Genomic DNA, 142,174 nt, shown 5'->3' with positions numbered 1-142,174 from the left:
TTACACATTAACAACACAAAATATTATTTTATCAAACTGGCTTTTGACAGTGGCAACAGAAAGTCAATCAATGCATATATACACATATATGTCTCCATGAGCATGGCTGTTGAAATTGTACATAAAAACTGAATAGTCTATTCAGATAATGCATACTGGCCACAAGAAACCTGAGCAAAATCCTAAATGAGGCAGATATCAGCTGAGGTAAGTTCATGTAAAAATGTTACATTCAAAATGTTGACAAAAGCACCTTATTTAAAGTATGTATTAGTTACATTATAATGTGCCTTTTACAGACGTATTTTTAGTCAGTTTACACTAAGACAGACAACTTCATGCCATTTGGCAGTTTCAAGTTCCTGGTATGGTGCATGCTGTAACACTGTCTGGAGCATTTAAATATAACACACCATAATGCCATCAGTAACATCAGTGCTTTTCTTTTCAGAAATCAAAATGTCTTACACAGAATATAGCAGGGAAGAACTGGTATAGTGTTTTTCTCAGATTCATAAAGAAAAATTACTCAAGTTAGTAGGAGTGCTTTAAGCTTTCGGTCATAATGTGAAGAGACAAGTAACATTTGTAAACTATAAACCAAATTTAATTAAATGCGATATCCAGAACCCATTGTTTGTTCATTGGTTTGGAAATATTAACATATATCCAGTCAGCCAGTTTCCCAAACACAGTCTGGTGCTCACAAAATGAATAAAATTTTAAAAAGAAAGAAAAGAACATCAGTGAAGGTCTTCACTGAGTAAAGAGTTTAATCACCAGGCTTAATCCAAGGTTGGGAAATTGAGCAAGTGTGTGTTGAGACCCACAAAACAAAGAACGAATTAAAATTTTTATCTTTTGGCCTATTATTAGAACATGTTTATTAGCAGCCTGTCACAAAAACACAATGATGTCCCCACTTCTGTAGTAAAAAACACCAAAGATGACACAGTTTGACAGGCATGAATTTGCATTATAGTACCAGTGAGCTGATTTCCAAAGTGTTTTTAGAAGAAATCCACATCAGTCAGTGTGTAAAACAGGAGGCTCTTTCGTGGTTTGGGGAAAATAAAAAATAAAATAAATTAATACCTTAAAAATTTTGAAAAGTAAAGGTCGTATCAAATATTAATAAAATGCCTTTAACATGAACCTTTCTAGAAACCCTAGTCCAGAAACATTTCAATGGAGACATCTTTTAATTTTTCTTGTAGTCTGGGACTAAAATTAATCCATGTCTCAAATCTGCTCAGAAATTTCCCTGACTTCTACTTTATCAGATCAAGTTAACTTGCTGGTTCATCTCTGCTTCTTGGATCAGCCCCAACAACAGATCTTGAATACTATACTAAATATAATCTTAACTGAATTCTTACGTAGTATTTAACATACACTGCACATGTAAAAGCTGCCGTTGTGACACACTGCCTATGTATTGTTAGTGGTTTCAGGCGCCTCTATTTTCGATCACCACGGAAAATTAGAAAAATTGTAAAGATCATGAAGATAAAAGATAAAGGTAAATTTCCCTGCAGACAAATTACCCTTTTTAAAAGACTGGTTTACATGTGCAAATGCTGTCGTTTTAAATAAGTTAAAAATTTCATAAACTATTCTAAAATTTTGAATTATAATATGAAAAAAAAAAGAATACAGGCGGCACAATGGATCCTGCAGTGCAGGCTCAATATTTGTAATATTTCATGTGCCACGGCTACGACTGCATGCTTGCTTTCAGCTCCCGGAGAATGTCAGTGCCACTGCTCCAGGCAATGTTTTTAGCTCTTACAGAAAAGTTGCCCTCCTGACCTTCCAGTTTGGCTAGCAGCTTCTCCAGAGTGTATCCCTTTCTTGGCATCACAACATCACGGCCTCTCAGACAGGAAGTAGGGCAGAGATCATTCCCCCCATCCCCCGCATAAAAGATTTGCTCATACTCCACGCCGGCATCAGATTGCAGAGAAAGGTAAAGCTCCAGGACTTTTTTCTTGCAGAGGTTGACAGGGCATTGATCACAGGCGTGAGAATGATAGCACTGCACCTCAATGTGGCCCAACTCATTGAGCTTAGCTGGGTTGGTAAAAACCTTGTCAACAGCCGCCTGGAGTCCTGCAGCATGGAGAATCCATTCTATAAACAAGGTGTTGGAATCAGAGATGACTATGCAGTCAATGGCACTTTTATTCTCTGCTATAAATGTCAGCAACTCAGTCATTCCAGCTGTGAAGGGGATGGTCTCCATCACACTGCGAACCCTGTCTGGGCTCACCTTCTGCTCACCTGCGGGCATAGATTAGAAAATGTTGAAGGCAGATTTCAGGAAGTAGTAAAACAAAAACAAACAGCATGACAGACTCACCTATGTAGTTCAGCACCCTGCCCATGTACTCAGTCCAGTAGCCTTTTCTGTACGAATTCTCCACAGAGCCAGGAAGTGTCTTATCAGGAAGGCACCTGACACAAGGAATATATAAATAAGAGAAATCAGGATAACTCAGCTATAGTGTTTCTCTAATGGTGTATTAAGGTCCTAGTATAAAACAGTAATTGCAGAGTAGTAGCAGGAGCAGTGCAACAGAAAATCTTTGTCAAGATAATACATACAGATGACAAGAAACATGGAAAGAGCTGAAGTAAGACTTTCTTGACCTACCTGACCACCCAAGTGTCACTGTTGGCATCGACCACGGTGTGGTCAAAATCAAACACCATCAGAATCTTCATTTGGCACCTTAAAAGCAAAATAGCACACAAAACTAACTAATAAATTAAGCAAGATAATAGTTATTTTTAAGCTCCACCCTTCTATTATTTCGTTTGGTAACGGATACTGCTCTCAACCGGTCTATTTACGTCTTATCAGCTCAAAACACAAGTAACTGAGCCCACACTTCCGCTTCTAAAAAATTACCCTTCCCATTAAAGCCGATCCTTACTTGACATGTCAAATAAGATTTTTTAACAATATTTATTATTCCTTTCTCCATCAAAACTACGTTAAAACTAACGAACTTTTAAATGCCTTATTTTTTAAAGGAAGTGTGGTGTAAACTCGTCCCCTTACAAGTAAACAGCCCACGGGTAGAGCTAGTCAGTCAGTCAGTCACAGCGGTTCCTAACGTGCTGAAGACACGTGACTGGGATTACATAGCTTTCTGTAATAAACTGTAGTAAACTATACCCAAGATAAATACACATAAAACACATAATAATAATGTAAAATTTTGAGCAACTGCAAAATTACCGGTACGAGTCCTCCGTCAGGAATTCACCGATCTTCCTTATCTTCCTTCTCCTTATCTTGCTTTGCCGCAAAAAGTGGAACAAATCTCAGCTCATTACCGCCACCTGCAGCTTCTTTTGGATGTTGCGTTAAAACGTAGTAGTTCCTCTACTGCCAACAATGAGCACGTACTTTATAAGACATACCATTTTTCTACTTTAGGAAAGGTGTAGATCTTTCAACGTGCAACACTTTTGTGATAGTTTTTACTGATAAATACCGTTTTTTTTATTCATATATTCCACCATAGCACTAACAACAACCCATCAAACCAGACTTCCCATATTTGGCCTCCGGGTGGCAGTATCGCACAAGTGCACACACGAGAACGCAGAAGAAGAAAACGTCAGTTTATTTCCTGGTTGTATAGTCAGGAGAGTCCGTGCAGATTGTTTTTCCGTATTTCCACCAACATGTTAAAAGGTTTAGGGACGTGGTTGGGTCTGGAGGGCCCGACCGTTACGGAGACGTCGGTTGACAAGGAAAAGCTGAATGTGGGGCAGGAAGAGAAGGTGGTAGAAGCACAAACCGAGGTAAACAAACAGCAGCCAGCTGACCAGGATGGAACACCAGAGGCGGAGCAGGAAAACTCGGAACAGTCCACAGGACTCGGCGGTGAGGAACAGCTCATATCTGGATGATTAACTCTTAATTAACTCTAAGCTACGTGCTCAAAGTTACTCAGCGTGACGTTAGTCTTTCTCTCTGTGTTGAACCCTGAAGGCTTTCCTGTTCATCTTTTTTGTATGTTCTTCACTCCCAGCAAGAGCAAATATGGCTGCAGGAGAATCTGTTCTCTCATATATGTATCTTTTATTGCAGTGGCAATGGTTTTATTAACAGACTCTTTCTCCATTTGAAGGTTACATCTTCAGTTTTGCTTCCAGTGCCACCAAGAAAATCTCTGATTCAATGGTGGAGACTGCCCAGACCATCAAGAAGACAGTGGAAGAAGGAAAAATTGATGGCATCATAGACAAGGCATGTTGCTCTCAGATTCTTTTTGACTGGTTTTTCAGATTTTAAAAACGGCGTGGGGTTCATCTGTGCATTTGTGGGTTTGTAGGTCAGTTTTCTGTATTTGCTTTCCCCGAACTGGCACACAAAGCTGGTTATCAGTTCGCTAATTTAACCCAGGGTTTCTCCTAGAACTCTGAAACCTAAGATTACTGTCTGGCAGTCTAATAAGAAGATGAGCATAACCTTCTCCCAGCAGTTTTATTTTTGATATTCTCAGCTGCAAACTTTAAAGGTTTGAGAGTAAAGGTTTGTTTGTTTTTTTTTATTCAAATATTGGCTTAGTCTACATAAGTTTCATATGAGTTCAGCAAGTACACTGTCGGTGTCCTATTTTAGGATCAGATATTAATACTTATAGTTTGTTTATTAAAACCAAAAGAATAAAGTTGTGTCTAGAAATCTATAGTATTTATTTCTGATTCTTATTAGGAAAACAAAGACAGTAGATGCTATAGAAGAAAACTTTAGACTCCTGTTTATGCACAGAAGTTTGAGGGATCTTCCAGGAATAGTGATGCTATTTTCTGGAGAATTGATTAATTAGTAGGCAGTGAGTTCATATCTGCTGATCTCTATTCTGGATCTTAACTTGCTCCAGATAGCGATTAAGAAGTGAACCACCTTCAAAGTACAGAAAACCCAGGGGTTAAGCCTGAGCTTACCTGGATAAGCAGTATTGTATTATTATTAAGTAGCATTGGCCTCTGGACTTAAAGGTTTGATTATACACATAAGCGCACTGTGCTGTATATAGTCTACACACCCTCTTCTTATTTTTGGCAGTTTGATCAATAAAAAATATCAGGGGCAAATAAAGCTTCCATAGATTAAACATTACTTAAAAAAATTTTCAAAGTATTTTTAAGTCTAAAAGTGTTAAAGTTTAAAATTTGTATCAAAGTTTCCAGATTTTTTCATATGCAAGTAAAATCCTGGATTTTATCATAACTTTTTCAGGACTTCCTGCTTTGTTAACACTTTCCATTTATGCATCAGCTTTTCCAATCTATTTATTTGTGTGTGTGTGTGTGTGTGTGTGTGTGTGTGTGTGTGTGTGTGTGTGTAGACATTTTTAGGGGACTTCCAAAAAGAGCAAGAGAAATTTGTCCAGGAGAAGAAGGCCAAGAAATCAGGTAAACCAGACTTTAAAGCATGAATGTTATTTACTGATGACCTCAAATGATTCGTACAGTCACCACATACGCTGATTACACACCTTTGGGATTACAGTGACAAATCTGCAGCAGCTGTGTGGTGCTATCATGTCAATATGGATCAAAATCGCTGCATGATATTTCCAGAATTTTATTGAATCTGAGCAATGAAGAATTAAACTGGTGCTACAAGGTGAATGAAGTGTAGTCATAATGTTTTCCAAAGTCAATTATTGAACCACTATGAAAATAAATATATCAATCAAAAGTTCAAATATTAATTTCTGAAAGCAAGACTTACACTTTGAAATTGACACACTTTGTTTAAAATTGGAGTCTTGTGAGACCTGACTGGGATAAACTGTGTAATCTTTATTTTTACATTGCGCCTGTGAGGGGCAGCAGAAATGATATTATCACGATTTTATCAGCATACGTCACTTACTGGCCAAGCAGCTTCTATTTACAGAGAGCCAGGTTTGTACATGTGTGCATCTCAGAGATAAGGATTGGAACTGATGGTACATGACTGAATGTGTGTGTGCACACATGCTCTGATGTTTGTGTAGAAGCAGCAGTGCCACCCTGGGTCGGCTACAATGAAGAGGAGACAATCCAGCAACAGATTCTCGCTCTGTCCGCTGTAAGCAAAGACATCATGCACAGTATATAGTACAAATGTATGAATGGGTAGCTATTTTTGTGGCTACTGTTTTACTTATTTAAATTTATAAATTATGCTTTGAGTAGAAACTGAGCTGTTTGGTTGCTGATTCTAGGACAAGAGGAACTTCCTCCGCGACCCTCCCGCTGGTGTTCAGTTCCACTTTGACATGGAGCAGATGTATCCTTTAGCTGCAGTCATGCTGGAAGAAGATGAGCTCCTCAATCGCATGCGCTTTGACCTGGTTCCTAAACAGTCAGTGCTCCTCAAACGTGTGTGTGTGTGTGTGTGTGTGTGTGTGTGTGTGTGTGTGTGTGTGTGTGTGTGTGTGTGTGTGTGTGTGTGTGTGTGTGTGTGTGTGTGTGTGTGTGTGTGTGTGTGTGTGTGTGTGTGTGTGTGCAAATGTACCTGTTTTTGCCTCCATTTATAGCAGAGTCAACCTAAAACTGATATTTAAAAATGGATGGTGACATGTTTGTGTTTGACAGTGTGAAGGAGGAGATGTTTTGGCGGAACTATTTCTACCGGGTGTCTCTGATCAAGCAGTCGGCTCAGCTCACAGCCCTGGCAGCCCAGCAGCAGCGGAACGATAGTGTGGACAAAGGGGCCAGTGTTTCACCTGAAGACATCGTCCTAACAGGTCTGAATTTTTAGCTCTGCTAGAGAGGTAGAGATCACCAAGAAAACTTTGTGGTATCACAGCTGCAGGAAGGCAGGCGGATTTACAACCCCAATTCCACAGTGGAAAAATTAAAATGTAGTGATTTGAAAATCTCTTTTCAAAATCTTTGGTCATGGCTTTATAAAGGTGGTTTATACAGTCAAAGACCTTCACAGTCCTGCAACTTAGGCTGTGTTATTTTACAGTTTGCAGGCACCTAAACACCATGTAAGAAAGAAAGGGGCACAGCTCTCTCTTAAAGTTGGAAAGATATCAGTTTAAAATGTAAAAGCAGATACTGTGAAAGGAGCTAAAAGCTATATTTATTTTGTTCTCTAGGAAAAGTTGGCAGATGGTCTGAGAATTCAAGAGTACTTGTACAATAAAGATTACTCAGTCAGATCTTTTGTGGTCTAGAGCCACAGAGAGCTTTATATCCAAACAGCAGTACTTTAAATTGTTCTCTGACACACTGGAATCGATGGCAGAAATTGCTGCCATGTGTTCTTTTCTTGGGCTTTATTGATACTCATTCAGAATAAAAGGAAGGTGTCTATTTGATGTGAAATAATAATGAAGGAAATGGAAAAACCCAATCATCTTAATGCATCGCTGAAATCTCTTTTCCTCCCTTATTTAAATGGGCACATACAGTGTTTGTTAAGACTGATGTGGAATTTATTGTCCTTGTCTGTTTGAGTAGCTCATTGGCTACAGAGAGAGAGAAATTGTAATCCAGCAAACACAAAGTCTTTCAGTAGCGCTGAGAGCAGTTGTCCAAAAAGCCAAGAACAAGTTACCCAACAGTGATGGTTTATGTAGATAGAATGCTGATTGGTTGATAAGCTAAAGGAACCAGGAAAAGGATGATCACCAGGAAGAGGCATGTTATGTAATGAAGGCTTCCTCTCTAAGCTAAAGGATCAAAACCGGTGGAAACATAAAGAGCAGCCCACATTACCAGTTGTTCCATATATTTTTAACACTACCCCCAAGTCACAGTACTTTGCTACAATGTATAAAATGGAGCTAAATACTGTTTTAGTACGGTTTGGGAAGCTCTGTGGACTGTTTGGGAAGCACCTGTGGACTGTTTGGGAAGCACTTGTGGACTTCCAACACAATATCTGAATGTCTGATTCAATTGTTTAATTAGGGAAAGAAATCTGTCTTTTTTAATTATTCAATATAAACATGTAAAACGTCATTTCTTTTTTATTTTCTGCTTGGTTGAACTGGTAAACAAATTAGATATTTTATTTAAGGACTGAAAGGTAAAGAAGTCATATCATATAGTATTATAGAGTTACCTAAATGGATCAGGCGGCATCCATGGTAAAAGCTAATAAGGTTTGTGCTCATATTTTGATAAATGACCTCAGACACCATCCAAAGGTCAGAGGTTAAAGAGTAAGTCCATTGTAATATCAATGTGTTATTTCTTTGTAGACAATGTCAGACCAAAAACGCCGCCAGTTTCCATCAGTGACATACAGAAGGTAAAAGCACTGCACACGTTGAACTTTTCCAACCACCTTTTGAGAAGTTAAGAAAAAAAAAAACCAAGAGTCGCTCTCCTCTTTCTCTGCTGCCTGTTTTCCTCATAGCCAACACATGAAGAAGATGAGGAGATTTCAACAAGTCCCGGAGTGTCCGAGTTTGTTAGTGATGCTTTTGACTCAACGGCCATAAACCAGGAGGACCTAAGGAAAGAGATGGAGCAGCTGGTGCTGGACAAGAAGGACAGTCCTTCTCCTGATGGTTGGCTTTGGAAGAGTTCCTATCCTTTTTTTTAAGCTCAAAGTATTTCTTGTTCTGTAAGAGAATGGCTTTGCTCATAATATTTCCTCCCTTTCATATCCAGACGAATCAGCAGATTGGGAAAAGGAGCTGCAGCAAGAACTTCAGGAGTATGAGGTGGTGACTGAATCGGGCAACAAAGACGACCAGTGGGATCAAGAGATCGAGAAGATGCTCCAGTCTGATGACAGCTAGTGTGTTTGATGCGTTTATAGTCACTTGTCTGGGCTGAAATTAATGAATCGTGACCATTGATGCACAAGGGGAGGAACTTTACACGACTCTCATTTCTATCTCGTATCTGATGAAGTGTCGTAGATCCAATTATAGCAAGAATGTGTCACCTCTGCTGGAGGCAGCAGTCATTTTCTGGCATATTAGTGAGTTCATTGTTCCCTCCTAAATGAGTTTCCTCTATTTGGTTCTCCTAATCAGCTGTGTGTTTGATGAGAAATATCACTAGATGATACTCCAGTACAAGTACTATGAATTTTATAATGGAGAAAAACGGTCTTTATTATGTTTTGTTTGTTTGTTTTTTAATCTTAGTTTTTCACTGCTGGTTCCTGGTGGCTTGGACAGTCGTATATACGTCTTGCTATAATCTTAGTACAGAGTACTAGTCAAAGTCAAATGTAAAGTAACATGTATGTAAATAAAGAAGACTGTAACACTAAACTGCCAGGTGCATTTCTCTCTAATTATATCTGTCTGTGTGTTTTGCTGCTACTGCTGTGTCATTCTGTTTTATATGTCAGCCTTTAATAAAAATGCATCTGTTATGGAAAATTATGCCTCATGTTCAAGGTGGACACAAAGTCAAGGAAAACTGATAACCGCAGCTGATAACCTGAAAACCTTCCTTTGGAAACTTCTAAACTATGTTACAAATCTTTTAAATCAGCTCTGACCTACTACATATAACGTTATTCTACCTTAAAATATTTATGTGTAATGACTTGACTATGTTTTTTTACTTTTATGTTTTGTGACTGTCTGCACAGTCGCAGGTATGTTTGGTGACTTTCAGTGAGGATTTAGTGCCCCCTCACCCAGATCGAACACTGGTGACACTTTTCAGTGACAGGTAATGGATTCATTTGTATATACATTCCTACTGCTTTTCACACAAGTGGTCACGCTTTATAATCCAGTTCCAAAATCACTGGTACAGTCTTTAGAATATAAATGAAAGAAAACAGCAATTTGCAAATCACTATAAATATTTAATCCTGTGTTGAAAAAACAAAGCAGTCCTGCATATTAAACAGTTTTGAAATACCATATACTCAGCACTTTCTGTCTACACCCAGCTGAAGAGTATCCAGAGCAGATAACACAGTTCAGCCTCAGGGTGGAGCCAGAGCTACAACAATGGTGTTAGCAACCACATATCAGTTTATCTCATGCTCATTAACTGAAAGTAAAGTCTAGATATTCTATTGAGACTAATCTCAGGTTGCTGGATTACGAAAAAGGAAAGAAAATAATCAATACATCAAAGTCTAAGGCTTTATCAGTTAACTGCATGATTATTAGAGTCATTCCTGCCTCAACAGTAATTTATATTCAGTGCTTAAAAAAATACAGTTTTCTTTAAATGTTTGTTTAAAGAAAGTTATGAAACATTAAAAATAATTTTGTTAAACTGGGGGGAGGAACACGAGTATTTCAGCAGAAAAAAACAGGCATTCATAATAGCCATCAGTCTAAAACAGCAAGAGATGTATAAAAAACAAACACACAGACAAATGAAGACAAAGACCGCAGACAGGAAAGATGTGCAACCGACACAGTCATGTAACCTTTGTTGTAAACATCAAACTCACATGATCGGTGTGCTTTACACGTCCTATTATCATTTTCAGCTTTCAGCCTAACTTTTGAAATGTTTCGAAATATTTCATACAGTCATGCCACTTAGAAGTCTATAACATAGAGGTTTTGGGGGAGTTTTTAAATGATGAGGAATAAAATCCACTAAATCCATTCTGACAAAAATGTGAAAAGTTTTACTGTCAGTGACAGTAGAAGTCGGTGATCTTTTTGTTTTGTTTTGTTTTGTTGTAAACTAAATGAACATTCAAGTACATCATTAGTATTGGAGGCCAGCCTCTGCTTTCATACAGTGTCTGACTTTTTAATCCTATAGTACACTTGATGCTGTATTTGTTGTCACTGATGCCTGTTCTTTTCTATGCTATATTTGTGTAGAATGCAGAGAGTTTCCAAAAAAGAAACATGCCACCAAATATTAATTATTGCAGATGAATAGATTTTTTTTCAGTCTCTTGTGAGATCCTAACGAATAATAATTTCATTTGTGTACTAAATGTCGTGTGAGAAACATGGCAATCCAATTCAAATTTCTCATCTAACTTTTCAGTACCAGGTCAAGTGCTTTTCAAATGTTCTTTTCTTCCACTTCAATATAATTTCAGAGGTCCACAGTGTTGACCTTGCAATTATGCCACATTCTTACATTCTTCCCACGAGAATAAAATGGAAGTTCTGAAGCCCTTTGAATTCCCAGAAATGCCCATACCTGTACCCCCTCAAAACTGAGTTAAAGTACTTGCAATATAATGTGTTGTTTCTATGTACAAACAATGCTTGTCCTAGCCAAATGTGAAGTGGAATTCGGAGTAAGGTGAGAAAAGAAAGTCCTTCAAAAGAGTGATTCAGTCAGCGTGGAATGATGTCCTGGATGTTTGGTAGTAGAAAGTCTGTAATCATGAAATGAAACAAACACATATCTCTGCTTGTGCCAACCAGACAGCAAACCTGCCCCAGCACGCTCCTTACAGTCTATATGAGACTGGAAGGAACAGATGCCACACTGTCTGTAGTGTTAATGCTACTCCTACCACTTTAAGGATGCTGAAATGAATTGCAAAATGAATGCTCATTGGGACTAGCAATCAATACAAGAATCAATAAACCCTGTATGTGAGCTGTGCCTTGTGTTTGAGGTGCTTCCAGGCAGTTTTATGGGTAGGCTCATTCTCAGTGCTGCTGTGTGATGTCTTCTCTCTTTGTTCTGTCTCTCATTCTAATTCACATACATGTCACTCACATCACATCATCACAGCTAGACTCCACCAGCTGGCCTCAAGTCAGCTGCACAACCATCACCATGGTGATAAAGCCCAGCAGATGAGGACCCATGTGTGTGGTTTACTGCTTGTGTGCGACGCTGCTTTAATAGTGTTTTAATAATGCATAGGGGCAGACTTGTCTGTGTGTATGTGTGTTGTTGTGTGTCTAGCCCCCATAGCCTGCAGATCTTCTGTCTGACTTCAAGATAAAGAGGATGAAGAAGAAACAGAAATGAAGAAAAACCCCATTGAACTCTCTGAACTGCACTTCACACTTCATGTGCAGCACACAATATGCTGTTATTACATTTTACTGCTGGTGTTCAGACATCCTAGGTGAGGACTGCAGAAGAAAGAAACATACAGAGGAGGTACTGTACTCCCAATCGTCTGCTAAAGGGTGGAGGCTGCTATCAAACAAAGACAACAAAGAAAGCTTGTTTGTTTTTTGTTTGTTTGTTTGTTTTGAAAGTATACCACCACTGAATTCATGTTAGCATAGAAATATTTCCTAAGCATATTTTTCTTTAAAAAACCTCACAAATGAATTCCTCAGTTTGAATGTTCCAAGTGAATAAGTTAATTTTTATTTTTCATTTATTTAAGTGGTAAGGTGATTGTTTTGCTATACATAATACACACTCTACTACACAATACTAATTATCGTGGTGCATGTTGTCTATTGTGTCTCTTCTCACACTTCCTTAATCCGTCAACCTCCCCCACCTTGTCTCTAAGCATAATGCATTTCAGCATTGACTTCACCTTCACAGAATAAAATAAGATGCTTTCATTTATTGATTTGTTTGGTGGTGTTACAAAGACAGTGACCATATTTATTTTGTAATAGGCTGGGGGAGATTAAATCAGTAATCAAACATGACTGTTTTAGTTGATAAGGTTGAACTCCTGTTGTTATATGTGGGTCCACATGCAGTTCTGTCTTATCTAGAAGAATCATTAAGAGGGAGATGGATAACTTTATAAGAAGCATCTTTATTGTTCACATTTCATCTCTACCACCATGTAAATTTCCTCCCTCTGAGCCCTTGTCCATGAACTAACCAATCAGGAGCTAGAGGCTTTTAGAATGAGGTAAAGGTGAGAAAACCAGGGACAGACACTTAACACAAATGTCAACCTTTATACATATATGGTCTGAATATCCTTTACCATTATCTGCTTTCATAATTGGACTTGAAGCATCTTGTGCAGCTTCTAATCTAAAATCCCTAACACCCAATTTTCATGTGCTAAATGTGCACATATGTCAAAGATAAGTCTTCACTCAGAGACACCCAGGGGCCCCAGCAAGGAACGTGGTAAACTGTAAGTTATCTTTCTAGACACAAGGTTTCCTTTCAGTCATCAGACACACTTGTCTGGTGGTTGGACTGCAGCTGTGGCTGGTTTCACATATGGTGCTACTTATTACAGTTTTTATTTTGCGCAATTCTGAAATTAGAGTTGAAGTTGTTAGAACGATGAGCAAACATTTTCACATTTTGTTGATTGTGCAAACAATTTGTGACTTGTCACTTTGTGACAAGTTATTATGCGCTAAGTAGCTTTATTCTCCAAGAGTTATCATCACAGTATTCAATCGGATATGCAGAGAACATTTTTAAGATATGATTTTTGTTAAACATACTTCCATACCTTGCAAGACAAACATCTAGATCGAGCATGGAAAAGCGTGCAAACAACAGATGTGACAAACAGCATATTTTCACTTCTTGCATTGTAAGAGGAAGGATTGATGAGAATCTGTTGATCTGGCGCTATGTGTGGTGATTGTCAGCAATATTTTGCTATTGTCAAGAAAAATGTGTAAAATAAGACTTTTAGGAGCTAAAAAATGGTGAACACATGCTTACTGACAAATCTAAAGATTTTGACTTTTCTGATTTCCGTAATGTCACCTGAAGTAGATGTTTTATTACATGTGACTTGTTCCGATTGCCCCCTGAGTGAGTTAGTGTGTCTTGCAGGTTAACAATAGAGTTTTGTATGAGCTCCTTTGAGTTTCCAGAAATGTGCCCAATGGAGTGAAGTTATACTGTAATATTTCTATTTTATTTTTTTTCTCTATATGCTGTGCACACTGGCTTCCTAAGGAAGTTATGCTTACATTATTGTGCACTAGTTGAGAACCATTGGTCCAGCATACAGTTGAGGATAATACTTTTAGTATTGTTGAAACTGCTATCAATGCAAATGATTGCTTGGAAAAACCTTAGGTTGCTATTATATGATTTCACCTGATGTTGCATCAATTGGGGAAGGACCTGCTGCTGCTTCATTCTCTCTGGTTGTTTCTAAAAGGAAGTAAGTGGTTTAAAGTTGTGCTCAGTCATTTTGATAGATATAGTTTCATATCTGACAAGTTTGTTATTGTTTGTTTTATTCCAGGCTAGCATTCCAGCCAGCGGTACCCTGTGTAGTCTGTTCCACTTTTCCTACAACCAGAAAGCCTGTATGCAGTGCTGATTTCCATTTCCCCCAGAAGTTGGATGTCTGATCTGGGAGTCATTTGCAAGTTGTCCACTTTCCACTCAGTGACTCGATTCTAGCAGTGAAGTGAGAAAAGCAAGAAAAAATAGAATTTGTTTTGTGCTTTAGCAAGGTAGCGCATCATTAGAAAGACAGCACAGTGCTTGATTTTGTGGTTAAAACCCCCCTGTAGCACATTCATGGATCATGTCTATAACTTATTTAGCAAGTCACAATAACACGAAATACACAAAGGTTGCAGTAGAGATTACAAGTTTTAAAGTTCTACTGCTGTTTATGGATCTGCTGCATTTGATCTCTGAATTTCTGAGTCCCAGTTTCCCTCAAGTTGGACTTTCAGCTCCACAAACCCCAACTTCACAGTCCAAAATGGTAGTCGTGCACATGAACATTACCAAAACTGTAAAAACTTGTACAATGCACTACCACTGTTGCACAGTTGTGACCAGGCGTCTTTTCTGAACTTGCGAGTGACATCACTCCCACCGCCAACATCTGCCTTCAGAGTCAATTGGGACAAAGCAGAGAATTCAAGTGCCTTAGCCCCATCCAATTAGCTAATTATGTGTCAGGAACTAACAACTTTAAGTTAAACTATCTTTGTTGTATACCCATTTGAATAATTGTTTTAAAATGGTGTGAAATGTACCGAGGTCAGATGAACTTGTGGCAAGTAGAGCTGATTCAGGACCCTGTTGTTTCTGCTGCAAAAGCTAGCTTCTCTTTTATGACAGAGCTATAAAGTAATTATTGAGAACCCCAGAAAGCTTTGACCATTGTTTCTTAATTTAACAAGAAAGGGGCCCCCGTGAGAAACACCTACCAAGAGATCACAAGCTAACATAGTCTGAGCAAGACTGAAAGTGAGAATTACATTTCAGAACACTTCAGATTTAGGTCAAGATGGTCGAACCAGTGAAACGTCACACAAGATGTGAAACAAGAAAAAACTTGTCAAGGCCTCACATGTAGCTAAATGTGTTACAGTTGTTAGAGCCTTACATTTCTGTGTGCACAGTGCAACAGAATGCCTTAGCAAGTGTCTCATTCCAAAGTGGTGTGTGTGTTTCCCCTACCACTACTGAGTATTTGCACAGTTACTTTTTATTGTGTTGGCAACATGTTTGTTCCAAAATAATACTTGAGCTTGAAGAGGATTTTCTTTTGGATCTCATTCTTTGGTAGCTGCTGGTGGGAAACCATAATTGCAGTACGATTGACTGAAACACAGTTTTTTGCTTGTCTGTTTTTCCTGTGAAGCTGACATTTGCACAACGTGACATCACCGCGTGCATTGTAAAAGTAATTGTCTTGCAGTTCAGCCTAGATTCTGACTGCATTTGGAGCGTTCCACAGGGGATACTATTCAGTGTATATCCAATACACTCAGGAGGCAGAATACGCAGGACATTATTTGATGTTGGCAAACATGATCAAATATTTTCTCTTCTGCTGCACCTTAGCCGTTTAGCACAAAGCCTTTAATAGGTCATGTATTAAGGAAGGACTTCAGCCACTCGAGTAGTCTGTTATGGTTTTGCATGGTGATGGAAGATAAGATAGCTAAGTTGCGCAGATGCGTAATGGTCTTACACTGCTGCCTTTCATCAGCATTTTCTTCCTCTTCTCAATTGTCTGTCTGGCACCCATTCACCAGCCGGACTTGCACTTTTACCTCTACTTTCAAAACTGCACTGCACTTCTTCTAGATGACAAAGGTCTCTCACTTTTAGTTCTGTTCCTGTTTGTCCTTTGTGTTTGTCTTTGGGTGTGTGCATGATTCCAAGCACACCTGCCACTGCACACACAGTGAGCCCTTTATTACCTTAACCCACGCAATGCAGCTGACAAACTCAGCTCCAGACAAGAACACACACATGCACGTATTACCAACCAATCATGTAGACAGTTAAACTGAAAATAGGAGCCAGGTGCTCGACCAAGCCATTTCCTTCTCTCTTTCTCCCTTCTTATTCTTCTATATTTGTCTTTTCAGAGGAATACAAAAGCTTAAATTTGATATTTTAAGAGGTTTGCAGTGGAAAATAGGTTTTAAATTGTTGTGTGAGTACAAGAAATGGTATCAGATATCAGTGCTGGGGGTTTAAACATTAACCTGCAGCTCAAGATATTTCCTGGATTTCTCAGTTTTGTGCAATGCAAATCAGAGTCAAGTTCATTCAAACCTAATTTTATTAACAAGGAAACAGCATTGAGAAGGAAATGCTGCTTTAACCACAACTTTTTTTGTTTTGGATATTACAGTAACTTGCAAAAATATTCGCCCCCCTTGAACTTTTCCACATTTTGTCACATTACAGCCACAAACATGAATCAATTTTATTGGAATTCCACGTGAAAGACCAACACAAAAGTGGTGTACACGTGAGAAGTGGAACGAAAATCATACATGATTCCAAACATTTTTTACAAATAAATAACTGAAAAGTGGGGTGTGAGTAATTATTCAGCCCCCTGAGTCAATACTTTATAGTGATGGGATTTCCGGCTCTTTCGGCTCCAAACCGGCTCTTCAGGTTGTTTTGTTGCTTTAATTAATTTATTATTAACAATAATATAAAATTATGCACAAAAGGAATTACTAATGTAAAAAAAAAAGTGGTTTTATTTATATATGTTTATATATAAATATATGCAGTGGCCCCTAGAGACAAAACACGTACAAACTCCAAAACACATTTCTAGCATGAACTGAACTTCCAAAACAGAGCTACCTAGATCACTTAAATTACACAATTGAAAGCATGAAAGCATATGTGTATTGTTTGTGTATTTATACACAAGCATTCATATATAGTCAAATAATAAAAAAACAGTTTTTACCAGAAACCAAATCCGGTCGTTGGTACTGGCTGGCTTGTGTAGCCACTAGGTAACAAAAGTTCAACACTGCCCCTAGCATCCTGGAGCACTTCTGCTGCCTTTTGTACGTGTTTTGAGTTTTTATGTGCTTCGGAGTTTATACGTATTTTGGAGTTTATACGTGTTTTGGAGTTTGTACGTGTTTTTTTATGTGTTTTGGAGTTTGTACGTGCTTCAGGGTTTGTACGTGATTTGAAGTTTGTATGTGCTTTGTCTGTAGGGGCCACCGTAAATATACTTTTATTTATTCACTCCACATAAAATGTAATAAATAAATCATATAATACAAAAGTCAACTATTCACATTTCAATTTTTAACTATTTAAATTTTCAGCTTTTTCCTTTTACAAATTTAAAGTGAAACAACACAAAACAATGCAAACCACAACACAATTAAATATAAATTATAATATGAAAACAAAAAGAACATGCATATTGTCTGTCATATGGACCTGCAGGAATAAACTTTCTCAATCCTTTATCATCTGCAACTGAAAATAGTTGTGGATGATTACTATACCTTTCTAATGTGACGTTGTTATCCCTGGCTCTTTCTCTGTCTCTCCCTCCTGCTCTGTTCCTGTGCTACTGAGTGTAACTACCGCCCCTCCCCCCTCTGCCCAGCGTAAAGCACAAGGCTCGTGTGCTGAATGAAGCGGAAAAAAAGCGCGAGAGAGAGGCTGAGAGAAAGAAAGAAAAAAACAAACAAACAAAAAAACCGGCTCGTGATAAGGAGCCGGCTCGCGTCGTTCACGTCGAAGAGCCGGCTCTAGAGCCATTTCGTTCGCGACCGACCCATCACTAATACTTTGTAGAACCACCTTTTGCTGCAATTCCAGCTGCCAGTCTTTTAGGGTCTGTCTCTACCAGCTTTGCACATCTAGAGACTGAAATCTTTGCCCATTCTTCTTTGCAAAACAGCTCCAGCTCAGTCAGATTAGATGGACAGTGTCTGTGAACAGCAGTTTTCAGATCTTGCCACAGACTCTCGATTGGATTTAGATCTGGACTTTGATCGGGCCATTCTAACACATGGATATGTTTTGTTTTGAACCATCCCATTGTTGCCCTGGCTTTATGTTTAGGGTCGTTGTCCTGCTGGAAGGTGAACCTCCGCCCCAGTCTCAAGTCTTTTGCAGACTCCAAGAGGTTTTCTTCCAAGATTGCCCTGTATTTGGCTCCATCCATCTTCCCATCAACTCTAACCAGCTTCCTGTCCCTGCTGAAGAGAAGCACCCCCAGAGCATGATGCTGCCACCACCATATTTGACAGTGTGGATGGTGCGTTCAGAGTGATGTGCAGTGTTAGTTTTCCGCCACACAGTGTTTTGCATTTTGGCCAAAAAGTTCCATTTTGGTCTCATCTGACCAGAGCACCTTCTTCCACATGTTTGCTGTGTCCCCCACATGGCTTGTGGGGGACACAACACCTTGTATGTGAGGAGCAGGATTTTGAATTCAATTCTGGATTTAACAGGAAGCCAATGAAGGGAAGCCAATACAGGAGAAATATGCTCTCTCTTTCTAGTCCCTGTCAGGACTCTTGCTGCAGCATTTTGGATTAGCTGAAGGCTTTTCAGCAAGTTTTTTGCACATCCTGATAATAACGAATTGCAGTAGTCCAGCCTGGAAGTAATAAAAGCATGAACTAGTTTTTCAGCGTCACTCTTAGACAGGATATTTGTAACTTCAGAGATGTTGCGCAAATGGAAGAAAGCAGTCTTACATATTTGTTTAATGTGTGTTGAAGGACATGTCCTGGTCAAAAATGACTCCAAGGTTCCTCACAGCATTACTGGAGGCCAAGGTAATGCCATCCAGAGTAAAAATCTGCTTAGATACCATATTTCTAAGCTTTTCAGGGCCGAGTACAATAACCTCAGTTTTATCTGAATTAAGCAGAAAGTTGGCGGCCATCCAGGTCTTTATGTCTTTAAGACATTCCTGCAGTTTAACTAATTGGTGTGTTATCTGGCTTCATGGACAGATAGAGCTGGGTGTCATCTGCATAGCAGTGAAAATGTATGCTATGTCTTCTAATAATATTGCCTAGGGCAAGCATGTATAATGTAAACAGAATTGGTCCTAGCACTGAACCCTGTGGAACACCATAATTGACCTTAGTATGTGAAGAGGACTCTCCATTTACATGTACAAATTGGAGTCTATTAGATAGATATGATACAAACCACTGCAGTGCAGTACCTGTAATACCTACAGCATGTTCTAATCGCTCTAATAGGATATTATGGTCAACAGTATCGAACGATGCACTGAGGTCTAGTATAGTTGTCCTATGGACAGATTCCCCCACCTGAGCTGTAGATCTCTGCAGCTCGTCCAGAGTCACCATGGGCCTCTTGGCTGCATTTCTGATCAGCTCTCCTTGTTCGGCCTGTGAGTTTAGGTGGACGGCCTTGTCTTGGTAGGTTTACAGTTGTGCCATACTCCTTCCATTTCTGAATGATGGCTTGAACAGTGCTCCGTGGGATGTTCAAGGCTTGGGAAATCTTTTTGTAGCCTAAGCCTGCTTTAAATTTCTCAATAACTTTATCCCTGACCTGTCTGCTGTGTTCTTTGGACTTCATGGTGTTGTTGCTCCCAATATTCTCTTAGACAACCTCTGAGGCCGTCACAGAGCAGCTGTATTTGTACTGACATTAGATTACACACAGGAGCGCTGTATGTAGTCATTAGCACTCATCAGGCAATGTCTATGGGCAACTGACTGCACTCAGACCAAAGGGGGCTGAATAATTACTCACACCCAACTTTGCAGTTATTTATTTGTAAAAAATGTTTGGAATCATGTATGATTTTCATTCCACTTCTCACGTGTACACCACTTTGTGTTGGTCTTTCGCGTGGAATTCCAATAAAATTGATTCATGTTTGTGGCTGTAATGTGACAAAATGTGGGAAAGTTCAAAGGGGCCGAATACTTTTGCAAGCCACTGCATATAATACTTCCACACAAGACAGTGCACGAAAAAAGATTTTGAACATATACAAGCATACACTTTGTGCATGTGTGCACCTTGAAAAAAGGTTATGTCTATATTTTGTGCAGCTTTGGGGTTTCTTGAAAGTTGCCAGTAGTAAGACACTCAAGCCTTTGTTGCTTGATATCTTGCAACATAAAATTTGTCGCGATTAGGAAGAATTGCCTGCTGAGTCATAAACTCAGCTCAAATATGTAGAGTAATACTTCTCCTAGTCTCATGCAGCTGAAGATTATTTTATAAACTAGTTGATAGAATGTAATCTATCTTGGACACCACAAGGAAGGAACAGTGTTACAGCTGTTCGTAATGTTACACTTTTGTTTTTTGTAATTAAGGACACCGAGGGCCTTGGTTGTCTGTTGTTCATGCTAAATATCACATTATAACAAAATTTTAGTCTTTTGCACTTCACCTGTGGGGTTTTCTCATTGATTTCTTTGCATCTCTGTTCAAAGCATCTCCAAGGTGAAGCTGTGGTTTGTGGTGATATTTGAAGTCTAAAAGCATGCCAGCTGCTTGTGGCATTGACGTTGTACAGTCATAACTGCCTTCCTGATATCAGTATCACAAAAAATAAGTCACTTTTATGGCATGTTGATCTATTGATAAGGTGGAGACAGGCCTGCCTTTTCAAGTGTTCAGGCACTTAAGAAGTAGCCTACTTAAGTGGCATTTAAGCACGCATAGAATAACTGATTTGCGCTTTTAAGCAATGCCCAACTCAGAACAAACCTTCCCACAGTGAACAAAATAAATCGATATGAATAAAATTATAAATTTTAGGAGGTTTATAAGATGTGATAACAAAGCATAATGTAATAAATGTCTATATGCCAATAACAATCGCATTAAGTGGGTAGTTATTCAATAAAGCTATGCAGTGCTGAGGTTTGTCCCCTTGAGAATGTTCTTAGAAGTAGAATGAGTAATTGGATTCTCGCCCGTCCTCTTCAGTTCAGCCCTCTCTTTCTCTCTCGCTCTCTTCTGCTCCCCCCCTCCCCCCAAGATCCAGGGATAGTCACTCTGTCTGGCTTTTCGTTGAACACCTTGCTGCTGTGACAGCAGTCAAGTGAAACTCGGAATTTTAAAGAGAGGGAGAGAGAGATACGGACAAAATTGCGTGGCTTCAAAATAAAAGCACCAATGACCAAAGTGTGAAATTGAAACTTAGTCAAGTTCAGTTTCCTAAAAAATATAGGTAACTAAATTACTCTATGGCTAAATTTAGTTCTTGTTTTTTTTAAAGATGCATATGCTTTTAACAAACACATAGAATCTGTCTGAGATTACAAGATGATTTTTTTGCATTATTTAATTATTATTTATTTATTTATTTTGCTTAGGTTTTATTTTGAAAGTCTAAAGGAAAAGTTCCCTTATTATAGTAAACTCGACAGCTGCCGGCGCGGACACCTAGTTATCTGTGGACAGGCTTCGCGGTGGTCGGCTTCAATTATCGTTTTACTGGGACACTTTTTTTTAATCGCTCACTTTCCTTTAAAAAACAAAACAAAAAACGTTTTCACGGTTTCGAACTGCTGCTGCCGCAATTACCGGGAAAAAAAATAGCAGCAACGGTCCAGGATGAACTTTTCCTTATCCCGGTTAACATTTTCGCTTCTTTGATTGGAGAATCCCGGGCGTGTGGAACTACACTTTTCCATTTTTAGTGGGTTCACTGCGAGTGGAACAGTGGGCGAAAGTGTTAGGTGAAGACTTTGAACATCATAAAGCGTGGTGGTGATTTTCACGAGGAGACCTGAAACCTCGAATACTGACGGGGGAAATATTCAAGGTAAGCCTACGCGCTCATGGAAGAATAATGCTGCATATGTTGGTTGGCTTTAGAAACCTAGGCTAAAGTTAAACACACACACATATGTATATATCACATTATCTCTCGCTCTCTCTATATATATATGTGTATGTGTGCGTGTGTATAGAGAGACAGAGAGATATGTATATATCACATTATAGATAGCTAGATAGACGTGTGTGTATCTATTTATGTATGCGTTTGAGTATCTCTGATATACATTTGCACCTCAATTAATTTATGAAAACATTTTGTGAATAAAATATAAACTAAAATAATCTTACTAAATAATCTTTGTGCTATAAAGTGATAATTAATTTACAAAAACATTAAAAAGGAGAGAGATACTAAGGCTCATTTGTTACATGCCCTGTAAGATAATAATGGTGGTTCAGTGTTAGTACTTATTATAAATGGCTTGGTTAACAGTGGTCGACCCATTTTTAATGTGTTATTTTGCCTTGTTTATTTCACATTAATTTCTTTTTTCATTGCTTATGTGCGTGCTTGAGCTAGGAATACATCAGTGCGCTGTTTACAGTAAAAAGGTTGTGACATTGGTTACCATTTTCTTCACCTCTCTCAGCCTGTATCTGTACAAAGAGGTGATGTCTGGGTTCATGCTGCTGCCTGAAGGCAGCCATCAAAGGTAGTGATAACAGCTCGAACTTGCTCTCCTTACAGCTGTAGCGTGCGGTTTCCTGTCAGTGATGAGATGCACAATCAAAAGACTTCACTCATGTAGAAAAAAAAAACTCCTGAACAACAGAAGATGGGCAATGGCCCAAATTAAATTAGATAAAGCAGCACATGCAGATATGAGAACTACTGGAAACTGAAAGTGATAAAGTAACAAATGAGAAGGGTATTTTTTTTAACCATTCATCTTGAGAAATGCAAATGCTGCTGTGGTTGTGTGACTCATTGCAGAAAGCGCTTCTCCTTTGTGCTGACTTCTTTTTTTTTAATAATGAGGAAAAGAAAGCCGTTGATGGCGAACCAAAGCCCTTGGCGATCACCTAAGGCCACACTGGGGGTGATTTAGACTTAATAATATGCAGTCTTTTGTCCGTGCCAGAGTTCGTATGTGTGTTGTTTTATTGATTTATTCATATCCCCGAAGGAAATGTGTGCAGCATTCCACCTGCTCCTCCAATTTCCTCGCAGAGTATGTCGAGATACAGATAAAGGAGCCATGTAATCACATGCACAGACATGCACCCTGCATCACTGTGGTGCTATGGGAAGGTATGCAAGGTCCAATGCAAATGTACCCTCAGGAACATTCCCCACGACCCATATTCCACCTAACCTTGAAAAATATCTCCGCATTCCTGCTTTGACTCAGCTTTCCTGGGGTTTAGTTGAGTGTCTGCTGCATGTGGTGAGATGAGAAAAAACAAACAACTTATTACAAATAGAATCTCACTTTGAGACTCATTCAGTAGCCGCTCAGCGTTAGTGCTGTAAATCAACATGACAGCAGCAGCACTGCTGGGCCCGTTGCTTCATGTAATGTGCTTCAGAAAAACAAAAACGTCTTATCTTTTAGGAAACGGTTGCACAAAAGTGTAGCCCAGTGAAGTCTCCTCCTAGCAGCACCATTTAAGCCAGTGTTAGAAAAGGCTTGAAATGCTTATTAAGGACCCCTTTTTTGTCCCTTAATTGATTCTGTCATTTTTCTTGATGAAAAATCATATAGAGCCATAAAATAAGTAAATCCAAACACATACGTACGTTTCAATGCAATCAGCGAATATTCTAATTTAAAAGTAAGTGACAGCTTTGTAAGTGTAAGCTGTCAGTATGGGTGTGCACAGTTCTTTTAACCACTGGCTGAACCAGCCTCTGAATCAGCCAGTGGTCTTTGACCCTTATTCATGCTCGCTGTCACTTCAGCTCTAAAGCCTGACAACAAAGAGCAGCTTTTGTTCCCTGGCTTACTCTTCTTCCATGCACATTCTTTGCTGCTTCACTCTGCTGCTTGTAGACGAGTGGGGTGAATTTAGATTGAAAACTGCCACAGGAAACAAACTCAGGCTACTTTAAAGGCACATTCATAATAAATATGTTAATATGTCTATAATTTAAAATGCTCCAGCTTGTTCCAAGACTGAGGGTAAAAGAAATGGTGAAACTGGATGGGTCGTTTTTTTTTTCACATATTTAACTCAGGTGACTAGTCAGCAGAATAGAAGGACAGACATGAAAAGCAGTGACAGAAAATGTTACCCTGAGGTACTTTAAATCTTTGAGAATGACAGGAAATGGTATTTTCAAGGTACTTTTACTGAAACCAGGTCACGTATATCAAAGGGTTTAATAGGAGGTGCTTATCATTTGTAGAAAACATTCTCATTAACTCATGAAAGATTAAACTAAGAATAGACTAAAAATGTAAATGTTGCCCCTTTTCACAAGTGAATTGTATAATGTGATACCTAAGTCTTGTGAGATGTGTATATGAAATAAACATTTACTTTTGAAGAGAAATGCTAATGTGAGCATCCTAGCATGCCCTCAGTGGCAACGCTGAAATGCTGATCCTAGCAGTTTCGTCTACTGTCGTCAGAGCTTCATCTTTTCGTGTTTGGTTGAAAATCAACCCAACTGACAAGTAAATTATAATTCACTAGAAGATAAGTCTGTCACACGCATTTACATTAAGAGACTTTTGGTATACTTCGTTGCTCAGTTATGGCTATATCTAGCAAATGTGTGTGCTGCATAGATGCTAGAAGTCGTGGCGTGGGCTGTGTCCCAAAATAACACAACACACTTAACATCTAGCCCACATTGCACAGGTCTTTGTCTGAGGCGATGCAACGCGTTTCAGTTCATCTGCTAGAGGTGTGAATTACCAAAGACCCAAAGGGGCAATATTATCATAATACCCAACTCAATGATACAATTTATTGTGATTCTGATACTTTTGCTAAATATTGCAATAAGTTATTGTGATATATTGTGTTTTATCATATATTTTCTGTTGCAAATGATGTCTTCAGTCATTTTTTTCTACAGCAAAGTGTGATTGTTAACCAGCCAGACTGACCAACACAGTTTATTCAAACTTGTAATTAAAGTTGCATGCACCTGACAAACTGAACTTTTTCTATTGCAATCTAGTCCAGTTTACTGACTAACTAAAATACTTTCTATTTACTTACCAATTCAATGCAAACATGTAGACTATTGTACCATTAAATAAGTCTTGAACCTAGAGAGTGATCACCATTTCTGAGATGTGAGGTGTTGTATGAATCCAGTGCCTGTGATGTCCACATGTGTCAGGTTAATGCAACCCTTTCTGCTGTACCTTTCCTCAACTTTGCACTTCCCTTCTCTGTAGAACCTAGGTGTGGCTGTATACATGAAAAAGCATTGAGATGGTGTCAAATATCTGGATCCCATTGTCTTCATCAAGACCAGGTGATCGATATGTTATCTTCTTAGCTCACTCTGAATTGGGAGGTAGCTCTAGTGTTTACTTTGGCATCCATGGCTGATTATTTTCAGACTTTTTACTATCATACAGTACTCTTTACAAATCCATCTACTTTGTCTTGCCCTTGTAAGAAAAAAATAAGTCCATGTGTCTGATTTAGATGTAGATGGCACTTTTTTGGTTTTCGTTCTTTTGCTTTATATCACCCACACCAAAAAGTACCAGTAGTCAGTACTTCGTTTTCACATATGCCAGAACCAAAACAAGATTATGCCTGCCTAGAAAGGTAACTACACATTGCTGTCAACGCAGCCCATACAGTTGGAAGCGCTGGCCACAATGTTGATCACTACCTTAGACTACCTTATATTGTAGTACAAGCGTAAACCAGGTTGGTTATGTAGGTCAAAGTACAACCGCAGCAGATTTATTGGTACTCTAGCACAGTGTATTTGTGGTAGTAAACTGCTACCAAACATACACCGCAACTGTAAGTATAACAACTATAACCCTGCTTGATAACCAAGCGGTAGTCTCTATTGTAAAGGCATACATAAAACAAATTTAAACTACTGGATTTTTGAAACAGATTTGTCTCTTTATTATTATTACAATTACCTATCCTCAAGCTAGGGCTGCTCAATTAATCGAATTTTAATCACGATTACGATCTGGGCTTTCAACGATCATTAAAAATGACTGAGCCGATTATTAGCCCCTCCCTCGTGCTTTACTCTCACGCTGCTCCGTGTGGCAAATCAAGCGCACCTCTCTGCATTTCCAACATGTGTCACAACAATTAAGAAGACCCAAGGGAAGCTCGGAAAGCTATGCAGAAGTTATTTGGGGAGGAGAGTGACTGCCGTTGGTTGAAAAGAGAGGTAAAAGAAAAAAAACTTCAGTGGTGTGGAAACATTATGGGTTCTACTTGACGTGGATCAAGTAGACATAGTGTGTACACTTTGCTACAGTGTCGTAACTGAGAGCAACACTGCAAAGTTCACTAAACATAGATGTTTACATTTTTCATTTATTTTTTATATTGCAAACATTTGCACTGTTATCAGTATTTGCACACTATTTTATATTATTTTTTAAAGTCATTATTCAATACATTGTTATTGTTAACCCTTTAAATCCCTGTAGAACCTGAACCGCGTAAGCTAGCGCAATAATTTGTTTTGCATATGAAACCAGAGGAGTTGTACTTACATCTTATGCCATCAGCTTGTCCTCGGTCACGGTTCCCTTCCACATAAAGCTTTGCAAAAATTGCATAAAAAGCGCTTGCAGGAACAAAAAAATAATATTCCAGAAACACGCTTTGCCGATCCGATCAGCTGTTCGTAACACTTCCCACATTGAACAAGACGTTAACGCGAACTATCGCATGTCCGCCATTTCCTGTCCGAAACCGACTTCATTTTCACGGAAAATGTAGTTTTTTACTTGTAGGCCTTAAAAGCCTATACTGGTGTTTTTATAAGTCATGTTTGACTTTTCTGAATAGTTTCTGTGATGCTTAGAACTCGAATTGCACTGCTGGAAATAGTTTATTTTGATGCACATGCTGCTTTCTTTGCAAATTTGCATCATAGGATTGTTTTTTGTTTTTCCTGCAGTATATAAAAATTGATGTATCTCCAAAATAAAACTATGAAGACACTCAAAATAAATTTACTGTGGTGGGAAACTATGTTTTGCAACTTTTTTGTATTTAAAGTTTTGAGGGATAAGCCTCTTAAATTTCCCCAAGTAGAAATATATGTAAAAAAAAAAAAAAAAAAAAGGTTTTCAATTGTTTTGTAGTTTATTGCACTTTTTTGTAATTAATGTAATTACTATGGACTTAATGCATACATATTATTAAAATATGGGCTATAACAGTTGTATAGCAACTTGAAATGCTCCCAAAAATGGCACTACAGCATGTAAAAAAAAATAATATAAGCTCTGGTGGACTTGGTTCTATGGTAGGTCTTAAAGGGTTAAATAAATATCGTCAAATAATCGAGATCTCAATTTCAGTGAAAATAATCGTGATTATCATTTTTGCCATAATCGAGCAGCCCTACCTCAAGCTTCACAGCCACTTCATTACTAACACCTTGGTAGTTCAAGGTTGGGCCCTCGGGCCTTCAGATTGCCTAAAATTTGCGTGTTAAAGATTCAAAAACATTAGAGAAACAATCTTCAGAGATTTTTGTCCATATTGACACAATAGCATAACGCATTTGTTGCAGACTTCTCATGTCCACTTCTCAGTGTAGTTTATGTTTGATGAATGAGAATGAAGAACGGCAAAGACAGTCGGCCTTGATGAGCAGAAACGTTTCAAACTTTTGTGGCAAAATATATTAGGTTTGGATAATTCACTAGCAAATATAAAAGTGTTACATATCCATGTACCTTGGAACACAGATTGCGTACTCCGTCTGGTATCATTTTCTGCCATCTGTGTCACACATTGTTTTGACTTTTGTGCCATAGTGTGAGAACTTGTAAAGATGATTCATATAGGCAGGTGAGTCAGACCCACATATGTCATTACTGGAAAACAGAATCAAGCAGACGGGGGAATCACAAGTGTTGTCTCGTTAACACAGTTGTGGGTAGTTTGAATGGATGCATGTGTTCACATAAATGCTGAGGCAAAGGCTCTTATCATATCATCTTATAAATGTGTAGGAGTGACAAATGGAGTGAATTTAGTTTCTGGATGTGTGGAGTCTTTGTGCTGAAAGGTGAGAAATTCTAAGACTGCTACGGTATGCGAGCACTGCGTCTCACTAACACACTTCCACGTATGCCAGGCTTTGGTCATTGCATCTCTTTCACACCCACATTCACACAAGCATAGGAAGTGAAAGAAAAGGGGAAATTCTTGTGCTGAATTGATCCCTGGCCAGTGTACATGAACAATAGAGAGTGAGTGCAGAATTAGAGATAGTTTACACGACAAGCTGAAATATTGTGTAAGAGAGAGTGGATATATTTGTTTAAATTATTTGTGTCACTGCAAACTTTGCAAAGACTCGAACCCAATTATATAATTGCACATAAAAGATTTGATAATAGGCATCATTGTCACCTTAACTAAGCTTACAGTGTGTGTTCACTCTTGTAGCTCTGGGTGTGGTGACAGTGGCCATTTATTTTTAACCTCTGATCTCTTCGTAGATATAATGAGAAAACTGTAATGAGCAGTTCGTGGGTGATGCTGCTACAAATCATACACTAATGCTGTGTGTGAATTCATCACCACTGCGATGCACCTGATATTTCACCCCAACTCTAAATTTAAAGTTTGGGGATTGTGTTAAGTACGTATTGGGACCATGGACTCTATTATGAAGATGCAAACAATAAGACATAATAAATTAAGACAAACATTTTAAAGCCTCAAGATTGGCCTTCTTACCTATTTATTTATTTATTTATATAAATAGGAACTCTCTTTGATGATATGGGTAGTTTCTAAAATGTACTTTCATGAGAAACGGAACAGCTGACAAAGTAACCACACCCATGTTTATTCACAACTTCATTATTTCAGCTTATATGTATATATGTAGGAGGAGATCAGCTGACATTTTGAGCCAAACTAAATTAGGGTTTTGTGGAAGGATCATTTTGGGAATTTTAGCTCGAAAAAGTCCAAATTGGTGTGTAGGTGTAAAGGTCATATGTAGGACTTTGATGACACTATTGTCGTGTTTTTATAACCTTAGAATGATCCTTTTGTATCTACAGAGGGAGGGACTCCTGTTCCTCCAAGTCCACCAGGAGAGACAGAGGTGTGTGTTTAGGTTAAGGTACCACAACAGCTCATTTCTGTCCTAGCATGGTACCATGGTACAAGGGCCACCAAACAAGCTCATCACTTACTGCTTTTGAAGATTCATCCAAGCTTTGGTCTCTTGAGCTTTCGTTTCCGTTGTAATAACATACATGAAACAGACCGATGGAATTGATGTTTTTCCTTAACAGATGTCTCTCTCATGAGACACACTGATAACAGCAATTATCCCCTGCTCAAGCTTACTCCTTCTTAAGCCACTTCATTAAGCACACCTTGGTGTTACAAGGTTGGATCCTTTTTGCCTTCAGAACTGTTGTAACATATTCAACAAAAAACATTCCTCAGATGTGTTGGAGCATATTGACATGATGATATTACACAGTTGTTGCAGACTTATCAGTTGCAAATGCGTGATGTGAATCTCCCATTTTGCATGTGCTCAGTTGGATTAAGATCTAGTGAATGAAGAGGCCATTTGAATTTGTGAAACGGTGCATCATCATCCTGAAATCAGTCATTAGATGATGGCTGTTCTGTGATTGTAAAGGGATGGACAACCATAGCAACAATACTCAGGGAGTCAGTGGCATTTTGGAAGTTATGTACAAAGACTCCACTCTGACCTGCTGACCTGTTGATACAGGACAGAATGCTTTTATTAACACCAAATTCTCACCCATCAAACTATTGCAACAGTTTATCGTCTACCTTTGGTGAACATATGTGGATTGTTATTTGAGTAATTGTTGCCTTCTTATCAGTTCAAAGCAAGCTCCTCCTCTGAACAACAAGATATTTTTACACAGAGAACTGCCGCTCAGTGGATATTTTCTCTTTTTCTGACCATTCAAGGTTAACCGTAGAGATAGTTGGGTGGAAAAAATACAGTAAATTGACACCACCAATCACATCGTTTTCAATATCTCATAAATCACTTTTTTCCTGACATAGAGGCTGAAATTATGATACAGAGCTCCACAATGAATCATGTTATTATATCATATTGTATCATGCTATTCTAGTAAAAGTTGTAATTCAGATAAATAAGTTTTCTAAAGATCCTAAAGCCTTGATAAATGAAAAGACAGTAACATATTTTAAACTACAATATCTGTTTAACTGAGGCAGAGAAATATTACTGCACTCCTTCCTGGCAGGTCACTATATTACACATTAGTTTCTCAAGCATGCACCGCTTGAAGTTACACCTTAGCAACTTTTTTGCTTTTGTCACTTTTAAATTATCAGAGAACGAAATGCCAAAACCACACTTTGACACGGAAAATACAAAGGTTTCATTTTCACACGTCTTTGTGTTAGATAACTGAACTGAAAAGTAAACTGTGGGATATTTTGATATTGTCTTCTTGGCTTCATTTCAAGAAGATATCTTATGTCAAACCACAGTTCTGCATCACAAGAAGTGTCGCAGCTGAGAGAACTGGCTGGTGTGACGTGGCATCTTCACAGGAAAGCTAATGTTCAGCTGTCGCTCTCAAACTAAATGCTTGAGTAACAAGTGGTGAGGCTTGTGTGTTGACTGGGATGACCATAGTGAAGACATGTGACACAGATAACGATAGAACAGACTAACGCTCTAAAATTTAGAGCATTCTCATGTCGGTATATATAAGAAAATGCAGTTAATTCAATATGACTTTATTTACATGACAGATTATTATCTCAAGGCAATTTGTACTGTAAGCTAAAAACCCTACTGTTTTTATAGAGAGAATCCTAACAACAGACATCCTCTATGAGTAAGTATATGGCAATGGTGGGGGTGAAGAACTCTCTTTTGACACGAGGAGACCTCAAGCAGAACCAGGCCTTGGGAGGGGCAGCCAATTGCATTGACCAATTTGGGTGTCAAGAGAAGGAAAAGGGAGGAAAGAGGAAGATATAGAGGCAAAAAAACAACAAAGAACTGAGCATGTTAACATCACCGACTTATCAAACTCTAAAACTGAAGCCAGGCCAATAGAGCATCAGTGAAAGTGCCGCATAATGCAAAAAAGTAAGGTAGCATTTTGTGTGTTCATCAAATAAACCTCCTGTTTGTGTGTGTTTGTTTGCTTATTTGTATGTCTCTGTGCATTAATGGGTGGGTTGTGCAAGGCTTATATCTTTCTCAAGTATCGAGTGTGGGTGTTATAAATAGCAAGCTGTCCTCTCAGGATATGCAGTGTGATATTTCCCTGTCTTTCTATTGTTCTTTTTTCTGTCTGTCTGCCTGCTTTGTCTGTGGTTCAACAGGTTCCTGTCTGCTTTTTTGATTATTTTCCAGACATTCTCACTGTCACGCATACCATGCAGTAAACCCACGCGACGTGGTCACAGATCTAGTATTTGTTAGGTTTTAACTTCCACGCTATGAGCTTGTCTGGATGTGGTGATGTAAAGCAATGACACCAGACTAGGATGAGTTTCCGTCTTTGGTTGAAATTGAAAATGACAAAAATGCATTTGTGGTTATTTGAGACATGTCCGTCTGTTGACAGTCATGTGATTCTCTAATATGATGCAAAGTGGATTTTTTTCAAAGAAAATTCCCAGTTGTATATTTTTCTGCTTTAGACACTAACTGGTGGTGGACATGGAAACTGTCAGTATAAGCTTGCTTGACTATTCAGCACTTGACCTTGGAGGAAAAGCAGCTCACTGTAGGGTTATGGAAAGACTGAATTGCTGATGCATGTGTATGTGTTCTCATTCCCGTTACAAGGGGAAGACTGTTTCCATTGATAAGAGCTTAGAAAGGTCGCTGTGTTTATTTTGAGGCTGAACTCATTTGTGTTCACTGATATATAAGGACAGATAACAAACCAGGCGTCCAAATGAGAATGGTATCACTAAGAAAATGTCATTACATTAAACTGGGAACTTTTTGTTTCGTTTTTTTATGACTTCATGTAAAAAGAATGTAATTGATATGCTTTTTTTATTTGTTCTAACATTTTCTATATGTGGTTAAAATTGGCTGCAAATTAACACTGTGCTCTTTCATTTAACCATGCACACACACACACACACACACACACACACACACACACACACACACACACACACAGTTTTAGCCACTGATTTTAATGGTGCTAAATTGCTGTTCTCCTTGCATAAGCATTTACGCAGTTATAAATTTGTTCCCCTTTTAAAACCGTTTCACTTTTTGTATTTCTGCAGAACAGGTGTTAGCAACCGAGCTGCAGCCGATGGATAATCTGAAGTTTGCGCTCTTCTTAATCATCCTCACCACTGGTAAGATCTTAGAGATACTTTATCTTGTTCATCATAAAGCAAACTGCATTCATGTTGTGCCACTTCCTACATTATACGTTATGTTGCCCTTTTTATAGATATTCTAGAAGAGACATTAAATGAACATGACAGAATTCTCAAAAATATATTAGATTATCAGTTTTTCATAGCATTTCCTTTATAGTATTTTTCTCTGTGTGACCTCTGTTTGTGAGCATTAGACAACTAGAGTGCCTCAGATAGTAAGGAAATACTTTGCTGACACAGGAGAGTTAAAGCTTCCACTACCATAAGAACTCTTCGGTCAGTATCATAAAGCAAGGCAGGACACATGGGCTCCAATAGGAATCAATGCAACGCCGAGCTCATGAACTGATCATAAGTTTAAAATTTGTAAATTGTAACTGTGACCTATTACCCAAGTGCTGGCAGACACACATTCATTTACATGTCAGTTTTCTGCCCTGAACCTAAAGTCTAGCCAAAGTAGTGACATTTTAGCAAACAATGCAGGTAGATGGCAGGATTGTGTTACTGAATGCGGAGGTGTAGTATTCATTGCTTTCAGTCATGTAACCAAAGCAAAGCCCTGGAGGAGGAAAATAATATAGCGACAACATGCTAGGAAACACTCAGTACTATAGAACTGCAATACAACCCACTAAGTTTCCCAGTAGCTTCAAACCACAAATATTTAAATCACCTCAGTGAAGAGAAGTGAAAAATATTATTTGAGCACTTGTAGTCCACATTGCAAAGTCCCTGCAAGAGGTCTACTTTAGAAATGCTTAACTTCTCTCTCTTGAATAATCCCTGCCCTTAAACTACCACCAGGATGAAAGCACATACAGTAGAGTGCAGCAAGAGGGTTGTTTTTATCATCTGGACTGGTCACTAATACCATTGTGAAGTAGACGAAATTTTTCATTTTCAAAACAAGTGGGAGAACCAATTAGCTAAATGTGTTAATTATGTTTTAATACTGTGTGCTGTATTTTAACAGTTTCCAGTAACAATGACAATGACCTGGACTGGAACTTTTGCGGCACATGGCACCATGGCAACAACCCCCTGAGCCTGAACCTCAACATCTCTACTGGCTGTAAAGGAATCTCCATTTCAGCCAGTGAGAGCTTTCTGTCCATCAACGGGCAGATCACAGCCCAGTGTAGGAGATCTGAAGTGATTACCTTCAAGCACCTTGGACTTGAGTCAGGGGAGGACATCAAGTTCTGTCTGGACTGGGAGCCACTGCTGGACCAGTTAATGCTGACAGTAAGTGATAACAATTTTTAAATTTAAGTGTGGGTTCTAAATGCTATTTTTTTTTTGTTTCATCATTTGACACCCATTATTTTACTCAATAACATTAAAGTTCAGGAGAACTCAACTAAAAATGAGCGTGAGGTAGTTAAATGAAAGATGTGGAAAAAGCACATGTGTATAATAATATACCACCACCACATTCTAAAAGCCATATAACAAAATGTAAAATTTATATGATGTTCTGTACACTGCATACACTACACTAGCTAAATTCAAGATTATTATGATAATTTCTGTTTTTTGTTTTTGTTTTTCCTGTTGTGATGTTCAGGTAGGAGAGAAGAAGCTTATTCTGTGCTCACCTGCAAGCCTGCAGGATTCCTGCTGCACTGACCTGAGTGATGGCCCAAACACACAAGAAGCAGACTACGGCATCCTCAATACCGAGATTAATCATGATTTCATCACCGACAAAACACGGATGGCGTACAACTTTCAAGCACATTCCACCAACTACAGTAAGGAAGATTACACATATTGTGTCAGCATATTCTTGATAGAAAATCTGTGAATGAAATATATTTAGCAAAAAATAAAATTGATGTTCTGTACTGTTTTATTTGTTCCAATAACTCAGTTTGTCTGTAATGTTGTTCATATTTAGCTTTGCTGAACCAGCATTTCAGATTTCTGTTATCAAGTGCAGCATGTCAGAATCAGAACTTTCTCTTCTTTTCTGTTTTTGCAGCAGAATTATGTGAACAGGCGAAACGGGAATCCGGCCCCAACAAGTAATTTCCTCTCTTTTCCTCAAATGCACCAGTTTATTGCAGGGATATCATGGCAGGATGTTGTAGACTTGATCCTTCCTGAAGTACACAAACTTTGATTACAAACGAGGAGTGAAGACATTAGCTGTCTGATGTAATATTGCTCCATTCAAATGAAACATGACAAACTTATAATCATGGCTGTGCCTGATGTTTGTGTCCAGGTGTGCTGAGCCTCCATACGCTCACAAATCTGATGTGGAGATGAAGGAAGATTTCAAAGGCCACAGCGTCACATCACCTGTAAGACAAACACACAAAAGTTAAAGAGACTTGTCTTCAGATTAACCTTTTCTTTTTCAAACCAACCAGTGTGAGAAGGCTTTGATGATTTATTTTTAGAGAGTGGATGCTCTGTGATAGTGTGTCAGCTGTTGTATTGCAGTGTTACTGTTCTGAACTACCTCATCTTACAATCTCATTTAATTATAGCTACATTATAAAAAAGATAAAATGATCAAAATGTTATTTGTAATAAACTATACTGAAACAAAATGAAATTGAAAAATAATTGAAATTTAATAAAAACTAATGATAGCTCAAGAAGATGATCATTGTGTCAGGGATGAACTAAAAACAACATTTGCAGTTCATTGTAATTAATTTATGTCGCCCACTGTGGCACACGGATATGTTTTTATAGGTAAAAAACAACACTTGAACAACACACAAAAATGTCCCGCTCTGCAGAGTAATATCACCTCTTAAATCCAATTATTAGGTTTCTGTAGGTTTCACCTGAATCACACATCTGCAGAAGTGAGGTTTCACTTTCAGTCATACGACTGGGATGAAGATTCATATTTTTAGAGTTTGCACTGCTGACATTAGCAAAAAACCTTCTTTGCATCTGAGACTGTGTGCTTCCATTTTTAATCCAGACTTACTTTACAGCACATTTTTGAATAACCTAGAGTATTCATGCAAGTAGAGGGGAGAAGTGATGTAGTACAGAAAATAGGGTGGGAGGTTAGTCACATAAAAGTGACTGATGGCAGCATTCTACTGACGATTACAAGATGGTGTTGAAAGCTGACTTTTTTCCCCCTCTAAACGACCCTAAAATAGAGTCATTTAGTAACCCAACAATCTCAAAGCAGAGCCACAAGCAAAGCTGCAGAGTGAAGCAGGTTTTGCTTACATTGTAAAAACTCACAGTTCTTATATGTGCTGTCTTTTCCAGGCCATTGCTGGTAGACCTGTCAAGTCCAATATCACTGTCCACCTCCCTGCTGCCTTAAAACAAGCTGTGAAAAATGTTAACAATGTAGCCTGCACTTTCTTCAAGAACATCTCCCTGTTACAGGTAAGGCTGTTTGCCTTCAGTCGATACAGGCACATATGACAGGATTTCAGGTGACCTTATTTAGCTGTCAGCCTGCAATTTTTTCCAGTGTTCACATTTGCGATTCTATCTGGAATACTTTTGTTGCTTTGTGTGCAAATATTTATGCTGCATTGTGTAAGATGAAGGTCAAGTTGTGTGTGTTTGTTTCAGGAGGCTCACAAAATTGCCAAGCCTATCAATGATGTGGTGGAAATCACGGTGGAGAACGAGATCATCAGAAATCTGCCTGAACCCATTAGGATAGATTTTTACCATGAAGCCGTATCTGTAAGTTTGTGTGTTTCTGTGGCGTTTAGCCTGTATCAGTACGCTCCCCACCCACTTTATATTACTTAAAGCTACTTCCTTAAACTGACACTTACTGTACCAAATAGTAACTGCTGAAATTGACTGCAATGTGCAGCAGTACAGATGTCAATACACACACAGGCTGTCAAATGTGGCTCAGGTGTGGATGCTGTTAAAAGACAAACAAGATGGTTTTTACTTCCGTGACGTCTGCATATCTACCTCCACGGTGCAGCAAACACACAGAAACCACTTATAGGTCTCTTTTCTAACCTTATGTCTGGCAGAAACAGACTGTTGTTTATGCAATTTATGAGGCTGTCTATTGCATCTGTGCAATGCACACAACAACACATAAAAGCACCTGTGACGTGGATATTCTTTGACATTGTGGTGACATTGCAGCTCATGTCTCTCCCCTCCTTCTTTATTTCAGAAAAGAAAAACAAGGGCATGTGTTTCATGGGACACCAGAAAAGGTTGGAACCATTTAGAGATGAATATTATGTGCTACTTTACATATTTATCTGTATTTTCGTTTATCATAATTTTCAGCAATGCGGATTGATTTGATATTTCCCTGTTGCAGATTCTCTGCAGGTGAACTGGTCGAAGGATGGATGTAAGACAGAACAGAGTGGGGAAAACCACACTGTGTGTCAGTGTAACCATCTGACGTACTTCACTGTGCTGGTGGTGAGACATGCGGATACACTGCTTTTCATACAACAAATAAACAACAGACAGAAACCAATAGTGATGAGATTAGTAATGATTTTTAAAAGATACACAGAAATCAACAGTCTTCATTGTACCAGTGTGTCTTGTGAAGGCCATGTTGCTCACTGCACTGTTTCCTATGGCAGGACCTGAATCGTCAACCAGTGCCCCACCTGCTGGAGCTTACTGTCATTACATATCTGGGATGTGCCGTATCTCTGATCAGCTGTGTTGCTCTTATAATATATCTCTGCAGGAAAAGGTACAGATGTTATTAATGTAATATACAATATAGATATTTTTTTTATTATTTTATTATTTTAACTTTCCACTGACTTTCAAGGAGGCGATCAAAGGAGCAGTCCTTGCCCATCCATGTGGGCTTAGCTGTGTCCCTCGCCTTCCTCAGCCTGATTTTTTTCTTCAATGGAGTCCTGGCTAACGTGGGAGGGGAAAGTGTGTGCACTTGGGTAGGAGCAGTACTTCACTACGCCCTCCTCTGCTCCTTCGCCTGGATGGGCATCGAAGTGTTGCACACTTTCTGGTTGGTCTACATGGTCTTCACCCCCCGTCTGAAGCCCTACATTTGGAACCTAGTTGGTTTTGGTGAGTTTCATTTCTGAAATGTATCTCATGACACATAAAGGTAAAGCACATGTAAGACTCTTGATTATTCTTTTCCAGCTCTTCCTGCTGTTCCCGTTGTCATCCTGGCTCCAATAGGTGATATTTATGGGCTCATAGAGGTGCCACCAAGCGAAGACCCTGAGAATCCATATAAGATGTAAGCCTTTCCTTATCTGATCTAAAATTATTTGGAAAGTGAATAAATACAAGCACATGCTTGTATTTAAAATCATGCTTTCAAGGCAACAGCAAAACATTTCAAGGGGATTATGGGAATCTTTAATAAAATGCTGAGCATATTTTGAACATCATTTGGCCTTTATATTTGCATTTTTATTCTGGATTTTTTTTTTTTCTTTGTCTTCTGACTGTTTGATTTTTCCAGGTGTTGGATGGATATAAATGAGAATAAAGGCTGGCTAGCTTTCTGTTTGACCAACATGATGACTCTGGCCCTCCTGGTGTCATCTGGCCTTGTGATGCTGTTCCTGGTCTACAGGCAGATCCGCACCAGGGATGAATGGAAACAGAACCGAGTGGCGTTTCTCAGCATCTGGGGCCTCAGCTGCTTATATGGGACCACTTGGGGTCTGGCCTTCCTTAAGTTTGAGCCCATTTCTACCTTTATTCTCTTCATCACCTGTATCCTCAACTCATTTCAAGGTCAGTGCTTTTGCTGTACAGTGATTCCAGATTACACTTCAGGTTTAAAATGAGATGTTATACTTAAGGACAAGTACCATAAGGATATTTTGCAGACCATCACGTGATAGATGAGCAGTTCGACAGTCATGATGACTGAGAGATGCTCTCACTCTCATACATTCTCCTACAGCTGTGCGAACACTGAACTGCTCCTGATAATACAGCTCACATGGACTCTTTGCTTTTCAGACAAAAACCAACATGGCCACTCACTTGTAAATATCCAGCAAAAGAAAAAAGGAAAAAAAAATTAAACTGAGGCATGAAATGCCATGCATCTTCATCTTTCAAAATCCTTCGGGAGTTTCCAGAGGCATTATATTATGCTGGATACCCCTAATTTGCATATAGAACCCTACACCTCAACTTTATGCAAATAAGGAATGTGTACCTCAACACCACATAGCCTGTAACACAATGCAACTTTACCTCAGTGTGTTATGTAGATGTTTTTGTAGCACAGTAGATGGAAACAATGGAAATGACAGACTCCTTGGACACATGCCATTGGCTTTGCAAACATGATGAGCTCATGTTTATGAACTACTTTGCATTTGTTCTTATTTATGAATACATTCCAGAAAGCTGTCAAAAGAGGATGATGATGCTTCTCAACATTAAATTACATCATTGTCATCTAATAAATACACAGATCCAAAGAAAAAGTGACTTGGAATAATCTCCACGTGCTTTTATAGCTTTTAACTATTTATAGTCGGTTGTTAGATGGGAGTATATTCATTGTTGGCTCATACACTGTGACTGTACATGTGGAGCCAGTGGCCTATTGTATCAGTGTGGGAATGAGACAATGGCCATGATTAATCAAGGCCTTCAGTTGCTGTTGCCTATCAGAGACAAAGCTGTTTCCTCTCACATGCAGCATGCTTGTTTTTGATTCAGCACCAAATATGTGATTTATTAACCCCATTATTGCTGCATAGTGGTATCAGAATGTGTTCTATGCCAGCCATATAACATGCAGTGGCTAAATGCTACGTCTGTAAATGACCCTACCTACAGGTGTATTATTTTCTTAAACATAGAAACAATTTAGAGCCCAATCTAGCTGTTTGCTGACATGACATTATCTGCATTTATAATGGCTGTACGTTTGTATAGAATAGGATTCTCTGCAACTTCCTTGTTGCTAGCACACAAGCTTGGAATGGTACGAACACAAAGACCATCTGATCCAAGCAAAGGCAGGCAGCATAGAAATGACTAAACTATGTCTCGTAACAGTAAAACAAGATTAAAGATTATTTTTAAACTGAATCGTTATGATATCATTGTAAGAACTACCACATAAATGATACCACAGATTATTTATTGTATTATATTTTTGTCAGCAGAAGTTGTTGTAAATAATATGGTTTATTTTTTACAAAACAGAATATAATTTTTCATTTTCTGTTCATCATTTTTAGAGTCATTGTTCAGCTACATCCAGGCAGCTGATAAAAACACGAGTGTATTGGTTCACCTCTGTACACTGTAAAATAATTTATTTTCAAAAATTCTTTAAATAAAAAAATATTAAAATTATGCAATATCTTTGAGTTAAAAAAATATTTTAAGGCTTTTGAATGATTTTAGAAACACGTGAAGTGAGCTGTTCTGCTGAGGAATGATAAGATAAGATAAGATAACCTTTATTAGTCCCACACGTGGGAAATTTGTTTTGTCACAGCAGGAAGTGGACAGTGCAAAAGTTATGACGCAAAAATTAGAATACAATAAGAATAAATACAGTACACAACTGTACAGAATAGAATAAAATAAAATACTATATACAGTAGAATAAAATAGAATAAAAATATACAATAAGATAAAAATAGAATACGAATGCTATATACAACTGAGTAAAAATACAACGGTGCCAGAAAAGATTATTGCACTTAGTGTTATTGCACATGTGTGGATGTGTGTGTTTGTTCAGTTAAAGTCTTTGTTGTGGAGTCTGACAGCAGTGGGGAGGAAAGACCTGCGAAATCTCTCCGTCCCACACCGTGGGTGCCGCAGTCTCCCACTGAAGGAGCTGCTCAGTGCTGTCACAGTCTGCTGCATGGGGTGGGAGACGTTGTCCAACAGGGATGACAGCTTAGCCGCCATTCTCCTGTCACTCACCACCTCCACTGGGTCCAGAGGGCATCCTAGAACAGAGCTGGCCCTTCGGATCACCCTGTTCAGTCTCTTCCTGTCCCCAGCAGAGATGCTGCCGCCCCAGCAGACCACACCATAAAAGATAGCAGAAGCCACCACAGAGTCATAGAAGGTCTTCAGGAGTGGGCCCTCCACCCCAAACGACCTGAGTCTCCGCAGCAGGTACAGCCTGCTCTGCCCTTTCCTGTAGAGGGCGTCTGAGTTATGAGTCCAGTCCAGTCTGTTGTTCAGATGAACACCAAGGTACCTGTAGCTGTCCACAGCCTCAATGTCCATACCCTGGATGTTCAGTGGTTGCAGTGGAGAATGCTTGTGCCTGCTGAAGTCTACCACCAGCTCCTTGGTTTTACTGGTAGTTCAGCTGGCACCAGTCCACAAAGTCTTGAGTCAGTCCTCTGTACTCCTTGTCGTCCCCATCAGTGATGAGGCCGACTATTGCAGAGTCATCAGAGAACTTCTGCAGGAAGCACTGGGTGGAATTGTGGGAGAAGTCTGCAGTGTAGATGGTGAAGAGGAACGGAGCCAGAACCGTTCCCTGTGGGGCCCCCGTACTGCAGACGACCCTGTCCGACACACAGCCCTGAGTCCTCACATACTGTGGTCGGTCGGTGAGGTAGTCCAGGATCCAGGTAGTGAGGTGATGGTCCACTCCAGAGTTCTCCAGCTTGTCCTTCAGAACCGAGGGAAGAATGGTGTTGAAGGCACTGGAGAAATCAAAGAACATGATTCTCACAGTGCTTCCAGCGGTCTCCAGGTGAGCGAGGGAACGATGTAGGAGGTGAATGACGGCATCATCCGCTCCAATGCCAGGCTGGTAGGCAAACTGAAGTGGGTCCAGTGATGAGCTTGTTAGGCGCCGAAGCTGAGCCAGGACCAACCGCTCCAGGGTCTTCATCAGGTGGGATGTCAGAGCCACCGGCCTGTAGCTGTTGAGGTCCTTGGGGCGTGAAGTCTTTGGCACTGGTACAACACAGGAGGTTTTCCAGAGCTGTGGTGGCATTTACTGCAAATAACAGATATTAAAGGCTCATTTTTTATGTAGTATATCTGAGAACGTTTTGCCACTGACTTATTCTTACTGCAAATCATGCTCGTTTCCTGCTAGCATATTTACTGCAAATTTTCTGTCCCTATCACACTCACGTCAAAGATTTTTTAAAACAATCAGATACTGTGGCAACTGAGTAAAAACAATCCATTTTGAATCTTGGTTTCTCGTCTGTCGCTCACAGGTTTCTTCCTGATGCTGCGATTCTGCATGCTGGACTGGATGCAGAAGCAGGCTGGTGGCTCTGGTCTTGGCAGCAGCAGCACCGGATCTACCAGGCAGCACATGCTCCAGGCCCAGGAGAAGAGTTAAATGAACAAAGATGCAGAAGCCGGACTTTGAATGTAAAAATAATGCCAGTATACCACCAGTGATGGAGGAGCTGGAGGTTGACCAGGACGTTTCTCCTGGAGGAGTGTTCTGATGAAATGTGTCTGTCAGGGGTGGTAACTGCAGGAGAATATGAGCTACAGCTAAAAAAAAAAGGTACAGCAGGCTCCATATATCCTACGTTTCTTAACTCTGTAACTCGGTAGTAACGAGCACAAGTTAGCTGTACGGGCAAACACAAATATGACCTGCTGTGTAACTGTAAAAGTGAAGATGGGTCAGTATTCCTTCCCAAACATAATCCAGCTGCTGTAACTTCTCAAACTTTGAGTGTACAAACCTTTTTTATTCACTCTAAATTATTTATTCTTGAGCTTGTGTTCTATTTAGTAATCATTACAACAGGAGAAAAAAGAAACATTTTACAAAATATATTTGCTGTTTATTTATAGCTCTATATGTCACACATTCTGAGTTATAATTAAGTTTGGTGGCGATTAGCTAAATATTATATATCAATAATTCACTCAAGTTGCATTACAAAAAGGCATTTAATCACTTGATTCTTTTAATTTAGGCCCGTGGCAAAGAAATGACAGTATCACTCAGGAACTCCTTAATCAGGCCTAAAGCCTGCGTTTGCAGAAAAGCTAGACTGGCTCTAGTTGTACAGGAGGGGGATGTCAAAGTTCAAACTAACGTATGTGAAATTAGAAATTGTAAGTTGGAAATAATTATGAATTATTCCCAACACGGAAATTGCGAGCAGGAATAGATGCAGGTTACTGTTCTATTGTATATAAAAAAAAGAAAGCTATATAATACTATTGACGATGTTTTGAACTATAGATAAGCTTTTTATTTTATATTTTGTATCATGTATGCTTTTTTATAGCTGCTTCCTAAGTTGTTTAAAGTAGCACTTTAGATTTTCGGTCATTTAAACATGTACTTGTTGAGCCTCAGTGAGTTTTCTTTTGAACTGTTTTAATGTGCAGATGGTAAATTCCATATTGCATTTGTCCACACTGTAAATTAATAAGTGAATATTTTATAAATGAATCCAGAGTGACTGTTTTTCTTTTTTTCAAACCTGATTATCAGACCTTTGTCTTTAAAATGGGCCAAAATGCATTTATTTGGTTGGATGCGTTCCAGTATTAAATAGAAATGTAAAATTGTCATGTATTTCATTGGCGTTATGTTTCAGTCATGTCCAGCAGAACTCACATATGTAAGCTTTTAGATACTGTGATGTTTGCACTTTTTTCAAAATTTTAAAACTAAAATATATGTCACTCAATTTAATGTGTATATTTTGGTTTTCTGGATATATATTGACTTTTAATTAAAAAAAATCTTTTGGTTAAAAATGTCGAACTGCTGTGTGTTTGTGTAGATGCATGCCACACTGCACAACAAGAACATTTGCAGCTTGCTGTTTTCCTGTTCCCTCCCTCTTATCTGCTTCCTCCCCTGGGTTTTGTTTTTTCTTAATTGTTGCTTTCTTGCTGCTTGTTTTCCATCTCTATTGTGATACAGTGCGTACGTATTTGGTGGAAGAAGCCAGCCTGATACTTCGAAGAAAAAATTCATGGCTTTTCTTAATGCCTCAAAAGACTTTCATTAATAAATTTCATGATAGTGTTTTACATTTTTTTGCACCATAGCAATAAAATACATCCTTGCTCCTAGCATATGGATGTCACATTATTCTGTCTTTTCAGACATGGTGTCTTTCAGAGGACAGGTCTTTGTTCCAAAGATTCAATGGAAACATTATTTCATCATCCTTAACATGTAATATATTCATAATAAACTAAATAAAACAGAACACTTCACACTGACTTTCCCTATTGAAAGGAATAATAATACATTATATTAAATATGCAGGCCCTAGCCTGGCGACCCCTATTGGATACAGACACCCTGGTCAGGAGGGAAGTAGTGTTACCACTATGCCATCCAGCTGCTATATATACACATTGTGCCAAAATCAAGTCTTAAAATCATTGTTCAAATTCATAATTGGTCAATTTTAGTGTTTAAAGGATAAAACGATTATTGAAATTGCATGTATAATTCCTTGAAGCTTAAAAGATCACATTTTGAGTTTAATCAAAGAATTTGAAACTAGCACATGGTGAAAATATGCAAACTCCCCAGGACCCTCGTGATGTGAGGCATCAGAGCTCAAAAGGTTACCGGTACTGTTGCATTAATAAATAACTTATGACTGGTTGTTTTTGGCTGCCAGCAGTTACTTGCTCTGTGGTGAGCCTTTCATGGTTTTTGCTGTTTAGGAAACAAGACCCATCACTTAAAGTTATTTTGTAATACACTACTTTGTTTTTTATGCATTGCACAAAAGGTCTACAGCTATGAATGTGTCCTGGATTTTTGCGGGTGTGCTGACATGGATACATTTGTTTCATCACCTGACATCTCACTAACAGAATATTGGCACATTCTGTTCAAGTACCCCTCTGCCCCATGCTTCTAACAGGAATGCTCTAATTACACATGTGCTTTTTACACACTCACATCAAGTGCCAAGGGGCCAATATAACTGAGAGAAGTGATTAGGAACATGACAGCAACAACTTGATGATACTATTATTTGTAGCATCCTGTGATGACTTTTTGTCATCTTTTTTGCCTCAGTGTAAACACAATTAGTCCCTCTTTGGTATCGGAACAATGATATGTCGATCATGGGTATGCGCAGTTGTATACGAAGAGCCAAAAATACTGCAAGATCACGTGACGACGTCTCCTCCTGAGCAGCAGCCGGTTGTTTACTGGGTGATGAGGACGCACTGCTGGCCAGCTGTCAAAATCATTAGACAGGAGGAAAACCAGCACAGGTACCACTGGGAAGCACGGCTCTGAACCCGTCGTCACTTAGCGGGCATAGTTTATGTTAAATGTGTTCGTGTTCGTGTTCGGAAGTTTTAGCACTATCTGAATTTAGACAGAGAAACGGGAGAAAGGGGGAGTCCGTTTGCTACAAGCTAGCCGCAAAGAGGCGAGACTGTACAGGAGGTAAGAAGCTCCGCATTCAAAATGAAAGCCAAAATTACAATTAGCCAATTAAATTCGTGAGAAATTAAAGCTGTGTCGCTTGATAAAAGATGGGGAATTTCTGCTGTTAGGGAAAAACAAAACAAAGAAAAAAGCAACTTCATGGTTTTTCTCAAAGAAATCAAAGCTATGATATGCAGTGAGTCGGCTCAAACAATAAGCTAACAGGCTAATATAATTTGGATAGTCTCATGTTCTAACTGTTTTTAACATTAAGGTAAACTAGACCAATTTTTTCCATTTTATTAATTGTTACACTTTTTTGTTCGTTTACTATATATCATTATTCACCGCGCACGCATTTTCGTTTTTGAATTGAGGTAAATGCTTAGTAACGAAAAACCTGATGAACGTGGATTTGACTGATAAAATTGACAACAAAATGTAGCAAGGTTGCCTTGAAAAATAAAGAGAGAATGTGCGAGAAAATAGAGAAAGCCCTTTTCTACCAGAGATGCACTAGATGGTTGTAACTTTATTTTGAAAGTCTTAAGCGGAAGTAAGGTTATTGTTTTAGGAAGAAAACACCGGCTGCTGCTGTTTTGCGTTGGCAGATGTTTTATTTTGACTTTGAGGTAGGCAGGGGACTGGCAAGAGAGCTATTAGATCATATCCGTATATAGGTTAATTCTCTAGCCTTAAAAACAACATTTTACAGATTTAATTTAAGAAGAAAAAAAATTCACATCATTATTTATTAGATTTCCAACAAATGTATTTCACAAAGGAGGGAATAACGTGTCATTGAACGTGCTGCTTTTGCTCAGCACAACAGTACCGCGTTTTAGAAACCAAAAAACCAAAATTAAAGATTGTTACGGTGGTCCACTCTAATAATTATATAAAACAATAGACATATTGTGACTACAGCAAACAAAAAAACAAACAAACCCTAAAAGCCCTGCTTGCTTTTGTTACTAGGGACTGTCTGTTATCGTGTTTACCTGCCTGTAGCTCCTCCTGCACTGCTGAACACACATCTTGAATGGAATGCAAGGACAGATAAAACCTTTTTTTGTTGTAATTGCAGAACATGCTGGCATGCTTACATACTTGTTGAGACCAGTAGAATACATGATGTGTACAGATAGATTTCAGTATGATTCATTTCACCTACTAATTCCTGGTCATTTTTCTTCTATAAAAACTACCCTCCTTGCCATCACGTCTTTGTTGCGCAATGTACAACTGTAAGGCAAAATATAAGAAAGCTTGGAAGCAATTTTGAAATAGTTCTCATGGGAATATTTCTTGATTCTTTTACAAAACAGATCTTCAAAAGCAGGATTCGGCTAACTATTGGTTATGGTTTTTTGGGTCTGTTAATCAAAAGAATATGAAGTGAATGAGGATGCAACTACTTGGTTCATGAACACAATTTTCCTCTGAAATGCAGCGATTTTCCTGAACAATAAACATTTTTGTTACCAACCTTATTTTTTAGCCACCGTTTCCAATGTGGAAAACAAAACAATATGTTTATTTTGTTTTTATGTTATACATTGTCTTTGCCTTACATAATTCATCTGTATTTGTTTTTTTTTTTTATTGTTTTCTCATGTTTTTAACTAATTGTGAAGCACTTTGGTCAACTCTGTTGCTTTTAAATGTGCTATAGAAATAAATTAGATGTGATTTGATTTGAATGCTACCGATTTTAAACCAGCTTTGGGGTTGCAGTTACTGAAGCTTGATGTACAGTACTGATTATCTAATGGATAAAAATAACATGGATATGGATTCAGTTCAGTCAAACAATCTAACAGTTGGATATATTGTGCTTGGAAAAATCTTCTGTATATACAGTAGTCAAGTGTTTCTTAACATTGGACAGTTGACCTACTACGCAGTGTACTTTGTTGTTATTTTTATATTTTAGCCTTCTTTTGAAACCACAGGGAGAAAGTCAGTTGAAATCCAGAATATCACCATTGCATGAAAAGATCTCCAAGGGATGCCTGTTTAGTTTTAACTCTCTTTGAATGCTGAATCCTTCTTGTGTTGTGTAATCTTCAGGATCGTTAGCAGAGTTGCATGATACCTGTTGCATTTCGCACATATGGAGATTCACACCACCGTCACCCTTTGCTTTAATGAGGCACAGGCAGCTTAACGCAGCCATGAAGGCAGCTCTATCTCCTCTGTTGTTGAGTGATGAGTCAACAGCTGTGACCTTGTTTGACTCATTGATTGTTAAATTATCATGAGGTAAACAGGTGGTGTGCTGGCCAGGTTGTGCGTGAGGAACAGATGCCTAATGATTGAAGTGAAGCATGTACCTCGCATGCACACAGGCACAAGCAGCTGCCCATTAATGATGATTAATGCAGAATATAATAAGAGTTAATAAGCAGCTCATCATATCAAGTTGTGGTCATGTAATTGAGCTGTAAATTGCACATTCCACACTGACAATACAGAAAGCCACTGATATTCTAAACTGCTTCTCCCATATTCAGACTACTTTTGCAGCCTTATAATTTCTAATTTGGTTTTTATTTTTAAAATAATTATTTCCCTTTTAACAGAAGTTAAAGGCTGAACAACCTTCAGCATCCTCCATGCACAATGAAAAAGGTCCATGTCATAGCCTTATAAATTATGTTTCTCCACTTGACTATCTCTGGCAATAAGTGATACCCTGAAAATCAATCACTGGACATTTCTCTGACTGCTGAGAATTTATTTTGGGTATGGACATTGAGGCTGTGGACAGCTACAGGTACCTTGGTGTTCATCTGAACAACAGACTGGACTGGACTCATAACTCAGATGCCCTCTACAGGAAAGGGCAGAGCAGGCTGTACCTGCTGCGGAGACTCAGGTCGTTTGGGGTGGAGGGCCCACTCCTGAAGACCTTCTATGACTCTGTGGTGGCCTCTGCTATCTTTTATGGTGTGGTCTGCTGGGGCGGCAGCATCTCTGCTGGGGACAGGAAGAGACTGAACAGGGTGATCCGAAGGGCCAGCTCTGTTCTAGGATGCCCTCTGGAACCAGTGGAGGTGGTGAGTGACAGGAGAACGGCGGCTAAGCTGTCATCCCTGATGGACAACATCTCCCACCCCATGCAGCAGACTGTGACAGCACTGAGCAGCTCCTTCAGTGGGAGACTGCGGCACCCACGGTGTGGGACGGAGAGATTTCGCAGGTCTTTCCTCCCCACTGCTGTCAGACTCCATAATAAAGACTTTAACTGATCAAGCACACACATCCATACATATGCAATAATACTAAGTGCAATAATCCTTTCTGTCATCGTTGTATTTTTACTCAGTTGTATATAGCATTCGTATTCTATTTTTATCTTATTGTATATTTTTATTCTATTTTATTCTACTGTATATAGTATATTATTTTATTCTATTCTGTACAGCTGTGTACTGTATTTATTCTTATTGTATTCTAATTTTTGCGTCATAACTTTTGCACTGTCCACTTCCTGCTGTGACAAAACAAATTTCCCACGTGTGGGACTAATAAAGGTTATCTTATCTTATCTTATTTACTCTCTACTTTACCAATAAGAATTTTCTTCTTCTGGTTCTGTTGGACAGGTTGTTTCAGAGGTTCTCAGAAATTGACAAGGGACTGTAGCACACACAGCCGGTCTTCAGTTCTTGCTGGTTTTGCCCTGTTGCAGCGGCACCATGGCCAACCGTGAAGAGTCCAAGAAGATGAATGGCAATTCTGGTGACTCTTCTACCTTTTTGGAAACACCCAAAGTGAGCATGCAGCTTAAAAAAGAGATCTCATTGCTTAATGGAGTCAGTCTGATCGTAGGAAACATGATAGGCTCTGGGATCTTCGTGTCCCCGAAGGGTGTCCTCATTTACAGTGCCTCTTACGGACTCTCACTAGTCATCTGGGCGATTGGAGGTCTGTTCTCAGTAATTGGGGCCCTTTGTTATGCTGAGCTGGGCACCACAATCACCAAATCAGGAGCCTCTTATGCATACATACTGGAGTCATTTGGTGGTTTTATTGCATTTATTCGTTTGTGGACATCTCTGCTGATTATTGAGCCCACGAGCCAGGCAGTCATAGCCATCACATTTGCAAACTACCTGGTGCAGCCGCTCTTTCCAACATGTGAGCCACCGTATGCGGCATCCAGGCTCATTGCTGCAGCATGTGTTTGTAAGTACTTTAGTTCTGTTTATATCCAACTTCTGTCTGCTCATATCTATCTAGCCTTTTCTGCAGTAGTAAGTGTTCCTCTCTTTCCAGGCCTGCTGACATTCATCAACTCTGCGTATGTAAAGTGGGGCACCCGTGTTCAGGACATTTTCACCTACGCTAAGGTGGCAGCCCTGATCGTCATTATAGTCACTGGCATCGTCAAGCTATGCCAAGGTGAGTGGTGACGACAGTACTCACCTTTTCATGTAGTTTGGAAATTATGATTAAATAACATCCACAGACAGATGATCCCTTGGCTTTAGTGCTTGTTGGAGGTTTTCTAGGTGTCAGGAAAATTAATTTTGTTTTGGACGCATAATTCATGGAATGTCTATTTGTCAGTTAGGAACTTTTAAATCAGGACTTCAGTCCTGAATTATCAGTGCAGCTGAAGAAAGTTAACAGTGTAGCTGTAAACCCATTCTTGAAATAGTACAGAACTTTCATAAAAATGAATGTATCCTCCAGGTTTTAAAGCAAACCCAATGCAAAAGCAGTCTTGGAACTCATTGGATAGTTCTCTAGTTTACCTGGTCAGGCCAACAACTATTTATGGAGTCTTCAAGTAAAGTCAAGATGTCTTCCTCTTCTCTGTGGTGGTCATCGCCTGCAAATGCACACTATTAAAAAAACAAGTTAAAAAAAAAATCTAAATCATCAGATGGCAGCCACCAGTCTCAAGTCCTTCTTTTGATCAGTACAAAGACTGATTAACTTCATCCACACAAAGTCTACTGTAATGTGTTTGGTGAACAAACCCAAACTATAAACAGAAACGAGAATCCTTCCAGTTCCAAAGAAAAAGTCAATTAATGATAAGGTCTGTATAATCATATTGATATGCATTAATCCTGATTAATGGATTGCTTTAGATTGTTATTATTTCTGAAGGTCAGCAGTGCCTTCAGAAATAATAACACTTCTGCTTAGGAGTAAAGCAGAGATCTTTGCATGAAAGTTTATGACAAATTGACTCTGGATATTGCTTCAGTAAACATTTTCCTAAGGACTTTATGGTCTTAATCGCAAGTTCAATGTCGTAATGAATATGGTATAAAATTTTGAAAATTACAGGTTCATTTAGAATAAAGTGAGTGATAAAGCAGGGGCTACCTCAAGTCAGCTACTAATTACCATACGAATGTGTCCTCAGAATCCTTTTATAACTGCTTGGTGCTACAAACCAAACTGAAATCTCGGGAACCATCAACATACTTCTCGCCAGAACACCTAATGCTGTGTATCTGTGGCATCTTATCACTGTTAATTTGAATGCAATGAGATTTCACAGACTGTTGCTTTGATTGTCATGTTTCCATTTTAGGCTACACAGGCAACTTCGAATCATCCTTTCAGGGATCATCTACCGACCCCGGTGACATTGCATTGGCGCTGTACTCTGCCCTGTTCTCTTACTCTGGCTGGGACACTCTCAACTTTGTAACTGAGGAGATCAAAAGTCCTGAAAAGTACATTTTCTTTTCAGTGTTTTTTTTTTTTTAATAATATTATTATTATTTTCCTCAGTAGAAAAGATGTGACAAAAATACTCAGCCTGATCAAATAACCCGTTTTTCCAGGAACCTGCCCATGGCGATTGCCATCTCTATGCCGATTGTCACCATTATTTACATCCTCACTAATGTTGCCTATTATGCTGTTCTGGATGTCAGTGCTATACTGGCCAGTGATGCAGTTGCAGTGGTGAGTAAACAAACTGAAAAGTAGCTAATGAAATGGAAAACTATGCTTGTGTTTGAGTTTAAGTTGTTGAACCAGTTTCTGTTTACTGCTTAGACGTTTGCTGATCACACGCTTGGTGTAATGAGCTGGACCATTCCCATTGCTGTGGCTTTGTCCTGCTATGGAGGCCTCAATGCATCTATTATAGCTGCATCCAGGTAGAACAAACAAATATGCAATGATTTAAGAAGTGCAATAAATATACTGTGGTGATTTCTTTTTTTTAACCATTTATTTTTACGGGTTGATTTATCTTTAAATGGCAGAAATGGTATCCTTTGTGTCCAGGTTGTTCTTTGTGGGATCTCGTGAGGGTCACCTTCCAGATGCTCTGTCCATGATCCATATACAGAGATTCACTCCGATTCCTGCTCTGATCTTCAATGTATGTAAATAGAAATGCAGATTATAGTGGTGGAAGAAACTCCTACTTAATAACAGCTCACTGGGAATCCTGTGATTACTACTCCTTGATTGCATTATTGAAACTCAAGGGTGTCAGTTTCATTTCTTGTGTTGGGAAATAAAAGGATATAATACAAACTGCTATCATAGGCCGTAAACCATAAGGGGCCCTTGGCACACTTGTTCTATTGTACTTGCTCAAACTATGACACAAACTCAGATTCTGGTGTCATTTTCCCCGTCTGCTGTCCAGTGTGTCATGTCACTGATCTACCTGACAGTGGAAGACGTCTTCCAGCTTATCAATTACTACAGCTTTAGCTACTGGTTCTTCATGGGGCTGTCCATCGCTGGCCAGATCTACCTCCGCATGAAGGAGCCAGACAGACCCAGACCTCTTAAGGTATCTCAGGTTTTCCATGTTCAGTTTGAATATAATGCATGTAATGTTAGAATGTGGGTGACTCATTTTAATTATATGTAATTATAGTATTAAAAGTAATGAAACAGATTTAATTTGGTTTTATTTAATGCTTTAGAAAAAAAAAACAGCTTCTACACACACTTTTCTGCTTTGCCAACATTAGGCTGAATGTTTCACTAATAAGTAAAGTTACAGTAACTGGATGGATGTTATGCTGAGGTATGAAGAATGTCACAGTGTAGGTTTACTCATATAAAATCCAAAATAATAATGATGAAGCAAATATTTTCATACTATGTTTTTATTTAGGAGGATCTGTTTTTGAACTCGTGACTCTCTCTGCAGCTCTCATTATTATACCCGGTGGTGTTCTGCCTCTGTACCATTTTCCTGGTGGCAGTTCCTCTCTACAGCGACACCATCAACTCCCTGATCGGCATTGCCATTGCCCTGTCTGGTGTTCCAGTCTACTTCCTGGGTGTCTACCTGCCAGAGTCCAAACGACCACCTGTCATCACTAAGCTGCTGCGTGAGTGCACTACATGGGAAGCAAGAAGGATTTGTCATTTTCACTTAACTTCACCTGAGTCAACTAACCAACATGGTGTTGTCTGTTTTCTGCAGGTTCTCTGACTGACTTCACCCAGTACACCTGCTTCTGTGTGCTGACTGAGATGGACAAAAGTCAATAGACTGTTACACTTTAAAACCCAGGAGTTTGTGCATCCTCACAGCCAACAGATGTGGCCTTCAGCTGTATAAAACAAACAAAGATTTTTGTTCTGGGAAAACATTTCAAGGTGCAGTAGAGAGGTGGTTATGCAGTTTATTTATTATTAATCCTTATTAAGTTTAGCAGGTAATTTTATATACTATATGCCTTTTAAACAGTATATGCCTTTGAGACTTCACTGGTGCTATGAACATGACTGCAGGGACCAGAGCATAATGCAGGTTAATATTCTCTCCTGGGTTCTAACTAAAAGGTGTGAGTGTGTTTAACATTGATCTAAACTATTGGTCTTATTTATTTTCTAATGAAGAAGGGGAGAAAATACTACTGCTGCTATTTGAGGACAGTGACTCATCCCTGTAATGTCATTGCCTTTATTTACTCTTGGCCTCATTGCTTGCAGTTTCTTGCTGTTTTTTTTTTTTTTTTCAACCAACATAACATGTTTTCCATGTGTTGAATTCAGTGACTCTTGAGTGTTTCAAGCTGACCAGCTGAGGTGGGTTTAGTGTAACTCACCCTGTTTCACAGTATGAGATGCTGTAAGCCTTTTTTTTTTTTTTTTTTTTTTTTTTTAAACCCACTGTTGTTATTTTTGAAACACATAACTAATATGCACTATTTCTTTTTGTTCTTAATCATGTCCACACAGACACTTTGTTCATTCCACATCTTTAGTCCAGTTGTGGAACTTCTGCACATCCTGTCTCCTAAAGTAAACTATGCTCCAGACATCTTGTATCTCAGAATCTTCATTTCATCTCAAAAGAGAACCTTTTAGTTTCAGATTTGTGCCTTGGTCAGATTTGGAGCTTTAGTTTTAGTCCAGTCTGCTAGCTGTTGTTGTATGCACGTAGCTGCTTTATGGCTTTTGAAAATTGTCTGTAAAATTCCATAATTATTATTTTAAATGATCTGTCCTGTCAAAACCTGACTGCAAATGAGAAAAGTTGCAGAAAAAACAGCTAGTCTAGCTGGCTTACAGATATAAACCTGGGACATTCTGAGTAAACATCACAGAGCGATCACTGTTATTGATTTGCTGCACAGCAATGGCCATCATCTTAAGCAAGATGTAGCGAATTGTGGAATTATATGTAGAAATATGTGTGACTTGGCAAGGTAGATGTTTTATAATAGAGGTTGCTTTGTTTTTTTTTTACAGGGCGATATGGATAAAAGAAGCTCAATTGATCAGTCTAATTCTGAGTACATCAAATACTGCTGTTTAGTCAAAGCGGTTCCTGTCTCAGAGGTATGATCCTGAGACTGGTTTTATCCCAGGAATATAAAGGGTGTGTCTGTGTATGTGACATCTTTTGCCTGGCTTGAAAAACACCGGGAACATTTCATAAGCAAAGCATTCAGTCTGTTCAGGGTCTTCCATTTTGAAATTAGACTAAATGTTCAGCAGACGTCCTGCTGTTTCATCTGCTCTGTGCAGCTTGAAGTTAGTTTCATTAAGATTGATTAGCATTTTTAGTTAAATTTTCAGTGGGCCTGATCAGCTCCAGCAGCTGCACAGGAGTCCAATCCTGTTGTGCCCTGTTTAGTCTCATAGCTATTTTTGACTCACTGCATTTTAACATTAAACCACATGTTTTCAACTAGCAAATGTAACTAACTAAAAGCAAAAATGAGAAATTGAGTGAAGCAGGACAAAAATTACAGGATGAGCATTAGATATACATTCTTTAGTATTTTAAACCATCTGTTTTTACTTGATTTCTAATCCAGATGTTTATAATTGCACTACAGTATAGTGGCTGTTCATTTGGAGACTTTTCTAAGCAATCAAAATGACTGTCAGGAATTTTCGAACAAGTTATCATAATATATAGTTATTAATCATTATTTTGAATCAACAACATTACATTTATGGCGCAGAACAAAAGCACAAACGGTCATGTTTATTTTCAAAGCTTCCAGGTGTTATCAGGATACTTTTACATGAATTTATGAACTGTCATAAAATGTTATGCATGCTACATGTAGTCTGCTACACGTAGCATTCATAAGATGGGATTTCTTTCTTGGCTTATATTCCGTCTAGTCTCAGCTACACAACATACAGAGTAAAAGGTTATTTTTGGAAAGGGAAGTAGAAAGCTTTCTTAGCAACTGGGGTAATTGATCTAAATTATATTTGTCTCCACTGTCATTGTCATCATCATCATTGATGTCATGTTCACCATGGTAGTCGAGCTATTGGAACATTTGCCTCAGGTGGTGCTGCATGAGCTGTACAATTCTGATCTAATGAACTATGGGTATTGTATTGATTCTGTTCTACTACTGAGCTCATCTTACTGCTGCTTTCCTCCCTTTGGTGAGAACTACAGTGATGTTGTATTGGTGGGTATATTGTTGGCAAACAACTACGTGGTCCAAACCAGCTTCGCTCATGGCCTTGTTTCATACACTTTGCTGCTTACATTTTTATTCAAGTTGTTTATTTATTTTTTAATACATGTTTCTGTGACACAGTGAAAAGCAGTCATGAGCAATTCATTCATTTATTCATTCAAGACTTTTAATGGCAAATAAATAAATTTTTGGCATTAGTGACACTTAAACCAAAACCTTTGACCACAGCTGTTTCACCTGTGTGCAACAAAACCTACCTCAGCTGTTCCAGCTTGTATAAAATTGCAGCTCACTTAGATTTGGTATGCTGAAAACGCTGAAGTGACAAGCTGGATTGTGAGACTTTATAACGATGACACAGTGTACAAGAACATCTACTGGATATGAGATCCAAACTGAAACACAGGTGCAACAGTTGGTATGAGATAAAGAAAGAGTCATACTGCTGTACATATAAATAAACTGTTTGCCTCTAAAATGCTGCATAATACACAGTTAACCATGAAGTTTTCTTCATAGTTAACTGTGGGAGTAGTTGGATTATGATTTGAAGCTGAAGTCTTTCCTGTGGCCAGGTACCTGTTCCTCAGGTAGGGTGAAGGGTGCTGCATGATGTCAACAAACAGCACTTCTTTCTTACCAAACCTGAAAGATTTTAACAAAAAACAGCCAAAATGACAAATGGCAGCATAATCTATGATGAGATGAAACAAAAAAAAAAAAAAAAAAAAAAAAAAGCACTTTTCTTTCACTTTTTGCAGATTGCAGCTGTACTTGAGATCAAATACATTTTATTTATATAGCAGTAAAACACAACAACGGTCATCTCAAAGCACTTTATAGTGTGAGGTTAAGACACCTCGACAATCAGTTGTGCAAACATAGCCAGACCATGCAAAGGTATTTTAATCTGAAAATAAATTTGGTTCACATGTCCAGAAATTGTTAAAAAAAAAACATAACAAAACAAAGAAACATTTCCAGTTTTTAAATGACAAGAATGTGGTGAGAAAACAGTAATACGATTCTGTTATTAACATCAAGGGTGATACGGCTCACATATTTTGGTACATGAGCTGCATCTCTATTTTCAGCAAGTTAACCACAAGATCACAGTAATGCCACCAAGTTTTTGTATGAACTTGTTCTATTGTTGCTTGCACTTACAATAATTCAGTAATCCTATATTAATATTAATATGTATACTATACTTAAATACCCCAAATGTTCTTCAAATAAGATAAGACAAAAACACTATTTATTCCAAAACTTAAGAAAATACCTTGTTACAGCAGCCAGTTTAAGAGAAAGTACAAAAAACTGAAATCCTCAAATCTATGTATTGTATGTACTGTGTATTTAATTGGATGACAGTGTTGAAATATAACATCTAGAAGCAGAACTATATAATGCAAGAAATGCAGTTATAGTATAAGAATACAAAATACAATGCAAACTCCTTGTGTTTGAAGATACTGGCATGTGTCTAATGGAATAGTCATTGCTAGATATTTGCATGGGAGTACTGAAAAGATAAACAGATTACCTAAGTGTAAATTAAAAAAAAATAAAAATAAAAATCAAAAAACTGTTTCCATAGACTGTATGCACACATACCTTTTTTCTGCCAAGATAAATTATAAGAGCAAAACTGCTGATCATAGATACAGCACAGCCTACATATCGAATAGCAGTGAGTTCCAGGGGCTGGCACACTGATCGAGGCTTCAGGTCCTACAAGTGGACAGTGCAATGAGCAGAAAAAGGTCTTCATACACAAAAAAAAAAAAAAAAAAAAAAAAAAAAAAGCAACACAACCCCCCCCCCCCCCGTAAGGCTACGGTGTAACCTTGGTTCTCTTAGTCAGAGACTCTCTCCACACCGTTACATATTCCATATGTACAGGGTAACTCTGTAAGACACCCTGCGAGGAGACAGTGCAACTGAACCGCTGAGAGTGAAAGTGCTGGGAGTCAGTGACCACGCACCAACAGGCACACCACCCTGGTCAGGGCTTCGCAGACGCATAGCCTGAGCCAAGGGGTGGAGGCAGCAGTCTGCAGACCCCAGACTGGCCTGAATCAGTCATGCAGGACTGCAAGTGATTGGCCGATTAAGGTCAGCCCGGGAACCGCAAAGCAGACCGCCAGGGAGCGCAGCACACCGAGCTGCCAAGTAGCTGCCCCAGCACTGTCACTACAGCTTCAAGAGTGAACTCGCAAACGAGACACTCGAGGTCAGACACAAAGTCCCAGCTCACTGGGTGTCCCCGTGCTGGCCATGTAAGCCCGTGACACACAGGCAAAGCACCAGACAGGGAGCCAGCATAGCAGGCTAGGGAGCTCTCACTCACTGGCTGAAGTTACACTAGGCTGGAGAACTGTCACTCGCCCCAGCGAGGTCAGACTGGCATGAAAGCCAGCAAACACGGGCAATACGCCTGGGGAACACAACCTACCAAGCCACTCGTGCACAGCAGCTGGCTATCGCCGTGACCGAAATCCGCGATGACGCTCCAGTCGGGAAGTCGTAGCCACCGGCTGGAGTTGCCAAGTCACAACAGATCCCCGCCTGGCACTAGGCAGTGACACAGTGCCAGGGGAAAAGAGCCTTTCGCAGCATCTCGGCCACTCAGTGGATGGCCGAGGTAGGACGAGGCCCAGGGCCTGTCCCAGGAGCTGAGCAGCCAACCTGCATCATCCACGACAGGGGAGGGGCTGGTGGCTCAGGCCATTGAGGGCCCAAGTGAGGAGCGACCCAAGGACACTGGCGGACAGTCAAGGGTCAAGTGTCAGCTCACTCAGGGGAACACAGCCCGCAGCAGCAGTACAGCTGCAAAGATGAAGGGCCAAGGCAGGGATGCGACCTGAAGGGTCCATCCACACAGCCACGGCGCCGCCCAGCTGTCCACAGACGGAGGTGCGGTCTAGCCCACTGAAGGCCAAGCGGGGACTTAACCCAAAGGTCTGCCCCAGGGCTGAGCGGTCGCTAGCACTGTGTGCAGACAGGGGAGCAGCAAGAGTGAACTTCAAACAAGACACTCGTGCACAGCGCTGCAGGCTGGAGAACACTCACTTGCCGGCTGAAGAATCAAACACAGCAAGGTCCAGCTCGCGTGTAAACCGGCAAATGCAGGGAATACTCCAGGGGAACACAGCCAGGAGTTGCAGCAGCTGACATGCCAGAGAAAATCCGTCTAAAATAGGCTGGAGAATGCTCACTCGCTGCAGCGAGGTCCAACTGGCGCGTAAGTCGGCAACTGCGGGCAACACGCCAGGGGAAGACAGCCTGGAGCTACAGTGAAGCCAGGGAAGTGACTCACCATGGGTGTCAGCTCACTGAGTGGGCCCTGCTGGCCACGTAGACTCGCAACAGTTGGGCAATCTCCCAGACAGAGAGCCAGCGCCGCAGGCCGGAGAACTGTCAACTGGTGGCCGAGCCAACTGGCGCATAAACTGGTGAAGCGCGGGCAATATGCCAGGGGAACACAGCCTTCAGCAGTCCTGGCCACGAGGCCCAACTCAAAAGATGTCAGGAGGGAGGAGGGTGGCTGGAGTACAGCTGAGCCTAAGCTCCGAGGTCCTACCCGCCTCAACTGAACACGGCTGTCTCCACACGCCTGTATAGGCCCCTCAGCACAGCGAGGTGGCTGCAGGGTAGACAGGCAGTCCCATGAGGCAACTCTGGTCGTCTGACTGGAGCCAAGCGTCATAAGCATCAACCTCCTGACAATCAACCTCCACCAGCCCAGGCCTCACAGAGGCGGGGCCATGGGAGGGAACACTGTGGGAGGGGCCCGGAATCAGGCAACCCAGACATGGGTTCACCCGTCCGGGACACACTCCAGTGGCAGCCAGATGGGAAGGAAGCTTCTTCAACATCCACCTCACGATAATCAACCTCCACCGGCTCAGGCCTCACAGAGGCGGAGCCATGGGAGGGAACACTGCAGCCATCATCCCCATTTTAGCCTGCTCTCCTTAGAGGCACAGGATGGGGGAGGCTCACCATGTCCCCACCCTGCCTGCAGCTGTTGTGTCAAGCTCCATCCCTATAAAGCGAGCGACAAAATGGCCACCAGCAGGGCAGCAGTTACCCTCACGCCCTTGTAGGGCATGCTGCCCTGCACATGAGGGCCCGAAGGGGTATCCAGAGGGACCAGGGGCAGGGCTAAAGGCTACTACTCCCACCATGGCAGCAACCAACTGCGGGATGGGGACCATAAATGCTGGGGGGCAGGGCACTCAACTGCCTGCAACCAGACCAATCAGGCAGCAGCAGCACCTGAGATAGGAGGCGCTATGGCTGCGTGATAGCATCAACTTTGAGGTCAGCTCTATTAGACGGGACCCCAGGAAGGGCAAGTTGCCACAACTGGCATGCTCCAATCAAGAGCTGAAGGGACCCATCTCGCCCAACACTGTGCCTAGGGACCAGCAGGGAGCAGACCAGGGAGAGGTGGGCAACACCGAAGGAGAGGATGGAAACCTCTTCAGCATCTGCCGCTTGATAGTCAACCTCCACTGGCCCAGGCCTCAGAGGTGGAGCCATGGGAGGGATGCTGTGGGAGGGGCCAGCAGTGAATCAGCAGCAGGTGTTGGAGGAGACCCAGCTCATGGTCACACCGGGCGTGCCGGAGTGTCTTAAAGAAATATCCACACGCCATGACCAAGGGGGGGGGGGGGGGGTCGTACCCCGTACATATGGAATATGTAACGGTGTGGAGAGATAATAATAATAATGGATTGGATTTATATAGCGCTTTTCAAGGCACCCAAAGCGCTTTACAATGCCACTATTCATTCACTCTCGCATTCACACACTGGTGGAGAGAACATCTATTTTATACATCTTTAAAACGACTTAGTACTTATAAGCAACATCTCATTACTGTTTTTATTGTTGTATGAAAAGCGGTGTCTTACCACCAGGACAGTGAAGTAAGTTGTATGGTTACACAGACACACAGTGTGGTTTTCCCCTTTCTGTTGTGTCTCACATCCATCATTTGACCAGTTCACCTGCAGAGAATCTGCAGCAGGAAAATATAAATCAGTTAAAGCTCATTGGTGGGAATTATGGGAAAGAAAATGGGAAATACAGATAGATAATAATTAATAATGTCAAATACAGTGGCTTGCAAAAGTATTGGCCCCCCTTGAACTTTTGTAATGTGACAACATTTTGTCACATTATAGCCACAAACATGAATCAATTGCATTGGAATTCCACATGAAAGACCAACAGAAAGTGGTGTACACGTGAGAAGTGGATTGAAAATCATACATGATTCCAAACATTTTTTACAAATAAATAACTGAAAAGTGGGGTGTGTGTGTGTAATAATTCAGCCTTCTGAGTCAACACTTTATAGAACCACCTTTTGCTGCAAAGACTGATTTATTTAGTCTTTTAGGGTCTGTCTCTACCAGCTTTGCACATCTAGAGACTGAAATCTTTGCCCATTCTTCTTTGCAAAACAGCTCCAGCTCAGTCAGATTAGATGGACAGCGTTTGTGAACAGCAGTTTTCAGATCTTGCCACAGATTCTTGATTGGATTTAGATCTGGACTTTGACTGGGCAATTCTAACACATGGATGTGTTTTGTTTTAAACCATTCCATTGTTGCTCTGGCTTTATGTTTAGGATTGTTGTCCTGCTGGAAGGTGAACCTCCGCCCCAGTCTCAAGTCTTTTGCAGACTTCAAGAGATTTCCTTCCAAGATTGCCCTGTATTTGGCTCCATCCATCTTCCCATCAACTCTGACCAGCTTCCCTGTCCCAGATGAAGAGATGGTGGATGGTGCGTTCAGAGTGATGTGCAGTGTTAGTTTTCCGCCACACAGTGTTTTGCATTTTGGCCAAAAAGTTCCATTTTGGTCTCATCTGACCAGAGCACCTTCTTCCACATGTTTGCTGTGTCCCCCACATGGCTTGTGGGGGACACAACACCTTGTATGTGAGGAGCAGGATTTTGAATTCAATTCTGGATTTAACAGGAAGCCAATGAAGGGAAGCCAATACAGGAGAAATATGCTCTCTCTTTCTAGTCCCTGTCAGGACTCTTGCTGCAGCATTTTGGATTAGCTGAAGGCTTTTCAGGGAGTTTTTTGCACATCCTGATAATAACGAATTGCAGTAGTCCAGCCTGGAAGTAATAAAAGCATGAACTAGTTTTTCAGCGTCACTCTTAGACAGGATATTTGTAACTTCAGAGATGTTGCGCAAATGGAAGAAAGCAGTCTTACATATTTGTTTAATGTGCGTTGAAGGACATGTCCTGGTCAAAAATGACTCCAAGGTTCCTCACAGCATTACTGGAGGCCAAGGTAATGCCATCCAGAGTAACAATCTGCTTAGATACCATATTTCTAAGCTTTTCAGGGCCGAGTACAATAACCTCAGTTTTATCTGAATTAAGCAGAAAGTTGGCAGCCATCCAGGTCTTTATGTCTTTAAGACATTCCTGCAGTTTAACTAATTGGTGTGTTATCTGGCTTCATGGACAGATAGAGCTGGGTGTCATCTGCATAGCAGTGAAAATGTATGCTATGTCTTCTAATAATATTGCCTAGGGCAAGCATGTATAATGTAAACAGAATTGGTCCTAGCACTGAACCCTGTGGAACACCATAATTGACCTTAGTATGTGAAGAGGACTCTCCATTTACATGTACAAATTGGAGTCTATTAGATAGATATGATACAAACCACTGCAGTGCAGTACCTGTAATACCTACAGCATGTTCTAATCGCTCTAATAGGATATTATGGTCAACAGTATCGAACGATGCACTGAGGTCTAGTATAGTTGTCCTATGGACAGATTCCCCCACCTGAGCTGTAGATCTCTGCAGCTCGTCCAGAGTCACCATGGGCCTCTTGGCTGCATTTCTGATCAGCTCTCCTTGTTCGGCCTGTGAGTTTAGGTGGACGGCCTTGTCTTGGTAGGTTTACAGTTGTGCCATACTCCTTCCATTTCTGAATGATGGCTTGAACAGTGCTCCGTGGGATGTTCAAGGCTTGGGAAATCTTTTTGTAGCCTAAGCCTGCTTTAAATTTCTCAATAACTTTATCCCTGACCTGTCTGCTGTGTTCTTTGGACTTCATGGTGTTGTTGCTCCCAATATTCTCTGAGGCTGTCACAGAGCAGCTGGATTTGTACTGACATTAGATTACACACAGGTGCGCTGTATGTAGTCATTAGCACTCATCAGGCAATGTCTATGGGCAACTGACTGCACTCAGACCAAAGGGGGCTGAATAATTACGCACACCCCACCCTGCAGTTATTTATTTGTAAAAAAAATGTTTGGAATCATGTATGATTTTCGTTCCACTTCTCATGTGTACACCACTTTGGAATTCCACGTGAAAGACCAATACAATGCAACTGATTCATGTTTGTGGCTGTAATGTGACAAAATGTGAAAAAGTTCAAGGGGGCCGAATACTTTTGCAAACCTCTGTATGCATGGCCACTAAAGGATTCCAACCTTTTCTAGTGTCCCAAGAAACACATGTCCTTAAATAGCTTTCCTGAAATAAAGAGGGAACAAAGATGTGAGCTGCAGACATCTCCCAATAAGAAGTTGCATATATCGCATTTGTTGGACATATTTACATTTTAGTTCCTTTAAAGTTGTTTCCTATTTGCTGCATACATAATCTGGCTTACTGTGTATCGCCATAATGCTAAAGAATGTTTAGATCACAGTTAACATAAAAACAGGGAGTTTCATGTGTCACCATGACTACTTCACAGAAACTATGCGCATTAAGACCGCAGTCTATTTTTGCTACACATGGTTTCTGTGCTTGTTGCACCTTTGAGGTCAACAGGCTGATATTACAGAACTTAACAGCATTTTGCTTTTGTTTTCTGCACCTAAGCCATATTTGTCACCCTGAGTGTTTACTGATATTTGCACTGCAGCACATTGCAGTCAATTCAGCAGTTACTATTTGGTACAGTAAGTGTCAGTTTAAGGAAGTAGCTTTAAGTAATATAAAGTGGGTGGGGAGCATACTGATACAGGCTAAACGCCACAGAAACACACAAACTTACAGATACGGCTTCATGGTAAAAATCTATCCTAATGGGTTCAGGCAGATTTCTGATGATCTCGTTCTCCACCATGATTTCCACCACATCATTGATAGGCTTGGCAGTTTTGTGAGCCTCCTGAAACAAACACACACAACTTGACCTTCATCTTACACAATGCAGCATAAATATTTGCACACAAAGCAACAAAAGTATTCCAGATAGAATCGCAAATGTGAACACTGGAAAAAATTGCAGGCTGACAGCTAAATAAGGTCACCTGAAATCCTGTCATATGTGCCTGTATCGACTGAAGGCAAACAGCCTTACCTGTAACAGGGAGATGTTCTTGAAGAAAGTGCAGGCTACATTGTTAACATTTTTCGCAGCTTGTTTTAAGGCAGCAGGGAGGTGGACAGTGATATTGGACTTGACAGGTCTACCAGCAATGGCCTGGAAAAGACAGCACATATAAGAACTGTGAGTTTTTACAATGTAAGCAAAACCTGCTTCACTCTGCAGCTCTGCTTGTGGCTCTGCTTTGAGATTGTTGGGTTACTAAATGACTCTATTTTAGGGTCGTTTAGAGGAAAAAAAAAGTCAGCTTTCAACACCATCTTGTAATCGTCAGTAGAATGCTGCCATCAGTCACTTTTATGTGACTAACCTCCCACCCTATTTTCTGTACTACATCACTTCTCCCCTCTACTTGCATGAATACTCTAGGTTATTCAAAAATGTGCTGTAAAGTAAGTCTGGATTAAAAATGGAAGCACACAGTCTCAGATGCAAAGAAGGTTTTTTGCTAATGTCAGCAGTGCAAACTCTAAAAATATGAATCTTCATCCCAGTCGTATGACTGAAAGTGAAACCTCACTTCTGCAGATGTGTGATTCAGGTGAAACCTACAGAAACCTAATAATTGGACTTAAGAGGTGATATTACTCTGCAGAGCGGGACATTTTTGTGTGTCTAAGGAGGAAAGGTTGCATTTCATCACAGCCTGAGCACTAAAGAAAGCAAAGGTAAGGCTAACTTCATTCTTCACTCCTCCAGTTTTTAAACTCATTACTACACCAAATAATAACTGACACTACTGAGTGTACACAGATCCAAAACCTGACATGTTTTCTGCCCTCTGTGTTCCTCTTAACCTATAAAAATATATCTGTGTGCCACAGTGGGCGACATAAATGAATTACAATGAACTGCAAATGTTTTTTTGAAAAATAATTGAAATTTAATAAATTTCATTTTGTTTCAGTATAGTTTATTACAAATAAAATTTTGTTCAATTTTATCTTTTTTATAATGTAGCTATAATTAAATGAGATTGTAAGATGAGGTAGTTCAGAACAGTAACACTGCAATACAACAGCTGACACACTATCACAGAGCATCCACTCTCTAAAAATAAATCATCAAAGCCTTCTCACACTGGTTGGTTTGAAAAAGAAAAGGTTAATCTGAAGACAAGTCTCTTTAACTTTTGTGTGTTTGTCTTACAGGTGATGTGACGCTGTGGCCTTTGAAATCTTCCTTCATCTCCACATCAGATTTGTGAGCGTATGGAGGCTCAGCACACCTGGACACAAACATCAGGCACAGCCATGATTATAAGTTTGTCATGTTTCATTTGAATGGAGCAATATTACATCAGACAGCTAATGTCTTCACTCCTCGTTTGTAATCAAAGTTTGTGTACTTCAGGAAGGATCAAGTCTACAACATCCTGCCATGATATCCCTGCAATAAACTGGTGCATGTGAGGAAAAGAGAGGAAATTACTTGTTGGGGCCGGATTCCCGTTTCGCCTGTTCACATAATTCTGCTGCAAAAACAGAAAAGAAGAGAAAGTTCTGATTCTGACATGCTGCACTTGATAACAGAAATCTGAAATGCTGGTTCAGCAAAGCTAAATATGAACAACATTACAGACAAACTGAGTTATTGGAACAAATAAAACAGTACAGAACATCAATTTTATTTTTTGCTAAATATATTTCATTCACAGATTTTCTATCAAGAATATGCTGACACAATATGTGTAATCTTCCTTACTGTAGTTGGTGGAATGTGCTTGAAAGTTGTACGCCATCTGTATTTTGTCGGTGATGAAATCATGATTAATCTCGGTATTGAGGATGCCGTAGTCTGCTTCTTGTGTGTTTGGGCCATCACTCAGGTCAGTGCAGCAGTTACCCTGCAGGCTTGCAGGTGAGCACAGAATAAGCTTCTTCTCTCCTACCTGAACATCACAACAGGAAAAACAAAAACAAAAAACAGAAATTATCATAATAATCTTGAATTTAGCTAGTGTAGTGTATGCAGTGTACAGAACATCATATAAATTTTACATTTTGTTATATGGCTTTTAGAATGTGGTGGTGGTATATTATTATACACATGTGCTTTTTCCACATCTTTCATTTAACTACCTCACGCTCATTTTTAGTTGAGTTCTCCTGAACTTTAATGTTATTGAGTAAAATAATGGGTGTCAAATGATGAAACAAAAAAAAATAGCATTTAGAACCCACACTTAAATTTAAAAATTGTTATCACTTACTGTCAGCATTAACTGGTCCAGCAGTGGCTCCCAGTCCAGACAGAACTTGATGTCCTCCCCTGACTCAAGTCCAAGGTGCTTGAAGGTAATCACTTCAGATCTCCTACACTGGGCTGTGATCTGCCCGTTGATGGACAGAAAGCTCTCATTGGCTGAAATGGAGATTCCTTTACAGCCAGTAGAGATGTTGAGGTTCAGGCTCAGGGGGTTGTTGCCATGGTGCCATGTGCCGCAAAAGTTCCAGTCCAGGTCATTGTCATTGTTACTGGAAACTGTTAAAATACAGCACACAGTATTAAAAAAAAAAAATTCAACTTATGTGGCAGTGGTGTGATCTCTGGCTCTGCTGCAGTGGAGGGGCAGTGCCATGGAGGCTTTGGGCCAGGTGGAAGGAATCACACTGCTGAACTCTGCTGAACTGTTTGTTCTTTAATGATGCTGGGGACCTGCAGTGGAGCGTGGATCCAACTGGAAAGCTGGCCATGGAGAAATCAAAGGTGCTGAGCTGGAAGCATTGTGTGTGCCATAACATTAAAGAGACAAACAAACAGTTACAGTACACTGTGTGGGTCCGAGTCTGAATTGGATAAGCAGAAGATCAATAGATGGATGGACTTTTAACATGGCACTGCAGGAGTTTACATTACAGTCTTTCAGATCAGAGTTTACAAGCACAGATGTGATTCATCAGTAAATAAGTTCACTGAAGCCAGTGTGTACTGTGCTTTAAGCTAATAATTAATAGCTCTTATATAAGTGAAAGAGTATAGGTGAAAGTGGAAACTCTAATTCTCACACCTCAAACTAAATTATTTATTTAGTTTGAGATGCTCACAAACTAAATAGCGGTTACACAGAGAAAAAGTTAGTAAATGCTCCTATTTTTTTATGTTTCTAAGTGAATATTCCTACACACAGCAGCATACAACAACGTATAATGTATGACACAGCACAGCATGAATACAGCACACATGTATGAACAAACTATCACAAAGTGTGGTTCCTGTGTGGTGATCTTACCAGTGGAGAGGATGATTAAGAAGCGCACTATGTTCTCCATCAGCCAGGGTTCTGTTGCTCACACCTGTTCTGTAGAAATGAAAAAAAGTTTTTACACAAACCTATAATTCACTATTTAGTATGGAAGAAAACATTAATTCAGTATACTCCACCATTAAAAATCTGCCACTAAAGTGTACTGTAAGCTTACACTCATAAGCGCAAAACACATAACCAAACAGAAATAGCTTGAACATATTCATCTAAGCTCCCACTGCGGGACTAACAAATACTGCATCTGTGGCCATGCAGAGTTGGGTTGTGTATGCGTAACAGTGTGAATGTGTTGTAAGAAATGGAAGACAGGAAGACAGAAACCTGTTGAACCACAGACAAAACAAACAGATGACTAAAAAGACCTTTGGGGGTCTGAATGTTTAAATAATACAGAGCAATGAGCACAAGTTCATTTACTGAGCTACCTTACATTTCTGACAATTTAGCACTCTAGATGATGAGCCTTAATTTGTCACCGCAATGTTACACGTACATGTTACATCCAGTGAAGTTGGACCCCTTCTGACCATACATACATTGCACAAACATCACATTGGGAAGACAATTCAGAAGAGGCAGCACGAGAAGAACAATGAAATACACAATACATGAGGGGAGAGAGTTGGAGAAAAAAAGAACTCCTCCCAGACTGATCTCTTAGAGAAGAGCAGTTTGAGAACAGAAGAAAACCTTCAGCACAAAAGCACATGAATCTTCATACCTCATAAAAAGATATGGCATACAATGTGGCGTATTGGCTAGCAGGTGGTTTAACACTATCTTCATGTCTGCTTCTATTTATAATTCATGGTCTCCATACTCATCTCGTGGTGGACGTTTGTATGACATGTATATGTCATACAGTGGAAATTTATGTTTTTATGTTTTATCAATCTGTGTATTGGTACATAGTGTTGATTTTATTTGCATGATTTTATTGTGATATTTATATTGCATGTTTGTTTATTGATATTTATATTGCATGGTTTTATCCTCATTTATATTATGTGTGTTAAGGTTGTACCATATTCCTTTAATCCACTGTGGACTAAACAGACAATTGTAGGCACCTGTGAGGTGGGGGCGTTCCCCAAGGTGGCCTATCAGCCGCCAGGTTGACCTGTTAAAGGGGATAGTGAGCGCAGAGACAAGAGAGCAACGCACGAAAGGTGAGCAGGAAAAAAAAGGAACGCGTGCAAGCCCGCACGTGTGTTGAAGGAACTGCTGCCTGACTGTGGGGTGCCGCGAGTCGTTCAGTACGGTGGGGGTTCGGCGATCCAGTCCCAATGCAGGAACAGCAACAGTGGGTGGCGATGGCCGCAATTCACAACAGGGCAGGGATGCCCTTCTGCCTGCATCTGACGGTGAGACGAGGGAGGCCGTGTTCAGGTGTGGAGTCCTGGCAGGGTTTTTAGCGGGTTGCAAACACTATTTTTATTGTATATGGGGAATTTTAACTTGTATTTGTGATTCTGGCTGTGTTTTTTTTTTTTATGGAAATAAATGGTGTGTTTGAAGCCAGCTTAGTTTCTGTGCCCTGAGTGCTGATCCGCTCGCTCCCCTTTTCGCTTGCATGTATACAGACGTGGTGGTGAAGATTTAGGTTCACCAGTCTTAGCGGCTACATATAACTATACACACTATATATCTATGCACTGAACATATATATTTTAACTTTCACGTAAAGTCTTAAGCACATGGTTTATTAAGGTGGTACAGTAACAGGGCAGTTGATATAAGGGGAGAGTTCTCCTGAATAACTCTCTCTCCAGCTCCAGTAACTAACCTCCCCCAATGCACACTCAACGCCTTTCACGCAGCACAACCAAAACAGTAACATTGTAACAGAGATCCTGAACACATCACAATAAAATATCATGTGATATAATCTGTCTCTCTCTCACACACACACACACACACACACACACACACACACACACACACTCTCACCATGAACCTACACTGAATGTTTTTATATATGAGAATCACCATGTTAAGTATGTAACCAATGTTGTTATAAGGTATATTATAAGATTGTGCCACTTGCTGTGTAAGATTTAATAATTACGGTAAGATTAATGTGTGATGACCGATTGTAAAATGGTAAATGGCCTGTATAGCACTTTACTAGTCCCTAAGGACCCCAAAGCGCTCTACACATTCAGTCATCCACCCATTCACACACTGCTGATGGCAAGCTACATTGTAGCCACAGCTGCCCTGGGGCGCACTGACAGAGGCGAGGCTGCCGGACACTGGCGCCACTGGGCCCTCTGACCACCACCAGTAGACTGTCTGAGCCGGGGCTCGAACCGGCAACCTTCCGATTACAAGACGAACGCCCAACTCTTGAGCCACGATTGCCCAACAATTGTGATGAGTCAAAGCCAAAGGGTTTGACTTGTCGCTGGCCTCTGGCCAGGACCTTGGCTGCTACCTGACCCTGCAGCTGTGTTTGGCTGGAGGACGGGTGGGAAAGTTACCTAGCAGCAGGGGGCGGGGATACTGGTCACTGTACACCTCAGCTGGACCAGCTGACAGGTTTACTGTACAACAAAAAGTAAACTGTATCACAATCTATGATATCAATTTCCTATGTATATGCAATTGATATATTTACATAACAATAACTGTTACAATTGGAACTGTACCACGCTGGTGATGCTCACCATTATTTTTCTTATGTGAGAAATGAAAAGTATCCTGATGAAATTCAAGCTTCTGTAATTGCTGTATATAAAAACAACCCCTCAAATTTACATTTTCTTCCTGTATTCCGTGGGTCTCCAACTCCAGGCCTCGAGGGCTGGTGTCCTGCAGGCTTTAGATCGCACCCTGGGTCTACACACCTGAATCAAATTAGTTCATTACAGGCCTCTGGAGAACTGCAAGACATGTTGAGGAGGTAATTTAGCCATTTAAATCAGCTGTGTTGGATCAAGGACACATCTAAAAACTGTAGGACACCGGCCCTCGAGGCCTGGAGTTGGAGACCGCTGCTCTAAAGTCTAGATGGGTAACAGAGTATTAATTGATGTGCTTGTGTGGTGGAGTTTACCACCCTAAGGCTCACAGACATCTGTGCTCATATTTTTGATTAAAACAATACATCATCTGGTGTATTTTGACACCATACTGAAAAGGACTACCAACAGAAGGAGTTTACCCACATCAGCAGAATGATCTGTTGATCTCTACTCTGGAAACTAACCAGCTCTGGACAAAGAGCTCTGTGGGGGGAGTAGCAGAGTGTTCAATTTTTCTGCTGTTTCTAATGTCTTTTCCTTTCCATAATGAGTGTTAGTAATAAATAAAGATTATTAGACACATTCATTCCTTGATTTTTTCCCCTGTTGGCAGGAAACAATTGTTCCATAGCATTAAAATCTGATCTTAAAATAGGACATCTACGGAAGATACTTGGTGACCACACATTAAGTATGTAAACTAAGCTTATATATTGGAATTCTGAGCTGTAATGGGCCGTCACCTTAGAAATAAACAGCAGCACTGACAGGGACGCAGCCAATTAAATTAAAATGTTTATTTTATGTGCTAAATCACCAGATTAACCAGTTTCTGCACTATTAATTGTGTGTTGCATTTCACAGGCACATTGTGTTTCTGAAGTAGGTGGCACTTTTGGGGATCAGTTTCTGTGGAAGAGTCATGATCCTGCAACTTATAAATTGCTTAAATTCTGTTAACAGCGCTCCTTTCATGTGAACATCCAGGGGAAACCCTGGAATAACTTTAAGTGTTGATAACCACTTTAAGTGGTCTGTGTGTCCCAATTGCCAATATTAGCAAGTGATAGTGGAATGATACCCTGGATAGTCAGAACCCCCTTTATTGTACGGGGCCCTGGATTAGCCCAAATCCTGCTTCACAGTACAGGTCTCTGCTCTTAACTGGCTATAGGTTGAGCAGAAGTTACCATGGTCACTTAACCAGGTTGAAAAAAAAAATAAAATAAAGAAAGAACCTGCCATTAATCCATCTAAGCCTTTGAACTCAAACTATGTTTATAAAGTAATAAGATATTTATACATGTTTTACAAACCAATGATATGGCATAGTAATACATTTTAACCTCTTCTTTAGAATGCAGGACAAACTGACACTGAGATGTTTCATGTTTATTTTGAAAGCTTTTCTTTTATACACATCTACATATTTACAAAAACCTTAACAGAACAGGCATCCAAGAGAAACAATTTAAACTCCAGAGGAGATTTTCTGAACCCAACTCGCACACCCACAACAGAATTGATGCACCACGCTTTCACATTATGCAAAAAAAAAAAAAAAAAAAAAATCTAACACAGTTATACGTTCACGCATGTACCATGCACAAAATGCAAACACCCTAAACTGCAACCACGCGCGGCCCGAGACGTCTCACTAACAGAAGGATAAGAGCACAAAGCATACGAGGCATACCACACTAATGTGCAACATTTTCTAACACACATCCACTTTGAACAAACATCCACACATGAATTCACTCCACCACAGTTTAAAAAAACCAAAAAGGACACACGGGACCCTTCTGCAAATAACTCACCTACTCCATCACCATCTGTGTAGGAAAATGATCTGATCAGTTAGTGGCCACTGAACTTCATAACTGTGACAAAATACTTTTGGCACGTTTTTAACCAAGGTATTGTTTCCCGGTGTTTTCCAGAAAGGTTGCCCATTTGTTGAGTGCTACACATAAACTGCTACACTGTGAAAAGTGATTTCTTTATAACCTTTTCAGTCTCTGCTACACAGATGTTGCACAGAGTAAGGGGTTACTTGTGGAAAGGTAACTGGAAAGATCCACTACAAGTGGGGTGAAGAGCAGATCAATCGGAATCATATTTGTCTCCATCGTCATCATCGCCGTTGTCGTCGTCGTCACCACGGCAGCCCAGCTCATGCATCACTTCCCTCTGGTAGCGCTGCCAGCTCCTCCTGCTGTAGGAGTGTTCCTCCTCCCAGTATCCTGCACAGAAGGCAAATGCAATGGTTAGCAAATAAACACCATTCAACACTTGTTTGCACTAAGTGACACTGAGGCTGAAAAATGAAGCAAACACACAGGGAGCAAGAAACAACAGCTTAGTGAACTGAACTTCACTGAATTGCCATTTGAAGTTGGTAAATATTGCGAAATCTGTACTCTAGTTTTAGTAAGTGTTTCATCAGTCCGTTGCTTAGCAACAACTAGCACGTATCTATGTCTGTCTTGCGAGTTTATCGATGCAATCTACAAACCTCAGCACTGAACCTTCTCACCCATATATGTTAACTTCCTGGTCTGAAAGACTACAAAAACCATTGAGTGACGTGGTGGCTCCATCCATGTCCTACATACAGTCTTAAGCAGAACACTTTTCTTAAAAGTAATGCAGTAGTTTCCTTAATCAGAATCAGAATACTTAAAAAAAAACCCAAAAAACCCTAGGGATCAATAAATTTCATTTAATCGAATTACACTCAGGAGAAAGTAACACGATACACTATTTGTTACATTACTTTGGCATTTCTCCTTAAAATGAACTGAAATGCACTCTCATAAATATCAATGTAACAATACAAACATACAGGCTACAGTCCCACACACCAACACAAATCTGTATTTTAATGAGGATACTCATATGAGCTTTCTCTTGGTATTTCGGTATGAATGCAAAACTGACAACAAAAAGCAAAAGATGAAAACCAGCACACAGACATTCAAATGGATCGCCACAGTGATTCTACTTTAGAAACATGAACAGGTAGAAACGGACACTGCAGCCTCTTTTACAATAAGAATAAAAGTACTGTCTATATCCACTCTGTAGACTGCGCCACCATTTTCCTCCTCTGGCACAACAACTGAAATCAGCTAAATGTAGTGCAAGTGCAATTGATTGGCAAGCAAAGGAAGGAAGGAAATGAACGACTTTGAATGAGTTCTTGTAGAGAACCAATTCTCAAGTTATGCACACTAAGTTTCGTAATGCAGAGGTCTAGACAATCAAAAGTATAACTAAGACCTTAGGATACTGTCTATGAGTGAAAATGACTAGAATATCACACTAACCTGGTTTGACCAAATAACTTTTGGCATCTTGCTATCATAGTAAAAGATGAAATGGGAGACATTTGTTTAAATTAACAGGAGTTCAAGTAGAGACTGCAGCACTGAATAACTGACATGTTTCTAAATACATACCACCATAGCGCTCCTCTCTGTCACTGTCTGTATTGCTCTCCTCATCAGGGTAGTCATTCCTCCAGTTGCCTTCCTCGTTCTCATCATCCTCATCTTCATACACTTCCTCTTCATGAACCACAAGGTCAGGAACCTGAGATTAAAAACACCACATTTATCAGAAAAGCTTTTTTTTTTTTTTTTTTAATAAATGATTAAGTCAGTGTTGTGGTTTGATATTAAAAATTACCAGTGAGATTTTGAGTCATCACTGATAAGAAGAAACCCTAACGGTATGCTTTGGCAAATTACTTCTCCACACATCCAGGGCAACAAAACTAAACAATCTTCTTGCTTAAATTTTTACTTTCAATGCTTTAAAATAAACACCATTTAAAAATCATCAGTTAAGTTACAAAAAACCCCAACATTTTTCTCATCTTAACCCCTCTTCTACCCTTTTGAGATTATTTTAAACTAGTGCCAAACTGTAATGAACTACCACCACCAGAAGGTGGCAGTAATGCAACAAAATGTTTCTACATTCCCCAGGCACCATTACAAAGTAGTGATGCTTGTTTACAAACAAGCGATCATTTTATAGCAATGACAGGATACTCCCCTGTAAATATCAAATAATATTTCTGCTTTAAAGGCCACCTGTTTACCACCTGACCATCATTTATTTTTCCAAATATACAGTGGGGCAAAAAAGTATTTAGTCAGCCACCGATTGTGCAAGTTCCCCCACTTAAAATGATGACAGAGGTCAGTAATTTGCACCAGAGGTACACTTCAACTGTGAGAGACAGAATGTGAAAAGAAAAAAAAAAAAAAAAAAAAAAATCCATGAATTCACATGGTAGGATTTGTAAAGAATTTATTTGTAAATTAGGGTGGAAAATAAGTATTTGGTCACCTCAAACAAGGAAAATCTCTGGCTCTCACAGACCTGTAACGTCTTCTGTAAGAAGCTTTTCTGTCCCCCACTCGTTACCTGTATGAATGGCACCTGTTTGAACTCATCATCTGTATAAAAGACACCTGTCCACAGCCTCAAACAGTCAGACTCCAAACTCCGCCATGGCCAAGACCAAAGAGCTTTCGAAGGACACCAGGAAAAGTATTGTAGACCTGCACCAGACTGGGAAGAGTGAATCTACAATAGGCAAGCAGCTTGGTGTGAAAAAAATCAACTGTGGGAGCAATCATCAGAAAATGGAAGACATACAAGACCACTGATAATCTCCCTCGATCTGGGGCTCCACGCAAGATCTCATCCCGTGGGGTCAAAATGATCATGAGAACGGTGAGCAAAGATCCCAGAACCACACGGGGGGACCTGGTGAATGACCTGCAGAGAGCTGGGACCAAAGTAACAAAGGTCACCATCAGTAACACACTACAACGGCAGGGAATCAAATCCCGCAGTGCCAGACGTGTTCCGCTGCTGAAGCCAGTGCATGTCCAGGCCCGTCTGAAGTTTGCCAGAGAGCACATGGATGATACAGCAGAGGATTGGGAGAATGTCATGTGGTCAGATGAAACCAAAGTAGAACTTTTTAGTATAAACTCAACTCGTCGTGTTTGGAGGAAGAAGAATACTGAGTTGCATCCCAAGAACACCATACCTACTGTGAAGCATGGGGGTGGAAACATCATGCTATGGGGCTGTTTTTCTGCCAAGGGGACAGGACGACTGATCCGTGTTAAGAACAGAATGAATGGGGCCATGTTTCGTGAGATTTTGAGCCAAAACCTCCTTCCATCAGTGAGAACTTTGAAGATGAAACGAGGCTGGGTCTTCCAACATGACAATGATCCAAAACACACCGCCCGGGCAACAAAGGAGTGGCTCCGTAAGAAGCATTTGAAAGTCCTGGAGTGGCCTAGCCAGTCTCCAGACCTCAACCCCATAGAAAATCTGTGGCGGGAGTTGAAAGTCCGTGTTGCTCGGCGACAGCCCCAAAACATCACTGCTCTCGAGAAGATCTGCATGGAGGAATGGGCCAAAATACCAGCTACTGTGTGTGCAAACCTGGTAAAGACCTATAGTAAACGTTTGACCTCTGTTATTGCCAACAAAGGTTATGTTACAAAGTATTGAGTTGTATTTTTGTTATTGACCAAATACTTATTTTCCACCCTGATTTACGAATAAATTCTTTACAAATCCTACCATGTGGATTCATGGATTTTTTTTTCACATTCTGTCTCTCACAGTTGAAGTGTACCTCTGGTGCAAATTACTGACCTCTGTCATCATTTTAGGTGGGGGAACTTGCACAATCGGTGGCTGACTAAATACTTTTTTGCCCCACTGTAAAATTTGGACCACTCCACCCATTCACTCACTCCAATTTCAGCACTCATTCATCTGTCCGTCCATCCATCCACACACACCAGTTCTCCCTCATCAGCATAGGCTCTGACAGACAGGATGTCCTGGATCCACCCTGGGGTGACCGTTTCCTGGTAGTAAAGATCATAGACGTAGCCATCGTCCTGCTCTCGGTGCTCTTCCCCCAGTCTATCTCCAGATATGCTCAGACGCTCCCGCAGCATCTTGGTGTTGTTACAGAGAATCTCATCTGGTTCTGAGGACAGTATCTTTAGAAAAATAAAGCAAGTGATTAGAAATGGAACAAATTAATGAGCTGATAGTCAGTCTAGTTGGGCCTAATGGCAAATTAAATGACATTTACATCAATACTGAAAAAAAATAAAAAAATCTCACAGCTGTTTACCGGTAGCTATCAAAACACATGCTGTTAGGAAGAGGCAAGTTGTGAGCTTCATGTGTTTGCTGGTAGGCAGTGTAATACCAGTGGCTGCAGTAACTCCAGACATTCTCACTAAAGTAAGTGATCTTTCCTACAGCTGAAGCACACGACTGAAATTGTGACTGAAACGGTCGAGCCTGAACGCTTCTTAAAAAGCCAAATGAACGTGACTCTTCGATCAGACACCAAATTTGGCCCGCAGACTAATTACATTTGGCCCGCGAAGCCATACCAAATTACTATTAGAGCTGGCCTACTGGTATTATACAGCTAATATATATATTGTTTAGTATTAAGTTTTGCTTGTTCCATATTCAGTTTTTCAGCAAAACGTGTTTGAGTCCATAAGAAAAGATTAATTCTTATATCTGGAGGAATAAATATGTTTCAATAAATATTAACGTTAGCCCGCGACTTTGTTCCAGTTTTGAATTTTGGCCCACTGTGTATTTGAGTTTGACACCCCTGGTCTAGAACTAGCTAGGCCTGCAGTGTGTGTGTGTGTGTGTGTGTGTGTCTCTCTCTCTCCCTCCCTGTCTATTTGTCAGCAGTGAAAGCTCAACTGGAGTAATGCAGTGTTGTTCGTGCATGGTTTTTAAACTCCAAGGAAAGATTGCTGCTGCTCCTGCTAGCCCTGCTAACACTAGCCACACTTCCAATCCAACATTGCAAGACCAGAGATCAATGTGATTCGATTGGGGAAGAATGCACTTCCAAAAGGTTTTTAAATAAACATGCACTATTTGTTTAACAATTCTGCCTGTTTGCTGAACAATTTCTTACTTTTGACCAGTTAATGTTTTTTTTTCTCTAATTTCTAATGACTATAGTAAATGAATTACCAGGACAATCCTTACTTAACAGAATAGGAAATGTGCTGACACGATGAGAAATCAGAAGATTGGATCTGTGAGACCGACCAATGATAATAGCGTCAGTAACAGTTGATGACTGTGCTAGCCATGTGGTTGAGCTAAGACTGGATGACTCTCAGCAACTGAATTATATTGATATTTGTAGCATCTGCCTTCTGAAAAGCACTTGTTAAACTGCACAATTGTGTTCAGTAAAAGCTTAATGCCTGGTAAATTCTGGTAAAATGATAATCTGTGTTAAACAATCCCAAATACAATCAAGCAGCCCTATGAGGACAACCACTTATGGTTTTTAACAGTCTGACGGCAGCATGGTATTTATTTTTTTAACTGACTGTTTCTGTAATTTAGCCTCCACTAAGTGAAAAAGGTGCAACATATCAGGACCCTAAATTGAGTATAATAACTGATGATTGGGCTGTTCATGAGTACGCTTGCCAAACAGCACTAGGACAACTGCTGCAAACAAAACCCAGAATCTCCAACTATCAACTTACCTTGCCTGAAGGTTTATCCTGGTCCTCTCCATCCTCATGGATCAGATCCACCACCTGGATTTCACCCAGCCCCCAGCATTTGTCCGTCTCTTTCCCAGTTTCCTCTACACACTCAGAAGCACCCATCTGTGGTGTCTGTTGCTCTGCTGGGGCTGACAGACCAGCACGGTGGCTTGAGAGTATTCTGTAGCGTTCCTCTCTCCGAGTACTCCACTTTGTGCTGCGTAAATCACCAAGTATCCGCTGTGAGCTGGCAGCAGAGGTACGCAGTGCATGCGCCGTGCGAGGCCGAGCCAAAGCCTGTCGAACCTGCGTCTGAACGGGAGCTTCCTGGTGATGGGATGACAAAGATAACAACCCACGAGGCTTTAACATAAATATGGATTTCCCTTTTAATTCCCAACTCATAGAAGCTGCCGGAACTGCACACTCATCTTACTCGCGGTTCCACTAATTTAATGCAAATATTATCGAAATCCAACAATTAAAAACCCCACATCCAATTTTCTACAACGGGGAAACAACCAATTTGTAACAATAGACAATAGTAGCAATAGGACATGTGCAAAGATGCAAGATTCACATGTTGAAAACACAATGACCAGAATTTTCTCTGCGCATAGAAATGTTTGGTGCCCTCAAAAGACAATTTGGTCTAGCACAAAAATGACAATCAACATTCATCAAATGGCAAGAAATAAAAGGAAAATCCAGAGAAATATGTAAGGTAACAAAGAGTCTTTGCCTTAACTGTATGTGACTCAATTATGGTTATTTGCTTGGTCACCTCCCAAAGCATAGTTATCACCAGGAAAAGCCTACTGTTAAAAAAATAAAAAGACATTACACGCACCTAAAAATGCAGAAAAGACAGAAAAGCCTGTTAAGGAGAGACTCCTTATCCGCCTCCCAAATAGTTAACTTTTTCATCAGAGCCTAGGAGTGGTGTATTCCTCATTTTGGCTGTGGTTTTATTCATACCCATTTCACTTCCTAATGACATTAAAAACTTTAAGACAGCTTACTTCTGACACAAGACTGAGTACAAAAAACCCAATATAAAAGCTCACCAGAATCAATATTGTGATATCAATTTTTCAGTCATTGCGCCCATCATTCACTAAAGGAAGCATTCTCAAAATGTACTGAAGTGGAAAAAGATGCATTAGCCATCTGTCCGTTTTACCGAATCCCACAAAGAAAACCGTAGTGGTCGGTGTACACATTACACAAACAAATGCAGTGCTACAACTGTATATAGCAGTGTTTACAGCTAATCTAATTAGCTTACGTAATGGGTCTTATTTCGTCTATTGAATTGCGCATGTAAATATTTAATTTACTTCAAACGTTAGTCATACCACAGCCTGGATTTTAATTGTCACTTCGTTTTCAAGGCCCAAATTACGTAAAAAAAAAAAAAAAACAAGCTAACAACAGTTTGTGGGGTAGCTAGGGCTAGCATGATTGCTAACAACAATAAGCACAAAGGCGCGTTGTTCCGGACAGTAAGTGACGCTCTCAGCAGCTTTATTCAGCTTGCTATCACCCACTCAGCTCTTCTGAGTGGTTTCAACTATCGTGATAAATACCACCCCCCACCACCACTATTTTTCAAAAGCTACCCCTTCCACTGACCGCTGCTCTGGCGATAGCATTGGGCCCCTCACCTGTGTTGCTACGGTCGCCACGAGTTTGAAGACAGAGTTTTCCACTTCGGCTTCGTTGGGCTCAGGTACCGTTTCGCCTGAGCTCTGGGACGTTTCGGGACGGATACGTTTGCATGCCAGCAGCAAAGCATCTGCGGGGTCGGTTCCCCTTTTTCTTTTCACTCGGAGAATCGTAGTATTTGGATCCATGTTGTCTCCGTCTCTCTTTAGTGTGTCTGGCAGTTGGAAAGAAAGGAAACACGAGAGAGCGCAATCCTTTTTTATTTCCGGTGACTACGAATGTGAAGAAACTCGTAAAACTATAATAATTTCTTTGATGTAGTTTACTTGATACGTTTCCTCGTATTATTATATAGTTAAATTAACTAAACTGCTGTCACGAGTTTCCAATGTATCACTGTAATCCACAATCTCAATAAAACATTAAACATTTTACTTCTTAAAACTTCAAAGTAAAAGCACTTCCTGTTAACGTTGTCCAATTAAAAGCTGACTTTGTGGACTTCTGCTATTTTTTTTAGACATTACGTCATTGTGATTGCTGTGTTTTGTTTTTTCAAATACATAAATGTTTTTTTGTTTTGTTTTTTTTGTTTTTGTGATGATGGAGCTGCAAAGTTCTACAGTGTTTTGTCTCCGGACAAAAGAGTCGCAAGTGGTTCTCAAACGTTTTGCCAAACTTAAAAATGCTTTCAAACATAGTTATCAAAAATAGTCCAACATCCCAATCTATGGTTTAATCAGTTAATAAAATAATAATAAAACATGATCAGTGTTGATTAAATTTTTTAAACTGTACTTATTTTATTACAAAAATTGTATTATACATAATATTATACATAATATAACATTTGATCATAAAATCAACCTACAAATAAATCTGTTATCACACAAAGATGGTGCTGCACTAACCTGAAAATTGTTTCGGGTGGAATAACTGTTTTACAAAGACCTTTTACTAGTGAAATTTCATAATCCTGTTTATATAGCCTAACAGTGCAACAATTTTGTCCACAAAATAGACTTCAGCTGCCCAAAGTAAAACAATGGTTATGCAAAATAATATAGATTATATAGATTTTCGCATTCCCTACATTGATGACAGTCATGTAGACCTTTGTCAACATATTGCAGGCGTTTACTGTCACCAGGGGGCAGTGTCAAAAACAACCTATCCGTTATTTACTCCTGCAGTTATTGTCTGTCTCTCTATTACAATTTGAATCACCCCTACAGTGAGTCAGCTAACATGAGTGTATACTTGATGAAACAATGCAGAAATATTAAAATACCACAGAGTACATAACTGAACTGATTAGTCTGCAGTGAAGTCACCTGCTTTATGAAGATCAATATCTACCATGTCTAGCCAATAACAGTAACAATAATTAATAACATTCTGTAGTATATAGGTTAAGTTTGTAGGACAGATACATTACCTGACCTATACCTATAATACAGTTTAAAGAATATAGATGATCTTCACAGTAACTGCTTTTTTAATTAAATGATTCACAAGTTAATTGTTGAATATACTAACAAAAATCATATTTGTATTTGATTCCAAAATAAGAAAGAAGAGAAAAAAAACATCAACAAATAAAATGAGTCTTCATTACCATATATGAATGTCATTGGGAAAATGTAAGAAAATGCTGTGTAAAATGCAACTAAAAAGTGAATGCAACGGTTTCCAATTCTCATAAAGCCATATTTTATTCACAGTGGAACGTAGATAATATAAAAATATTTAAAAGTTGTTTAAATATAAAAATATAGTAGATGGAGAGGACTGCCAGCTGCTCTCAAAGCTAATTTAGAATGGACAGAGGCACGTTTTACAACAGCATAATAGGAATAGGAGAGTGGAGGTGTGGAACTGCCCAGTCTCCAGTCCGAACCTTTCACAAATTAAAAACATTTGGCACAGCCAATCCAGCAGCTGGTCTCTGCGTCCTAAAATTCAGTTAAATTCAATTTTATTCATATAGTGCCAAATCACAATAACAGTCACCTCAAGACACTTTATACTGTAAATTATTGCATATTTATACCTTGTATATTGCAGTGATAGAGTCTGCAGCTTCCTCTCTAATAAAAGAAAAGAGGATCCTACACACTGGCAAATATGGCCCTGTCCAAACCTTTTTCAGATGTTCTCCTGGCGTCTAATTCAAGCTGGGAGTTTTCTTAGAATGGTACATTTTTATCAGATTTAAAAACTAGATATATTTTCCATGTTCTGCTGTGAATAAAATATGAGGTTTTAATTGTTTCATTTGTTTGCATTCTGATTTCAGTTACCTTTTACACACCATGTCAACATTTTTGGAATTGGGTTTGTAAGTCAGGATAATTCACTTGTCTTAGCTGTTATTTAAACTGGTGGTCAGCTTTTTCTGACAGGTGTCTGTTGATGAGTTATTGTTCGATTGAGGCTTCCTGGTCAAAGCCAAAGACCACAGGAACATGAAGACACCTGATAAGAGAGAAAAAATGCAACTTTTCTCACAAATGATCAAAATCCAGTGCATACTTTATACGAGAATTAGTCACATACTAACCTTGACAGGAGTTGAATATTGTGAATACATAGATACCAGGGAGTGAAACATATGTGATGCTGGTTAACCCCCAAGGTAACCCCAGCACAAGGCTGAGGCCCAACACTTTAACAGAGTCCTTCCATAAATTCCAGCCTTTGTTTTTGTTTGTCTTTTTCCAGCCAGTGTTGCTTCCAAAGCCTCCACTACCCCTTCTTATCCCCCAGAGCTTAAACACAACTAGTCCCATAACACAGGCATTAAACAGCACCACCAAGGAAGGAAAGGCCACTGTAGTGATGAAACTGGTTATAAGGTGCTTCTTCGGGAACTCGCTGTTCATCCAGCATCTGCTCATTGTTGAAAAACAAATATGTATTAAATAAATATAAAACATTTTGGAGGCAGGATATAAATGTCACCAATGTTAACACCAAAGTATGATTTTTTTTGTCTTAAGAAATCAAATCTCATGGGTCACTGCATGCATAAAAATCCTACTGATGATATTTTCTTACATGTGTGCTGTTGTATTGGAGAGTTTGGCGTCCCGCATGTGCAGGGTGTATTTACCATAAACACCTGAAATCGCACAAATCACTGCGACTAGTGTCGGGAAGCCTAAAGAAGTAGAAATAGAATGATTTTGAAGTCAAGTATTAAATGCATTTACAAAGATAAAATAAAAAAAAAATTGTATGTGCTACAGCTTGAAGTGCAAATGTTAGCAAACATGACTTCTCTGCAGTCTTTCTATTGAAAAAGAAGTTGCTCTACATGAAAAATAATTAAAAACAAAAGTTGAGTGTGGATCTAGACCACTCACCAGCCTTTCAAGATTATCCATCCTTGAGGCTTTATTACGACACTGATTGCTGGACTTTTTTTTTTTTTTCCATGCTCATTGTAATCACTCGACATTTGTGCACATGCTACAATTTCATATAGTATTATTGGACACTCTCAGCAAATCACTGAAGTATTTGTAGTAAAAAAAAGTTGTAGAAAATGGAAAAAATACTGTATACATACCATATGGACAAACCAATCTCATTTAGCCATTTACCTGGATTTTAATCACCAAATTTATGATGTTTTCTCAACTTTGTAGTATCAAACGACAACAACAACAACAACAAACCTACACTATCCATTTCCATTTGGCCTGTTTGACAGCATCTGACGAAATTGTGTTTTAACCTTACTTTACTCACCCCATCCAACTAAGCTGAGTTTGAGAAGATATTTCCTGAAAGTGATGTTAAAAACCCGACTTAGTAGAAGGTAGAGATGGAACCCCTCCAGAGCAGTCCAGCTGAAGGTGGCCAGCAGAGACCAGTGTAAAATCAGACCCAGAACCAGACAAACTGGGCTGTCCTCATTCAGCAGCCATGCCGAGAAACAGGACAGCAGGAAGCTGAGGTGGAGGCAGAGCATTGCTCCTGTTAGCTGCATGTGCAGATTAGTTGTCTTCTCAGGACGCCGACGACTAAAGAGAGAAACAGAATTACAATTTTTTTAACAATGGAAGAAATTTGGCCTTTTTTTAAACCTTTCGCTTTGAACCCTCAATTTTGATAACACTAACAATAGTAACTCCACACAGATGAAACTGAGAAGCTTGTGATTTCCCATAATTATTGTCAGACTAAATATGCCAGATAATGTATCCTGTTCTATATGTAACCAAGAGTACGGGAACCAAGACTGCCAAAAATGGGAAGAAGATGATGAAGCTGGAGGAAGAAAGAACTAAACCCTTTCAAAGTAATATTAGAGATAAATGAAGTAAATTTAAATAAATAAATGTAGCAATTTAGAGTATGACCCATATGTTGATATTTCTTCATAATTTGCTACTATATTTATTTATTTGAAGACTATAACCCCTTTTTAATAATGTATAGGTTTTATGTAAAATAATGATTATCTTTGCATCCTAACTGCCTTTAATCCAAGGAGATAAGTGTCAGAGGATCCAGTGCTCCTTTTTCTGTTTCTTCTTCCAGCTACTTCCTTTATGGCAGTGGTTCCCAAAGTGGAGGGTGCAAAGCCATTGGCGGAGGGGGGTGGGGTATGAATAATAAAAGAAGCCTTGGACACTGCTATGGACAGGTTTTTTGACGGAGCTCCCACACAAACACAAAGCAGAAGATGAAGCATCGCCAAATATGCTTCCGAACCAACTTCCAAGCCAAAGACTAGAAAATGTGATGAAGCATATCTTGCCATTGGCTTCACCTGTACAACAGTGGTGCCAAGTAGGGGTGGGTTTCAAAACTCGATTTTCCGATCATTTATTTAATCCTGAATCGATTATTAAATATAAATGTATTTTGCCAGAAATGCCAGGATCTCGGGTTAAAACTCACAAAACTATATCAACAACCACCAAACAGCTAAAATAGTAAATGATGGCAGGAAAAAGGATTCCACACAAAGATGTGAACACAAAGCGCAGACCCGACGCATCAGAATCTGTGAGATGTCGGCTTTCTCACCCGACGGCACATACACGGGCACGCTGTCGGTGCTGAAAGCTGACACCTCACAGCTTCTGATGCTGCAGGTTTTATCACTCTCTGACCTAAATTCACTGAAACGGCAGCAAAAGATCAAAATTACACTTCACATTTGATAAATATCATCATTACTTCCCTCTTACTTTCACCGTTTTGTGTCCACTACGATAAAATCACGCTTCCTGCACAGCTCTCTCTCTCAGTGTATTTTTTAAAACAGTTTCCCATCTGTATTTTATCCTCAGTTACTTTGACACAAAGGTGTCTGCAGTGATGCTCACACCTCTGATGAAGTCTCACAAGTGTCAGTACTGATAAATGATCAGAATTATAATATTTCTGATTGTCTGGGGCAAAATTTAATCAAATCGAATCTGAATCCAATTGATTAGAAATCATTGATGATACCCAGCCCTTGTGCCAAGGTAGGTTTCCCCTGCGTCGGGAGCACGCACTGGGCTCACTGTCCAAATAACGGACAAACATTATCTCACATGAACACTTCTTATAATTACTGAAATTTTGGAGATGTTAGCTCATTATACAGTGAAGTTACAGTGGGAATCTTATAAAACAAAGGGGGCCTAGCAAAAAAAGTTTGGGAACCAGTGCTTTAGGGGAAATTGTTTTAATGTAACTGCATAGACTTCAGCTTCAGAAAAAAAAAATCCAATTTTGTCTGCAAACATGCAGAGGGCTTCAGGACTGTTCACACTTGACTGATCCTCAGTCAAGTGTGAACAGTTTTTGACCGACGACTGTGGGGTGCCACACTTTAGGAAAGATTATGTGCAAGTGTTTGTTTCCCACCAGATGTGACACAGTACATTTAAACTGGTCTGACTGATGCAATAAACCAGTCTTTCACAACATAACTTCTGTCAGTGGTTGACCTTTAGAATTTTTTCTATGAACTAAGCCAACAATAATATATTTCTTTATCAACACATCACCTCTTTAAAATGTAATACTAGAGAAAATATCAAAACATGGCAGAAGTTAAAAGGACATTCAAGTAAAACATATGTACTCACTGTAGACAAATATAGATGATCAAGCTGATGAATGTGAAGACAACGGAGAGTGCTGATCCAATGTAAGTGATGTAGCTGAGTGTCTCCGAATGAGATTTACTCACTGATAATTGTGGGTTCTGGAACATAAAAAGACACTGTTGAAATGAAGTCTATGTTAAGATGTTTAATGGAGGCCTATCCACGGGCCTCGGTCAAATAGTTTCGGTATTATAATTTAAAATCACTCCACCTCTTCTTATAACAACTTTTCCACTTTTTTCACTCTAGTTTTGACCCATAGAAGACTGCTGCACTCCTGCTTCAAGTTCTCATATGGCATGGTGAACCGTTTTTATAGACAAAGATTTCTGGATGTGTTCCTCAGCCCATTCAGTGACTTCCATGACAGAATCATGTAAGTTCCACCGGAAATCATGAGTATCCACTATTGATTTTCTGCCTTTTTTTGTGGACAGAAATGTATTCAAGGCAAATCTGTTGGGAATATATATAATGAGAGGTAAAATGTTATTCTAGCTGTCTTTTTATTTCTCCAGCCTTTTATAGCCCCTGTCCCAACCTTTTTGAGATTTGTTGTTGCCAACAAATTCAAATTAAGGGTATTTTCCCACATGCATTCATAAGATTTGCAAATCACTGAATTCAGTTGTTTGTTTGTTTTTGTTTTTGTTTTTTTTAAATTGAAGTGCTAAATTAAAACTCCTTCAATCAAATGTTATTTAAAAATTGAATGCATGGGTTAGCTAAGATCTGAAAAGCATCTCTTACTTTGTTAGACATATGGTATCTAACCAGATTCTTACTCTGGATGGCATTACCTTGGCCTCCAGTAACACTGTGAGGAACCTTGGAGTCATTTTTGACCAGGACATGTCCTTCAATGCACATATTAAACAAATATGTAAGACTGCTTTCTTCCATTTGCGCAACATCTCTAAAATTAGTCTCTAAAAAAGTCTCAGAGTGACGCTGAAAAACTAGTTCATGCATTTATTACTTCCAGGCTGGACTACTGTAATTCATTATTATCAGGATGTCCTAAAAACTCTCTGAAAAGCCTTCAGCTAATCCAAAATGCTGCAGCAAGAGTCCTGACAGGGACTAGAAAGAGAGAGCAGATTTCTCCTGTTTTGGCTTCCCTTCATTGGCTTCCTGTTAAATCCAGAATTGAATTCAAAATCCTGCTCCTCACATACAAGGTCTTAAATAATCAGGCCCCATCTTATCTTAATGACCTTGTAGTACCATATCACCCTATTAGAGCACTTTGCTCTCGCTCTGCAGGCCTACTTGTTGTTCCTAGAGTATTTAAAAGTAGAATGGGAGGCATAGACTTCAGTTTTCAGGCCCCTCTTCTGTGGAACCAGCTTCCAGTTTGGATTCGGGAGACAGACACTATCTCTACTTTTAAGATTAGGCTTAAAACTTTCCTTTTTGCTAAAGCATATAGTTAGGGCTGGACCAGGTGACCCTGAATCCTCCCTTAGTTATGCTGCAATAGACGTAGGCTGGCGGGGGATTCCCATGATGCATTGAGTTTTTCCTTTCCAGTCACCTTTCTCACTCACTATGTGTTAATACACCTCTCTGCATTGAATCATACCTGTTATTAATCTCTGTCTCTCTTCTACAGCATGTCTTTATCCTGTCTTCCTTCTCTCACCCCAACCGGTCGCAGCAGATGGCCGCCCCTCCCTGAGCCTGGTTCTGCCGGAGGTTTCTTCCTGTTAAAAGGGAGTTTTCCTTCCCACTGTCGCCAAAGTGCTTGCTCATAAGGGGTCATATGATTGTTGGGTTTTACTCTATAATATAAGGCGCCTTGAGGCGACTGTTGTTGTGATTTGGTGCTATATAAATAAAATTGAATTGAATTTGTTAGAATTTGTTATTATATGTGGGAACTTCCAAGAGAAAATGGCTCTTTTGTTGCTTGCATTTAAGTTGAAGATATCACCCTTCAAGCTCTTTAAAGACTCAATTCATATGCTGTTCCTAATTAAAGTTGCTATACACTGATTAGACAAGCGCAGATTTTATCACAGGGCTTTATTACATTCTGTAGAAAGAAGTTATCATTTTACCACAAGCACAGCGAAGAAGCTCAGATGGTTGCAGCTGCAAATAAATTCATTTCCTGTGTTACTGGTTTCACAGCCTTCAGTGCTCCAATAACCTAATAAAATAAATACGTACAAATACATTAAGTAGTTGTAAATCTTCTTTAGATTTAGAAATGACTATACTGGAGGCTGACATCTGTAATAATACCTGTTCCATTTCCCATTGCTGATTCCGCCCAAAATACACAAGTCCCATTTTCCACCTGTGAAAAAAATGAATAGAAATACCATGAAAACAGATTATTAGATTTTCAAAGTAAGATGCTGTTGCAACCATTTTGATGTCTTCTTACCTCTTTGTCATGTCTGAAGATTAACTTGATGGGTTGCTGGAGGTTATTCACTGAAAGAGTTCCTGCCTTCACCGATAGGACTGAGCCCCTAAACACAGTGCCTTCTCTGCGGTGAAACTGTATTTGCCTGCCTTTTGAACGAGGACTTAGCTGCAATGTGTGAGACACGTGAACAAAGTGCTGGGATGAGATTGACTGCAAAAAACTCTCCTCTTAACATGAAGACCCACAGGCCAAATCTAGCCCTTCACTAATTTAAATTCAGCCCACATACTAACACATTTGTTAGTATGTGGTTTACACAACTACACACACCCACGCAGTAAACAGCCTAAACAGACTCAACACTCAAAACCACCTGAAAGCTTACAAGCTAGAAAAAGCAGAATAGAACAAACAGGAAAGCAGATGCAAGCAAAGATGGAAGTCTGAGGTTGTTTTTAGCAGAAGACGTTTGTATAACAGAGCGCCATATATCTGTTTTTAAAGAACATAATTTACATTGTGATTGTGATGTTTGAATCCACACACCAGCATGACAAGAGACGTGGAGTTACAGATGGACACCAGCGACTTTAGGAAGTTGCCAAATTTACAAGAGACATACAGCCCAGTATGTTTCTGTTTTCTGTACCTGAGCTGTAAAGGCAAGTTTATGTGCACTAATTCGAGGGAAGAAGGGAGGCTGAACTACATGCTCAAACATGTTTTTACTCTTGTTTATGAAACTTCCCACACAACTGATTTGTCATTTTCAGGAATGTGAAACAAAACTGGTGAGATTTCTGGGTATATGTACATGGAAATTTAAGATTTGATTAAATATACTACCAGACGTACATATTTGACATGATATAAAGGACAGTATTTCTCATTTCCTACTGTGGCCTTCAGTGAAACTGAACCTGCAACCCCCACAGATCAGCATTTTTTCAGTGAATGACATCAACGTTCTCTTTCTGGAGTCACTGACCTTAAAATGACTGCTGTTTATTACAGAGGCCACCACCAGGACCTCCACCTCAGGCACATTTCCTCTGCTTCTCTGGAGAGCTGATGATGGGATGTGAACCCTATGTTCATGTGTAGGACTCACATCAACCTGAAGAGTATACACAAAAACAAAATTTTAAATATTCTGTTTTTGTTATTTATTGAGTTCATTAATACAAAAATAAAGCAATTCAGATAAAATGTAATTTTTTCACTTCCAAAAAGCACTTCAGCTCCAAATGACCTCACCTCTTGAAGCGAGTCTACTTTGAGTTGTCTGATGCCTGCCATGAAGCGACCTCTTGGCTTGCAGGTCATAATTTTGTCCTCATAACAACTACCAACAGAAATTTAACATAGTTCAGATATACAAATTAGTGATATAACTGAAGACAGAGACAATAAACTAATAGAAATAATTAATAAATAAGAAAAAAACAATTATTTCACAGTCTGCTTTGGTGTGATTTGAATTTATTGATTTCATTTGTTCACAGTTATATATTATATTTACTTGCTTTAAAAAGTATCAGTTATTTTGGGGAGTGCAACCAACACCCTTTCCAGTTAGATACATTATAGCACTGATCTTTGAAAACCCCTGACAGTAATTTAAAAATAATGTCCTACGCTTCCAGAGTGTCAAATGCATCTCAAAATGTGACAAAGTGTCCTTTCATGTCATAAATATTTATTTATACACAGACACTTTGCCAGGAGCCCTCAGTGTCACATTTGATTGAGATTACGGTATAAATTAAAAAGATTATACACTTAGTACGTTTTTATGATGAAACCATGTTAAAACACTGAAAAGCAGCCTATGTAGAGATAAAAACATTTTAACAGGCAGTAACTTCTGTTATATGGAGTGAATGCATAAACAGTGATCATATCTCTCCTTCAGGTTGGATCAATTATGTTAAACTAGTATTTATCAACAGCAAGTTTATTTATTCATGAGAAAGATGATATAACCTTTCAAAAGCAGGAATGTGAGATGTACAGAATAAAACGAATTACCGTGTCCATGCAGTGGGCCTTTTTAGGCACTCCTGGAGAACATTTTCACAGTAGTCTGCTATAGTGATACACACCAGAAGTGAAGGGATCAAAATTAGCATCATTAATACATTTAAACAAGACTGAAAGGTGATAAAACATCAAAGTGACATTTAACTCCAGAGGCAAGTGAGAAGCAGCTGTTTGATCAACACTAGGAACTTAGCGTTCCTGCTACCTGATAGCTGAGATGCTAGTCAGTGATTTTACTTTTCTCGTGGTTTGAGAAAATCCACAACCTTGAGATAATAACAGTTAGAGTGGTATTTCCCTCACAAGCACACAACTTTAAACATCATAGGAATGATATGGTAAATTTACTCACCCACAGCTTGGGACATAGAAAAACAGAAGATTGTAACTAGAAAAAATGTAATCCACATCGTGGCTCACTCAGCCACAAACACAGGTATGCTCTATGAGGTCCACAGGGTGTTGCTCTGCTTGGCTGAGGCTTGCTAACTGAGACAAAGTGGGAGTTTCACATCTGTATATATCACATGTTCTTGGCAGAGGCAGAAGTTCAAATAGCGAGTTGTTGCTCTGAGTTATGATAGAAATATTTACACAGACAGTATATAACCACACTGAACACACAGGCAGTGAATCAGTTTGAGCGTTGTCTGCCGGAGACCCTGCTGCTATGGTTACATGAAGGAAAATTATCAGTTGTTTTATCAAGGCTTTATCATTTGAATTAATGGTATGACCTTAATCCTTTCTATGCTGTGCTTCTTGGTTGACAGAGAGAGCCAGAGAAAGATAAACATTCATAAACACAAGATAACTTGATGAGATCATAACTTGGGCAAAGAACTTCAATAAATGAATGTTAAAACAAGTCTGACAGAAATCTTAAAATCCACCCTAAAGAAAAAAAGAGAGTTAGGAAATAAGTTTAAAAAAATAAAAGACATTTCCAAAGTAAAAAAATCCAACACAGAGTACTGTTGCACCCTGTTTCAAACCATGCTGATAGTTACAGCCATCAGTACCATTACAAAAGCCTCAGTTAAATAAGGTTTCATTACTGAGTCATAGAAACCATTTAAAATTAATCTATTATGCTTATTTCCAGCTTATTTCTGCTACTCCTTCACTATATTTTGTATGTAAATATTGTATTTTGTACTTCATGTCTTTATAATATATCTATGGGTTTATTTTGATGCTGCCTTCCTGAGTTCCTGAAGGCTCTGGATGTTGTAGGGCTGTCCTGGTTAACACACCTCTGAAATGTTCAGTGGAGATCTCAGGGGATGCCTTTGGAATGGCAGACTGTAGTGGTGGTTCCCCTGTTAAAGAAGAGCTCCGACAATAGGGGATCACACTTTTCAGCCTCCTTAGGAAAGTGTATGCCAGGGTACAGGACAGTCTGCCAGTTAGTCAAACCTTGGATTCTGGAGGAATGATGACTTTTTTGTTCTGACTGTGGAACACTAGACCACATCTTAAACCTCTCAAGGATATTCAAAGGTGGGTAGGAGTTTGCTCAACCAGTATACATGTGTTTTGTGGACTTGGAGAAGGCATTTGACAGGGTCCCTCAGGATATCCTGTTGAGGAGAATGGGGTGCCTGGCTCATTTTTACAGACCATTCTGTCCCTGTACAAATAAAGCCAGAGCTCGGTTCATATCACTGGTAGTAAGTTGTACTTGTTTCCGGTTGGTGTTGGACAGAATATCTAAGCATGGCAAGGTGGTGGAGGGTCTTTGTTTGGGTTTTTTGAGATGATGTGTTCATCGTGCGGTAACCTTCTGCTTTGAATGGAGCAGTTTGTGGCTGAGTGTGAAGCAGCAGGAATGAGAACCAGCACTTCCCATTCCAAGATCATGATCCTACTGGGAGGAGGACCCAGGGCAGACCCTGGACTCACTAGAGATTGTATCTCTCAGCTGCCTGGGAATGTGAGTTGGAGGAGTTAGGTGGGGTGTGGGAAGTCTAGGCTTCTATGGGGTAAGGAATGATCCGGTGTAGACAGCAGCCATGTTGTCCTGCAGCCTTTTCCAGTGCTGGACTGGACCGTCTGCATCAGGTGGGTAGCAAGCATCAGAGGCTTTGGAATGGGGACGGGGGGGTGAGTGTATATCTGCATCAGTGTACATGCATATGTGTGTGTGTGTGTGTGTGTATCCTGTGTTCAGCTTGAGAGAGAGTGTGTCCTTTCACCTGGTTAAGCAAAAGTCAACAGTCCTCGGCTGATGCAGGTGTCCTTGAAGGATAGGGGCAGAGAGTCAAAACAGAGTCCTGTTATCAAGGAGAAGAATTTGTTGTTCCAGAGCCGAATGAGTGAAGGAGATGATTATGGACTGATTCTTATATAGTGCTTTTCTACTCTCCCCAAGTACTCAAAGCACTGTGTACAACATGCCTCATCCACCCATTCAAGCACTTCTAAACACAAGTACAAAGTAATCTACATTCACACACATTCACACTCCGATGAACGCATCATCTTGCCCAAGGATATCTGACATGCAGACTGGGGAAGCCAAGGATCAAACCACCAACCTTCCAGTCTGATCTGCTCTACCACCTGAGCCACAGCCACCCGCATGAATAAATAAACTTGCTGTTGTTTGGGTTAATGTGAACAACTGCATCCGATTTTGCAGTCGGGCTAATGTCCCTCACTGGTCATCAGGTATACAGGGAGTGCAGAATTATTAGGCAAGTTATATTTTTGAGGAATAATTTTATTATTGAACAACAACCATGTTCTCAATGAACCCAAAAAACTCATTAATATCAAAGCTGAATGTTTGTGGAAGTAGTTTTTAGTTTGGTTTTAGTTTGAGCTATTTTAGGGGGATATCTGTGTGTGCAGGTGACTATTACTGTGCATAATTATTAGGCAACTTAACAAAAAACAAATATATACCCATTTCAATTATTTATTTTTACCAGTGAAACCAATATAACATCTCCACATTCACAAATAAACATTTCTGACATTCAAAAACAAAACAAAAACAAATCAGCGACCAATATAGCCACCTTTCTTTGCAAGGACACTCAAAAGCCTGCCATCCATGGATTCTGTCAGTGTTTTGATCTGTTCACCATCAACATTGCGTGCAGCAGCAACCACAGCCTCCCAGACACTGTTCAGAGAGGTGTACTGTTTTCCCTCGTAAATCTCACATTTGATGATAGACCACAGGTTCTCAATGGGGTTCAGATCAGGTGAACAAGGAGGCCATGTCATTAGTTTTTCTTCTTTTATACCCTTTCTTGCCAGCCACGCTGTGGAGTACTTGGACGCGTGTGATGGAGCATTGTCCTGCATGAAAATCATGTTTTTCTTGAAGGATGCAGACTTCTTCCTGTACCACTGCTTGAAGAAGGTGTCTTCCAGAAACTGGCAGTAGGACTGGGAGTTGAGCTTGACTCCATCCTCAACCCGAAAAGGCCCCACAAGCTCATCTTTGATGATACCAGCCCAAACCAGTACTCCACCTCCACCTTGCTGGCGTCTGAGTGGGACTGGAGCTCTCTGCCCTTTACCAATCCAGCCACGGGCCCATCCATCTGGCCCATCAAGACTCACTCTCATTTCATCAGTCCATAAAACCTTAGAAAAACCAGTCTTGAGATATTTCTTGGCCCAGTCTTGACGTTTCAGCTTGTGTGTCTTGTTCAGTGGTGGTCGTCTTTCAGCCTTTCTTACCTTGGCCATGTCTCTGAGTATTGCACACCTTGTGCTTTTGGGCACTCCAGTGATGTTGCAGCTCTGAAATATGGCCAAACTGGTGGCAAGTGGCATCTTGGCAGCTGCACGCTTGACTTTTCTCAGTTCATGGGCAGTTATTTTGCGCCTTGGTTTTTCCACACGCTTCTTGAGACCCTGTTGACTATTTTGAATGAAACGCTTGATTGTTCGATGATCACGCTTCAGAAGCTTTGCAATTTTGAGACTGCTGCATCCCTCTGCAAGATAGCTCACTATTTTTGACTTTTCTGAGCCTGTCAAGTCCTTCTTTTGACCCATTTTGCCAAAGGAAAGGACGTTGCCTAATAATTATGCACACCTGATATAGGGTGTTGATGTCATTAGACCACACCCCTTCTCATTACAGAGATGCACATCACCTAATATGCTTAATTGGTAGTAGGCTTTCGAGCCTATACAGCTTGGAGTAAGACAACATGCATGAAGAGGATGATGTGGACAAAATACTCATTTGCCTAATAATTCTGCACTCCCTGTATCAATTCCCCGTTGCAGAGCCAAGATCTCATCCATATTGCGTTCAATAAACACAGTCTGAGCACTCACGGCTTGCCCATCACAATCATGTCAGCCAGCCTCGTGGTGTTTTGAACAGCTGTAACCGTGAGTTGTTTGACAGATGTGATGGGACTTCCCATGATGCACAAAAGAATTCTTCCTCTGTTAAACTCTTTTCACTCTTGATGTGTTTTACGGCACTACTGCTTACCACAAAATGTTGCCTTCTTCTCATAATTTGTGCCCTCCTTATCTCTGTGTGCTCTTCTTATTTATCCTCTATTTCCCCTCACCTGGAACCACAAAAGCAGATGGCTTGTGTTGAAGATCTGTTCCTGTCTCTTTCCTTTATGGCCAAGTGCTGCTTATAAAGGATCACCATATGGTTGTGGTTTTCCTTCCTGGGGTCTTTGTCTTATTATGTAAGGTGCCTTGAGAATAATGTTCTTATGAACTGGATGTATAACTACAGCTTAATTGAATTAAATGCTACTCTGGTTGCATGTGTTTTGGAGGATCTGTCACATTATGTGCTGTTGTAAATCAACCAGCCTATGAGTAAAACCACGAATAAAACAAAAAAAGGCTGCAATTATTGTGCACAAGGGGTCACTCTAGAGCGACTCTGTTATTGAGTTTCATAGTTCAATACTCAGTTTCAATTCCTGTCAGATAACATCAGATGATGTCTGCAGCCCCATTTCACTGAAAAGTTAGTTCAGTCCAAAGCAATTAAAGTATTTTTTCATGTTAAACACTCCATCAGTAACAGTACTAACCACTGAGCTATGTTGCAACATTCATGCTTCACAATCATCTGTACAGTAGCAAAAAGTCATGGCGTGTCTGCATAGTCTCCTCAATTATAGGTGACTAATACACATTGAGTCAGCTGCTGAGAGGGTATGTGGGCTCTGTGATAGGCTGGCTTGTGTTTCAGGATGTACTGTTGATTAAAACAGAAGGACTGACAGCAATCTTTGTACCTAAACCACTAAAGCAAAAGGTTAGGTGCAATTTTAGCTCAAGAAACTAACATGAAACTTTAAACCTTATGATAGTTTCCAGAAATTATCATTTAGACCATTTAAGTGTGTAGAAATGATGCTGTGCATTAAAATATTTTAATCATAGTTTTCCTACTTGACTCATACGTGAGAAAGCCAGACAAAAATATCTGAAAGTGTATAGTTCACTGAGAGACTGACCTGCAGTGAAACCAAATGTTTTTATGAAAGCACAAAAGTTTCCATCTACAGTAACTTACCCAAGTCATAATACATGAATTGTCTTTTATGAATCAGTAAATTGTTGAGAATCTTTGCCTTCTCTACTAAAAATAATACAACCATAAGAATCATAGCTGCATTTTTTGAAAATATACATTTGCATATAAAAGAAGAAACAAAACAGCAACAAAAACCCAAAAACTCATTCAACAGTCAACACCTAATATACATCATAGATAATACATCTTGGCTGTTATTGGCTATTGGCTGCTGAAACTGGTGTTCAACATTTTTTGAAGAGTCTCTGACTAATGAAACATAGCCCGATCAAGACTTCCGGGCCAAACCCACAGACCAAAGAAATATAAATACACCTGAGAAGAGAAGAAAAACGAGTGTTAATTCTTCTTGCAAGTGATCAAAGTCCAGTGCATATTTGATATAAGAATCATTCACATAATAACCTTGAAGGGAGTTCAAAATGGTGAATATGTAGATCCCAGTGAGTGAAACGTACGTAGTGCTGGCTAACCCCCAAGGTAACCCCAGCACACAGCTGAGGCCCAGCACTGTGACACAGTCCCTCCATAACCTCTTTCTTTTCTCTTTGTTTATCTCCTTCCAGTCACTGCTGCTTACAAAGCTCATCTTCTTATCATCACTTCTTAATTTCCGCATCTTACACACAACCAGCCCCAGCATGCAGGCATTGAACACGACCACCAACAAAGGAAAGGCCACAGTAGTGATGTAGCTGACTAGAGGACACTTTGATTGGAAGTCGCTGCTAATCCAGCACCTGCCCATTAAAAAAGATAAAATAAAAAAAATACAGTGAGCTCCTTTAACATAACAGCATGTATCTGTGCATAATCAAAATACCATGCTAATTACATATTTAAAATCAAAACCACTGAGTTTCTTACATTTGTGCTGTTGAATTGCCATTTTTGGTTTCCCTTAGTTGTAGAGTGTACTTTCCATAAACACCTGAAATCCCACAAATTGTTGCGACCAATGTGGGAAAACCTGGACAAGAGAATGATCAATTACCTTTAATTGAATCATTAGATACAAAGACCAAGATAAGATCAAATGTAACATTTTTTTTTTTAAATTTGCAATATCCATTGCAGTTTCTCAAACATAAAATAAAAGATATACGGAGAATGTTAGATTATCACCAAGTTCTGGGCTTCAGTGTAAGAACCTTGCCAGTGTCTGTGTGTGTACGTGTAAAACGCAAACACTGGAATGTGGCTTCTCTTAATTTAATTTATTCAAAAAGAAATTGCTCTACATGAAAAAAATACAAACAAACAAAAAACAATAATACGAGTCTACACAAATCACCAACCTTGAGAAATTTTGAGATTGAGCCCCATCTACATATTCCTCTTATCTCTAAACTGCCAGACTTTGTCAGTTTGTTCAGTTGACTAGAAGCTGAACTGAGAGAGGAAGTGATTTGCAACACAATGGAAAAAAGTCAATAACATTCAGCAGCTTTAGTAGATAATGTGTGAAAATGTCCCACTATAACTTTTTCTTAATTTAAAGGTGACCAATTCAAACAACAGCCAAAGAGAGCTCAGGATACTCTTGTTTCTGAATTTTTCTTTGTATAATTCTACTTGTTTTTAAGGTTATTTGTCAGTTTTTTGGTTTCTTAGTGTTCTTTATTGTCAGGTCTCAACTGTTATGAGTTTCACCCCAACTTGTGCTCAGTATTTCCGTTTAGGTAGTTTCTCATTTTTGATAGAAGGATAACGATAGAAGTTAGATTAGATTCAGCTGTCTTGTTACTCTCCTGTTTTCAAATCATTAATTACCTTGCCTATATTAATTGCCCTCAGTCTTGTCTTGGAACTATTGCTTCATTAGTGTTTTTCTTTTCTTTTTTTTCCATATTTGACAGAAACAATGTCCCAACAAAACTTCACTAACCCCATCCAACCAGGCAGAGTTTGAGCAGGTATCTCCTGATATAGATGTTAAAGACCCGAATGAGCAAAAGGTAGATTTGAAACCCCTCCAGAGCACTCCAGGTCAAGGTGGCCAGCAGAGACCAATGCAGAAAGAGACCAAGAACCAGGCAAATTGAGCTGTCCTCATTTTTCCTCAGCCATTCCCAGAAACTGCACAGCAGGAAGCTGAGGTGGAGGCAGAACATTGCCCCTGTAAGTTGCATGTGCAGACCTGTGGCCTTCTCAGGACACCGCCGACTACAAGAGAAACAGGATTATTTATTTATCACCAGTTTTGCAGACAGTAGACATAATCTGGCATTTTTAGATGTTTAATTTTAAAATCAGTTTCAATATCTATTCATACTTTTCATGCTTTTCCATACTTTACACCAATAGAGATTATAAGCTTGTTGTTTGTTTATAATGGCTATAAGACTAAATATACAAGATAAAATGTCTTGTCTATGTGTAAGTGAGGCACGTGGTCCTGTGGATTAAACAATAAAAGACAAAAAACTGAAGCTGGCAGCAGTGATGATAGGGTCTTCACACTTTGTCAAAGTGTGCTACAGCTGAGGCCAACTGTTGCTACTGTCAAGCTATTTCCTGTTGTCACATGAATAGCTTACACATTTCTTCATGGTAGTTTCATGAAGGAGTTTGTAACCAACTTTAAGGTATAAAGGTGAATTACAGCGCAATAATTACTTGGGCTCGTAATAAGACCCTGGCCAGAATCAGAAGACACCAAATTCGTATGGAGCCAAAGTATTGAGCAGCAATAATGACCTGGACACAATGTTAACTTTTGAGTAGCCACTCTTGTATTGTTACAAATTATAACAGGTATTTGTCCAATTTGTACAGATAAAGTATAAAATAAAATAAATAGTGTGCACACTCAACAAAATAAAAGTACTCGTTGGGGCCCTTTAAGAATTTAGAGTTAAGCTGGCGATAGCCAACTTCAAAGGTCCTTGTGAATGTAACTGGAATGTATGAGTGTGTGGTGTGTATCTTCTTTGGGGTAGATCGTCCTCAAAGTGGTTGGCTCGCCATCTATCACAACCAGAATATCGTCCTGGTCCTTGGACTTTTCCGTCCTCTCCAAAAAACCTGACCGTTGCTCTGTTTCACAAAAGCCCAACACACACTGGCGTTGGAATTGCAGCAGCTCTCCGGATGAAAGGTGAGTGGTTAGCCGACGTTGCCTCTCTCCTTCATCCAGCCACTCGACTCCGGACTTCCAGCAGGTAAGTGCGCTGGCTTTCCTTCCTCTCAATCCTGAGTTTTCCTCTCTTTTGTCCGTGGATTTCTCGGTTTGAGTAGTAGATGCCTCCACTCCTCTTGCTGAGATGAGAAAAAACCCGGGACACCATGCACCTCCACCTCACTTCCTGGCTGACAGGGTCAATGCGGCCTGGGTAGGCTCTGATTGGTTGCTGAGCTAGGTGCCCTCACGTGGGGTGAACTGAGAGGTGCATTCAATGGTCATAGGAAATACGACGCTTGTTGATGTGGACAGTTAATATAAAGAGAATAAGTATGATATTTTTCATCTGGGCTACAAGTTGCTTGTCCTGTGTAGAACCCACAATGAAAATTTCCTGTACATCTCATGAACATTGAATGATGTTTACAACTTAAGTACCCAATTTCTTGTTTCTATGCCTATGCAGTAGTTCGTTCATCTGTGACCAAAAGACATAGAGACGTCTCCACACTTGGACTCTTATCAAACGTGAAGTTTGGAGCAGATTTGGTAACCATGTCATTTTGGCACCGTCACATGCAAGAGCCATTAAATATAAACATTTTCACAACAACTGACATAGGTGTCAGGATTCACAGTGTTTCAAAGCTTTCCAACCCCGTAAAATACTTTAAGGTAAATTGAGATGTGGCCAAAGTTCAATGTAAATTTACAATGAACTAAAGCGAAAGTATCAGCTATAGCTATAGCTGCTGCGCAATACTGACATATAGGTGTGTTGAAACTAGACTGGGGGCTGAAGTGGTTTACTATCAGCAGGGTGCAGTGTCACAGACAACAAGTCAAACTATAGAAGAGAGAACAATAATTTATTTATAAGGAACTAAAACCTACTCTCTGCAAATGGCAAAAACCCAGGCATTTCTTTAGGTTTACAAACTAAATAGGTTTTGCAAAAAAGCATTCATGCAGGGAAGTTCAAACATTATTTTTAAAAAGTTTCAAAAATTGGAGCAACAACTGAGGTCCTATGAAGCAACATGTGGTGAGAGGCGCTGTAACCTAGCAACATAACATAGTAGTGTTCTCAGAAACAGGCAAGCCATCTACTTAGCCACCAAACACTGTGGTGGGCTTCCTGGCTATTTGTGTGACCTGGGTTTTTGCCACTCAGAATGAAATGCTTGATGTGAAATCTTTCACAATGAATGTCATGTTAAGTGTGTGGGACAAGTTAGTTTTCTGATGCTTAATAACTAATGTCTAATCTTTCACAACATAGTAAAAAACAAAACAAAATGTAATTTTTCTATGAAATGAGATGGCAGTAATTCACTTAGTATGAAAACATTACTTTAGGTCCTTGATGAAAGGATGAAAAAAATGTCTCGTCTGCTAAACTAAAGAGATATTCTACAATATTTAAATATGACACATCACGGGACATGAGGACACTCACTGTAACCAAATGAAGACAATCAGGCTGATGAATGTGAAGACGACTGAAAGTGCTGATCCAATGTAAGTGATGTAGCTTAGCTTCTCCGCTTCCAAGTTTGTGACTGATATCTCAGGGTTCTGAAACGTAAGACAATATGTACGTATGTAAAAATAAGGGAAGTACCAGTGTGACCAAGAAGCTGGTGTAGACATGCTAAACACTGCAGTTCCCCCAAAAGCAAGTTAATTACTAAGGTTAAAATTGCCATAATGATATTAACAATCAAGTTTACAGCTTAGTACAAAAATAGTTTTGAGGTTCTATAGATAATTTCATCCTATTTATTACAATTGTAATAGAGTTATAATTGTAGTTATAACGAGAGGCTCAAAGTCAGGCATGCGCCAGCTTTGAGTAACATGTTTGCTAGCATAAACAGCTCTGGCTAAATACTGTCAGCTAACCTTTAGATTAGTGATATTATTTAACAAATACTATGTGGTGTGACACAACCCAGTCAAACAATTTGTACTTCAGTTTTAGTGAGAGAATACAAGTATTCCAGTATTTTATTGTTGTTTCGTAAGTCATCAAAAGCAGATATCTGTATCTGTACAATGTACCAATACAGATTATTGATGAAGATTCCTAACATCCGCTGTCCTCTCTTCCTCAAGGCGGCTAACACTGAGGCTTCTAAATGCTGATTCCAAAACTAACGAGTGACATATCAGGTTACATCCTGCTTTTATACAATCTATATGTAATGCACTAGTTAGCTCACGCTGGCATTAAAAAATCTATTCCTCTCATTTATTCTGGTATATTTAATTATACAAAATATGTCACCCCTCAAATGCTATACACATGGCATTTTGTCTCCTAATTGATATGCTGTGCCGAGTTACAGCTGCTAAACAATAATAAGACAAAAATATATTTTTATGACCAAAGTTTGATCATTTTCTGTTAAATTATATTACCACAAGAACAGCAAAGAAGCTGAGATGGTCGCAGCTGCAAATAAATTCATCTTCAGTTTTATTGGTTTTGCAGCCTTTAACACTCCAGTAACCTACACAGGAAAAAAAATCAGAGCAAGTAAGTGTGCGTCACCTTTTTACTTAGAAATAAAAATACCAAACAATGACATCGATAACAGCACCTGTTCCATTGTCTGATTCCTGCCAAAATACACAAGTTCCATCTGTAATCTGTGAAGACTAAATCAAAATAAGAGGGAAACAGGTTATTCCATTTTCTAAATATGATGTTAGCCCAACTATGTTTGTATTTTTACCTTTTTGTTGTGTTTGAAGAATAACATGATGGGTTGTAAGAGATTTCTGATGATTTCACCATTTTCTGTCATGTTAACTGCCTTCACCGCGAGGACTAATCCTCTGAGCACAGTGCCTTCTCTGCGGTGGAATTGGAATCTACTTTTCTGAGGAGGACTCAGCTGCAATGAGGCAGACACATGACAGTAATGTTAGTGTTGAAAATGGGATTTTTGTTGTGTGTGGGACTGTAGGCTGTAGGTTTATATTATGAAATGGTAATTATGAAAGAGTGAATTTTGGGCCATTTTACAGAGAAAGGAGTATGTATATATACTACTCCTAATGTAAGGAGTAGTATAATGAATTATGTTGCCCTAGATGTAACTAAGTAGCGTACTGCGTTACTTTGAAGAAAAGTATCCTGTTCAATGTGTAATACATTGCTTTTTAAAAGACCCCAATTCTGATAACAACAAAGAGGGGAAATAGCTCACAGCATGCAATTCATTTGCATATCTTTGACATGCTGCTTGGAGCTGGTGGTGACTCTCAAAGCAAAGCCCACGAGAACCTAATGAGCATCAATAAGCAATCGAGTGGGTAAAAATTATTGATAATGGAATCAGCATTGCTAAATTCTAAGTTTCCATTCCTACTGATGCGTGAGAAAATAATAAAGCCCTCTGAAAAGTGAGGACTCTTAAAGAGAATGCAACAAGGATGCCATGGAAAGATGATTCGTTTTGCAGGGCAGTGTCCTGTTGAGAATCCAAATCCTACAACTTTAGCGCCCTATCTTGCAAAGCCATAATGGACTTTTGGATGTTGTCATTTTGCCCCTGCTCAGGCTTTTCAAAAGCTGCCATCCTCCATCTGAACTTTCACCTTTGTGTCTCTAACGTCTGGCTTTCTTCCACATCACCTTCTGACAGCTATAAATAAACTTCTACAGCTCTGAGTAAAATCCTTTCTGCCTCGCTCAGCCATCATATCATTCTGCAATCAAACAAGACCTGATCTCCACTTCAAGGGACAGAGGATATAAAGTAAATAAACAAAATTTTTGGAAAAAAAAGTTGATGCAAAATGTTTCTATGAAAGACAATACTTAAATTATGTATTCTTACGGTATGATGGGACTAAGGTTCTCTCTTAAGGTTCTACTTACCTTAAAATAAGTGCTGTTGATAACAGAAGCCATCACTGTGGTGGCAGCTCCTTTGAAAGCTGAGGATGGGATGTGAATTCTGTGGTGAGATGTAGGGTTCATATCACCCTGAAAAGCACAAACAAGAGCATGAAAAAAGATCTGAATGCATACATCCTCCACAGTATATCAATACAAATATATATAACACAGGTTATAATTTATAAAAGTTACCTTTGCTTGCACCTTGTTCCTTGTCTCAGGTATTTATAGATCTTTCAAGAAAAGATATTATAAAAACAACAAACTCACCCCCCAAAAATGTGCTCACCTCTAGTGATGAGTCCACGGTTTGACGACTGAAGCCGAATATACGCCTTTTGAGTTCACAGGCTGCAGTTCTTTCCTCATAACACCTGCAAAGATATACTCACTATATAAGTATTCACTGATCTGAAACAAATGGCACAACTAAATCTATGAATATATACTGAAGGTGACGTTTCCATTACAATAATCAGATAATATATTACCTGCAAATATTGATAAACACTACCAGACAAAGTTGGGACACACCTTCACATTTACTGGTTTGTTTTAATTTTCACGACTATTTATGTTGCAGATTCTCACTGAAGGCATCAAAACTATAAATGAGCACACATGGCATTATGTAGAAAACAAAAAAGTGTGAAAAAAGTCAATACATGTTTTATATTTTACATTCTTAAAAATAGCCACGCTTTGATTACTGCTTTGCACACTCTTGGCATTCTCTCACTGAGCTTCATGAGGTCGTCACCTGAAATGGTTTTCCAACAGACTTGAAAGAGTTCCCAGAGGTCCATCTCATCCTAAAACATCTCGACTGGGTTTAGATCAGGTGACTGTGGAGGCCAGGTCATCTGGCGCAGCACTCCATCACTTTCATTCTTGGTCAGCCTGGAGGTGTGTTTGAGGTCATTGTCAAGTTGAAAAATAAATGATGGTCCAACTGCAGGATGCTGTGGTAGCTATGCTGATTCAGTGTTCCTTCAGTTTTGAATAAATCTCCAACTGTGTCACCAGCAAAGCACCCCCACACCATTACATCTCTTCTTTTATGCTTCATGGTGAGAACCATGCGTGCAAATACCATCTGTTCATCTTTTCTGCATTGCACAAAGTCACAACGGGTGGAACCAAAGATCTCAAATTTGGACTCATCAGACCAAAGCACAGATTTACACTGGTCTACTGTCCATTCCTTGCGTTTCTTGGCCCAAACAAATCTCTTCTGGTTGTTGCTCTTCCTTAGTCGTGGTTTCCTCTGAACAGTTGATGTAGAGATGTGTCTGCTACTGGAACTCTGTGTGGCATTTATCTGGGCTCTAATCAGAGGTGCTGTTAATTTCTGAAGTTGGTGACTGGATGAATTTATCCTCAGCAGCAGAGGTAACTCTTGGTCTTCGTTACCTGTGGCAGTCCTCAATTTCATGGCAGCACTCCATGGTTTTCACAACAGCACTTGGACACATTCAGTTTAAGCAATTTCCCAGACTGACTGACCTTCAGTTCTTAAAACAATGATGGACTGCTGTTTCTCTTAGCTGTTTGTTTCTTGCCATCATACGAATTCTAACATATGTTGTGAAACAGGGTGTCAGCTGTGTACCAACCTGACTTCTGCATAACACAACTGATGGTCCCATCCCAACTAGGAAGGCAAGAAATTCCACAAATGAACCCTGACAAAGCACACCTGTGAAGTGAAAACCATTTCAGGTGACTACATCATTAAGATCATTAACAGAAGGCCAAGGGTTTGCAGCGCTGTCAAGAAAGCAAAGGGTGGCTACTTTGAGGAATTTAAAATATAAGACATATTTAGAGTCATTTTGTCATTTTGTTCTTTGCTGCATAATTCCATATATCTTGCTTTATATATTTCAATTCAATTCAATAAACTTTATTGATCCCGAAGGTTGGCCCGCAAGGAAATTGGGTATTTGATATCTTCAATATGTATGTACAATGTAAAAAGTAAACAGACTAGTAGTGTATATATGATAAACATAAACATGGATCTACTAAGTTGATCGAACACATTGTTTAATGGAATATGTTCCGAATTCCAAAAGTTCAAGAAAAAAAAAAAACCCATGAAGTTCTCTAAAAGCACACAAACCCCATTTTCCTGCATGACAGTCTGGTGATTTAAGCCGCGCACTGACACCAAATGACACTGTCAGCTTTTAGTAAAAGTCAGTGTCATGGTGGCTGTGTGTGGCAGGCAGATTTGGGGACCCAATATGCAGACTCAAAGAGGCGGAAGTAAACTCAAACTTTGCTTTATTGCTGGACAAACAGTGGGTCGACCACCCAGGTACCCTAACAGGCAGTTGGATAGCATCATTTATGACTCTGAAAGGCACTAACACTCTCAGGAGTACTCTTTGGCTACGTCCACACTAGCCCGGATAGATTTGAAAACGGCATTTTTGTCTGAAAATGCTCCGCGTCCACACTAGCGTTTTCAGTCGTTTTCACAGAGTTGCGCGTCCACATTGTAACGGCCAAAAACGCTTACATTCCAGTACTGAGCATGCGTGAAACAAGAAGATTCGACCTGCCTCACTTCTGTCTGCCGTTTATTTAGTTTCAGGCTCTTTGAAATGTCGCGGCAAAATGTTTAGGAAAAGCACAGAGTTTTTTAAATGGACTAACAATGAGGTGGAGTTGTTGCTGCGAGTAACACAAAAGTACAAAGATGCAAAAGCGAGTGAGAATTAAATAAGGTCTCTGGAGCATGTACAAACTGATATTAATCTTTAATAAGGCTGTCAAAATTGAGAGCAATAGAAAACAACTGCTCTATAATGCCCTCCGCTATCTTAGTTTAATTGGTCACATGACTGCATCATATGACTAACATGTGTCATCGTTTAGAAAGTCTGCGTTTTTGCTGTCCACACTGCGACGTGAAAGCACCGTTTTCAAATATATGCATTTTCAAGAACTTTTTGAAAACGCTGCGTTTTCCATCAGCAAAAACGCCGTCTCAGTGTGGACGGGAGGCCAAAACAGAGAGAAAACGATGCATTTTCAAACGAAAACGTATTAGTGTGGACGTAGCCTTTAGCTGAGGCAGATATTTCAAAACACATAAATGATGACAATCTAGATATGAACATGTTGTTCATCTTAATTTCAATAGGTTTAATGTCTGATTCCATAAACAAAATTTATTATGTATATCTGTGTTTCTCTTTTTGACAGTCACGTTAAGTCAAATCCAGCATTTATCCACAGCAAATAGTGTCCACATTAATTCATTCATGTAGTACAACAATGCAACTTATCCAAAACAGGAGTGTTTAGATGTCCATCATTTAAATTACCGTGTCCAAAAAAGACTACTTTGTGTACAGTGAAGCAGGACATCTTCACACCCTGTCAAAGTGAAGCAAACAGAAAGTGAAGGAATCAGAAAATAACAGTCATACAAGATTTGAAGTTGATACAGTTTTGAAGTCTGAATTCAGAGACAAATGAAAGGCAAGATGTTCGGCTGTTTGGTCAGTACTTACTTAGTGGCTTCTGCGTTGTGAAACTGTTGTTGCCACCTGGTAGTAGAGAAGTGTTTTAAGGGGCTGTTTACAGTTAGTGTTACTCATCTCATAAGCAAACAACTGTAAACATATCAGCAATTACATCGTAAGCTTACTCACCAACAGCTTGGGACATAGAAAAACAGATGATTTTGACGAGAAAAAGTGTAATCCACATCGTGTCTCACTCGTCCACAAATAGCTCTATGCTGTAAGAGGACCATTCAATGTGCTGCCCTACCAGGTTGAAGTGTGCTTAACCAAGTGAGCTGAGAATTTCACACATTCTTAGCAGAGCTGTGGTTCAGAGGTCAGAGGAGGAAGTGATTCATGGCTAATGTTTTGGGTTTTTTTCAAAGATGTCATGACTGAGCAATTTGAAGCTGCTGGTTTAAATTTCCACTGAAAATTTCATTGTAAACATAGACTGACACACTGTGAAAAAGCTTTAGAACATGACTAACCAGCCAAGACCATGATGCCAGACCACATCATGGTCTTTTAGTTTGCTTTAACCAAAACAAGCTTCAGAGCTTTAACTGGTTTGAAGCTAGTCTTGACCATTTAAAAAAATTAATTGACACTTACACAGAAACAAAAAATGTAACTGAATAATGAATATTAGTTTTTTTTGAAGAAAAGGAATTACTCTAATGTTACTGCTTTACATATACGCAGATAGGAATACGTTAAACCATAATTGTCAAGAAATGTTGAGAATTATAAGTTATCAAGGAAGTGAAACCTGAACTCGCATCTTGTCATTTTTCTAAAGATGGCAATACATGAAAATAAATCCAGATTTTTGAAGGTATCTGTATTCCAGTATATAGTGTTTGTCTGCAGCTCTATAAGAACCAGACTGTCTGTAACAGTGGACTGAATACCCCATACTCCCAAATCACCCCTTCCGAGGCTTGGCCTTGAACCCACACGCTAACCACAAAAACTAGATGGAGAAACAGAACGGAGGTGTGAGCATGGTGTGCTCATTGGTGCCTGAGTATTTCAGAAACTGGTGATCTACTGGCATTTTCCAACACTAAGTTCTCTGCAGTTTCCAGAGAATAAGCTGGAAAAAATATCCAGAGAGCATCAGTTCTCTGGAAGAAAATGCCTTGTTGTTGCCAGAGGTCAGAGTAGAATAACTGCACTGCTTCCAACTGATAGGAAGTCAACTCAAAGAGCCACTCATTACAGTCAAGTTATTGATATTTGCTTGAAAGAGGAAACAGAAAATCACAAGAATTTTCTTCAAAATTTCTACATAGTATTTGCACAAAAAGGAAGAAATAACACATCTAAATGTGTATATATTTTTAATTGTTAGTTATACTGAAATATATATCAATAGAAGCACAACACCTAATATAGGTCATGGATAATGCATTAGTCTTTTCAGTTTCTGCTGTTGAAACTAGTAGTCATCATTTTCTGAGAGGAAGAGTCTCTGATTGATGAGTTATTTTCAGGTTGAGATTTTGACCAGGCCATCGCCACAGACCACAGGAAAATAAATAGACCTGTGAAGAGAGAGACATAGTTTGTCAGTTCTTCTATTAAATGATCAAAGTCCAGTTAATCCTTGACATGATGATCACATACTAACCTTGAAGGGAGTTCAATACGGTGAATACGTAGATCCCAGCGAGTGAAACGTATGTAGTGCTGGCTAACCCCCAAGGTAACCCAAGCACACAGCTGAGGCCCAGCACTGTGACACAGTCCTTCCATAACCTCTTCTTTCTCTCTTTGTTTATCTTCTTCCAGTCACTGCTGCTTCCAAAGCTTCTATCACCCCTTCTTAGTTCCCAAATCTTAAACACCACCAGCCCCAGCATGCAGGCATTGAACACAACCACGAAGAAAGGAAAAGCCACGGTAGTGATGTAGCTGACTACGAGGAGCTTTTGTTCAGACTCGTTGCTCATCCAGCACCTGCTCATTATTAAAGACATAAAAAATGGGTTTGCTTAGAAATAAAATCTCCTGGCTCACTCTAATATTAAGTGATATCAAAGATAGTTTCTTACATGTGTTGTGTTAAATTGCTGTTGCTGTATTTCAGAGTGTATTTGCCATAAACACGTGAAATCCCACAAACAGCTGCAACCAGTGTAGGAAAACCTGCAAACATGGAAGACAGAATTAATGTCAGCTGAATGTTCTTTAGGACAGCATGAGGCATTATTATCACTGTTTCTCTACTTCTCAATGCTGCTGCAACACTTCAACACAATCCACTTTCATTTAAAGATTTGTGACAGTGTATTGCAGAGCAGCGTCCCACCTAAACGACACTCACCCCATCCAATCAGGCTGAGTTTGAGCAGGTACCTCCTCACATAGATGTTAAAGACCCGGATGAGCAGAAGGTAGAGGTGGAACCCCTCCAGAGCACTCCAGGTCAGGGTGGCCAGCAGGGACCAGTGTAAAACCAGACCCAGTACCAGGCAAGATGAGCTGTCCTCTTTTTCCTTCAGTAGTTGGGCCAGGAGGCTGGACAGCAGGAAGGTGAGATGGAGGCAGAACATCGCCACTGTTAGCTGCATGTGCAGACTTATGGATTTCTCAGGATACCGCCGACTACAAGAGAAACAAAATTATTCTCTTGTTGCCAACTGTGGAGATAGTGGATATTATCTTGCCTTTTTAGATGTGAGATGATGGTAATAACTCCACACTAATGCAGCAGATAAAACAATATGTAAGAAAGGCCATGAGGCTGTAGCCTCACTTCTCTAATGGTCTCTTAACTAGATGTAGCCACAAAGTTCACTTAATACCACACTTTGAGTAGCAGTCGCCTCATTTGCATCATATAATGTTAGAAATGTAACAGAATATGGGTTGAACTGAAATGGGAAAATCAACAAATTCATTAAACAAACAAATTACAAAGACAAACATGACAAAATCACTCTCAGGCAGATATATTAATGTACACAACATTTCTTTAATTAATTACTTTACAAATTTCATTCACAATCACATTTTTTTAACCATTAATATTATTGAGTTTGTTTTCTTAATGTTCAGGGTTTTTTTTATGGCATTTCCAGGCCCTCGTAGCAGTGTTTCTTTGAGGCTACTTGACAGAAGATGTCTCTGGGGAAGTGACTACATTTTGTTTATACCAGTATCAACATGTTGAAAAAAAATAGTTCCCAAAATGTAAGCAGCAACTGAGCTTTTGTGACGCAATCTCTGCAACCTCACACGCTCATCAGTCTTTGCAGAGACAACTGTTAAAGGAAACTGTTATAAATGCTCAGATATAGAGACATTTCTTTATATAGGCCACCCTGACGAAACTTAGTAAAAATATCTGTAGTAAAAGTTTTACCCTTTAGTTGATAAGCAGCACAGTAGGGTCTCACAGTATTTGTGTCCTTAGAGGTTTTTGCCACAAACCACACTGAGCTGCTCTCTCCCATCGAATGGCAAATATAAGCAGATTAATACCCACAGCTTGATAATGATCAATTTATTAAACATTTTTCCCCCATGACTGTGGGCTGCTAGACTTTCAGAAGAAATGTGATCAGTTATGACGAACTGGTTTTGTGTTCCACCGACTTTGTCACAGCATAACTAAACTGGTTATACTTGTGAAATATATCTGATCTTTCACAACATAACTTCATTCTTCCATGACATATATTTGCACAAGGAACACTATAATGTGTATGGCCATATTATGTGATTTAATTTTTGTACATTGTTTTCAGGTGTAGTTTTGTTACACAAGGGCCTTAATTTTGTGATTTTTGTTGGAGAGCCAACATGTTCTGAGATCCCAAGTTGCACCACAAGGGGGCACCTCCGCCCTAGTGAGATGGTTTAGTGTAATGCTACTGCTCTTCATCAGATCTAGCAGAGGCCGTCTCATCATTTAATTATTTTATTCAGTTTAGTAAGTAATAAGGCCACATGTGGACCTTATTCCTTACTGTGGCCTTATTGTCCTAAAAACTCCCTAAAAAGCCTTCAGCTAATCCAAAATGCTGCAGCAAGAGTCCTGACAGGGACTAGAAAGAGAGAGCAGATGTCTCCTGTTTTGGCTTCCCTTCATTGGCTTCCTGTTAAATCCAGAATTAAATTCAAAATCCTGCTCCTCACATACAAGGTCTTAAATAATCAGGCCCCATCTTATCTTAATGACCTTGTAGTACCATATCACCCTATTAGAGCACTTCGCTCTCGCTCTGCAGGCCTACTTGTTGTTCCTAGAGTATTTAAAAGTAGAAAGGGAGGGAGAGCCTTCAGTTTTCAGGCCCCTCTTCTGTGGAACCAGCTTCCAGTTTGGATTCAGGAGACAGACACTATCTCTACTTTTAAGATTAGACTTCAAACTTTCCTTTTTGCTAAAGCATATAGTTAGGGCTGGATCAGGTGACCCTGAATCCTCCCTTAGTTATGCTGCAATAGATGCAGGCTGCCGGGGGATTCCCATGATGCATTGAGTGTTTCTTTTTCAGTCACTTTCCCACTCACTATGTATTAATAGACCTCTCTGCACTGAATCATACTTGTTATTAACCTCTGTCTCTCTTCCACAGCATGTCTTTATCCTGTCTTCCTTCTCTCACCCCAACCGGTCGCAGCAGATGGCCCCGCCCCTCTCTGAGCCTGGTTCTGTCTGAGGTTTCTTCCTGTTAAAAGGGAGTTTTTCCTTCCCACTGTCGCCAAAGTGCTTGCTCATAGGGGCTCATATGATTGTTGGGTTTTTCTCTGTATCTATTATTGTACGATCTACTGTACAATATTAAGCACCTTGAGACGACTGCACTTGTGATTTGGCGCTATTTAAATAAAATTTAATTGAACTGAAAAATTGAATATGGTCCACGTAATTAACATGCCAAGTAAAAGTAAAACCTGACGATTAGTTTGTCTCGGTGGGATCTGTATTTGTCTTGGTCTTTGAAATCTGTTACGGTTAAGACAGGAGGACCTAGCTTAGCTCGCGCATGCTGGAGTTGCGTGTAGCCTTCGGCTTTGTCTTTTTTTAAACTTAAGTCTCCCTCAAAAGTACAACACCGCTCCCGTATATTTGAGTTAGTGAATTCACAGAGACAGTTTGATGTGCTGCCACTGTAACTGACTAAAGTTAGAGAAATAACAACTCTGGTCACTCTGCAATGTTGATGTGGAGATTTTGACTACACAGATAAGCCACTAGTATATGGTACAGTGCAGGAATGTTTGTTTTATTAAACTATGTGTGGGTAAAAAGAGTGTGATTTGTAGCTCTGAGTAACAAACAAGCGATATGGCTGTTTAGATTTTGGTTTATATTATTTATATTATCATTAAGTTTATTCTGATTTTGGGAATGTGAGATAAAGAGATTCAGACGATTTGTAACCGATTTTGAACACATGAATGTGTATAATTAAAGATCTGACAGAAGCGAGAGAGGAAAACAAACTACCTGTCGTCCATCTCAGCATTTACCTGTTTTTTTCAGGACCAGATATAATCTGTTGGCTGCCCTCTCACTAGGGGCGTGTTACACACACGCACACACATATGTGTGTCCCTTTTAAATGTATATATATTTATTTATACTGATACCTCTATATTTATCTTAATATTTATCTTTCAGTATCTCAATCTCTACACTTCATTTTATATGAGTGCTTGATGTTTGTTGCATATTTGCTGCTATGACAACTCAATTTCCCTCTGGGATTAATAAATTCTGATTGTGGTTTTGATTCTATCTGTGACTTTGTTACAGTGGTTTGACTTTAGAATGAAAACACTTTTTGATTAAATAAATCCAATAATAATATGTTTTTAAAAACATATTTTTCATCTCTTTGACTAAAATACCATAAAGCATACTACCTCTGTTCAACTGAATACTGTGGAACTTCACAGTGTGAGACAAAGCAGTTCACTCTGGATATGTACATCAGGATATGTACTGCTGAAGTGGAACTGTGGATAAACTTGCAAATTGTTTATTTTCTCCAATTTCTTATTTGATCACAATTGGGAACTGAAAACTATAAAGTTTTAAATGTGAATAATATGACATCTACTCACTGTAGATAAATATAGATGAACAAACTGATCAGTGCGAAGGGGGCGGAGAGTCCTGATCCAATGTAAGTGATGTAGTTTAGCTTGTCGGCATCAGCTTTTGTCACCGATATTCCTGGATTCTGCAACATAAAAAGATGAAGTTGTTGTTTTGAAATGTAATTTACATTCACGTGTTTGATGGACATCTGTACAGGAGCATCTATACCTAAATTTCCCCATTCCCATGTTAAAATGGCGAGATGTTTACATGTCGGAACAATAAATGCTTGGGACTGTGTTGGTTGGTTCACCCTTCATCACAATTATATGATGAGTGAATTATTGTAGAAGTCATCCATGTGCTGGCAAAGCTTAAAATTAAGTGTGTGTGTCTTAGAGTGGCAGGTGTGCTTGTTACCGTACTGGGTCTGTGACCAAGTGTTTTGTGTTTTTGTAGTTATTTTCTTTGATTTGATGTTTTACACAATTTTGGTTCTCTTTATGGTTTTCTGCTTGTGTTATATTTATCATTCCTAGTCTTTAGTTTTCTTCTACTGTGCCTTCTCTGTGTTCCATGGTTAGTTACTTTTGTCTCATGTTTCTAGTTCCCTAGTAAGTCATGTCTCCACGTCACAGTGCTAAGTCCGCGTCTTTGTGTATGTCTCTTGTTTCCCGTTTTGCTGTGATAGTCTCGCCTCCCATGCTCAGTGTTTCCAGTTTTGCTTCCTCCCTGTCTCGTTTTGTCAGATTAAGCTCTGTGTTTCCCTCTGTCTGTTGTTGTGTTCTTACACAGTAAGAGTACAGCATACATTTGAAACAGCTCCTTAATTTAAATTGTTTATCAACAGTAACAGTTGTTAAACATTTATTAGATAAACATGGTGTTTGCCAAAGGCTTTTATGATACGTAGGAAGAGATTTTCAGCTCACCACAAGCAAAGCAAAGAACCTCTGACGTTTGCAGCTGCAAATAAATTCATGTGCCGTGTAATTTGTGTCACAGCCTTCATTGCTCCAGTAACCTATAAAGGAAACATTCTGAGTAGCTGAGTCATTTTATTTAGAAACAAACTAACTGAAGGTTGACATCTCCAAATTACCTGTTCCATCCTTTGCTGATGTTTCCTTCCAAAATACACACGTTCCACTTTCAACCTGGAATCAAAATTAACGGTAAACAGGTTGTTACATTTTCTATTTCAGATGTTCGTCCAACACTTTTGTCTTTTTACCTCTTTGTTGTGTTTGAAGGTTAACGTGATGGGTTGTGAGAGATTCTTGACTGCACGGTTTCCTGCCCGCACACATATGACTGAGTACCTAAATACTTCCAGACCCCCAAGAAGTCTCCTGCTTTTTTCGGGAGGACTCAGCTGAAAGAAGGATGATACATAACATTCATGTTAGGGTGAGATTAATTGGAAATTTTTTTTAACTTTATTCCTAGCAGACGTCTTGTAGTTACATTTCCACTAGTGGTGCAACGGATTAAAAATCTCAAGGTTCAGATCGGCTCACGGTTTTAAGTCACAGATCGGATAAATTTTCAGATCAGCAAAAAAAAGAAAGAAAAAAAAGACAAAATTTTAACATTTACTTATTAACTTATTTAATTATTTTTTGGCTATTAAAACATTCAACTCAAGACTCATTCCATGCAATTGTATAAAAACTAATTAAGGTGCAATATAGGGCAGTACAGGGCTTTGTATCTACCACTCCGCTGTGATATAATGAGCGGTCACGGCCACGCAGCTTTCCGTTGCCCATTTGTAGTTGGGCAACAGAAGATGCCTGGGACAGTTCAGCCATAACTTTAAACTTTTCCTGCTCATACGTGCCTGGGTACAATCTTGTCACTGAAGTGGACGTGCAACAGGATATCATAGCGTGGCTCAAGCACGTTCATCATAGTTTAAACCCCTTATTTTGCAGAATGTCTGCAGCTAAACACCCCAGTAGCTTTTGTAATAGCTTTAGCCCGGTCAGACTGGGCAGCAAAGGGCTGCTTAAATGCCGTAAACTCCTCTGCTCCTCCACTTGGACCGCTAACGCTGGCCATAACTATCGCTTGACAGACTGACCACGCGCACCATACACATCCTTTTTTTCCTTCTTTTTCGGATCACGTGCGTGCCGAACCGTGGAGTGGGATCGGTTTGGGTTACGGATCAACCATGATCCGTTGCACCACTAATTTCCACATCACTTTAAGATTTTTTTTGAAAATGTTGGCTAGTTGCAGCTGCAGTTTGAAGTACCACAAGTACAGTGTTATGAAAAATTTTTTGCATTTTGGTATATTTGTAACTTGGGTGTACTGCTGGATAGCTCGTTCAAACTCAGTAAGAAGCAAGTGTCTGCTGTAGTGAGATATAGCTTCCACCAACTGCGCCTAATCTCTATGTGGCAGCTCACCTTCTGACTGGTACAAGGAAATTCTGCTCTATTACACCTGTTCTAGCCGGCTTGCACGGGCTGCCCATAAAGTACCGTATTCAATTTAAATTATTACTTCTTACGTTCAAAACTATTAGTAAATTAGTGCTGAGTCTCGGGGTGACCATGCGTTTGCTCTGGCTGCCCCGGTACTGTGGAATACCCTCCCTCTCGACCTCCGCGCCTCTGATTCTATTGCACTGTTTAAATCACGACTAAAAACCCACTTATTCAATCTTGCCTTTCTCTCTAGTTAACATTTCACTTATGATTTTACATTATGCACTTTTATGCTCATTTAATTCCTTGTTTGTTGTGTATCTGCTTCTTCTTCTTCTTCTATGTAGACAGTTATCTGCTTGCATACTTAGTACTTGCTATTTCTATTTCTATTATCTTTCTTTTATTCTCTATGTTACTTTTTAAGCACCTTGGTATACCCTTGGTTTTCAGTGTGCTTTATAAATAAAGTTTTTTATTTTTATTATTATTATTATTATTATTATTATTATTATTATTATTTTGCAATAACTGTCAACAATTTTTTTACATAACTGTGGAGGAATTTGTCCTAGTTTTCACAGTCAGACGGTCCTCCCCGGACGACCTGCTTGTGTGTGAGTGTGTGTGTGTCTCCCTCCCTCCCTTTATCACTCAGGAGGAGAAGCACACACAGATTTTCATTGAAGAGACTCACCTGCACCACCTTCGGGAATTGGGAGAAAATCACCTTTGGAGAATCGCACTTCTTTCTTGTTTAAGACTGTATTTGAGCACTGTAAATAAACGCACTGTCTGCTTTGCATCCAGAGCTCCGCACTTGAGTCCATACCTTCCATTAGCCGTGACACCAGTCTACTTTGCAGAATTGTTTTAATTCAGTCAAACAAGGATTTTTGAAGATGAATGGTTTGTATATAGTTGTGTTTAAATATCTCAAGCAGGATATCTTAAGTCCAGACTTCGATTAGACCCCTGTGAAACATTCATGGTAGAGAGCTGAGCCACTAATGAAAATACAACCCAGAACACTTCTTCAGGTTCAATCTCAAAGAGATAGAGCTGTAAAGACAAATTGCATTGTTATGTTCAGGCCTGTGAAACAGGCTCTGTAAGATTTTTAGAATTATGTTGATGGACAAAACTAAATGCTCCAGAAGCTTTCGGATTCATGCTTGTGAAGCATGTTGTTGTGAGTTGGCTGTATGGCAGGCTTTTTATAGAACTGTAGTCAGAATGCATTGCATTACTGAAATAAAGGTTAACTTTGTTTGTAGACTGGTTGAGGAATTTGTAAGAGATATATCAGACAAACTTTAATTTTAGATCAAATTAAAGCAAACACTTCTCATTGTGGCCCTCAGTGAAAGGTAATTGGACATCTTATTAAAGGAGCAACTTTTAATCAGTTTTCATAATAAGCAACAGCTGAGTGTGAAGAGACTCTGCTGGAGGAATGCAAGACGCATCAGCATTAGAAAATGTTGAACCTCCTGTGGATAAATAATTAAGGTTTGTTTTCTGTTGCTTTTAGCTTTTACCAACCTTAAAATAACTGCTGTTAATTACAGAGGCCACCACCAGGACATCCACCTCAGACACATTTCCTATGCTTTCTTGTAGAGCTGATGATGGGATCTGAACTCTATGTTCAAATGTAGGTCTCACATCAACCTAAAAAGCATACACGAAAACATGACTTTAAAAAATGTGTTGATTGTCAGTAATTAGAGTTCATTAATACAAGAATACAGAAATTCAGATCAAAAGTAACTTTTTCACTTCTAAAAAGCACTTCAGCTCCAAATGACCTCACCTCTTGAAGCGAGTCTACTTTGAGTTGTTTGATGCCTGTCATGGAGCGGCCTCTTGGCTTGCAGGTCATAATTTTGTCCTCATAACAACTACCAACAGATATTTAACATAGTTCAGATATATAACCATGCAAACAGGGATATAACTGAGGATAAAAAAGACAAACTAATGCAAAGAGATGAGAAGTAAGATCAATTATTGGACCTTTCTCTGCTATTTGATTACTTCATTTGTTCATGGATATACATTTAAAGGAGAAAAAATGAAACTGCAAGAACTTGAGTTGAACAAAAATAAATTCTCTTGTACTGCTTTAATTTTAATTTCTGACAATAATTTAATAATAATGTTCATATTATCATATATCAAATTCTACAGCTTTGTTAAGTCGTTTGGCATTTCAAAATGGGACACTGCTACCTTTGGCATCAACGATTATAAACTCCTGTTTAAAATAAACATTTAACCTTGAGCCCTCAGCGTAACATTTGAATGTACTGTCTAACCGGTTAGTTTTCAAAGTAAACAGGCTTATTTTAACCCAAACTAGTGACTAAACTACATTTTTTACCAACTAATCTTGATTCATACATCTAACCATTACTAATACATAAGAACCTCATAGTTTGATAAACATAAATATATTTAAATGAAGACATTGGTACATAGAACATTTTTAAATACTATGATGTTGTCTTTCACAGGAAAACAATGTGAGAAATTCAGACAAAGCTGCTGCCATGCCAGAGACCGCAGTGTTACTGCAGTTGGTTCTTTGATGCATGAGCTGCAGAAATGATAAGACAAGGCATAAGTTGTGGTATTTTAACCCAGTCCACATTTTTTTACTAAACCTAACTCAAAACTTTTAGCTGCCTAAATCTGTCAAAGCAGCTAACACAAGGCAAAAATAAAAATAAAAAACCAATATAAAAAGTACAGTAAAAAAGACAAGTACAGACAAAAGTCAACAGTGAGAGAAAGAGGACACAGAGGTTCGCAGTCTTATGATTTACGCCATCTCCAGCACTTCTGCCTACGTCTGAGCTCTTTAAATCAAGAAACATGAGCATCAGCTAAAATGTTAGAATTGTCATTTAAATAATGTTTCTAGATGAATCAAGTCTGTATTAAGTTTAACAAACACCAGCTTACACAATACACTTAAACAATAATACAAAATTATGTTTACTCCAAAGTGTTACACTGTGTTCCTCTAGTTCAGGAGTGGGCAACTCCAGGCCTCGAGGGCCGGTGTAACGCAAGTTTTAGATCTCACCTTGGGTCAACACACCTGAATCACATGATTAGTTCCTTGCCAGGCCTCTGGAGAACTTCAGGACACGTTGAGGAGCTAATTTAGCCATTTAAATCAGCTGTGTTGGTTCAAGGACACATCTAAAACCTGCAGGACGCCGGCCCTCGAGGCCTGGAGTTTCCCACGCCTGCTCTAGTTTATAGATCTGTGACTCATTTCTCCACTGTCCTCTCAGATAAGACTGGTCTTGCTCTCAGCATACAAGTATCAGTGTGTGATTAATATGTTAGAGGCTGTATACTAACACTCTAACAAGTATTATTTGATGATGAAGCCATGTAAAAACACCGAGAAGCAGCCACTGTAGAGATGAAAACATTTTAGCCAGTATTGACAGCATTTATCTAACATTTAACTATATACATTTTCAAAAACAGGAATGTGATATGTACAGTAAGTTGAATTACCCTATCCATGATTCACTTTTTCGGCATTCATCAAGAACATTTTCACAGAAGTCTGTCAAAGTAAAACACACAGGAATGGAAAGATCAAAATTAGCATAATGAATACATTTAAACAAGATTGGAAGCTGATTAAACGTCTAAGTGGCATCTAACTCCAGAGACACATGAGAGACAAGATGTTCTTTTACAAGTGTTTAATCAGCACACTTGTAGGGAGTTTTGTGAAACTGGTTGACTTAGAGTCCTTACTAGCTATTGGTAACAAAGAATCTGGGGTAATTTTACTTTTTCAAGGATTCATAACTTTGAGATATTTAGTGTGCTATTCACTTCACAAGTATACTCCTTTCAACATAAGAGTGATAACATGGTAGGTTTACTCACCACCAGCTCGGGACATAGAAAAACAGAGGGCTGTTGTGATAAAAAGTGTAATCCACATTGCGTCTCACTCATCAACAGATATAGATCTGCTGTAAGAGGTTGAGAGGGTATTTTTCTGTCTGGTTGATGTTTGCTGAATGAGGGGGAGTTTCACATCTACATATATCACATGCTTTAACAGATCTGTGGTTCACAGCTCAGATGAGGAAATGACTCACATCAGGCTGTTTTTTGTTCAGTGCTATCACAATGATCAAATACTTTTAAGCTTCTGCTCTAAATTTCCACAGAAATATTAACTGAGAATAGAGACTGGTACACTGTGTAGAAAAAACAGTAGAGCCATTTAAGAGTCTGTCTGTGAAGACAGTTCTAATAATTTATGTATTGTAAAAAAAATAATAACTTAGAAACAAATACAAATATTTGTGCTGTAACTGAATGGCTGACATTAGATGGCATCTAGAGGAGGACATTTCTAAATCATACAGTTTTCATGTGTAGAAAACAAAAGGTCAGGGGACCATGGTCAAGAAATACTGATACTTACAGCTTACTGAGGAAGTGAAACAGGAGCTTGCGCCACACCAGTTCTACAGGTTGCAGCACACAAAATAAGATGCAAATCTTTGAATATTAAATCTTTGAAGGTTACGGGTCTGCACTATATATTATTTCTCTATTCTTACTGATGTATTTCTCTTTACATAGTATTTCATTTCTATTCAGTTAATGTTTTATTCTAAAAATGCAGTTAGTAGTGTTTTTTTAAGCTTACCTTAGACATTAGAAGTATTGGATGCAAGAGATTTGTGGTATTCCGGGTTTATCATTTGAAGTAATGGTAGGAAAGAAAGTATTCTCTGCTTCTCTGTTTTGTGGGTTAACTGGTCCACGAGAAAATAAAGACATTCACAGTTTGTTCAAAATTGATGAACAATTTGTGATGAACAATCAAAATATGATGACAACAATCCAGCCAAACCCAAGACACCTCATAGAAAAGATTAAAAAAATAGAAATAAAGATTTAAACATGTAGAAGTTAAGAAAGTTGACAAATGTAAAACTGAAAACAGATTACTTTTGCAAAGCTCCATTTCAAGTCTTAAATAAATGATGCATAAAATTCTGTAATATTAGAAGCTGCATCACTGAGGAGCACACCAGGAAAGTTACATCTGCAGGATGATTTCATTACAACAGAGCTATTATGCTCGTTTCCCTATCTATATTAATATTCTTTGAATGTTCAAGCTTAGCTTTGCAGAATTCACAGTTCAGTAAATTGTTTATCACATATGTGGTATGGAATTTCTTAATGGATTCTGAATAAATTACTCACATTGATGAGTTATCACTATGTGGTCGTATAAACATTCTTATCTATTTGACAGGGGTCACTGGACTGCAACTAAAGTACTTTTTGAATGTACATGTACTTTTTCACTATATTTTGGCTGTTAATAATATCATGCTTGGTACTTCATAAATAATAATGTTCATTATGTTCTTGGCAGAGGGAGGAATAACACCTCATTGGAGAAGGTGATTCATGACAACGTTTACTTTTTCCAAAATATCTCAAAGATCACGTAACAAGTTGTGGTTCTGAGTTATGATAGAAATATCCACACAGGCAGCATATAACCACGTGACATGACAGGCATTGAATCAGTTTGAGAGTTGTCTGCTGGAGACTGTGCTGCTATGGTCACATGAAAGAGAATTATCAGTTGTTGTTTTATTAAGGCCATTCGGGAGAATGGTGCGTCTGGCCCCTTTTTACAGACCATTCGGTCCTTGTACAAATATAAAAATATAAATAATAGAGCTCAGTTCGTAACACTGGCAGTAAGTTAGACCTGTTTCAGGTGGGTGTTGGACTCCGCCAGGGCTGCCCTTTGTCATGATTCTGTTCATAATTTTCATAGTTTTTTATGAACAGAAAATCTTTTTATGAACAGGATATCTGCAGCGCCGCGAGCAGTAAGCAGAAACAAGGGGGTTTGCCATTCTTGTTAACAACAACAACCCTGCCCACATATCAATCAAAGAACGGATTTCCTGTCCTGACATTGAACTGTGCACTGCTGGACTCCGGCTGTATTATTTGCCCAGGGAATTTACCCAAGTAATGTTGGTGGCTGTTTACGTTCCTTCCTCTGCTAACTCCACAGCTGCATGCGACACTAGAAGGTGCTTTATAAATAAAATGTATTATTATGATTATGATGATAATGATGATGTTTATTATTGTTACTATCCACTCTATTATTACTACCCACTCTGATATAGTACCGGGCTGTGGTTGACTCCTTTGTCAATGTGGCAAAGACCAAGGAATTGATTGTGACTTTAGGAAAACCAGGAAAACCTTGACTCCTGTTTCAATCCAGGGGTCAATATGGCCATTGTGGAGGACTATGAATACCTCAGAGTATACATAGACAATAAATTGCACTTTAAAAAACACCACTCCACTTTATAGGAAGGACCAGAGTTGTCTCTATTTTCTGAGGTCCTTCAACATCTGTCAGACGATGCTCAGGATTTTCTATGAGTCTTTTGTGGTCAGTGCTATCCTCTATGCTGTTGCATGCTGGGGCAGCAGGTTAAGGGTTGCTGATGCCAACAGACTAAATAAACTGATCCGCAAAGCCAGTAGTGTTGTGGGGATGGAGCTGGACTCATTTAGGGTGGTGTCTAACAGGTAGATGTTGTCCAAGATAAGGACAAAGCTGGACATTACCTCCCACCCACTCCATGATGTGCTGGCTAGTCAGAGAGCACATTCAGTGAGACCGAGATTACCAAAAAGCACCACTGAACGGCACAGGACATCTTTCCTGGCCATGGCCATCTCACTGTACACCTCCTCCATCTAATACACTGTAAACACTGCAATAGTTACAGCCTTTTTCACACGCTTTTATCTACTCTGTAATATTCTTCTCAATATGATATGCATGCATAAATATGATATTTATTTATAATCACCTCTGTTAAATGTTGATATTTTTAATCGAGTGATTTGTATATATCAGTTCTATTTCTTAAAGTTGTTAAATCTGTAACATTGTACATGTATTGTTTAAATAGTTTAGTCTGTCACTGTTACTGCCTTGAAGCAAGTGTAACCAACATAATTTCCATTAATAAAGTACTCTGTTTCTATTCTGATTGGTGGCCTAATGATTTTATCCTTGATCTTTGCAGATGATGTGATTCTGTTGGCTTCATCATGTGACCTTCAGTTTGCACTGGAGCCGTTTGTGTTGTGTGTGAAAGTGGCAGAAATGAGAATTAGCACTTCCAATTCCAAGACCTACTGGGAGGACCACCAGGGCAGACCCAGTAGAGATGGAGGCAAAATGGTTAAGTTAAAGAGTTTTAGTAATCCTTCTATTAATAACTGAACTAAAAGAGACGGTTAAGCTGTTATCACCATTTGAAGAAACAAAACAAAACTCAGGTGTTGGTCAGTAAATGAAAAGTAAGTAAAAAAAGGATTAATCACCAAACACTCCTCCCCATCGAGCAGGAGCAACCAGTCACCACACACAGCTCACTAGCTGCAAACACCAGCATGGCTCTCTGGAACTAGAGCTCACCTTTTTCTGGCCTTAAGTACTTCTAATTGCTGATGGGAGTCAGCTGAATAAAAAAAGGTGGCACCTAAGGCAGGAGATATGGCCGGACACACGCACACAAGGGCCACTTCAGGAGGAGTGGCCCTTGTGTGGGTGTGGGCAGAAAATGGTAGATATTTTTGGTTACTAATTACTTAATATTATTATTACAGATTAAATTATTATTATTACATATTACAGATTAAAAAAATAACAATCTAGAACTACTTTTTCAATCTAGAAACACATTTTTTTAAAATATTTTATCTGTATAGATAAAGCTACACAGCAGCAGCTAAAATAATTATAAAGCCCTATGAAGCTACCATGTCCGTTGAGCAGAGGACGGCACTGCTGAAAATAGTATAGTATAAAAGAGTGTAGAGCTACCCCCGAATTTCCTGTGCTAGAGGACTTCCCATGATGCACAGAGCAATTCGGCGCTACTGCGTGCCACAAAATGTTGCCTTCTCATAGTTTGTGCCCTCCTTATCTCTATGTGCTCTTCTTTTTTATCTTCTATTTCCCCTCACTTGGAACAACAAAAGCAGATGGCTTCTGTTGAAGATCTGATCTTGTCTGTTTACTTTATGCTGAAGTGCTGCTTACAGAGGGGCCACCATATGATTTTGGTTTTCCTTCCAAGGGTCTTTGCCTTACAATATAAGGTGCCGTGAAGCTTAATTGAATTGAAATCTGTCATATTACGTACTGTTCTGAATCAACGAGCCTAAAGTGAAAATGTGAAGTGGGGTAAAAAGCTCTACAACACCATATTCCATATTGGAAAGAAAGCCTTTTCATTTCATTTGATCACTTGAAGTTAGTATTTCAATTGCATAAAGACTAGGGTGTCTAAATTGAATCTAAGAATCTAACAATCAGCCATTAGAGGCACGAGCAAAACCAAAAGCACACAGAAAATATTGTGCACAAGGGATCACTCCAGAGAAACTCTGTTGTGGAGTTTCATAGAAGTTTATAAAAGTTTCACTTCCTCTCAGATACCATCACATGACGTCTGCAGCCCCATTTTACTAAAAAGTCAGTTCAGTCCAAACCAATCAGAGTATTGGTTTATGTGTGTACAAACCATGAAAACTGATGACTGATGTTTCCACTTAGCTGTCATGCAACATTCATGTTTCACAATCACCTGTAAAGTCATGATGTGACCGACAACAATCACTGCACCCAAACCACTGAAGCAAGAGGTTACATTTGGTTTTTAGCTCATGAAACCAACAAGAAACCTCGAACCTTATGACAGTTCCCAGAGCTGATCATTAAAGTGTCATTTTTAAGTGTGAAGGCTTAATATTGTGAATTTCAATATTGTGATCAAAATGTTTCTGCTTGAGTCATCCTGGACTTAATGAAAAAGTAAAAGCCAGAAGAAAATACCTGAAAGTGTACACCTCACTGAGAAACTGACCTGCAGTGAAGCCAAATGGGATCTGACAGGGCATTGGAAGTAAATGCTCTAAATGAGAAACGAGTGCAGGACATCTATAATTTCCATCTACAGCAACGTATCTAAGCCATAATACAACAACACATTATTTTTTTTTTAAAATAAGTGATTTGTTGTTAAATTGCTGAAAATCTTTGCCTTCTCGTATCTGAAAATAATGCAACCATAAGAATCATAGCTGCATTTTTTCAAAACTGATATAATATTAATAAGATTTCATATAAAAGAAGAAATAAAACATCAAAAAATAAAGTTATTGTTCATCAGTCAACAGTCAACACCTAATATAGGTCATGGATAATACATTTCTGCTGCAGTTGTTTAAACTGGTGTTCATCATTGTCTGAAGAGTCTTTGCTTTCTGAGCCAAAGCCCCACATTATTAAAGATTAATAATTTTTCTAGCATATTTCATCCTATGCACACTTCATATAAGGATTTACCTACTAACCTTAAGGTGAGTTTAACACGGTGAATACGTAGATCCCAGGGAGTGAAACGTATGAAGTGCTGGCCAACCCCCAAGGTAACCCCAGCACCCACCATATCACTTTAGTAATGGTAATGGTAATATCACTGCCAGAAGCAGTGATTGCAACACTGCATGTCATGGCACCTGAAGTTCTAATCCTCACACCACATTTTTGCACAAGGAAACAATTTTTTGTGTGTCTGATTTATCAGGCTTTTGTGTTTTTTTTTTTGTTTTTTTGTGTGTGTGTGTGTGAAGGAAACTGTGGTTTTACTGGCGGCTTGTTGGTTATGCAATCACATTGTATTGTTGAAAAATATGTATACAATGTGAAACATATACGGTGTTAAAATCAGTATCACTCTTTTCAAAGACAAGGAGAGTTGATCACATGATTTACAGCAGCACCTCTTGCATCTGTTGATCCAGGCTGGACCTCCACGATGCTCCACTGGGAAATGCTGTTTTTTCTCTAAGGGTCTTTGTGGAGGATTTGGCATCACACAGAGAGACATGAGTGAAAAAAGCAGGATGTGCAGTGGTTACAGAATATCTTAGTGTTGGGCTCATTATCGTATTACTGTTCATCTCAAGCTATTGAGCTTGTAGTGTTAATTCAATTCAATTCAATTCAATTCAATTTTATTTATATAGCGCCAAATCACAACAAAAGTCGCCTCAAGGCGCTTCATAGATACAGAGAAAAGCCCAACAATCATATGACCCCCTATGAGCAAGCACTTTGGCGACAGTGGGAAGGAAAAACTCCCTTTTAACAGGAAGAAACCTCCGACAGAACCAGGCTCAGAGAGGGGCGGCCATCTGCTGCGACCGGTTGGGGTGAGAGAAGGAAGACAGGATAAAGACATGCTGTGGAAGAGAGACAGAGGTTAATAACAGATATGATTCAATGCAGAGAGGTGTATTAATACATAGTGAGTGAGAAAGGTGACTGGAAAGGAAAAACTCAATGCATCATGGGAATCCCCCGGCAGCCTACATCTATTGCAGCATAACTAAGGGAGGATTCAGGGTCACCTGGTCCAGCCCTAACTATATGCTTTAGCAAAAAGGAAAGTTTGAAGTCTAATCTTAAAAGTAGAGATAGTGTCTGTCTCCTGAATCCAAACTGGAAGCTGGTTCCACAGAAGAGGGGCCTGAAAACTGAAGGCTCTCCCTCCCATTCTACTTTTAAATACTCTAGGAACAACAAGTAGGCCTGCAGAGCGAGAGCGAAGTGCTCTAATAGGGTGATATGGTACTACAAGGTCATTAAGATAAGATGGGGCCTGATTATTTAAGACCTTGTATGTGAGGAGCAGGATTTTGAATTCAATTCTGGATTTAACAGGAAGCCAATGAAGTGAAGCCAAAACAGGAGAAATCTGCTCTCTCTTTCTAGTCCCTGTCAGGACTCTTGCTGCAGCATTTTGGATTAGTTGAAGGCTTTTCAGCGAGTTTTTTGGACATCCTGATAATAATGAATTACAGTCGTCCAGCCTGGAAGTAATAAATGCATGAACTAGTTTTTCAGCGTCACTCTGAGACAGGATATTTCTAATTTTAGAGATGTTGCGCAAATGGAAGAAAGCAGTCTTACATATTTGTTTAATATGTGCGTTGAAGGACATGTCCTGGTCAAAAATGACTCCAAGGTTCCTCACAGCGTTACTGGAGGCCAAGGTAATGCCACCCAGAGTAAGAATCTGGTTAGATACCATATTTCTAAGATTTTCAGGGCCGAGTACAATAACCTCAGTTTTATCTGAATTAAGAAGCAGAAAGTTAGCGGCCATCCAGGTCTTTATGTCTTTAAGACATTCCTGCAGTTTAACTAATTGGTGTGTGTCATCTGGCTTCATGGACAGATAGAGCTGGGTGTCATCAGCATAGCAGTGAAAATCTATGCTATGTCTTCTAATGATACTGCCTAAGGGAAGCATGTATAATGTAAACAGAATTGGTCCTAGCACTGAACCCTGTGGAACTCCATAATTAACCTCAGTGTGTGAAGAGGACTCTCCATTTACATGCACAAATTGGAGTCTATTAGATAGATATGATACAAACCACTGCAGCGCAGTACCTGTAATACCTACAGCATGTTCTAATCGCTCTAATAGGATATTATGGTCGACAGTATCGAATGCTGCACTAAGGTCTAGCAGGACAAGCACAGAGATGAGTCCACTGTCAGAGGCCATAAGAAGATCATTTGTAACCTTCACTAAAGCTGTTTCTGTGCTGTGCTGAGCTCTGAAACCTGACTGAAACTCTTCAAATAAACCTCTGCAGATGATCTGTTAGCTGTTTGACAACTACTCTTTCAAGGATTTTTGATATGAAAGGAAGGTTGGAGATTGGCCTATAATTAGCTAAGACTGCTGGGTCTAGAGATGCTTTTTGAGTAAAGGTTTAACTACAGCCAGCTTGAAGGCCTGTGGTACATAGCCAATCATTAGAGATAGGTTGATCATATTTAAGATCGAAGAATTAATTAATGGCAGGACTTCTTTGAGCAGTTTTGTAGGAATGGGGTCTAAAAGACAGGTTGATGGTTTGGAGGAAGTAATTATTGAAGTTAACTCAGAAAGATCAATTGGAGAAAAAGAGTCTAACTTAACATCAATGGTACTAAGAGTAGCTGTAGATAATATTACATCTGTGGGATGATTACTGGTAATTTTTTCTCTAATGATAAAAATTATATTTGTGAAGAAGTTCATGAAGTCATTACTAGTTAACGTTAAAGGGATGGTTGGCTCAAAAGAGCTCTGACTTTTTGTCAGCCTGGCTACAGAGCTGAAGAGAAACCTGGGGTTGTTCTTATTTACTTCAATCAGTGACGAATAGTAAGATGTTCTGGCTTTGCGGAGGGCTTTCTTATAAAGCAGCAAACTATTTCTCCACGCTAAATGATGATCCTCTAGATTTGTGACACGCCATTTCCTCTCCAGATTACGAGTCATCTGCTTTAGGGTACGTGTTTGAGAATTATACCACGGAGTCAGGTACTTCTGATTTGAGGCCTTAGTTTTCACAGGAGCTACAGTATCCAGAGTCGTACGTAGTGAGGAGGTGAAATTATTAACAAGATAATCGACCTCTGTTGGGGTAGCGTTCAGATAGCTGCTCTGCTCTGTGTTGGTACAGGGCATTGGAGATGATAACAGTGGGTGGATTATACAGTGGGGCAAAAAAGTATTTAGTCAGCCACCGATTGTGCAAGTTCCCCCACTTAAAATGATGACAGAGGTCAGTAATTTGCACCAGAGGTACACTTCAACTGTGAGAGACAGAATGTGAAAAAAAAATCCATGAATTCACATGGTAGGATTTGTAAAGAATTTATTCGTAAATTAGGGTGGAAAATAAGTATTTGGTCACCTCAAACAAGGAAAATCTCTGGCTCTCACAGACCTGTAACGTCTTCTGTCCCCCACTCGTTACCTGTATGAATGGCACCTGTTTGAACTCATCATCTGTATAAAAGACACCTGTCCACAGCCTCAAACAGTCAGACTCCAAACTCCGCCATGGCCAAGACCAAAGAGCTTTCGAAGGACACCAGGAAAAGTATTGTAGACCTGCACCAGACTGGGAAGAGTGAATCTACAATAGGCAAGCAGCTTGGTGTGAAAAAATCAACTGTGGGAGGAATCATCAGAAAATGGAAGACATAGAAGACCACTGATAATCTCCCTCGATCTGGGGCTCCACGCAGGATCTCATCCCGTGGGGTCAAAATGATCATGAGAACGGTGAGCAAAGATCCCAGAACCACACGGGGGGACCTGGTGAATGACCTGCAGAGAGCTGGGACCAAAGTAACAAAGGTCACCATCAGTAACACACTACAACGGCAGGGAATCAAATCCCGCAGTGCCAGATGTGTTCCGCTGCTGAAGCCAGTGCATGTCCAGGCCCGTCTGAAGTTTGCCAGAGAGCACATGGATGATACAGCAGAGGATTGGGAGAATGTCATGTGGTCAGATGAAACCAAAGTAGAACTTTTTGGTATAAACTCAACTCGTCGTGTTTGGAGGAAGAAGAATACTGAGTTGCATCCCAAGAACACCATACCTACTGTGAAGCATGGGGGTGGAAACATCATGCTATGGGGCTGTTTTTCTGCCAAGGGGACAGGACGACTGATCCGTGTTAAGGACAGAATGAATGGGGCCATGTATCGTGAGATTTTGAGCCAAAACCTCCTTCCATCAGTGAGAACTTTGAAGATGAAACGAGGCTGGGTCTTCCAACATGACAATGATCCAAAACACACCGCCCGGGCAACAAAGGAGTGGCTCCGTAAGAAGCATTTGAAAGTCCTGGAGTGGCCTAGCCAGTCTCCAGACCTCAACCCCATAGAAAATCTGTGGCGGGAGTTGAAAGTCGGTGTTGCTCGGCGACAGCCCCAAAACATCACTGCTCTCGAGAAGATCTGCATGGAGGAATGGGCCAAAATACCAGCTACTGTGTGTGCAAACCTGGTAAAGACCTATAGTAAACGTTTGACCTCTGTTATTGCCAACAAAGGTTATGTTACAAAGTATTGAGTTGTATTTTTGGTATTGACCAAATACTTATTTTCCACCCTGATTTACGAATAAATTCTTTACAAATCCTACCATGTGGATTCATGGATTTTTTTTTTTTCACATTCTGTCTCTCACAGTTGAAGTGTACCTCTGGTGCAAATTACTGACCTCTGTCATCATTTTAGGTGGGGGAACTTGCACAATCGGTGGCTGACTAAATACTTTTTTGCCCCACTGTATTCTTAAACTTAGTTACAGCACTTTCAGAAAGACATCTACTTTGATAAAGTCTACTCTTCACCGCTGTGTAATCAATTATTGTAAAAGTAAATGTTATCAGGAAATGATCAGACAGGAGAGGGTTTTCAGGAAACACTGTTAAATGTTCAGTTTCTATGCCATATGTTAAAAACAAGATCTAGAGTGTGATTAAAGTGGTGGGTGGGTTCTTTTACATTTTGAGAGAAGCCAATTGAGTCTAATAACAGATTAAATGCCATGTTGAGGCTGTCATTTTTAGCATCTACATGGATGTTAAAATCACCCACAATAATTATTTTATCTGAGCTCAGAACTAATTTAGATATAACGTCTGAGAAATCAGACAGAAACTCTGTGTAAGGCCCAGGTGGACGATAGATGATAACAAGTAAGACTGGTTTCTGAGTTTCACAGCTGGGGTGGACGAGGCTAAGCATCAGGTTTTCAAATGAATTAAAAGTCTGTCTTGGTCTTTCATTAATTAATAGGCTGGTGTGAAAAATTGCTGCCACACCGCCCCCTCGGCCTGTGCTTCGAGGTTTCTGGTAGTTAGAATGACTCGGGGGTGTTGATTCATTTAAACTAACATAATCATCCTGCTGCAACCAGGTTTCTGTAAGGCAGAGTAAATCGATTTGTTGATCAATTATTAAGTCATGTACTAACAGAGACTTGGAGGAGAGAGACCTAATATTTAATAATCCACATTTCACTGTTTTACTCTTTGGTTCAGATGTGGATACTGTATTGTTCTTTCTTTGTAATTGTTTATGTTTAAGTTGTTTGTTGCTGGTTTTTAGTTTGTTTTTTGTCTTTTTGGAAGCTGACACAGTCTCTATGGAGATGGGTTTTTGGGGGGGTAGCAGGAGGAGAGAAGCTGCAGAGAGGCGTGTAAGACTGCAACTCTGCTTCCTGGTCCCAACTCTGGATAGTCATATTTTGGGGGGTTTAATAAATTTGTCCATATTTCTAGAAATGAGAGCTGCTCCATCCAAAGTGGGATGGATGCCGTCTCTCCTAACAAGACCAGGTTTCCTCCAGAAGGTTTGCCAATTATCTATGAAGCCCACATCGTTTCTGGGACACCACTCAGACAGCCAGCAATTTAAGGAGAACATGCGGCTAAACATGTCACTCCTGGTCTGATTGGGGAGGGGACCAGAGAAAACTACAGAGTCCGACATTGTTTTGGCAAAGTTGCACACCGATTCAATATTGATTTTAGTGACCTCCGATTGGCGTAACCGGGTGTCATTACTGCCGACCTGAATTATGATTTTACTGAATTTACGTTTACCCTTAGCCAGCAGTTTTAAATTTCCTTCAATGTCGCCTGCTCTAGCCCCTGGAAGACAATTGACTATGGTTGCCGGTGTCTCTAGCTTCACATGTCTGAGAACAGAATCGCCAATTACCAGAGTTTGACCCCCGGCGGGTGTGTCGCCGAGTGGGGAAAAACGGTTAGACACATGAACGGGTTGGTGGTGTACCTGGGGCTTCTGTTTAGGACTATGCTTCCTCCTCACCGTGACCCAGCCGCCCTCTTTCCCCAGCTGCTTGGGATCTGCCGGGGAACAGCTAGCGGGGCCTACGCTATCTTCGGCTGCACCAGCTCCAGGGGCCTGGCTAGCTACGGGTGAATGAAGGGTGCGAAGCCGAGTCTCCAATTCAGTCATCCTGGCCTCCAGCGCTGCAAATATGCTACATTTGTTACAGATATCATTACTGCTAAAGGAGGCCGAGGAGTAACTAAACATCTGACACAATGAGCAAGAAAGAAAAACAACTAAGTGAAATTACTTAAGAACAGTCATTGGTTACAGTAGTTTTGCGTAAACAGATGGGATGATCCATGATTTGGGCAAATTATGGCAACAGTGCTAGATCCCTTATTACTCTTCTGACCCACAGTTGCTTGCAAATGTGAAGTTCATATTAACTCAGGTTTTTTTTTTCTAGGCAGTTGCGGTATGGGTGCAGGCTCCGGGTGGAGCCAGGAGTTAATATAAAGCACCTTGAGGCGCTAGTCTTGATCATTTATACAATTATACTTTAAAAAACAATGAAATAACGGTCACACAGAAACAAAAGTCAATTACTTGCAACTAAATAACTATTATGAGATGATGTTTTGAAGAAAAAGGAAGTGATCAAATGGTACTGCTTTCCATATACGCAACAGATAAGAAGAAGTTAAGCCATAATTGTCAGGAACTGTTGAGAATTATAGGTTATCAAGGAAGTGAAACCTGAACTTGCATCTTGCCTGTGCCCCCCAGCTGTGTGGAGTCTTTCATAAACTGTTTATGCTGAGTCTGAGTCTGCAGAGGGTCCCGGTGATGTGGAAGACATCATGCCTCGTCCCTGTACCAAAGACGCCTCGTCCCAGTGGCCCCCAGGATTACAGGCCCGTGGCACTGACCTCCCACATCATGAAGACCCTGGAAAGGCTCATCCTGGACCAGCTGCGACCCATAGTAAGACCACATCTGGATCCCCTTCAGTTCGCTTATCAGCCTCGTCTCGGAACAGAGGACGCCATCATCTACCTGCTCAATCGTGTCTACACCCATCTGGACCAGCCGGCGAGCACTGTGAGGGTCATGTTTTTTGACTTTTCCAGTGCTTTCAACACCATCAGGCCGACCCTCCTGGGTGATAAGTTAGCAGCGATGCAGGTGGATGCTTCTCTGGTGTCCTGGATTGTTGATTACCTGACAGGAAGACCACAATATGTACGTCTCCCACAGTGTGTGTCTGACAAGGTGATTAGCAACACAGGGGCACCACAGGGGACTGTCCTCTCCCCCTTCCTCTTCACCCTCTACACCACAGACTTCAGCCACTGCACAGAGACCTGCCATCTTCAGAAGTTTTCTGATGACTCTGCGGTGGTTGGATGCATCAGCAGGGATGATGAGACAGAGTACCGGGCTGTGGTCGACTCCTTTGTCACGTGGTGTGAGCAGAATCATCTGCAGCTCAACGTGGCAAAGACCAAGGAACTGATCGTGGACTTCAGGAAGACCAGGAAACACTTGACCCCTGTTTCAATCCAGGGGGTCAGTGTTGACATTGTGGAGGACTATAAATACCTTGGAGTACACATTGACAATAAACTGGACTGGGCTAAAAACACCACAGCACTTTACAGGAAGGGCCAGAGTCGTCTCTATTTTTTGAGGCGACTGAGGTCCTTCAACATCTGCCAGAAAATGCTGAGGATTTTCTATGAGTCTGTGGTGGCCAGTGCGATCCTCTATGCTGTTGCATGCTGGGGGAGCAGGCTGAGGGTCGCAGATGCCAACAGACTTAATAAACTGATCCGTAAGGCCAGCAATGTTGTGGGGATGGAGCTGGACTCCCTCAAGGTGGTGTCGGAGAGGCGGATGCTGTCCAAGATAAAGACAATGTTGGATAACACCTCCCACCCACTCCATGACATGTTGGTCAGTCACAGGAGCTCGTTCAGTGAGAGACTGAGATTACCGAAAAGCACCACTGAACGACACAGGAAATCATTCCTGCCTGTGGCCATCTCCCTGTACAAACCATCCACTTAACACACTGTTTGCTGCTACAACTACACATGTTTCTTTTCCAAATATTTATTTATAAGTGACTTATGTATATATGTATATATATGTATATATTGTACTATTCTTAGTTAGCGTATTGTCTGTCTTGTCTTAATGTTGGTTTATAATGGAGCACTGTAACAAAAAATAATTTCCCCCAGGGATCAATAAAGTATTCTGATTCTGATTCTGATTATTATTTTTCTAAAAATGGCAACCAGAGTGTGCAGCAGTAGGTCAGAGGGTTCTCGAAACGTCTACCGCTCCACCATCGAGAGCGTTCTGACTTACTGCTGCACACTCTGTTTCAACTACTGCACCGCGGAGGACAAGAGGAAAAAACACGTGGGTGGGCAATTGGCACCATACTAACTCCCCTCAGAGACATTTATACTGGCAGACTTCAGCAGAAAGCCAGCATCATCATCAAAGACCCCTCGCACCCTGGACATTTGCAAAATAAAATTCAATATTTAGTATTTACTGTTATTTATGCTTAGCTAGATTATTGCAATGGTGTTGTGTTTATTATGTTGCTCTCTTTTTTGCTTGTTTTCTCTTTTTATTCTTCTCTCAACAGGTGATCCAGGTGATTTTTTTTAAGTGCCATTTCTCACTGTCCCTCTTCCCCTCTGTTTTTCTTTCCCTCCCTCCCTCCCTCCCTTTCTTTCTTTCTTTCTTTCTTTCTTTCTTTCTCCCAGTCATGTCTGTAACAACTGAAAATAAAACCAAGGTCAATCAAATGGACCAATATGGCAAGACTGCGATGATCCACTAGGTAAAGTAAATCCGTTGGGCATCTTTCTTGGCCTTCCGACAGTAATTCTGATGGCTAAAGAACCAAACGGGACAGGCAAAAAAGAAGAGAGAATTAAATCGTCTTATAGGCAACACGGTCCATTGAGGGAAAGTCAGTGGAGTCCGTTCAGTCTTGTAAATATTGCGGAAGAATTCATGATTCAAATCTGAACTTTAAAAACTAGCATCTGTCATATTTAAGGAAACTTTCATTTCTACACTGATAAAAATATGAGTATTCTATTTTATTATGCTTTTATTGAATGTGTTTTGTCCTTTCCCCTGGTATCAGAGCTCGGATACTGACAGTAGTGGCCAGAAGTTTACATACGCTCATCACTGGCATGAATGTCAGTGGTAAATTTGGTCTTTTAATTATTTATTTGAATTGTTTTTTAAGTTATTCTTTAAGTTAAATTATTCAGATGTGTCACCACTTTCTCGAGGTCTGAGAATACCTAATCTGTCACCCTCATATGAGAGGAAATTGGTTTGGATGATTACACCAGGAATCCTCACACAATAACATGCATGCAGAGTGACATGTCAAAGATCATATTCAAGAGACAACCAGCACATGTAAGATTTCATTTATAATACATGATGTGAATCATATTATGCCATTTCTAAAAGATTTGATGAAAGCCCACAATGTAAATAGCTGACCTGACTGGCTACCTCCCTGGAATTTTTAAGGCAGAGGTAACAATGTTTAAAACAATAACAATAATAATATTTATATTTATAACAAGGTGCAATAATAATTAATGTGCAATAATAACAGTGTGCAATACAAATACACTTATTCTTCTTTTTTATACTAAGTTAATATACTGTGTTGTGTTGTTTGTTGCGTTGTGATGTGTCATATCGTGTCGTGTTGTGTTATATGTAGTGCCGACGTAGGACAGTTTTCCAATTTCATTGTACTACTGTACTATGTATGACTGTGCAATGACAATAAAGAGTTATCTTATCTTATCTTATCAGTGTAGAAAAACATCTTAGAAGATGTGGACAGGGTTCTGCGTAAGAGAGACTCAGCAGGCTTCCTAGCAAACTGTTTCCTCTATTTCCATCTATAACCTGAAACGTGTTTCTTGGTATATCCTGTGCTAAGCTTAAACAACATCACACACTGTTTGATCCAAACAGCATGTACTACATAGTGATGTTGCACTACTCCTGACAGTTTCAGGAGCTAGGGGTGGGATATAAACACCTTTATCAGCAGGAGACAGAAGTGCATCATTGGCCATCCAGGTAAAAAGCAGATCATGGAGTCATGCATGAAATGCATGAGCAATTCATAAGAGTTCAGTATGGGGGCCCCACAGGGAACGGTTCTGGCACCGTTCCTCTTTACCATCTACACTGCAGACTTCTTCTACAACTCCACCCAGTGCTTCCTGCAGAAGTTCTCTGATGACTCTGCAATAGTTGGCCTGATCACTGATGGGGACGGCAGGGAGTACAGACGACTGACCCAAGGCTTTGTGGACTGGTGCCTGCAGAACTACCTCCAGATCAAGACCAGTAAAACCAAGGAGCTGGTGGTAGACTTCTACAGGCACAAACGTCCTCCACTGCAACCACTGAACATCCAAGGTATTGATATTGAGACTGTGGACAGCTAGAGGTACCTTGGTGTTCATCTGAACAATAAACTGGACTGGACTCATAATTCAGACGCCCTCTACAGGAAAGGGCAGAGCAGGCTGTACCTGCTGCGGAGGCTCAGGTCTTTTGGAGTGAAGGGCCGACTCCTGAAGACCTTCTATGACTCTGTGGTGGCCTCAGCCATCTTTTACAGTGTGGTCTGCTGGGGGGCAGCATCTCTGCTGGGGACTGGAAGAGACTGAACAGGCTGATCAGAAGGGCCAGCTCTGTTCTAGGATGCCCTCTGGACGCAGTGGAGGTGGTGAGTGACAGGAGAATGGTGGCTAAGCTGTCATCCCTGTTGGACAACATCTCCCACCCCATGCAGGAGACTCTGAGAGCACTGAGCAGCTCCTTCAGTGGCAGCTGTGGCACCCACAATGTGGGATGGAGAGATTTTGCAGGTCTTTCCTCCCTATTGCTGTCAGACTCCACAACAAAGACTTTAACTGAACAAACACACACATCCACACATGTGCAATAGCAATAACACTAAGTACAATACTCTTTTCTGGCATCGTTGTATTATACTCAATTGTATATAGCATTTGTATTCTATTTTATTCAATTGTATATAGTATTTTATTTTATTATATTCTATTGTGTACAGTTGCGCACAGTATCTATTGATATCTTATTCCAGTGTTTTTCTTTTTTCTAATTTTCCATGTAACTTTCCACTCTCCACTGCTGTAACAAAACAAATTTCCCACACGTGGGACTAATAAAGGTTATCTTATCTTATCTTATCTTCATGCATAAAAAAAGAAGAAGAGTGTCTCCTGTGGGTATTGCTGCCACCTTGTGGCACCTGCCACCTGGTTAGACTTCTTATGTCAGGTCATGATGATGGAGTTGAATATTAACAGTATCAGTATCTGGGAAGAATTGGGGAGATTAAATACAATGTATTTTAAAATACTCTTAATGTATATAGATCATTTAGAGATTACTCTAGTTGTTTTTCCTTTTTACCTGAAAGCTGCTATAAATAATAACTTAATTATAAGTAGGTACAGCACTAGGAACGATTTATCAGAAAGACCTCAAAGGGTGATGCAATGTAAACTCAAAGAGCCACTCATTACAACCAGGTTATACAGAAGAGCATCTCTAAGTGCACAATACATCAAAAAAAGCAAACAAAGCTTCAAATGACGCGTCAACTATTAAATCAGTCGTCGATTTTGATAGTCGACTAATCGTGGCAGCCCTATTGGTTATACTGAACTACATATCAATAGAAGCGCAACACCTAATATAGGTCATGGATAATGCATTAGTCTTTTCAGTTTCTGCTGTTGAAACTAGTAGTCATCATTTTCTGAGAGGAAGAGTCTCTGATTGATGAGTTATTTTCAGGTTGAGATTTTGACCAGGCCATCGCCACAGACCACAGGAAAATAAATAGACCTGTGAAGAGAGAGACATAGTTTGTCAGTTCTTCTATTAAATGATCAAAGTCCAGTTAATCCTTGACATGATGATCACATACTAACCTTGAAGGGAGTTCAATACGGTGAATACGTAGATCCCAGCGAGTGAAACGTATGTAGTGCTGGCTAACCCCCAAGGTAACCCAAGCACACAGCTGAGGCCCAGCACTGTGACACAGTCCTTCCATAACCTCTTCTTTCTCTCTTTGTTTATCTTCTTCCAGTCACTGCTGCTTCCAAAGCTTCTATCACCCCTTCTTAGCTCCAACATCTTAAACACCACCAGCCCCAGCATGCAGGCATTGAACACAACCACCAAGAAAGGAAAGGCCACGGTAGTGATGTAGCTGACTACGAGGAGCTTTTGTTCAGACTCGTTGCTCATCCAGCACCTGCTCATTAATAAAGAAATTAAAAAAACAGCATGAATTTGCTAAGAAATAAAATCTCCTGGCTCACTCTAATATAAAATGATACCAAAGATAGGTTCTTACATGTGTTGTGTTAAATTGCTGTTGCTGTATTTCAGAGTGTATTTGCCATAAACACGTGAAATCCCACAAACAGCTGCAACCAGTGTAGGAAAACCTGAAAACATGGAAGACAGAATTAATGTCAGCTGAGTGTTCTTTAGGACAGCGTGAGGCATTATTGTCACTGTTCCTCTGCTTTAAGGTCCCTTTTCACATTTACCCCCCCCCCAAAGAATGCAAATTTCAGTTCGCATCACCTCAGTAAGACCATGTGAAAATTAAAACAAATCATCCAAGGTGAACTTAAACATCTTTGTTGCCCTTTTGTTAAGACATAGAAAAACGCACCAGACAAACATACTGCAAAAGGAAATGGTCGCCTTAAATGCATATATTGTATAAACTCAAAATGCGCATTTCACTTAAGAATTAAGATGTGAAAATGTGATCAGATCAACTTGTTAGATATTCATTTCCTATTGAAAAAAACAAACAAAACAGAAATAAATAAGTCTTCTCATCAGATATTGATGCTTCTTTCCTGTATGACACAAAAAATAGGAGACAGATGTTTGTTTGTTTTTTAAGTTAATTCCTAATAAAACTAACTGTAAGATGTTTAACTACATTGCTGTTTGCATTATTGCTGAAGTCCTAAATGATCACCTTTAAAGTGTTTGTGCTAATAACATCATGTACAGTCAGACAGGCATGGAGAACAGCACTGACTGCAAGAGGCTTTGAATAGATCACATAGTTCAATTCAATATATAAGACTTTAAGAACGCACAAGCATCTACTTAAAATTTTTTATTTAATCTATCATCTATGATATTATCACGTACAATTCTAATGCATTGTGGCGAGCTCAGACAAAGAGGAGGCAAAGGGATCGTTTGGTCTTGCTTCCCACAGAGTTAGCCAGGGAGCACAGCCGTTTATTAGCATTCAACAGGAAACACAACGCTGCTAACTCAACTGCTCGGCGTAGCTCTAGCATAACAACAACCACAAGAAAAAGGCGCTCTCTCCACCCAGAAACACACAGTCGCAGAGAGAGAGAGCATCACCTGTAACCATGGCAACATAACGCTGCCGCCTGGAACAACAAAACATAGCTGTCAAACCCCAAACAGCCCTGACCCGCTACAGTATTTTGTTCATCTCCCTTAAATAAACAGGCAGCCTTAAAGTATGAAATATTCATTTATAAAAACACATATAAATGTATCTACTGTCTCAGCCACTGAGACAGTAGATACAGGCCTTATTGTGGCCTCATTGTGAGCTTGAAGACATTTATAATGTTTAAGTAGTTTAATGTGTAGGTGCTGACGATAATCACATTGTGAATGAAAGCCGGGGAACTTTGGTAGCAAGTGGCTATTCTTTGTGACCGAATGGATCGGTCCCTCATATTATCATTATTTCACCCAAAGGCACTAAGTTAATACTTAGTGCCTGCAGAAATACATAGAAATATAAACAGTACTTGGTGACAACTTTGCTTTTAGCCTTTAACCCTCTGGGGTCCAGGGTATAATTGGCCATTTTTGACTACTTTTTATTTGGCGTCTATATTTCACCTTTAAAAACTGTTTATCTTGCCCATCTGTTATGTTCTCATTTTGACATACTGTATAAGCACAACTGATCTAAATTCAGACTTGAAATGCAAATAGAAATTGTACATTTAAAAAAAATATGCACAAGTTTTGCAAACAACAAAGTTATATGGTACTATTTACACCCAAAAATGCAACCAAGGCTAAGACGTTTTTATATAACCATTTAAAACTACTTACAGAACAGTAAGGTGTTCTGCACCAAATAGGAAGGCACACAAATTCTTTATGCAACTCCAAAATATAATTTGTATCCACTAAGACAGAGGAGAACAGCACAGGGATAAACCTGCAGGTCTGACAGCAGGTGTGTCACTCCTGTTTTCCACCTGGAGACAGCGTTTACACTGCGATCTGCCTTTTGTGGCTTTTTTGCAGCAACTGTGACATTCTCTAGTAGAAGTGACTCACAAAACAAAACAACGACTACACTACACACTAACTACACAAGATAACACACTAACGTGAGACTCCAAACATGGTAAACGTCACAAATCTATCACGTATCTATCAAAACTCACTTTCTCTTTCTTTCGCTCACTTGCTCTCTCTCGCTGGTGTCACTCCTAAAACTTCCCCCTCTTCCTAAACAACCAAATGCCACATTTTTTGATTGGTCGAAATGGTACATTTTTCCACCAATAGGGAAGGAGTATTTTTTCTTTTCCTTTTTTTTCACTCCCAGGCTGAGAGTGATTGCTAGTGCTGTTTGTTCCCCCTGCAAACACCACTGTTTTATTAAGAAAAAAACATTGCGTGTATTTTTTATCATACCTCTGGTTTTACATGGCCGATCAACACAATTTAAAAACTGGTGTATAGTTTGAAGTCCGCACTTTCGACCCAAATTGAAATTTTGTTTTTACATTTTGCGACTCATTTTATTTCTCTATCTGATAAGAAAACTATTCAATCAGAATGTTATTTGTGGTGATGACATACAGTTACACTTTCAAGCACTTTTAAGCACCACATCTGAAATTCAAGCACTTTTCAAACCTTGAAAAGACAATATTAAAATTCTATCATTTTCAAGGATTTCAAGCACCTGTACGAACCCTGTCCTTAAAATTTTGTGCCCCATGCTGACTGCACAGGTGATCTTACCAACAGCTGTTGATTCTAAACAACAGAATAAATTAGAATGACTAAAGCTGAACAATATACAATCGTCCATATCAGATCGTCTGTTTCACAGTATTATTATCTGAACTTAAAACACATCTCTCTTAGACAGGCTTTTCAGTTAAGGCCTAATTTATAACAGTGTCATTTAATTACTTTTAAAATACATACAAGACATTTCATGATTCGTGATTTTTTTAAGTAGTTTTGTACCTATTTGCCCTAGTGTTTGGTCAGTGTCTGTTGTGCTTAAATACAGTAGGTTATGCAAATAAGGCGAATTTACTTGACATCACAATACATCAGAATAAAGGGTTTAAGCCTTTATTGTGATGTAACACTTCAACACAATCCACTTTCATTTAAAGATTTGTGACAGTGTATTGCAGAGCAGCGTCCCACCTAAACGACACTCACCCCATCCAATCAGGCTGAGTTTGAGCAGGTACCTCCTCACATAGATGTTGAAGACCCGGATGAGCAGAAGGTAGAGGTGGAACCCCTCCAGAGCACTCCAGGTCAGGGTGGCCAGCAGGGACCAGTGTAAAACCAGACCCAGTACCAGGCAAGATGAGCCGTCCTCTTTTTCCTTCAGTAGTTGGGCCAGGAGGCTGGACAGCAGGAAGGTGAGATGGAGGCAGAACATCGCCACTGTTAGCTGCATGTGCAGACTTATGGATTTCTCAGGATGCCGCCGACTAAAACAGAAACAGAATTATTCTCTTGTTGCCAACTGTGGAGATAGTGGATATTATCTTGCCTTTTTAGATGTGAGATGATGGTAATAACTCCACACTAATGCAGCAGATAAAACTATATATAAGAAAGGCCATGAGGCTGTAGCCTCACTTCTCTAATGGTCTCTTAACTAGATGTAGCCACAAAGTTCACTTAATACCACACTTTGAGTAGCAGTCGCCTCATTTGCATCATATAATGTTAGAAATGTAACAGAATATGGGTTGAACTGAAATGGGAAAATCAACAAATTCATTAAACAAACAAATTACAAAGACAAACATGACAAAATCACTCTCAGGCAGATATATTAATGTACACAACATTTCTTTAATTAATTACTTTACAAATTTCATTCACAATCACATTTTTTTAACCATTAATATTATTGAGTTTGTTTTCTTAATGTTCAGGGTTTTTTTTATGGCATTTCCAGGCCCTCGTAGCAGTGTTTCTTTGAGGCTACTTGACAGAAGATGTCTCTGGGGAAGTGACTACATTTTGTTTATACCAGTATCAACATGTTGAAAAAAAATAGTTCCCAAAATGTAAGCAGCAACTGAGCTTTTGTGACGCAATCTCTGCAACCTCACACTGTCACTGTCACGGATCCAGCTCTGGAGGACTCGGGGTCCGTGAGCAGTTTTGACTGTTGATGTTATTGTTGTTATTATTATTATTTTGGTGATGTGTGTGTTTTTCTGCACTGTGCTGTGTTAGTCTGTGTCCCACTCATATGTATAGGCAGGGTATGGGTGTGTATGTCTGCGGGTGTGGCTGGAGGATGGAGCTCAGCCACCTGCAGGCCTGAGGGGTGTGGCCCTGCGGAAGGACTGGCCACACCTGAAGTTCATGCCACACCTGTTGGTGATCAGGGCTCGTCGGGGGAGCTACTTAGGAGAGAGTTGGAGCTCCCACCGGCGCGGGATCATTGAGTTATCGTACCAAGTCAGTGTGTGTTAGCTTAGGTCTGTGCTGTGCGTATATGCCCGCCGAGGGTTAGTGTTGACGGCTGCGTCTCTGGTTTCCCTACAGGAGGAGGAGTGGTCCGGAGAGGCAGCACGCACGGGGGTGCGGAAACACAACAGCGGGGAGCACGAGCACAGATATCGGAGGGAAGCACGCACACGGGGTTCGAGGGAGCAACGGGGAGTTATTGTATTTACAGCCTTTTCACTGTAAATAAAGAGCACTGTTTGCATCGCAGAGTCTGCGTTTTGGGTCCTCCTTTCCCCACATCCCCACGGTCTGCCAGCCAGACCGTGACACACACGCTCATCATTCTTTGCAGAGACAACTGTTAAAGGAAGAGGGATGTTTCTTTATACAGGGAACTCTGACAAAAGTTAGCAAATACATCTGTAGCAAAAGTTCGACCCTTTAGTTCATAAACAGCACAGTAGGAACTCACAGTATCTGTGTCCTCAGAGGTTTTTGCCACAAACCAGACTCAGATATACTCTGTCAGAGTATTACAGGCTATTAGTAAGTTCTTTGGTGATGCAGAGTATGAGTGCATTCTATTTTATTTTATGTAATTACATTGCTGTGGAGACACACATAGGAGAGTTAGTCTGAGTCAAGAGTTTCTTCTTTCCCTACAGAGCTCTACAGATACCAGCTGTTTATGTAAATGGAAGCGGTGTAATACTGCAAACATCAGGATATGTACTGCTGCAGTGGAACTGTGGATAAATTCACTCCATGTATTCTATTTGCCAAACAACAACAGTTGTTTTATACAGCAGTGTTTAATCATCCACAAGTCAACATGTCAGCTACTCCTCAGATAATCGCTGACCTAATGCACAAACTGGACTCTATTTGCTCCATTTGCTAAATTCCTCCTTGTGAGACTTTAATTGTTGCAATTTAAAGAAGACTCTGCAGTTAGCAGAAGGTACAGCTATGACTTCATTTCATCAGAGTACTCGGGAAGACCAAAGTGAGTCAAAAACAGCTCATGACTTTTTACAGAAAGTACTGTATCACATTGTGCAGAAACTACGGCCTCTCTACAGGACTTACTCAATTTAGCAGGATTGAGTAAATAATCTTGGTCTCACTTTTGACCTGTTGCCACCTGAGAAACAGCGTCAAAAGCAGTTTACTTCTCAGTGCCATAACAACATTGAACCTCAAGATATACTGCCCCCCTCGATTCCCCTAGTACCACCACCTTTTCCCACTCCTCTTCTTCCTGTAATAAGTTGTCTTCTGTATAATATCATAGCCAAAACTAATATTGTGAAAAAACGGGAAATACTTGCACCATCATGCTACTCCATTACATTTTATTAAATGTATGTATATTAACTGTATGGGTTCCCTTTGCTTGTCTTTGCCTGAAGGGCCACCATGCACCAGGTGTCATGCAAAGCTAGTTATCCCTGACAGAATTAGTTTCTCCCCCGTTGGGAGCGCAGGAGACACAAATGCTGTAGGAGATAACTACCTTGGCACAACAGGTGTCAAAGCACTGACACCATTTGTTCATTTTTTAAATACTGCCACTGGATTGTTCAATCAACTTTCTTAATGTGACCGGCTCCCCTCTACCTTCTCACGCACCTTGTGAAAAAGTTTATTGTGGAAGAAGTGGTGAAAAGGTGGAGCTGGAAAGCTGAGAGAAAACAATAAAAAAAACTAAACTAAACATAAATGCAGCAAAATGTGTCAAAGTAACGGCATGTAAGCCGTCAGGGTTGCCTGACTGTGAACCAGCAACAAATAGTAACCAATCCTTACAGGTTGCTGGTGCTGCTGCTAACACCAGCTGTGGAGAAGTGAGGAAGCAATGGAGGAATGTGAAATGAAAAAATGTTTTTTTCATACTAGTGAATCTTTCTCAGAATCATTTTGTCATGTCACTAGAACAGGCTGAAACCATCTTGAAAATGGTGAATATTAGGACAGCTGCTGGCCCCCG

At 39.7% G+C, this 142,174-nt stretch overlaps 10 protein-coding genes across 18 annotated transcripts in view; 3 read left to right on the top strand and 7 right to left on the bottom strand.

Annotated features, from left to right (window-relative positions):
* phospho2 (phosphatase, orphan 2) overlaps positions 1-3,685 on the bottom strand; it is a 3,713-nt gene extending 28 nt beyond the window's left edge. The window contains exons 1-4 of one of the 2 annotated variants that reach the window (XM_085435248.1): positions 3,248-3,685; positions 2,657-2,734; positions 2,363-2,457; positions 1-2,283 (exon numbers count right to left, since the gene is read on the bottom strand). The exon at positions 1-2,283 is cut by the window's left edge and continues 28 nt beyond it. In XM_085435248.1, the coding sequence (XP_085291374.1) occupies positions 1,718-2,283; positions 2,363-2,457; positions 2,657-2,727 (732 nt within the window). In that variant the 5' untranslated portion in view covers positions 2,728-2,734; positions 3,248-3,685 and the 3' untranslated portion in view covers positions 1-1,717. Of the gene's footprint in view, positions 2,284-2,362; positions 2,458-2,656; positions 2,735-3,067; positions 3,191-3,247 lie in introns of those variants that run through there. The other variant, XM_085435320.1, reaches the window with a different exon arrangement.
* A 6-nt stretch (positions 3,686-3,691) lies between these two features.
* Positions 3,692-9,867, top strand: syap1 (synapse associated protein 1). Its single transcript, XM_085435143.1, has 9 exons — positions 3,692-3,901; positions 4,149-4,267; positions 5,373-5,439; positions 6,030-6,103; positions 6,240-6,379; positions 6,613-6,764; positions 8,235-8,284; positions 8,393-8,546; positions 8,650-9,867. The coding sequence occupies exons 1-9, from the start codon at positions 3,700-3,702 to the stop codon at positions 8,778-8,780; spliced, it is 1,089 nt and encodes a 362-aa protein (XP_085291269.1). The 5' UTR covers positions 3,692-3,699; the 3' UTR covers positions 8,781-9,867.
* Positions 9,868-21,489: 11,622 nt separating this feature from the next.
* Positions 21,490-43,279, top strand: adgrg1 (adhesion G protein-coupled receptor G1). 3 transcript variants are annotated; one of them, XM_085435042.1, is made up of 15 exons: positions 21,490-21,880; positions 32,340-32,409; positions 33,413-33,684; positions 34,007-34,193; positions 34,424-34,466; positions 34,670-34,748; positions 35,689-35,811; positions 36,004-36,120; positions 36,578-36,620; positions 36,731-36,837; positions 37,008-37,123; positions 37,205-37,467; positions 37,546-37,645; positions 37,874-38,151; positions 41,592-43,279. In XM_085435042.1, exons 2-15 carry the CDS (start codon positions 32,364-32,366, stop codon positions 41,717-41,719), a joined length of 1,902 nt encoding a protein of 633 aa, XP_085291168.1. In that variant the 5' UTR covers positions 21,490-21,880; positions 32,340-32,363; the 3' UTR covers positions 41,720-43,279. The 3 variants fall into 3 exon arrangements, with proteins under 3 accessions (XP_085291168.1, XP_085291208.1, XP_085291120.1); XM_085435082.1 differs by having other exon boundaries at positions 32,335-32,409; positions 34,427-34,466; XM_085434994.1 differs by having other exon boundaries at positions 32,335-32,409; positions 41,592-43,278.
* A 1,249-nt stretch (positions 43,280-44,528) lies between these two features.
* slc7a6 (solute carrier family 7 member 6) lies at positions 44,529-55,160 on the top strand. Of its 2 annotated transcripts, none has more exons than XM_085434803.1 (10): positions 44,529-44,604; positions 48,376-48,958; positions 49,049-49,174; positions 50,325-50,469; positions 50,581-50,704; positions 50,798-50,901; positions 51,032-51,128; positions 51,402-51,551; positions 51,918-52,101; positions 52,197-55,160. In XM_085434803.1, the coding sequence occupies exons 2-10, from the start codon at positions 48,469-48,471 to the stop codon at positions 52,262-52,264; spliced, it is 1,488 nt and encodes a 495-aa protein (XP_085290929.1). In that variant the 5' UTR covers positions 44,529-44,604; positions 48,376-48,468; the 3' UTR covers positions 52,265-55,160. The 2 variants fall into 2 exon arrangements, with proteins under 2 accessions (XP_085290929.1, XP_085290856.1); XM_085434730.1 differs by lacking the exon at positions 44,529-44,604 and adding an exon at positions 44,679-44,782.
* A 203-nt stretch (positions 55,161-55,363) lies between these two features.
* Positions 55,364-66,652, bottom strand: LOC146718205 (adhesion G protein-coupled receptor G1-like). Its single transcript, XM_085434900.1, has 11 exons — positions 66,499-66,652; positions 66,309-66,377; positions 65,289-65,560; positions 64,781-64,967; positions 64,508-64,550; positions 64,226-64,304; positions 63,050-63,172; positions 62,741-62,857; positions 62,169-62,211; positions 59,598-59,704; positions 55,364-56,406 (listed from the first exon to the last, which is right to left on the bottom strand). The coding sequence occupies exons 2-11, from the start codon at positions 66,346-66,348 to the stop codon at positions 56,230-56,232; spliced, it is 1,188 nt and encodes a 395-aa protein (XP_085291026.1). The 5' UTR covers positions 66,349-66,377; positions 66,499-66,652; the 3' UTR covers positions 55,364-56,229.
* A 3,816-nt stretch (positions 66,653-70,468) lies between these two features.
* slc7a6os (solute carrier family 7 member 6 opposite strand) lies at positions 70,469-78,792 on the bottom strand. Of its 2 annotated transcripts, none has more exons than XM_085434557.1 (5): positions 78,360-78,784; positions 76,690-77,019; positions 74,938-75,144; positions 72,556-72,688; positions 70,469-71,337 (listed from the first exon to the last, which is right to left on the bottom strand). In XM_085434557.1, exons 1-5 carry the CDS (start codon positions 78,546-78,548, stop codon positions 71,198-71,200), a joined length of 999 nt encoding a protein of 332 aa, XP_085290683.1. In that variant the 5' UTR covers positions 78,549-78,784; the 3' UTR covers positions 70,469-71,197. The 2 variants fall into 2 exon arrangements, with proteins under 2 accessions (XP_085290683.1, XP_085290762.1); XM_085434636.1 differs by lacking the exon at positions 70,469-71,337 and adding an exon at positions 71,918-72,454 and having other exon boundaries at positions 78,360-78,792.
* Positions 78,793-79,138: 346 nt separating this feature from the next.
* On the bottom strand, positions 79,139-89,555 carry LOC146718203 (adhesion G protein-coupled receptor G1-like). Of its 2 annotated transcripts, none has more exons than XM_085434381.1 (12): positions 89,255-89,555; positions 88,891-88,948; positions 88,117-88,204; positions 87,848-87,976; positions 86,875-87,024; positions 86,730-86,784; positions 86,543-86,634; positions 84,459-84,577; positions 82,117-82,391; positions 81,421-81,523; positions 80,924-81,252; positions 79,139-80,838 (listed from the first exon to the last, which is right to left on the bottom strand). In XM_085434381.1, exons 1-12 carry the CDS (start codon positions 89,310-89,312, stop codon positions 80,726-80,728), a joined length of 1,569 nt encoding a protein of 522 aa, XP_085290507.1. In that variant the 5' UTR covers positions 89,313-89,555; the 3' UTR covers positions 79,139-80,725. The 2 variants fall into 2 exon arrangements, with proteins under 2 accessions (XP_085290507.1, XP_085290570.1); XM_085434444.1 differs by having other exon boundaries at positions 88,891-88,945.
* A 4,719-nt stretch (positions 89,556-94,274) lies between these two features.
* On the bottom strand, positions 94,275-102,935 carry LOC146718202 (adhesion G protein-coupled receptor G1-like). Its single transcript, XM_085464734.1, has 11 exons — positions 102,901-102,935; positions 101,777-101,861; positions 101,467-101,574; positions 100,316-100,477; positions 100,181-100,238; positions 99,999-100,090; positions 99,034-99,152; positions 96,339-96,616; positions 95,318-95,420; positions 94,856-95,190; positions 94,275-94,765 (listed from the first exon to the last, which is right to left on the bottom strand). Exons 1-11 carry the CDS (start codon positions 102,933-102,935, stop codon positions 94,719-94,721), a joined length of 1,422 nt encoding a protein of 473 aa, XP_085320860.1. The 3' UTR covers positions 94,275-94,718.
* Positions 102,936-106,341: 3,406 nt separating this feature from the next.
* Positions 106,342-117,552, bottom strand: LOC146718201 (adhesion G protein-coupled receptor G3-like). The gene is made up of 12 exons (XM_085434265.1): positions 117,435-117,552; positions 117,051-117,102; positions 115,327-115,414; positions 115,056-115,184; positions 112,304-112,444; positions 112,172-112,226; positions 112,002-112,093; positions 111,093-111,211; positions 107,341-107,621; positions 107,069-107,162; positions 106,645-106,973; positions 106,342-106,558 (listed from the first exon to the last, which is right to left on the bottom strand). Exons 1-12 carry the CDS (start codon positions 117,490-117,492, stop codon positions 106,434-106,436), a joined length of 1,563 nt encoding a protein of 520 aa, XP_085290391.1. The 5' UTR covers positions 117,493-117,552; the 3' UTR covers positions 106,342-106,433.
* A 15,176-nt stretch (positions 117,553-132,728) lies between these two features.
* LOC146718200 (adhesion G protein-coupled receptor G1-like) overlaps positions 132,729-142,174 on the bottom strand; it is a 17,434-nt gene continuing 7,988 nt past the window's right edge. For all 3 annotated transcript variants that reach the window (XM_085433973.1, XM_085434136.1, XM_085434053.1), the window contains 4 exons: positions 138,925-139,205; positions 135,779-135,872; positions 135,348-135,676; positions 132,729-135,261 (listed from right to left, as the gene is read on the bottom strand). In XM_085433973.1, coding sequence (XP_085290099.1) covers positions 135,137-135,261; positions 135,348-135,676; positions 135,779-135,872; positions 138,925-139,205 — 829 coding nt within the window. In that variant the 3' untranslated portion in view covers positions 132,729-135,136. The remainder of the gene's footprint in view (positions 135,262-135,347; positions 135,677-135,778; positions 135,873-138,924; positions 139,206-142,174) is intronic.

Source organism: Copadichromis virginalis, linkage group LG1 (genome assembly GCF_057382275.1).
Source record: "Copadichromis virginalis isolate Kocher_CV1m ecotype Utaka linkage group LG1, C_Virginalis_male_GT1.1, whole genome shotgun sequence".
In the NCBI taxonomy this organism is placed as follows: Eukaryota; Metazoa; Chordata; class Actinopteri; order Cichliformes; family Cichlidae; genus Copadichromis; species Copadichromis virginalis.
This window is presented reverse-complemented; position numbering and strand designations above follow the sequence as displayed.

Excerpts from the sequence above, each read along its gene's own strand:
- syap1 (XM_085435143.1), top strand. The coding sequence starts at position 3,700 with ATGTTAAAAGGTTTAGGGACGTGGTTGGGTCTGGAGGGCCCGACCGTT. Across the intron at positions 4,268-5,372 it reads TTGATGGCATCATAGACAAG|ACATTTTTAGGGGACTTCCA; the intron begins GCATGTTGCTCT and ends GTGTGTGTGTAG. Across the intron at positions 6,380-6,612 it reads TTTGACCTGGTTCCTAAACA|TGTGAAGGAGGAGATGTTTT; the intron begins GTCAGTGCTCCT and ends TGTGTTTGACAG.
- adgrg1 (XM_085435042.1), top strand. The coding sequence starts at position 32,364 with ATGGATAATCTGAAGTTTGCGCTCTTCTTAATCATCCTCACCACTG. Across the intron at positions 32,410-33,412 it reads CTTAATCATCCTCACCACTG|TTTCCAGTAACAATGACAAT; the intron begins GTAAGATCTTAG and ends GTATTTTAACAG. Across the intron at positions 36,838-37,007 it reads CGTACTTCACTGTGCTGGTG|GACCTGAATCGTCAACCAGT; the intron begins GTGAGACATGCG and ends TTCCTATGGCAG.
- slc7a6 (XM_085434803.1), top strand. The coding sequence starts at position 48,469 with ATGGCCAACCGTGAAGAGTCCAAGAAGATGAATGGCAATTCTGGTGAC. Across the intron at positions 51,129-51,401 it reads TTCCTGCTCTGATCTTCAAT|TGTGTCATGTCACTGATCTA; the intron begins GTATGTAAATAG and ends TCTGCTGTCCAG. Across the intron at positions 51,552-51,917 it reads ACAGACCCAGACCTCTTAAG|CTCTCATTATTATACCCGGT; the intron begins GTATCTCAGGTT and ends CTCTCTCTGCAG.
- LOC146718205 (XM_085434900.1), bottom strand. The coding sequence starts at position 66,348 with ATGGAGAACATAGTGCGCTTCTTAATCATCCTCTCCACTG. Across the intron at positions 65,561-66,308 it reads CTTAATCATCCTCTCCACTG|TTTCCAGTAACAATGACAAT; the intron begins GTAAGATCACCA and ends GTATTTTAACAG. Across the intron at positions 56,407-59,597 it reads CTTACTTCACTGTCCTGGTG|GACCTGAAGCCTCGATCAGT; the intron begins GTAAGACACCGC and ends GTCCACTTGTAG.
- slc7a6os (XM_085434557.1), bottom strand. The coding sequence starts at position 78,548 with ATGGATCCAAATACTACGATTCTCCGAGTGAAAAGAAAAAGGGGAACC. Across the intron at positions 77,020-78,359 it reads TGGCGACCGTAGCAACACAG|GAAGCTCCCGTTCAGACGCA; the intron begins GTGAGGGGCCCA and ends TCCCATCACCAG. Across the intron at positions 72,689-74,937 it reads ATGCTGATGAGGGAGAACTG|GTTCCTGACCTTGTGGTTCA; the intron begins GTGTGTGTGGAT and ends TTTTAATCTCAG.
- LOC146718203 (XM_085434381.1), bottom strand. The coding sequence starts at position 89,312 with ATGTGGATTACATTTTTTCTAGTTACAATCTTCTGTTTTTCTATGTCC. Across the intron at positions 86,785-86,874 it reads TCTTCAGACATGACAAAGAG|GTGGAAAATGGGACTTGTGT; the intron begins GTAAGAAGACAT and ends TTTTTTTCACAG. Across the intron at positions 80,839-80,923 it reads AATATTCAACTCCTGTCAAG|GTGTCTTCATGTTCCTGTGG; the intron begins GTTAGTATGTGA and ends CTCTCTTATCAG.
- LOC146718202 (XM_085464734.1), bottom strand. The coding sequence starts at position 102,935 with ATGGAGTGCTGCCATGAAATTGAGGACTGCCACAG. Across the intron at positions 100,239-100,315 it reads TCTTCAAACACAACAAAAAG|TCTTCACAGATTACAGATGG; the intron begins GTAAAAATACAA and ends ATTTTGATTTAG. Across the intron at positions 100,091-100,180 it reads GGAATCAGACAATGGAACAG|GTTACTGGAGTGTTAAAGGC; the intron begins GTGCTGTTATCG and ends TTTCCTGTGTAG.
- LOC146718201 (XM_085434265.1), bottom strand. The coding sequence starts at position 117,492 with ATGTGGATTACACTTTTTATCACAACAGCCCTCTGTTTTTCTATGTCC. Across the intron at positions 117,103-117,434 it reads TTCTATGTCCCGAGCTGGTG|ACTTCTGTGAAAATGTTCTT; the intron begins GTGAGTAAACCT and ends TTACTTTGACAG. Across the intron at positions 112,227-112,303 it reads CCTTCAAACACAACAAAGAG|GTTGAAAGTGGAACGTGTGT; the intron begins GTAAAAAGACAA and ends TTTTGATTCCAG.